General features: G+C 42.3%; 1 protein-coding gene and 2 long non-coding RNA genes across 3 annotated transcripts; 2 read left to right on the top strand and 1 right to left on the bottom strand.

Moving 5' to 3' along the window:
• Nucleotides 1–29,078: 29,078 nt before the first annotated feature.
• Nucleotides 29,079–120,300, top strand: LOC133225420 (uncharacterized). The gene is made up of 3 exons (XR_009729149.1): nt 29,079–29,443; nt 111,709–111,795; nt 119,623–120,300. It is a non-coding gene; the product is annotated as an uncharacterized LOC133225420 (long non-coding RNA).
• Nucleotides 80,905–82,395, bottom strand: LOC133225469 (uncharacterized). Its single transcript, XR_009729169.1, has 2 exons — nt 82,314–82,395; nt 80,905–81,396 (listed from the first exon to the last, which is right to left on the bottom strand). It is a non-coding gene; the product is annotated as an uncharacterized LOC133225469 (long non-coding RNA).
• Nucleotides 91,397–93,824, top strand: SOX1 (SRY-box transcription factor 1). Its single transcript, XM_061377649.1, has one exon. The coding sequence runs from the start codon at nt 91,907–91,909 to the stop codon at nt 93,038–93,040; it is 1,134 nt and encodes a 377-aa protein (XP_061233633.1). The 5' UTR covers nt 91,397–91,906; the 3' UTR covers nt 93,041–93,824.
• Nucleotides 120,301–144,179: the final 23,879 nt, after the last annotated feature.

Here is a 144,179-nt window from a genome sequence, read left to right as displayed (position 1 = left end):
TTTCAGCTCCAGTTCTAAGAATAGGTCAGTACATAAACACCAAAAACTTCAGTCATGGCAGTAGTGATGTTTGTATGAAAAGCTAAGAAAATGCTGTGGGCAGTTTTCAGAAAGGGTTGGACTGTGGGACCTTTTTGTCACACCGGTCTTTCAGACTGTGCTGTCCACAGGACCTGCCTCATACAGGTTGTGACCCTAGCGGCAGGCAGTGTTGATGAGTGGGAGCAAGCCTCCATTAAGTAATTAGTGTTGAGGACCTGGTGTTCTCAAGGTGCACATTTCAGAGTGGGTTTTATTTTGGAGGGGTCACTTCAGGCTAGCTGTTTTCTGCCTATTTGTGGCTAGAAACCATTAGATGCAGGTCTGGATCAGACCTTTCCATTTAGTTTCTTTTGAAAGGAATCCAATTTGTTTACTCTGAGACTGCTCTATGATACAAAACAAAGAGCAAGTGGAGGCAACTGGGAGATTTACTTCAGTATCACACTACTACTCTGAACTCAAATGTGAATGTAGATGCTCCCTCAACATCCAAGAAGAAGCTATTCGCTGAATGGCTTGATGTTGTGAACTGCTAAAGTAGTATGTAGAACACTGGACTTCATTTAAATATCCAGCACATAAGTCCATCTCTGTTCGTACCTTTTTGCTACAGAACAGCTCATTAAAACAGATCTTTCAGAACACCAAGTATTGCTGTAGGGAAACCAAATCCTACCATTTACACAGTAAAGCTGCATGTACCACATACCTCTCAAGACATTGTGAATTTTATACCACAAAGTTTCCTCGTCTCCGGACAACGAATCTGCCCATCTCAATCCAAAGTTTAACTCCACTGACAAGGCTGCACCTGCACTGAAATAACTGCTGGTGTGTGGAACCACAGAGGGGCACTGTGATTGTTCAGCAGAGCCAATGTCATCCACTTGCTTTTCCACCTGCCATCAGCAAAGACCTGGATCTGACAGCAGCCAGAGAAACCACATAAGTTTTGTTCCTCCCAGGCTGCCCTGTGTCCCTGAGTTTTGCTGTCTCGCTGAGGCAGGCACTTAGTGAAACTGCCATCAGAGAGATCAGAGTGGCAGGCACAAATTTCTAAGGATCCTCACAAGTCTCATGCTGGTTCTAAGCAAAACTAGCTTTGAAATTTATTTTTTTTCCATTATTTTTTTAAAGGGGCTCTGGCAACCTTACTGGAGCTAACATGAATTACCCAGCTAAAGCCTGACATACAGTGTGTGAGTGAAAGTGCTCCCATGAAAAACACACTGGTGTTATGTGTCTAGTTCCCAGAACTCTGATGCCTCCCTTTGCGTCCACCATCAGCAATGCAATCATTCAAATAAGCTGAAATCAATCATATAATGAGTCCCACCATATGATACTTATCTTTGAGGGGAATGAATAAATCATTGTTCCTTTGACAGGGTATTTATGCCATAAATTGACCTAGGAAGTGGCATGGCAACACTTTGAGAGTTATGGCTGTGATAGTGACAATTTAGGAATGAATGAACCTTTGTACTTTGACCAGTTCAAATCCTGGCACCTGTTGAAACTAAACCTGTGCAGGGAAAAAATCCTACTGCTAATAGAGATGTTGGAAACAAAACGGAGAGCTGTCAGAGGAGAACGCAGAGGAGGCCTGATGCATTACCCCCCTGCCTGGAGGAAACATACCTGGGAGCAACAGGAAACTGATAAGCTCCTTTCTCTTCGGCAACAGAGCAAAGCTTGCAGGTCTGAACAGTGAGCAATCACCGGTATTCACGTTTCAGCACTGAGCCACGTTCTGTAGCGAGGAGCGCTCTCAAACCGATCACGTTCCTCCTTCGGGCATTTTTCCATTTCCCACTGCGCTCTGTCCATACTCAGCATGTTTCTCATTTATAATTAATATTTTCATAAATATTGCAGTCAGAAAAGAATAGATTTGTAGTAAATGGCCAAGTCTGTCCTTTCTGGCCAATATCAGCTAGTCTCTACTTAAACCTGACCATTATGAAGGGTTAAAGGCAAGCTTTATTTGCTCAGAATAAACAAAAACTGAATGTGAACGTAGCTGCCTTTTGCTTTGGATTTGTTTTTTATATCTACCACCTTCAAGCTTTGTGTCCTGAACAATGTGATATTGAAGATATCGAGTGCTGAGTGACATCAGCCTGCCAATCTTTATCTTTCTGTAGTGATTTTTGGTGCTAAACCCATTATTTTTAAGAGAGTACTATAGGTTTGAACAAAGCATTATAACAGATTTTCAGGGGTTCTGGAAACTGTAGGCAGGATAAGTTATTTGTGGGGCATAAAGGAGACAGACAGTGGTTTAGAAAATCTATTATAAGCAATTATATATTTATAACATAATTTCTATGGCATATGCACAAAATTTTATTTATTATGTGCATAAATAGAAATAAAATACATTAAAATGTAATAAAATAAAATATAAAGTATATAAAATGTGTGCATACAAGTACATATTAATATTAATATAAATGCACACACAGCTCTTCTTTTTTCTTTGAATGATTGGCAACTCTCTGGAACCTCCTAACTAATTGCAGTACTAATGCTTACAAATCTCTATACTTGGTACTCTAGACATGATTTAAAATAATCATGTGGGATAAGTTAATAGTGCTATCCCCATTTATCAAAATATAAAGCTGAGGTATAGGTTAGACATTAACACAAGGCATCTATGTTTTAGCACTAGATTCAAAGTTGACTCACACAGCTCCTTTGGAAGATTGTTCTCAAGCCCTGCAGCTCCAATGTTTGCAAGTGTTTTCTAATTTCTAGTCTAAGTATATTCCTCTCTAGTTTACAGCCTTTTATTCTTATGTCAATATTGCTCTTTAGTTAAATACTTTTTCTCTTCTCTGATGCTTATTCTCTTGACATATCCATAGAGCACAATAATTCCCTCTCTTAACCTTTGTTTTCTTTGGCTAAACAAACAGAGCTCTTTGTTTCCTCTTGCAAGATAGTCTGTTCTTTCCTCTAATTACTGTAGAAAAAACCTGTAGCTACTAAAACTTGAACTCACCTCATTTTAGCACAAGTTCTTTATCAGATGCATCTTATTCAACAACATTCATCATTTCCATCTTTACTGAAAATACATAACATAACAGCTAGAATAACATCTGTCTTTTTTTTTTTTTGTCTGCCCCATAAAGGTGACTTACAGGCTTTCCATACCACACCCTCTCTTCGACCTAAGTGGACACCCTCTCTGCTTCTAACAGGTCTGACTCCTTGCTATATAGCTAATACATCTGGTTATTACTAGGAATTGTGTGCATGGTCTTGCACTTTTCCAATTAAACTTCATCCTGTTCCTACGAATTAATCTGATTTGTTCTGTAAACTATTGTGTAAGCTTTCTTCCTGATACTGGTTCCACATGCTTTTGTGTCAATAAATATGGACAACTGGATCACACTTCTTGTGACTGTTAATCAAAGAAAATAATGAACAAGTGATTATTAGGTCTGTTCCAAGGCTTGGCTTCCTCATTGCTGCAACTGCTATTTTTAATGTTCAGTACCTCACCTAAGTAGTTGATTAAGAAAATGCTTGGAGAGGCACTATGGCTAATATGTCGATATAGTTTGTACCCTCAGTTGTGTGACCTTCTTCCTGCTCAGACTGGATGCTCACCTTGTGTCCACAAATGAACCAGGACCATTTGTGTTCCTGGACTGAACTGGCTTTCCAGGTGAGTGGAAAGCAGCCTTTGCAGCCCTTTGCAGACCTGTCAGATATTCACAAGTGCTGTGAACTTCTGATTTTGAAATATTGCTGGCTTTAGACCCTTTCTGCATGGTCTAATATGTGAAGAAGCTAGTGTAGCTTCTTATGATGGAAACCACTTTGAACATTATACCAGTGGATACTTGCACAATGGATAAACCACATCATACATCTTCAGTCATCAAAGAAGTCACTGTCTTGTTTCCAGTAAACATGTCTGCGTGTCAGTAGTCTCAGAGGATACACATGGAGAGTCTATATCAAACATGCTTTGTCCTCTTAGTATATTCTTTTTTCAGGTATTTCTTGTGTTGGATTGCTGAACAAGGAGAGCACTGCCTGTTACCCTGCCTTCCATAGAAAAAGGTACATTGATCTAATCCATGGAGCCTGCTATTTAATAACTTGCTGTGAGTGCAAAACTGCAGAAACTAAAGTTTATAACTGAGGAAGAAATTGTTAATTCCAGGAGGTCTTGTATTCCCTGGGTTGCATACAAGGACTCTTCTGGTGTTCATTAGAATTAATACTGTTGCTTTCTACATCATCAACATAAGATCACATTTTTGTAGTCTCATATTTCATAGATTATACTGCAGCTGACTCCACAATTTACCTGGATTCAAACTGGTGTTTGATATAAGAGATTTTCTGCAAATTTGCATCCTTCCTCTAAAGCGTTCTGTCTTCAGAATCTAATTAAATATCTTTTTCTTTGGCTGCTGCTCTTAATTTATCATAAAAAGAAAAACTAAGGAAACAACCAGGCCTAGTTCTTCAAACACTATTCGTGCTGAGCATTACTGGCTCATTTTTTATGTTCCCTTCTCCTGTGATGACAGAACACCTATAACTTCTTTTTCTTGATCTCATCCTTCATATCCAGTTTCATATGCAGAGATGATCCCTGCTTCCTAGCTTCTGCAAGGGATTAAGTCTGTAATTTCCAGTGGTTTATGTCCTTTCATGTTCTTAAACATGTTTCTCCTTTGCTGAAAAAAAGCCCTAATGGATGAGGTGCAACCCTAGAATGCTGATGGCTACATCTATACCTCCTTCACCTCCTTCCTTTTAACACTGCACTCACTCATGCTTACATGGGCAATGTCAACCAAATGTCAGTTAGTGTCAGTCAGCCATACCCAGCCAGTGGTATCTCTTCATCTATTCATGTGTAACCACCTCTGCTTTGGACACCCAGCACAGGTTAAGTCAAATAACTCTCCTTTCTCTAGCTTATGTTGCTTTCTGTTTATCTGCTTGAGTTGCTGGGGCTATAGACTTGTAAATATATGATGTAATATAGCATAGGCTATATTATATAACAGGCTTCATTAATACTCTATAGTAAAGATGTAAAATGATTACTGGAAGCTGCAAAGCCAGAGTTTCTGTATGACTTACCCTTGTCATTAGGAATGGGCAAGCACTGAGGGACAGCAAAGTTTATTGTGGACTTAGAAGGACTCCACTTCTGGATCCAAAGGGCAGCTCTTTGCTGATGCAGTCTGTTCTGGAGCTGCAGCATGGTCTTTGACTTGGTTCAATCCTTTCTCTTGGAACCCCAACTATGTTCTAACTGCCCTGGGCTCACCTAGCCACAGAAAAGAAAAGGGAGACTTGGCCTGATGGGGACTTTGCCTAAGCTTGTGCCATCAGCAAGCTTAGCAACCATTTTTTGGCCCTTTTGAGCCTAACATAAAGAGTGATCATGAGGAAGTGGACAGAAGGATTAAAGCAGTGGCCTTGATGGGATCATTTGCTTCCATGAAAAGAAAGGGTCAAATGCTCACAGGTCAGAATACTAGCATTTTATACCTATGAGACTTTAGAAAACAATTAAGATTCAAGCCCTACAGACTCCAATCAGTCCTTGTTTAACTTAAGTTCTGTGCCAGAGTAATTTCACTGAAATCAGGTGAATTACTTCAGTATTATGTTGCATGAGCAATGCCATCACTTTAAATGGAATTACACTGGCACAAAAGTGGTGTAACGTGGGTGACATGAATCAGGCCTCATGTTTGCAGCAGCCTTGAATACACCAGTATTGAGAGGACCTTTGGAGCTGGGCCCAAAGCACTCACAAAGGGAGCTCCTGCTGTTATTCCAACCCATAGGCAGTTTCTCGAACAAAGACCAATTATCTGAGCTTTGTGTGAAGGGGGTAGGGGATATGCACCAATATTCATAAATTAGCAAGCCTAGTGTTCACTAAAGTAGAGGGCCTTCGTTCCAATTAAAGTCTGTCTTCATTCCTTCTGTGAATTCTTAATTTCTTTTCCTTGAGATATTTGTCAGTTTTCATCTGTACATTATAACTTACTTCACAGATGAGATGTAATGTCATCATTTCCCATTTACAGATAGGGAAACAAAGGCATAGAATAGTGAAATGACTTGCCCAAGAGAATAGCCCCAAGGTCACTTGCTACCTAAGGTAGGGCTTTGCCCACATGCTGCCTCCTATTAACAATTCTGCTCACTTCTTCAAGCGGTGTGCAATAAAAAGAATGGAAATTAGACTTTTTCAAAGGCTTTCTTGCATCACACCTTAAAAAGAGCTGCTGCATTTTATTATTTTTGTAAAAAAAAAAAAAAAGTAAATGGCTATAACATTACAAAACCACTTAGGAAGGCTTTAAACCTATATGTTAGAACGTAAAGGATTCAGACAGAACATTATAAAACATTTAAAATAATCTGTTTTATATGAAAAGGCCAATTAAAGAGGGAGAAAACTTCAGAAAGGATTTTGATAATGTCATTATATACAGTATAATAACAAGATCATTATAAGTTGTAAATATCATGTCATTACCCATTGTAATTATCTGATTACATTCACTTACATTAACTTTGTAATTAGATGTAATTTCACACTTATCAAGTAAAATCATTTTTAACATGCATGGCAGTACAGCTCCATCTTTCTGTATGCCCCTGGCTTGATCCCTGACAACAGAAGGATGGAGAAGTTCTGAGTAAGTGGTCCTTCCCCAGGACATCAACAGGACATGTGACCAAAAATAAATTATATTATTTACTTGTCTTTGGCTAGAGGGATGGGGAGAACTAACTCAGAGAGAGCAGAGGTAAATGATCCCATGAAACAAGAAAAATGAAAGTAGACCAGATAAGTCATTTTAATACAAAGCTGAGCCTACATTACATCATCTGGTGAAAACACATTTTTATGAATGTATTTAGAGAACGTAAAACTATGTTTAAAGGAATAGTGTCAACTGTCAGGTTGTAGTACTAAATTCCCTAGTACTAAATTCCCCTGATGCTTTGTCTTTTCTGACAAACTTTCATGACTGCTTTTCTGCTTTCCTGAAGGTATCCTATCACTGTATCAAAAGCCCCACAGTCAGAGTAATGCTTGTGCAGGTGTAGTGGTTCACAGGTAAAGAATGGCTGTACTGGTCAGCCTAAGGGACCCTCAGACCCAGGACTCTGCCTCCAATAGTGACCACCTTCCTGAAGCTCTTACCCTTCTCCCTCTTAGAGACCCACCAAGTCCCAAGAGCATCTCATCACCTCCTCCTCACCCCATCTAAGCTGGCCCTTCGTATCATCAGCAGGAGGAAGCTGGAGAGAGACCAGTTTCTGTTCCACTTTTCTACCATGCTGCTGGGCCAGGTAGCATCCATTGACACCTCAAACATGTCCAGGGAGCAGCAGGAACAGTCAGGGTGCTCAACACCCCTTCTGGTTTCCTAGTTGCACACTTCTGATTCTGTGACCTTCCCCATCCCTTTTCTCATCTGTCATTCCTCTTGTTTTCCTTTTCCTGTAGCCCGTTCTTCCAATGGCCAGGGAAACATACACAGGGCCCATGCCCTCATACCTCTCAGAAATCACAGGCTCAGAAATACTGCAAGCCAGAGGAGGGTTCTACAAATGTAATTCCCCTTGACAAATTGTTCTCTCATGATCTTGTCTAATCCTTGAAGCCAAGGACCTTTTGCATAACCACATTTTCTGGCAGTGCATCCCACTCTTTTCTTCTACTGCATGAAAATGGATTTCCTTCTTACTTACTTAGAACTTATTCCCTGACCTCCTAGATGGTTCCTCCTAGTTCTTGTATAAAGAAAAATGGAGAATAATCTTCTTTCTGCTTCTGTATTCCACTCAGGACTATAAATCTCTTAAATCACATCTTTCTCAAATAAAAGAGCACTAGTTTATTTAACCTCTCCTTGTATAGAGACATGCTCCTATCATCCTTGTCCACCTTCTCTTTCCTGCTCCTACAAGATCCTTTGGGAATGCAGGTGTCTACTACTCACACAGGCAGTTCTGTCTCTTCATTTGGCTTACCTACTCACTCCTCTAACCTCTTGATATTTGCCTTTCAAGGAAAGATCTGGAGTGCAAAGTTTAGTCCTGGAATCTCCTGAGAGACAGTCCCATGACAGAGACGCAGTTCAATCCCAGCCATGATGAGCATGGCTGATCAAGTCTAAACACTTTGGATATGTCAGTTTCAGGGAAAGACCAGGGTCCCTTTCTCCCCTCCAGGTGGAATCTTAGGAGTTTGAGGCAACCCAGATGTCTGTCTCACTTCTGCATATAGCAGACCTCCTCTCATCCTGAGCAATTCAAGGAAGAAAATACTAAACACAGACATAGACCAAACCCCTTATTTCAGTGATATAATTTCTAGGAAAAAAACTGTAGGAAAAATCATGACAAAATGGTTTACTTTTGAAGTTAAAGCCTTGCAACAATAATAAAAAGCGGGAAATCATGTGGCAAATTTATTTTAAACTTCAATTGATAAATTCCCATCAGTTAGAGAAACTTCTTCACTTAAGTGAGCCGCCTGGGAATTTGCCATGTGATAACCATTTTTCGAAGTTAAAAGTGGAGATGATTCAGGCTGTTTACATGGAGACCTGGAGAGAGCCTAAGACATGGCCAACTCTTAATTGTCACCTAATGGCACCTTTCCCTCTACCTTTGTGCCTAACCATCCACTACACTCTATGATTTTATAATCAGTAGCTTTTTCTTGGCATAGCTGTTTTCAAATGTCACTCCAGCTAAAAGTAAAAGCTGTTGGGGATGATGTCAGCTGAGTAGCATCATATCGCAGGAAATAAAATCTTTTTATAAGGCTCCGGTCCAAAGCAATTACACAGTGCTTTAAACTTATACATCTGAATTGTCTCAACAAAGTAGGTAAAACAACAAAAACACCTAAAGTAAAACACACACTTCAGTGGTTTGGTCTTGCAGATCTACAGCCTGTATCAGCCAATGTGTCTATTTGCAATAAATTTGTTAACATGGTGGTCTAGGAGCCTTTTCATTCTTTTTGCCAATGAAATTGAAATGCACTGATTGTTTAGATGAATCATTTCCCTCGCCTTGCTTTGAATTACACATTCTTTTTCTTTCCTCACCTCACATCTTCCTTGCTTTCGATGGCAAAGCTAACGTCAGAGCAGACAGACTAGTCCAAGATTTCCCTAAGTGATATTTCTGAAGCAGAACAGGTGCAGATGAGGAAAAAGGATCAGCCAATTTTCAAGAAGTCTGATGGCATTGTGCAGCAAATAGAAGGCAAAGGACTGATTTCAAAGCACAAAATCAGGTCCTTTTATTTATGTAGAATGCACCAATTCGCAGAACTTGAAATGGCTGGTTAGAGAAACATATACATTTGATCATAGTTTAATTTTCCATGGGCTGTAATACCTAAATGAGGAGAGCTGTGAACATGGCATGCAGGTTGATTCATTTCAGAAAAGTCACCTGGAGAGTTTCTCTGATGGAAGATATGAAAGATGTAGCTTATATTAGCCAGTGAGAAATCTCATCATGAACTTTATTCTTAGAGCATTGTCTTTACCTGGGGGGGGGGGGAGGGGGGAGAGAGAAAGATACTAAACAATTTTGTCACAAGCTTTTGTAGATATTTTGCCCTGAGTTGAGTTCTCTATCTCACTGTAAATTTAGTAAAGTACACCAAACTGAGATACTAGGTCATCTTCTTTTTCTTTTTTTTTTTTTTTTGCAGTAGCTGTCCTATGAGATCTATGAAAAAGCATAGATTCATGCTAAAATGGATGAAACATCAAGCTTTTCAAAGACCTTGCAGAGCGGTTTCACAGAAATCTCATGTTTAAATTATTGTATCAGCAAGATCACTCAAAGATCTAAAATTGCCTCAAATTTTCACACAGTTCTTTACTCTTCAGTACTTAGCAGGCAACACCAATTAAATACTAATTCAAAATTTTGAAGCTTTTTTTGATTAAATGACCAGCTTTTAAAGAGAATGCCTTCCTACTTCTGCATTGCTCACCAAAATGCTATTGATGTATAGAAAACCAGCTTAGCTGCAAATACATATGTCTGAATACATGGGGGTAAACTTCTAATTAACTCCTCAAGGCATAATTACCCTCACAAAACATAATGATAAGTAGATGGAGATAGCTTACATGTCTTAAAATACTGCTGTAATTGGAAAAGTTGCAATTTTATCCATAAGATTCACTTCCACACGTTATATCAAAGTAGAATTACAAAATAACGACCAGATCGTATCTCAGTCATGCCAATAGCAAAGTTACTCCCATCTTCCGTGTAGTCAGGGCGTCACATAGGATTTAATAACTTGCTCATTCTAATTAGTTATGATTTTTTTTTTTTTAATGAAAGAAAGAAGATAATTGCACAGCCTTCTGGTCTTTCCTGGTGCTAATTCCCAATGTAAAGACAATTATACTCCAAGAAAGTATGTGGTTTCTGCTGACTAATTCCTACGGTTAAAATGGAGCCACAGTGCTTAACAGAGGTGTAAGCAGCATCTGCTAGGCCCCTTTACACCAAACCCCATCTCTAGAATGATTTGGCACAGCATAAAGCAGAGCCATGCTATCACCCCAGACTCCCATGTCCCTCAGGCAGCTCCAGAGAGCAGAATCTGCTTTCATCAGCTGATGAGAAGTCTTCTCAAATATCACTTGCTCCAGTGTTTCTGTCTCTGCCAGCTCCCCTGTCTAGTGAATACTTCATCCATGTATTACCTCTGAAAGAAATTTCCCCAAGACAGTGGCATTTCTTCTGTATAAGACTGTAGGAGGTTGTGCCTAACCCTCTCAGAGATGAGCTAAAACACTTTTACTGATGGCATTACTATGAACCCTCTGCCACACATAGCTGCAGATTTATTATTTAACTTCTACCTTAATATTGCAGCCATTCCTACCTGCACAGAGTGTATGTAAAGTGCTATCCCTAAGATAATGCTGGAGAAGTCTTTGGAGTATATATAGAAAACTATTGTTGCAACCAATAATCACAGTGATAACAATTTCACTGTTCAGCAGACCACATAAACACACACCCATATTTAAAATCCAATCTTTTGAAAAGGTCTTGATGACACAAATATATTTTTCTTCTCATTCAGTGGATGACACATTCATTGAAAGTTCTTTTCATTTTTCTTCTTCTTTTCCTTTTAAGTAAGACAAGGAAGGCTTTTTTCTGTTTTTTCACTGTCTCTGAATTTCTTCTCCAAACCACTTGGTAAGCCCTGAAGAGACTGGCAGGCTTGACAATTTTACTGCCAGTTTTCTTCTGCAGCTTCAAGCAAAGACTCCTATAATGTTCTCAGTTCCAATCTCAGGGTTGGAATCTCAATGCTATTCAAAGATGAGCAATGCTAGGAGTTAGGCATGTTCCTACCTATTAATCCCATGAGCTTTTTGGCAGCCACAATCTCTGGCAAGATCAGAGGTCATTGCATCCATGGGGAAAACCTACAAAAGCCAGCATTCAGCAGAGAATTCACTTTCTTAACTTCCAAAAACAAGCTGGCAGTGAGCCTCCCGCATCAGTAAACTGTTCCAATTTCTCATCTGAAGATTTAGATATTGGCAAGCTTCAAATACATAAAATATAGTGTGTGATTCACATACACACTCATGTATGTCTTCCCACAGAGACACAACATTTACAACCAAAATGTTGCTTTTCATTTCATTTTATTTTGATATTTTTTAATTGTCTAGTTCAGGCATCAGACCTGACTAACTTTGTGACTACCATTTTGGGAGCTGAAATTAAATGTTTAGCAGAGTAGGACCCGTATTCAGAATGGAAATCACGGCACGGATGGAATAAATATGTACAGTTATGGCAAACAGCTGTTGCGTTTCCAGTAGGAAAACTTTATAATTTTCCCTGGGTTCTTTTCAGATTTTTTTTGATGTACAAAACAGGCAAACAGGAGGGAAAGGAAAGAAAAGAAAAAAGATCTTTATGCACAATATTTACAGCTCACAATGAACAGCAAAATTGGGGGGAGGAGTGTCTATTGTATTTCAACCAGATTTTGATCACTAACAAGTATTTAAAGTTAGTATCTTATTTTAAAGACCATGGTGGTAGCAAAGCGTAATTCACACAGCTACATCTTTTTCTTTTTTTTTTTAATATATCGGCATTTTCTCTTCAACAGAGCAATCTTTTTCATATTTTAGAGACATGTCAACAAGCAGAAAGAGCACTTAAATATTTCACCATTCAGCGCAATGCCATAACTGCTGCTAGATACATTTGTCACTGCTCCAAAAAATGCATGCGTATAGAGAGTTTATAAATATATGTGGCAGTAGCTCCTATGTACTACCTAAATGACACATAATACTGTTTTCACTACAAAGAAGGTAAACATATTTCAGCTTGCAGTAAATAGCTAAGTTGGTTGCTGTCCTTTCAACCCTGCTCTGTTCCTTCTTTCCTTCTCAGAAAGCAAAACCAAACAAACTTCTGATTTTACATTTTTACTATGGGGACAGAATCCAGATAAGAACCCATGTGAAAGCAACCAGGTTTGCAGGAGAAAGGGAAAGAAGTGACAGCAGGATATAACTCAAATGTGATCCAAGACCTGCAAATTTTATGCAATGCCTATTTCCCTTCATGGGACCTCCTGAGATCTGTTTTCCATAGTAAATCCCAGGGACTGCGCAGATACAATGTTAGTAGACATTTTGTAGCTTCTTGGCCCTACTGAAAGGTGCATATGGAACCACTTAGAGATCAGAAACAACTCTCTCCCTTATGAGTTACAGCAAAACCTTTTTACACTGCTTCATCAGCATAAAATACTCATGAAATGGATATCGTTTCCTCTCATTTAAAGATTACTCTGCAAGTGGGAGGCAGATGCCAAGAGTAAATGGGCACCTGTCTATTAAAGGAGGAAAGGACCTGGATTTGTCTGTACAAGAAGGCAATTCTGTTATGAACTAAAGGAGGAACTGACCTAACTCTGTCAAATGATATTTCAGTGATGGTTCCTGGGCAGAAAGCAGTCTACTGCCCAAACAGTTATGACTACATACTGGAGATGTTGGAGATGATAACCCAGAATGAGCCACGAGTTAAAAAAAAAAGAGGGAGGACAGGAACAGAAAAGAGCTATAGAGTAGGATGGGTAATGAGAGCAAAATGAGCTTCCAGCGCCTCACTGAAACCACCCAGTGCCAGCATTGGAAAATTGTGTAAGAGTGCATAGAGCAGGTTAAAACTGAAGCTGGCACTAGTTTGCCTCCCATGGAATGTTGTGCCCAATTTTGCTCTCATGGTTCAAGGAGTGGCTACCAGAAGAAAGACAAGAACCACTCAGAAGGTGAAAAACACATCATAACAGTGAGAATCTCCAACCAAAGGAGCCCTTCATGTGCCTTCCTGAACAAGGTGCAATCCTACTGACCCCAGAAGCAGCAGTGACAGAGCTGCAGGCACAGGAGTTGTTTGTGAGGATCAAAACAGACAAAGTCTCCTCTGGCAAACTGTCCCTCAGTTATCTACAGCAGCTAGAGAAAAAAGTACAAACCCAATAGATAGCAGCACAGGTTAGTGAGAGATGAAACACATTCGTTCTTACCCCTGCTGCATATAATTTTTTAGTTAACAGTACAATTGGAATACTCCAGTGGGAGCTGCTTATCTGTCCCCAGGGACAGGCTGTGGAATCTGTGTGGCCAGGATTCATGCATGTGCACGCATGAGGTATAGAGCGAGCTTTCTAGCTGTGAAGATGCTGCTGGGTGAGACAGCAGTGGGAGGGGGTGGTGTGTTAGAGCGCTCACTTTAGTCTCTTGGCTGGTTGCCATCAGTACAGAAGTTGAGAAATCATTTGTCACGAGGATAAAAGCCAAATACGTTGCTCTGGGTGAGATGTAACCTGACAAACAGTCTCCTGTGACTGACGCATTTGAACTACTAATACACTCTATATAAATGCCTTTTTTTCTGACAGCTAGCAGTCATGGGTTTTTGCTTAGTTTTTCTGCTTGTTCATGCTGAGCTTTCCAACTTCTTAGATATCAGGTTGCTTGGCAAGGAGCACTGGGCAGGAGGACAGTTCTCTGTCATGCCAGTTCCAGCCCATGAGTTCCGGAAGCAGCAAACTACCGAAGAATTAGAAAACATTTTTTTTTTATTACTATTCCCTGGTATATATCTTTTTTCTTTTTTTCCTTTTTTTCTTTTTTTTTTTTTTTTCCCCAAAATGCCATACAGTCAGCTGGCCAGCAGGAACTTCATTTATAACTGTCAATTTAACAGTTCATTTATTTCACTGAGGCAGTGAGACACAACAGGGGTGTGGTAACCATGAGATAATCACACCTCTGGGGTCTTATGAGGAAAGGAGAAACAGCCAATTCTCTCTAATCCCACAGTGGTGTGATTAGTGATCCTGATAGCTACAGCCAAGGAGGTTATGAGATAAATTGTGCATTTCATGTTCTAGAAAAAGAATTAAAGTTAAATGTTTAACCAGCCTCATTCGAGTTCCGTAATTCATCGTGGTTATAGATACGTATGATAATGAATACTGAACCATATACATTTATCTACTTTAAAATGTTTAACAGACAATATGACTAGTCATTTGAATACAGAATTATACCACACATAGAAGGTACAGCATACAGCTGCCTGACTGTCTACAAGCCTTACAGGCAGGGATCCATCATCATGCTATCCAAAAGCTCCTCTGGGCATGCAATCCTTACATGCCTATCTATATAAACTGGATACCAGTAGCAAAAGGACTGGCTTTTTCTTAGCAGTTATGGGTAACCCTGCTAATCAGTTTCATTAAAGGCTTATCTAATATCTGTGTCTGCTATGGAAGATCCCTTCATCTCTCATAGATGATGCTTCCACTAGAAAACACATAATGGTTAGTATAATGCTTTTACTAGAAAAAATATAAAGGGTATTTGGCAGACAGACAACTGCGAGATGGAGGACAGAAATTACAGAATTAATTATCTCATCTATTAGGTCATATTGCTTGCTTCCATCCTCTAGTGTTGTTGTCTGTAGTGTACTTTATCCTGTTGAGTTCTAAAAGCTTCACTGAAGAACATCAATCTATTTCTAAAATGAAATATTTTTTTAAGAACACTTTTTTTGAGCCAGTGCCAGCCAGCTCCAATAGGAACCTGTCAATGGCCAAGGCTGAGCCCAGAAGTTATCTGGGATAATGTATTTAAGAAGCAGAAGAAACTGCAGCTGGACAGAGGAGTGAGAAAATCTGAGAGAAACAACTCTGCAGACATCAGGACCAGTGCAGGGGGGCAGGAGGTGCTCCAGGCACTGGAGCAGGCTTGCTTGTCAGAGGACCCACCCACCCAGAGAAAAAACTGTTTCTGTAGGACTGCATCCCGTGGGGGACCCACATTGGAGCAGTCAGTTCCTGAAGGACTGCACCCATGGAAGGGACCCACACTGGAACAGTCATGAAGAACTGCACCCCATGGAAAGGACTCATGTTGGAGAAGTTCACAAGGGACATTTCCTTGTGGGAGGGACCCCACACCAGAGCACGGGAAGAGTGTGAGGAGTCCTCCCCCTGAGGAGGGAGGAGCAGCAGGGACATGTGGTGGACTGACTACATGTGTGGAGTGATAGAGCAGCTCTGGTGGGCACCTCGAGTTCAGCCAGGGTCAACACACCACAAGATATTAAAACTCCTTCAACTGTCATGCCAGTTTCAGTTGTCAAAATCTGATCTGACAAACCTCAAATCTTTTCAGTTAGTGCATTTGAACACTACTCAACCAGGCTGGGTAAAGGCAAGTGTGATCTGCATACTCTTGGTATTCTTGAACACTTACTAGTTTTTCCTGTTCTTTCCTTTTTCTTAATAGACCTGTGTGAAAGAGGAGTAGAATGGATAATGACTTACTCCACAGAGATTTCTTTAACACATACAAAATGCCACATAGCTTCCTCCCAGAGTCCTGGACCTAACTCCAGCTCCACTCTTGTTTTACAGAACAGCATAAAATAGCATAAAATCAGAGTTCTGGGTCAAAAGAAGGCTGCAGTTAACCCTGTTTTAAATGCAAGAGATCTAATTTCTCTGCTGGTGAAAGGGATATTATCCTTGCAACCTAAAAAACGAAAAAGAACCAAAAAAACAAACCCACAACCAAAATATCTATTTCATTCTATTGCAATGTCATTATTCACCAAATTTCAAGTTATTTACTGTTTAGATTATATAAAATTATGGTTGCTAAAGTGACTGCTAAAAGCACCTAGATCTGGTAGTTGCTTTCAATGGTCCCAGAGTGTGTTTCATGGCTGTGAACAACTGGATTAGGGTATACTGGTTTAGCCATCTCACTACAACTGTGATCCAATCCTTGGCCTTCTAAAGTGGGTGTTCAGGTTACAGGATGGACGTTTTTAAACTTCATGGAGGGATTTCCAACACACGATCACCTGTTGCTCTTCAGTGGACACCTACGGAGCAATACTGCAGCCCTAAGTCTGTTTTTCTCCCCTCTCAGCTTAAGGCTGGTTTTGCCTCTTTGCAGAGAAGAGCTACTGCTGAAATGCAAACAAGCATGAGGTTTTTAAAAGAGACCTGAAATGTTATAATGAAAAGGTATGTGAAACATGTAGCTCCTCCTTCAAATAATATTTTGGTGATTATTCGAATCTCTCTGGGATACTCTGAGTAGCCCAGATCAGACTGAACCTGACTGCAAGAACATTCACCTACTCTGCAACAATGGTGCAAACCCCAGCAGTGGTAGTTCTGCAAGAGTGGAATGCTTTGGAGTAATGCTGGGTTTGGGAGAACCAGTGCTTTGATACCTGGGGCACTGAAAAAATTGACTTCTTAAAAAAAAAAAACACAAATATTCTTTCAAAATGAAAGAGAATTATAACCCTTTTGTCCTAATGATAGGGAAAGGGTTTTAAATTCTTGAGTGTTCCCTCACTCTAGCCCCAAAATTCTTGTAGCTGTGGCACTGAATGCAGCCCCATTATTTTCAGTGATATATCAAGACTGGGTAGAAGAATAGTGTACCACGTATCAAAAGCTACAACCTTGGAAATCACAGAGCTCTTCAAGAAGCCACCAATGGGTTAAATGGTGACCTGACCAATTTGCTATGGTTCATTTGGTCTATGCTAATTGTTTCAAATGCTCACTTTGTGGCATATTCTTTACTGTGCTGATGGGAAAGGCACACTTCTTTAGAGCAGGGATTCAGGGATACATTTATATTGGAAAGACTTTTTCAGAAAAGTACGGGCACACCTCAGTAGTACTACATAAACTGTAATTAAGCTTCATCATTTATCCAGTTTAAGGAAACGCATGAAATAAATACTTTTCAAATCCTTTTGCTTTGCCAGATTTTTCAATTTCACACTTTCTTCTCTGTTCTTCTGAAATGCTTAAAGTCAGATTGTTCCTTTCCTGTTACCAGGCTTTTTTGTCTGCCTGTCTGGTGGGTGGGTATTCTTTTATCCCTTTGGACCCTGACCTGATAGTCATTATTTTGTCTTTTATCTTCACCTTCTTTCCCCTTTTTTTCCTTCTTTTTTTTTATTAGACTAGTCAGCCTTGATATTAGTCTTCCCAAAGCTACTATCCATTACACTGTCAGCAAAGCAAGCTGCCTTACCATAGGCCAAGTGTCAACAGAAGGTGAGGCAGAAAATCAGCCACAATCTAAAGCTAATTACCCTGCCTAGAAGTTAATTAAATACTTGTTAGGAGCAGCAGGGTAGATCCTAATTAAACTTGTCTAATAACAGTATGCTGACATACTCTGACACTGGGAATTCCTACAGGGTTTAAATAATTGTACAAAGGGCAATAATACCTGTCACATCATAGTGTGCAGGCAAACCCTGAAGATGCACATTTATCAGTATTTTCTGTACTAATTTGCCACATATTGTGCACTTCACATGTGTTTAATTTACACATGTTTTAATTTTGGTGCCCTGGATCTTTCTAAATGACTTTGCTGTTGCTGATCAAAGTGTAAACCACTGCTAAGGGAGATGGTCATTAGTATTTCATTGTATCTTTAAATATGCTAAACCTGATAAAATCCTACTGATGGTGATACCTCCAGGGTTACTTAAGTAAAGCTGTAGCCTTTGCTTTCAGATTTCAAGACAGTAATGATTTTACCTGGAGGTGAAGAGGAGGGGAGAGCCTGGCAAACCTTGTCAGCCTTCCCACATTTTCAAAGGGCTAAATTCTGAACCCACTTACAGGCCAGGAATTTTACCCATTGCATTTTTAATTCACTGGAGTGCCACTGACAGAGGCTTTTACCTCCACTGCTGAGCATGTCTTAAACCAACATCTCTTTAAACTAGTTAGATCTTCATTTACATGCAAAACAAAAGGAAGAGGAAAGCACTAATAGATGTAACTGCCAGCAGAATCGAAAGGGAGAGAGGAGGAGAGGTGAAATTCAGGAGAAGGGACTGATAACAGAAAAGAAGCTCTCTCCTGCTTATTACCAGCCTTTTGAAGGGCTGGAAATATTTTTGATTCCAGGTGGGAAAACACAATTTGCCATCATTTCAAATAAATGAAGGTTCCCCAGAAACCACAGCAGGGCTTTTGTCTAGTTGTTTTTTTAAGAGATCTTCTATGCCCGCGGTTTTAATGTTGGTTAAAAACCTGCCATTTGACCAGGTTCTGTTTTATAACTGCTGAATTGTCACATTGCCTTGTGCGAGGGTTAATCCCTAATTGTGTTGCCTATGCCACCGCAAAGGACAGCAACAACAAATACGCAATTGCTGATAAAGCTTGTCTCTCCTCGAAAATCCCCGAGAGACTGTGTCGCATGCTGATGGTTGTTTACCACAGCAAAAAGCTGAATGTCAGTTTTAGGAAAGCGATGTTTTGAAATTTTCTGTCTTTTCTCCTGGTAACTCAGTTCAATTTCTCACCATTCCTTTACAACCCTTGACTCAAGCATCCTTCTTAATAAAGGTGGGGGGAGTGAACCAGCAATGGATGCTCCAAAGTAGACTTGATGTTCCCATCATTAGACCATACTTGAAATGCCATGTCAGTGAAACTAATGAAATGGAGTGCCGTGACGTGAAACTAATCAGACATGAGACAACTTTAGAGGGGGGGAAATAAGAGACCTGCAAAGATTTAAGCCAATTGTAGCACTCCCATTTTGCACCCTTTCCCTGAACAGCATGGATTAATGGAAAGATATAAGCACTCTGATCTTTCCTGGCAAGACTGTTGTAGAAATAATCAATTAACCTTGGGAGATCAAATTGACAGAGCTTAAGAGTGAAGTTATTTAAAATGCCAGATTATCTAGTCAGATGAATACATTTGTTGCAATACTAAAAGGAAAATGAAAGTATTTTTCCAAACTTCATTCTTCTGAGCTGATTTAAAATTATTTCCCCAGGAGTCAACTCTTGCCTTTTTCTGTGTGCACTTTAACACATTAGAACAAAATGAGATGTGATGTACTCCATAAAGAGACTAGTGATTTTTCTCTCTTCCTTCACGGAGTGGGAGGGTTATTAGAGAAAATAGCTTATAGTAACCTCATGCGTTTAGCTCTTTACTTTTGTTTATTTGACAATTTGATTATTTGGGTCCCTGTCTTCTGTGGTGATTTTGGTTCGTTTGCATTCTGTCTAAATCTTCTGCTGCTTCATCTGTGGGGTAAGAATTCCTTTTGTCCTTAGAAATAAAAAGAATTTGAAGTATTTTATAATATCAGTTATTTTTACCGAATACAAGAATCCAGTCAGATGTTCTTTAAACAATCAACTTAACTTCATTTGGTTTGAAGAGATAGCAAATTTATTTTATTAAAATGCTTTAGGCTGTATTATTCAGACTAATAACCTCTCTACTATTTCATCACACTGTAAGAAGATGAGGACAACATAAAGTTCTAGCAGCATCAGGTTGTAGCTAGGCCCATTGCTGCAAGCTTCTGCTGGGATCCAGCATGTAAGAATGTGCTCAATGTAAACACACAAGCAATGGCAATGCACATGTGCTTAAAGGTAAGCATGCATTCACATAGAGGCTTAAATTCTTCCTTTAAAGAGAATTTGTGAACAACCCAATTGACCACATTGGTACACATCATTTTGATAATGGCACAAATCTTACCACATGTATTTTAAATCGTTTTGTTAAAGCGGAGAAGTTGTTGCATTTCATTCCCTCATTCCTACTTTTATTCATTTAATTTTTTTTTTTTGTTACTTTTTCTTTCTTCATTTATTTACAGTGTTGCAGAAGTTTATACCAAATGCAGCGATTTCATTTGAGAACATACTGGAGCTTAACCTGACTTTTATAGGTTCAACTCTGAGCTAAACAGAAAGCACAAATACATTTAAGCCAGCAAGGCAACATTTGCGCACAAAGACATCCAGGCTGAATTGTAACAGCATGTAAACCAGTTCACACCAACCAAATTCATGAAGCTACCCTTTGCAAACAGCCACACCAGTTTCAGAAATTGCCATCCCCACTCATTTCTTCCCACACCAGCACGGGAGGTTACATAGTGGAATAAAGTAGTATATTTATGTGCACCCAATCCCAGGGAAATTAAGACAGTTTATTTTAGTCATCGCTGGTTGCAACTTAAGCTCAGTCAGCTGTCTGTGCCTGAAGCAGGGCAGGGAACATCCACTGAGGTCTTTTCCTGAACTGCATTTCAGTTGGAGGTAACAAGCCATTAAGAGTGCTGATGTAATGAACCACTTCAGCTGGCTCCAGAAGAGCATTTGTTCATTCTTTCATTCCTTGACTATTTACCATCTCTTCACTCAGTCCTCCTCCAGACTATGATGCTATCAGACTAAGAGGGAAGCGAAGACAGGAAGCAGAGGTAGCTCATGACCGGACTGCCACACAATACAGAAGACAAAAGGAATTAGGAATAGCTAAGGCCAAAAACAATGTGTGAAGAAGTGTTTAGTTATGAAGTAGATGTCTGGGAAAATCATGCTTTGGACATGGAAGAACCAAGAGGAAAAATCATTTGGAAGGTCTTGAACTTGGCCATAAGTGCTAGAAATTGTCAGAAAAGAGAGGCTTTTATGGACAATGAGTCATTGAAAAGGATGACTACATGTCGCAGAAGCCACAGATAGACTGCTGGCCTATCCCTGATTCAAGATACTTAACTCTTAGTCCAATGCTTTCTTAGTATGTTTGTCAGTGAGGACACATCCTTTCTCAAGCTTAGGACAGTGCATCAAACATGAATAACTCTTTTCAAAAGGTTTGAAAAAGTAGGATTCCTTTACAATATAGTCTGTCCAGGACAGTTCATGGCAGCAGAAAATTACTGGATATCTTAAAATTGTAAGAAGTCTGCTTTGAAGGAGCAAATGGGCTAGTATCAAATGAAGTTTCTTCCAAAAGATAGAGCTGGAAGACCATCTGAAGACTAGAATTCTTCTTACTTGGAAAAAATACCCTGGAAAAGACTTAAGGGTCATGATGCATAGCAAATTGAATATGAACTCTCAGTGTACTACTGTGGTATAAAGTACTAGTACAGCTCTTCAATTCTTAAAGAAACATAAGCAGAAAATAGGACTGCTAGGATTGCATATCTGCCTGGTTGTTGTGTCCTCAGTTCAAGAACAAGTATAATATATTAGAGGGAATTTCAAGAACCACAAGAATGTTTAAACAGTTGGAAACATGATTTAGAGCAAAAGAAAGTAAAAATTCAAAATTTAACTGGGGGGAGGGGTGTGTGTTAAAGGTTAAGAAGTGACTTGACGGCAGTTTGAAAGTATGAACACAAGGAGGAAAAATAGTCTAATGGAGGGCTCTTCTGACTAGAATGCAAACACGTGAAAGAACCAGGTTACAAAGTTAAAGGGTGACAAACACAGTTTAGGAGTAAAATATATGTCCTTAAAAGTAAACTTGCCCTTGTCTTTTAAAGTTCACTTCTCTACTGACCGCAGACACTTGTATACTGAAGCACTGTTGCATAGTAAATGGTGCTAATGCAGGTTTTTCTTTTCAAAGTCCAGGTTTACAATAATACAATGGAAATAATGATTCTTGTGTCTCTCCTGGATAAACTGAATTAAACAATCTCCAGCCACTGCCAACACGGCAGAACAAAGGGAGAGAAATGCAGGAAGCCCATGGTGCGCCAATAGCACAAAGTCCCTATGAATGTTCTGGGTGATTCGTCCACGAATCACTCTCTTAGTCAGCAAAATCACTATTCTGTACTCCACCTATACAGGAGTCCTTGGCCTTCACACTTCTTGGCAAATAACCAGTAAAGGCAGATGCCAAGGGGCATGCCAGAAAGAATAGCAATGTCCTGGGGAGCTCTGCAAATTTTAAAAGCAAGAATGTACATTTCTAGCACATCCTCCAGTCTTACAGAGGGAATTCCAAATAGCATATGCTGCAGAGATTGAAGACCCACAGCTTGAAGGTAATAACTCTCTTCCATGCACCTAAGGGGAAAAACAATCTATGTCTTGAAAATGTATCCTTGCTTTGAAAGGGATGCTTGCTGCTTCCTGTCTTTTCTGTGCGAAGACAAAGCAAAGTCAAGTCAGACCATGGTCAGAAAGCAAACTGCGTGTTTTCTCTGCAAGACTCCACTCTAAATGCATCACAGCAGACCTTAAACTGTAGGCAGTGTCTCAGCATAATTGGTGATGGCCTTGCTAAAACCATCAGCATTACATTGCTGCTTCAGTATGTACACTGATTAATTGCAGTCAAATCCTTAAATGTATTAGGATCAAACTGGCTTCTGTATCAAGGAAGAACACCTCTGCTGCCTGTCTTTCTTTGACTATTACCATCTATTACAGCCTCAGGGAAGTGAAACCTGCCACCACATTTGTCCAGTGCAAGACTGATGGACTTTGCCCCAGCAGATTCCTTTGGGATTATATTTAACAATTTAATACTGCTAATCCTGCAAAGTGACTATTTTTGCCAAAGTAAATATAGTTTAAGGAGGTGAAGAATGATATGGCTGCTCTGCTTTCATATGAAAACATCTGTTAGCATTTTTTCCTCAGATTTTCTGTTACTGTAGCACTAGCATAGGTGGTCTGTGAGAGAAAGTCCTTATTCTAGGAAATGTAGCTAACATAAAAAGCAAATAAAGTTATGGGAAAAATAGCAATATCACTCATGAAATTGCAGCATTCCAAGCTTCTGTGAAACACACAGATATAATCATGCTACCCACTGCCCTCAGGCAGAACAATCTGTACAACAAGTCCAATCTGTCTGACAATCGCTGCAAATACAAATATTAGGTACCTGCTCCTGAAGACCTTCCTGCCTAGGCCTAGTGGTATCTCCCATAAGACCAAATCTTTGACACGCCTGTAGCTGCATGTAAATATAGCAGAATGACACAGAAGTGTATCAGGCTAAGAAGCTGCTACCTGTGGCAAATTTGGCTTTTTTTAAGTTGTGTGTGGTCAAACACAGTTAGAACAGGAATTCAAGAAGGAAAATTCCTTCCTGTTAGGCTCTTATGCAACCTAAGTTTCATGTCAAGAAAGGTAATACTTGTAGCACTTACCCATTTATATATCTACAATAATTTTTTATTTACAATAGGAAAGTGTAAAATGTTACTACAATCCTCAGTTTCATTTAGTTATTAATATGCTTTACTTTTGGATTGTAGGAAGTAAGCAATCATTCTTTTTGTAGAAGAGAGAACTCAGAAAACTTATGTTAATGCAACAGCTGATAATATTCAGACATTTTGGGGAAAAAAATGTTCTTTCAAACAAGAATTTTGCAAATAGAGTATACGACATAGCAATAATGTTTTACATGATAGATTTTTACTACAGGAAGTAGGGCTTAGATGATGAGGAGAGAATACAAAAAACTAACGGGTAAAGGAAAGGAATAACAAATGAAGAAAAACAGATGCAGGAGGATAAAAGAGATGGTTAAAGCAGAAAAAAGTTTTGCAAGGATACAAAATGAAAGTAAGGTAACAGCAAGTTAATAAAAGGGCAAGAATACAAGTTCTGTAATAAAGAAGTGATGAATTGAAGCAGCAAAAGAAAAGATTAAAACACAGAAGCTTTAATATAATGTAGTTAGGAAAGGAGGCTGTAAACAAATGTAAATCATCAAGCAGTGACAGACAGAAGTGAATTAGAGCAGAGAGAAAAGGTGAAAAATGAAAACAAAAATATAGATGGCACATTCCCATTTAGTAAACAGTCCATTGAAGGGCAGAAGACTGAACAATAAATAAAACGCATTTTCATTTCCTATTCTTCTGTTTTACTGGAAGAAAATAAATGCCAAAGACACAGTTGAAATTAGGTGAGAAACAAATGGATACAAGTCAGTATGCTTAATAGCCTGAAAATCCTATCTAGCCATTAAACATATTTTAGCCTGGATTCCTAAAGAGTAGCCTTATGCATATGTGTTCTCCAACTGTCTAGCTCTCTCTCATCCTTACTAGCTTTTGCCAAATTCAACCAAGAGTGTCTTGGAGATATTAAACATTTCTTATTTCAAGGGAAACAGCCGCTACGAAGAGGCAAAAAATCCAAATCAATCCCTACCCACCAATGACAGAAGATTGCAGTACACACACAGATGTTCTCTCTTCTGCAACTAGTAAATAAACATTGCACAGTTTATAAGCACAGATGCAGCACAGAAGCACCCACAGGCCATGCTGCTTCTTGTTCAGCTGGTAGCTGGAGATGGAAGGAGGAACTAAGAAAACTGGTGATCTGTCGAAGGCTCATCAGGGACCTTAAAAAACATGGGAAGTTGTGGGGCATTGTAAGAAATGCTGGAGGGAGGTGAAAATATGGTAAAAGTGAGCTAGTGGAGAAGAACTGCAGTGTGAAGACATGGGGAAATAGATCTCCTAAGGACCAGGGTATGGGCTAAGGCTACTGTGGAAGGGAAGTCACAGTACAGAGGGAGAAGAAGCAGAGCCCTTACAGCATGGTGCTGTAGGAAAGTAGGGTATGAATCCCTGGGAAGCCAGGCTTTCATCCACCCACTCCTCCTGAAACTATATTTCCTTAGTATACATACAGACTTCACTAGTGTATTGATAAAGCCTATATAGAATGAAATGCTATTAAACTACTAAATGCTCACAGGCACTTAGAACAGCGTTTGAGGGAGTCATTTATAAAGTACAAATCTGTAAAGGAAAACAAGTGGAAGCTCTATCATCCTTGAGGTAAAAGGACACTTTTCTAATATTACTGTGGTGTAAATCAGAAGTAAGACCAAGTTGATCTGATGTGAGAAGTTTTATAATCTTTGACATCACATAAACATGCCTATGTTGTACAATGATGTCTACATTTTATTATTTTAGCTATGCCAAGAATTCTGGATATTCATTTGTGAAGAACAGCTTCCACTAGCACTTTAAAAAATAGTAACCAGAAGGTCATCAACAAGGGAATTGTGAGAATAATATATCATGAATAATGTATTAAATTATTTCTGTCTTTATCTGTTAATGAATTATCTTCAATCATCTTATAATTTTCTTGAATGTATTTGTAATTCAAAAGTACTCCCCATGCAATTTCTCCAAAAAATAGTTTCTCTAAATTTTTCTTGGTCTTTTTGTGGATAGAAAGTAGATGGAATTTGAATTGGTTTGGTTGTAATAGGACATACAGAGTAGGAGTTTCTTTTTCTGCTCTCTCACAAACACATACCTAAGAATCCTGTTACCTATATGGCATTAAACTTTCAACCATGGAATCTCTTCCCCTATTTTTTTTTATTTTTTTTTTAAACCTTCCATTTTGACCAGTACCCTAACGTCATATGCAGTGCGCCAGGGCAGTCACTGAGATTCAATAGCTTAGGTCTGCTGCCTGTTCCTGGCACAACTATTTCTTCCTAAAAGTTCAACCTCTTGAAGAATTTAGGTGCTGAAAAGTCATAAAAAGAATGTTCTATTTCAGAACACACTGAATGGTAGCAGTGAAGTAGCTGACGAGAGCTTTTTTCCTGTGTCACACTATAATTCCCAATAACCTTAATGGGAATCTTTGGCGGTTCCTAAAGGTAAAGAAAAATAAACCCACAAAATTTTCATTCCTTTTTCCAGCACATCAAATAATATCTTATACCCCAATGAGGCTTTTTAGATATTGTGACTTGACTGTATCTTTACTTCTAATACTTTCAGTTATAATAGTGACAACCATACCTGCATTGTAATCCTGCAGTCATAATATGAGCAACTGAAAAAGAGATTATTTTTCATTTTCATGACATGATCACAGAACCAATCTATACTGACAAGCCAAATAAAACCAGCATATTTGTATAGATACTTAGCGCACGCAACTCCTTCCAGGGTGCAGAGATGTGCAGAGGTCCCTTCCATGTGAAGACTCAGCAGCCTTTTCTGAAATATCTAGGGGTGAAAGAGTCTTACTGATTTGGAAAACAGCGTCAAAGTCTGGCTCATTTTGAAACTCAATTTTTCATCATTGACTGTGATAAGTGTCTGGCAAGTCTATATTATCAGCCCAAACTCCACGGCCCTCTGGAGACACTCCTATTGCTGCATCTTCAGCAATAACTTTTTGGGCCTGGGTTAGTGGCATCCAGCTGGCATCTTTAATAATTTCTCAGGAATTAAAATATGTGTGCCTGCCTGAGACACGAGTAAAGAACATTCACAGAATTATGAATTCCCACATTCATATCACGGCTGTGGTTTTTGAATGCCATTTAAAATAGGTTTCTAATAGGCAAAATGCGTCCATCTGCATCTCAAAATCACAGCACAAAATGACAAAATTTCTAGCAAGCTGAAAAGAGAAAAACAACTTTGTGCCTTCTGAATAAATAGCAGTGAATCTGTTTGAGTCTTTCTCCAAGTTCCTAACTCTTTTCTCTTGGTCACTTGACCGCCCATTTTATTGGCACAGTCTGAAGATTTTTCCCACTCTTTAGCAATATGTGATGCCACCAGCAATCCTGCCTAGGGCTTTGCCTAGCACGCAGCACTGTGCAAGGGAGTTCGTGAAGTCCCCTGACAGACTTTGGTCCAGGCTCTGACCATGGTACTACAGCAGCTGCAGACCCTCTTCTGACTGCTTCTTTTGCTAACTTGATCCCCATGGAGAAAAACCCTACTGGGAGGACACAAACATCTGTAATCAATGCTGACATCTAAGCACAGTCAGTGAAATATTTTGGGTTCTTTGGCATAAGTTCTGGCAAGCAACAGCTCACAGAGAAACACATTATTAGGGCTTTTTTTTCCTGGAAACATCAAGCATACTTTAATCCAAGTACTATTTTCTTGTGAATAGAATCAAAGAATTTAGGAAAGTGTTCAGGGACAGAGTTCCCAGATTCGATTTTAATTAAAGGCTATAAATACTCATAAAGGGAGGCTGGCACTCAGCTTTAGGCATCAAGCTGAGTAATCCTCATCTGGAGCTGGTTTGTATTTCTATGATCATGTTAGATCTTGATAAGACAGTGAGTTATTTAAGGCAGAAACTTGGAAAATCTCCATCACATCAGAACAAAGCACATTCTACCAGGCTTTTTGATACCAAAACAGGTCAGGCAGGATTATCTCCAGATAGTTCCAATACCAACTGGACCTCCACCTCAGCTCCCAAAGGACAGTATTCTCCAGTGACTTCAAACAGGTGTGAAATCCTGCCTGGCCCCAGCTGCAGTGAGCACAGAACTGCCACCAGACAAAACTAAACATGCAATTCCTAATCTGGTTGCTAGAACTCAGTCAGTGATCACCCACAATGAGCAAGGATCAACAGTAAAAGAAAGGAAAAGTCCCTTAGCAGTACTTGCACAATCCCCCCAAAGGCAACTGAGGAGTGTGATGTGCAGTAGATATGCTGTATCACACAGACACAGGCATGCCTGCATGAATCAGAAAGACTGAATCCAGTGAGCACAGTCTCAGCACGTGAGCCTTTATGTGAAAGCAGAAAATAAAAAGGGAGGGAGAGGAACTAGCAATCACAAAAACTTCCTGGCATCAGCTGACTCAGCAAGGGCAGAAAGGATACATCTAATTTTAATCTTTCTTCCACGTGAGTGGTTTTTCCTCCCCCTCAAACACAGCGAAGGTGCTTTCTCTGACCACAGACTGTTCAGCAGGGACACTGCCTGACTTAGTAAAGGCGATTTATGCTCATTTGGTAAAGTTGCCAATCTCCATTTGCAGGCTCGGACAGCCTGTACAGGCTTACAAATGGGGAGCCATGGTGGGAAAAGAGGGGTAGACTCCAGTCCATATAAAGACTGCCCCTTCCAGTAGCGCATCTTTGTCCAGGTATGCCAGATCCTGAGCATCTCAGCCTCCTTCCCGGCTTTTGCAACTGCTCTTTTAGCCTATTTTGGCTCTATGCCTCAAGCATCCGCCTGCACAGCTACCACACAGACCTTCTTTCAGACAGTCTTCTCCAGAGGCTCCTTATTCCCATTGGGAATGACCTCCAAAACTCGACAGCCTTTCCCTGTTGTAGATTATTTTAAAGATCACTTTTCCACAGAAGTGTACAAAATTACCATTAGATCTGTGGTTTTTATATGCATATATATACATATTTATATATGTATTTATATATTTAAAAAAAATGTAGCTTACCCCAAAATGTGTTCATTGGATTTGAAGTTAGAAAGGGAGAGAACTCCCATTGCATTTTACCTTCACAATGCTGGTGGAATGGTTGAATAAAGTGTGGCCCCGCTGCCCATATGCCATTCAGCTTCTGTCTGTCTTTTTGTTTACACTGGGAATACAATAGGAACTATAGTCCTTCCAATGCATCATTTATAAGTGTATTCTACCTCTGAATGTACAGACAGAACTGGCTCTGTGAATGAGCTCTGTGAATATTGCCAAGACACTGTGCTTTGTTCAGCATTATTCTTCACAATAGATACCACACTTTGGAAGTAATTTTAAAAAGGGAATCAAAATAGTGGTACTTTTAGCCTTTGTTTCTTTTATACCACACTGCATTCTCTGTCTCTCACTCAGCTGCTTCTATTATACTGACAAATTAAATAAACCACTCCATTGCTAAAGAGGCTTGGGCGGGCTGGGCTTCGGTGCACTGCCGCACTAGGAAGTCGAAATAAACATTTATACAGGATTTATTCTCAAAAAAATTAAGGAAAATTTAGTCAAGAATTTATTTTTTTTTTCCCAATGGATGAATGAAAGACAGAGGGAAAGGGGGAAAAAAAGGAAGGAGTACTTCAAATTTTTGAGCTGACCTGCAGCACCAAGGGATCTGGCATCTGGAGCAATGGAGTAATGAGAAGCCATGTATCCAGGTAATGAGCCTGCTTTTTTAGTGCTCCACTATTTAGAAGCGCTGCAAATTCATTCCTGCTGAGGGGCCTCTGGGAGAGTGACTTGGTGAGTTACCGGCAGAGTGGTGCGTGCAGGCAGTGTCCGCTGCAGGGGCTCACTGTGAGCAGCTTGCAAACTTCCACAGCAAACTTCCAAATCAATCTGGGAGTTTGCCTCTCCTGCTGTAGGCATTGCTCTGTTTTGCAAGGTGCCTTGTTTGCATGCTGTTCAGCATACAGAAATAAAGGCAGGTGGGGGAGTGCTGGGAAAAGTGTGCGGTAGGGGGATGGCAGGTCTGGCTGCTTACAGGTGTATATTTATAGCTAGCTAGATGGTTGATAGATAGAAAAATATGTTGATTTGTATTTTGGCCGTAGATTCATGTTCCCATCTCATCTGTTGCAAAAAGAGAAATAAGAAACCGAGGAAAGAGTGGCAATGCAACATTACCTGCTTCAAGGTGCTTTCTGACTTTCGGCTCTTTTCTTCAGCAGGAAGTAAAGAGAGAGGAGAACTGGGGAGCAATATGTGATGCTCTGCTTGTGTGTAGATTAGGTGTGAATCGCTAAAGTGCTGGTATGGTACCAGGGATGTATGCTCTTTATAAAGGTTTGACAGTGAAGTCCTGTATTCTCAAAAATACTGTCAAATGAACAGCATTATCTTCCCAAACAAGACTGGAGTAATGAGCGTAACGGTGCCCAGTTTAGGTCTGAAAGTTTCTTCCATATTCCTGGACTAGCAGTGTGTAAATAATGCAGTAAGTCTCACCCCGCCGTGCCTTTCTCCCACTTTCTTCCCCTCTCCTAACAAAGCAGATGGTCTACGGGCAGGAGCCTGAGCTAAGGAGGGCATTTCTTATTTTGTGGGGGTTTCTGTTTGGTTTAGAGGACCTTAGAAGCAGTCAACTTCCTTCTGAAATCATTGGTAAATGCCAGCCCTGGGCTTTGAATACTTGAGCCTCCTCCCCAAGGCTGTGGCACAGGCTGGGGGCCCTCCAGCAGGGATGCCCCTTAGCTGACCAGGCAGGGAGAACTTCTCTTCTATTACTAGAAGACTTAAAAAAAAAAGCGGGGGGGGGGGGGGGGGGTTTGGGGGGAGGGCGACTCCTCAGGTGAAATATCCTTCTATTGTCTAACAAAATTCCCTTTAATTTGTCCCCAGGGACACCCAGCTGCCTTGCGATTCCCCACTCATCTCTGTCAACGCCATCCTCTGGGGGGGCTCCCCGGATAAGGGAGTGGGGAAGCTGAAGGTCAGGGTTACCCACTGTGGCATGACTTTTAAGCTAAAGGGGGTTTTATTTCTCTTGTTGCCGTGTCAGGTTTAATTTGCCCTGCATTATTCTAAAAGGGTGGGCCTGCTCATGACAGGAGGGGGTTAAATGGGATTACAAGCTTTAGAGGTTGTCAGCAGCCACTGCTGCCTGGGGATGTTAAATTGCGATTTAATGGTCAGCTTTATCTGTATAGTATCAGTGGAAATCTGCTGTTTTCAGCAACTTAATAGGCACTGTGTTTTCAGGAGGGGCCTTCTGGGGAGGGAAAGGAGCCGGGGGGCAGAGCTGGCCTGTTGTGGGGGGAGCGGGGTCTCGGCGCCCCCCGGGGCTGTTCGGCCAGCTCCGCAGGAGTCTCTCCAGCCAGCGAGCAGCCGGGCCGGGCCGCACCCGCTTCCGCAAGCGGGTCTAACTTCCCACAGGCACTGGGGGGAGAGGAACCAGGCGGCAAGGTCCGGCTGCCCGGACGGGGGCGGCGAGGAGCACGGGGAGGTGGCCGAGGGGACGGCCGGGGTGGGGCAGTGGCGGCCGCCCGGAAACCAAACGCGGCCCGAGGGTGGGGATGACAGTGTGCGATTGTGCATATGCCGGGGATGCTGTGAAGGGGATGAAAGGGGTGTACAACATGCTGAGGGCAGGCGGAGGGGCCTCGCCGGCAAACAGCGGCATTGTCTGCTCGCGAGGAAATCCGGGAAGTTCAGGATTAGTAAATCTAATATCCTGTCAAAATTCTCATGGTAATCAGGCCTGGCCGGCCCCTCCGGCGGCGGCTTGTGAGCCACAGCTTCTGCATGGGCCGAGCTGGCGCGGAGGGACAGCGGATAGGTGCCGGGGCCCTGACGGCTCCCTGCCAGGGCAGCGCTCTGGGCAGAGCCGGTTTAAGTGCTTCTTGGTCATTCTCAAACCCTCCTGCAGCCGCTTGGCCGCAGTGATAGAGGGCAGCGTTTGGGACTTCGTCTCCCGGTGTTGCACTCGGGATTTCTTGCGTTCAAAATAGTAAGAGGGAAGAGAGGCAAAAATCATGATTAACCGCGTACATCCTGTGTTACAGATTGTGTTTCTCTAATTTATGGACTGGTGCGTTTAAAACGGCAGACAGAAGGGGAAGGTGGAAAGAAAATAACAGCGGGAAGCAGAAGGATCATAATAAACAGTGAACCGTGGCCCCAACGGAGTACTTTTTGAGCTGATGGATTATATTAAAATACAGTTCCTATGCAAGTAACAAAAAAAAAAAAGATGGGGGGGAGGAGGGATGGAGAGGGGAGGGGGAAAAAAAAGAGGAGGGGGGGAGTGAAAGTTCCTGTGCACTTTGTTCAAGGTTCTGCACCTCTCTAAGCAGCTGTCACATCCGTACATTATGGTACATTGAATCTGAATGAGGCTCTCCACATCAAAACCTTGCATCCATTATGATATCATCTCCTGCTCTAAGCTGTAATGCTTATTAATTCTGCACCCATACTCTCCAAGCTTCAGCAAATGTATTCCATCAGCCTAGCATTTAATTTAATTAGTACAGCTGGGCTCTCATTCTCCTTTCTGTGTCAGAGGTATTGTCAGCACGTTCTGCTATAACACAATTACTGATTGCTTTTAGATAGGCAGAAATATGATTAGGGTATTGGGTGACTGTATCATAAGCCTTATTAGATTCATTTGAAATCTGGAGATAAATAGGAAACTTTTATTTGCAGTGTAATGAGATTATGCTTATTAGGCCAAGGCCTCACAACCTTTTGCAAAGAACATAGTGTATCACTAGGATTATACTCTGGAACCACACTTTTGCTCATAGCATCCAAGCAATTTCTCAGCAGCTTTGAGATTTAACTGTTGTAGCCCTGTACACATTTTAGAATTGTTCTCTGGCTCAGTGGAATTTCTCCTGTGATAGATTGTGCATACCTTCCACCACTTGTTTTCTTCTGCTTAAACCCAGAAATCTGGGGAAGATGTTTTGTTCAACAGAGGAAAAATGTTTGGGTGAACTGTGGCCATGTGTGGATGAGTAAACATGCTGATACATTGGGCAGAAGAGTTTTTGCCAATGTCAGTCTTTTTATTAAACTCTTCTATTACCCTCAGTAGAAAGCTACAAAAACATTTCAGGATCAGTAGTTTTCAGAAGATAAAAACCATTGCTGTTCAGATATTTAGGAGGTTGAATCTTGATATAGAAATAATGAGTTAATTGTCTTGTGTAAAAATTGTTGAAAAGGCTGCACGTTCCATGTCACTTACAGAGAAAGTACATTAAATCTTAATGTATACATCACAACCTTTTGTATTATACTACCCTGACAAAACACATGGCATACTGTTTAAGAATAAGAGTTACATTTTTAAAAGTTTGTTTATTATAGGGATTCAGAATTCTGATCCAGTAATTTCCCTATAACAATCAAAGGTATAAACAACCTACCACTGACTTGACAGGTTATAGAAAGGCGTCCATCAGTTTTAACATTGGTGTCAAATTTAGGTTTCATTCTGTTTCCACATGAGTTTTGCTACAAACGCCAGTGGGACCAAGATTAGGCCCTTACTCATCTGTTTCCTTTGTGAGCGATACTACCCAGTGTGAAAGCATTTCATAACTGAGCGTGGCAAAATCTGGAACCTAGTTTTGAATTCCTTGTAATTACTCTGAAATTAAGGTAGTTTGTCAGGGTGTTGGTATCTCAGGCTAAGGATCAAGCTCAGAGAGGAAAATGTGCACTGTGTTTGATGTGTACGGTATTTGATTTACATTTGCCTAGCACTGAAAGCATGTCTGCAAGGGTTGGCTTGTCTCTGTCATTAGCAAGCTCCCTGTTGCATACTTTATCTCAGATATTTGTGATATTTTAAAACTGGCATGGGAATAAGCTTTGATGGGGTCAGATGAAACTTCTTAAAGATGACATCTATGTCTTACCTAGTTACTAAGGGAGCATTCAGAGAGTAAGACTGTTTCCATAGCCCACTGAATTCCTTTGCCAATGTGGAGAGATCTTTGGGGTTCTAAGCCCTACCTACATGAGTACTTGTGCAGGCGCATCATTGCACAGTTATGTGTGATTCTTCAACTTGGAAATCTCATGCTATAGCTATAATTTTTTACTTTCCTGGAGAGGAAGATGTATCAGTTTGCAACAGCTATTGATTTGTCCCAGGAGCCATGGTATGTATGCCTAAGCAACAGCAAAAAGCTGTTCTGGTGGAATACTATAATCAGGAGATCTCAGTGCTCTGGAAAAGAAGAGAGGGGTCGCTATCTGTATTTTAGGTACAGGCAGGCTCTGGCACAAAACAGTGAATCAGCTCCAGTTACATGTATGGGAGCAGCAGCCTCTCTAGTGCTGGATCTCCTAAAAAGTCAAATACTGAAAATCCAGTCTTTGAACTATATGTAAGAAACTATTTTATTATTGTATAACTTTATAAAGATGTATGCTGCTTCAAATCCAGGTGTATTTTGAAAAAGAAGTGATTTCCCAGATAGTTTTAGAGGAGAGAGTATCTAGCTTCTTTTGACAACCAAAAAAAGATTAATAGCAACCTTGTTTTATACTGGCTCCAAGAGCAGCAGAGATGACAAATGCTACAATTTTCCAGTATGTTGCTTCATCAAGAAAATATTTTAAAGTATGGTGTAATGGCTGCATGTGAGAATGAACTGGTGGCCCTGTTCATTTGTCTCCCGTCATCATTCTCCTGATTTGCAGTAGCAACAGGGTTATTCGCATGCTTAGATTACACACATGCTTCGGTGCTCTGCTGGATCAGAGCCTAATTGACACCCTAATTGACAGGCTCAGTTGAGAGACTGAAGACTAAATTGGGCTTGGAAGCTAAAATGTGATGTATGTTTTTACCCTCAGAGGTGGTTTGTCCAGGCTGTGTTTGAGATGTGTTACCAAATAATGTGTTCCACCTTCTGCTGCAGCTTTTTATGCATTTCTCTTGTGGCCAGATAGAGGACTTCAGTTGCTGGTCAAAAAAAAAAACCAAATAAATATGTTAGTCCAAACTAATGACATGTTGAATGCTAAATTGAAACAAACAATTTTATTGTTGGTCTTTCTAAAGAACAAATTTGTTAAAAGAAATACCAACAGTCATTTATGCAAAGCCAGTTGATTAAATGAAAGTGTAACTAATTGTTAGATGTTTGTTTCATGTAGACTCAAAGGTAGAATCACAACAGAAGTAATTATTGTAATTATTAAGGTCTGTATTTAATTCAAACCCTCAGAGAATATTGCATATTCATTCAAGTGAGCTATATTTCCTATTTAAAAGATAGTTTCTCAAAGCTTTCATTTACAGGTATGTTTTTGGTAGTGTCATTTTATATGGTATCATGTCATCTTGCTTTCTTTTTACTGTGACAGTGTTTGTTATTCTTAACCATGGCAATCAAAGGAGAAATGTTACTGGTAATTTCTGTGTGCACTTCTAACCCCCAGATATTTATAACAGTCACTTACCTAAGGCATTTGAGAATTTGAAGATAGGGGCTTTAGGATGAACTTGTGTTGGATCTCTTGGCAGAATGTACTGTGGACGTTAAGATGTAAGCATTTTTATATACTCCTAAAAATGCACTGAGACATTATTTATAGAATAACTAAAAAAACTGAGGCAATACTTGTATCCTTTTGCTGACAATGAAGAAAAATCTAGCTCTGTTTCACATATTATTTCTTTCTGTTTAGGACTAGTCTTTCTAAAATGCAAAGAAAATCTACAAAAGAAATGTTCCAGAGCATTTACTGTGGAGAGGTTCTCCAAGGGCTGTTTCAGACTGTAGACTGAGGATGAATTTGTATCACAGCATTTGGAAATAAAAAGGAAAAAAGAAAATGCTTCATGGACCCAGTTCTTACATGTTACTGATCATCCAAGATAAAGTGGTCGGATGTCTTCCAATGCTGGCAGATGACACATACCATCTTTACAGGGCAATTGGACTGGTGTGGTCTCCTCTTGGATGGATTTAGCGCTTGGATTTAAGTTCAGATTCTCATCTCAGTAAAGCCAGGTGCTTCTCTTGGATTCCTAAAATGCAAAAATGTGTTGATAAGGGAGGAAGCAATGTTGCTTGCTAAATTAGTAAGAAAATTTTTCTCCTCTTGTATTTCGATACTGCTGTAACACTGAGTATATACTGAGTGTGTGTATTTGGTAGAAACAAGCACAAACAGGCTCAAAGTTACCACGGCCAGAGTCCTTGCACCATATCACTCTAATGATAAGCCACTCGAATATTGTTACTGACATTGTTTAAATAGATACAGAATGAAGTAGAATTAGAAGTAGCAGTGGCAACAGATTTGTATCGTTCTTTTCTATTACTGTAAAAGTGCAGTAGTGGTGATAGTAATACCTCATTAACCTAATTTACTTGTATGAAGGTTGAAGCATACAGTCTTAGTGTGGAGCCAGCTGTAATGGTCTGATGATGGTCTGCTTTTCTAAGATGCAAACAATTACTGCACTATGGAGCCAATCAACAAAATGGAGGGAAAAAAGTTGGTACAATCTTAAAAAAAGGAGTGAACTTGGGTTATAGGTAGTAGCATTACAGTTAACATCATCACAGCTCTGCAGTTGAAGTCATATCTGCATATTCCTTGTAGTTCACATTTTACCCCCTTAAACTTTTGATGTTTGCGGAGCGGGGGAGGGTTTGTACCAAATGTGACACCTCTTTTTTTTTGTGACCATTTAAGTGCACATTGTTTAATGAGAAATAATGCAGGCTCATTGCTGAACCACTGGGGACTATTGAGGTAGCCATAGGTGTCCACTAGAAGACAGAAAACAAGAGGATGCTCACTGATGAAACCTTTTGGCCACGTGACTGCACAAGCATTGTACTTCTGTGTTAAGACTCAGCATTTTGTTGCTTGTACACATTTCCAAAAGCACAGCTAATTAGAGGGAAGAAAAAAAAAAAAGAAGCTTCCGTTCTGTCCCCCCTCCAATTGAATTAGGTAAGCCTTGATCTCTCTGCAGTTCTCTTCCATCCTCCTAGCAACGTCCTTCCTCTTTCAAGCTACAGTAGAGCCAAGTAGGACTACGTCTGTTGATGTGGATAGAATTTTTCCATGTACACCCTGTTTTTCCTACCTGTCCTTCCAAAAAGCATGCATATTTTCCACATTTAAAATTACCAATAGCTTTATGAAGAGGTACTGTGAAAAGCTGCAGTGCAGCAGAACTGAATCCCCACATCACTGTCTTGCAGTAGAGTCAGGATCTTTATCACACAGCTTCAGAGTGTGTAATTCCTAGCTCAGTCCTCCATTACTTTACAAATGTGTTTAAAACTGATTTCAGAAGAAAGGCCTTAACCTGCTTTATATGAAAGCCAGATTTGGCCTTCTATGCCATATCATAACACTGAATTGATACACTGTGTCACAGTGGTTTAAAAGACTTACCCACTACATCCATTTCTCGCGGTGAATGGATTATTTGGCCATATCCATAATATAAAATGCCTTTGCTTTCAGGCACTTCTGACATGCATATGCTCTACAGTGGGCAGAGAAAACATGAAAATTTGCTTTAAAAAAGGTGAAAGTTTGTAAAATTACTCTCAACACTTGGTTTCCATTATGCACGCACCAGCTTACACTCAAATTTAAAGATCATTGTCTAGTTACTGGTTTCTCCACGGTGTTTTTGTTGGGATGGACTCTGCCATTAAGGTTCCTACAAGCCCTTTGCAGATTATGGCTTAGCCATAGATAGACTTTTATTGTCTAATACATGCTACGCAGCAGCAACCTGAAAAACTATCTTGTTAGAAGTCATCAGTTGTGTTATACATATTTTCCCTGCTCCCTCTCTCCACCTCAGTATTAAAATGTATTTTTTTAATTAAATGTATTTTAGAATTAAATTAACTTTCTTGAACTCAAACAGGATATATGTCATACTGGTACGTTTAGGATATGAGTGTCAGTATCGTATATGTCAAGCTCCTTTTCATCCTCCTTTCATCTCTGTGTTGAGCATGCAAATCTTGGAAAGAGCCAGTAATAATGAATTATAGCCACTGGTATGATACATATCAACAGCATGGAGATAGTGTTCCAGGTGAAGGTACACTGAAAGCAATCCTGAACTCTAAATTATTTAGCATAGTAAAGATTTTTGCACCCAAACTTCAAATGCTGGTAAAAGCTAAAGGAGAGTGTAAAACTCTATTTCACTTACAAAAGTAGAACCAAAAAAAAAAAAAAAAAAAAAGTTCAGTGGAAAAAACATGGTATTGAATCACTAAGATGGCTTTTGCAATTTAAAGAACATTTCTGCTAGAGAACAGTTACCAAAAGTATAAATATTATTTGGCATCTTATTCAGTAACAGTATTGGAGGCACCCACTCCTAATCATTGGTACCTTTTTAAAAAATTGCATGCATTCACATTCCATGGGATACTGGATCAAAAATAATGCTGTGCAATTAGCAATTAATAAAATGCCCATAGAACAATTCCCATGCAGCCTTAAATTCTCAACAGTATTTTTTAAGGTAAGCAGAGACTCCTGGGACTGTGTACTGCGACCTGAATAATACCAGCCACAAAACCTCCCTAGCAATTGCTGCTTTTGCTCCAGGTTCATTTTTTTGATCAACCTGCTACACACATAAAAATATTTTAGATACAGCTGTGTAGAGATATAGAGATACATATCTTGCAAGTTACCCAGTTTTGAATGTAAAACTCTAGGCTGTTTTCTAAAGTGAGGTAGCACATATAGCATGATCACTGGGTCATATAGTGAATCTCTACCTCAATTGTTGATGGTAATAATGAGACTAAATATTATGGTTTATTAGGTGTATAGGCCTAGCAGAAACAACACCACTCAGCCTCAACTCATGTTTGCCATTTTCAGCCCCCTAAAAGAGAAAATGTGAATTAAAACTGATGAGAAATGCATTCATTTGGGTATATGTCACACAGCTGTGATAGGGATAATTGGAAGCTTAAGCCCTAATCCTGCAAACACTTAAATGATGCTTAACTTCAGTGCATCTAGGTTGACTCAAATGCAATTACTCATTTTTTCAAAAGTGCACTTGCTAAAGCATGTGGTTAGAGAGGGGCAGAAATGGGGCCTTATTTATCAATGAACTGCTGAAACTCTTTACCGGGAAACAGACCTGTAAAACTGCAGTTGACCCTAAAACATTTTCAAGCAGCACATGAGCGTGTATGTTCGCTTCTCCAATATTCTTCAAGAATGTTGGAATTATTGATGAAGTAATGTCTTTGTGTTCAAAAGAGAGCAACATGAACAGAAAAATAAAGATCATGTAGCAAAATGGCAGTATTTAAGATAATCTATGTGCGTGCACCTGTAGCATAGCGATTTGTCAGTGGAGAATGTGTTGGGTGGATGTAGCTATCCATGTTTGCGCCTGTCACAACCTTACTCACACTAAGCAAGCTCTGAGTTTTTGAATGTTATGATATTTAATTCTATTCTTTTAATCTGAAAGAGCTGCCTGAGATCAGTATGTTTTATCTTAATCATCTCCTTTCTTCATAAACATGCAGATGTTTAGCCTTCTAGTAACTCCGGTGATGATTTTTTCATTCATGAGGACAATGGAGTGATGTAATTTCACCTTAAACACTATTAAAACTGGTAGTCTGGTTATATTAATATCAGAAGGTCATACGATTGCCTTTTCAGCAATTGGGAAAACCTCACAGTAGAGCTTAGAATGATGTTGCTTTTTTCTCCTTTTACTTTCCAGTGAGACAGGGTGTAACACTGATGGGAATGTTGCTGGGCTTTTTTAGAAATACACATTTGAAGATTTTTTTTTAGCTCAACTCTAATTAACAGAATTGGCATTTCAGATATCCTCATATGAACCTAGTGGGAAGCTCTTAAGTAACATTGATTCTTCCAGGAAAACACTGATGGAATTTTTCAAGCATCTATCCTCCATGTATGTGAAAGGTTTTCAGTGTTTTTTTACGTAGTACATGTAAAACATTTTAGTTAAAATTGTTCTAATTCAGTGAACTTCTGCCTACCTCTTATAGAAAGCCCAAATTTTATGTCCTTTTGAAATACGAGGGAAATTATCTTGGGTTTGTTTTCTTTATTTCTGTACCTAAAATGAGGTACAGAAAGGAAATTAATTACCAGGGTTAAGACTTGAATGCAGAGGAGGCTTGTTGATTGAGAGATGTGTAGGCAGGAAAAGCAGCTTCGCCCAGCCTTTGAGGTCTGGAGCTGCTTTTCCAGTTCTGCATTTAGATGCACCTTCTGGCTGTATCTCACTCCCTGGGGTAGTTGAGAAGGTGTCACATTTGTTGTGAGGTTACATATTTGTCCTGTTAAATCTCAGATGGCAAAGTCTGACATTAACAATAGTGTTACTGTTAGGTTGTTTAAAAACAAGTATTTAGAGAAACTTGTCCCAGCTCATATTAGTAGCTTGTCCCCATCGCATCCTGATTTCTACTGGAAGGAAGGAAGGAGAGGCTGGCAGCTGTCTGAAAATCATGTCTGGACGGTCTGGGCAAGCCTATATCTGGATTACTTTAAGGGCAACAGAACTGTATGGTATGGTGCGGAGCCTGCTTCCAAACAGCTAGAAAAAGCCTGTGAGTGCACAGGTGAAACAGTGCTCTTTTTTTTGTGTGGAGTCTGCACAGTGTGAGGTGTTTTCACACACCTTTTTTAAGGAGAAAGCTTAGAGCATGCTCATAGGATATACATTAGCCAAGGGCATCTCATTTGTTCTATACTACCATCTACTTTGTATTCAAGCTACTAAGGCTGTTTCTGAGGTACACACTACCTAGGGCGAAATACCACCCTTTGCAGAGTAAGCAGTGTGAAAAAGTGGTCACCATTCTTTTCTAAGTCCTTTTGAAATTAAAATTATCAGAACTCTTGTGCTTTGCAGTGGCTTCAACAGTTCTATTGTGCATTGTCTACTCTGAAAATAACTTCTTCAGACCTAGGTGGGTTTTTGACATATCCCTTCCTGCTCTCAAATCATTCAAGAGAACAGTTAAAAGCCACAAGAACCATTTCCAGACCTGGGAGCTTCTCAGTATGTCTAGGAAGCTTTGTGGTCTGAAATAGAGGCAGTGCTTGACTTTGTCATCTATTAGGTGGTGTTTGAGGGCAGGCAGGCAAAGGGGCAGCATCAGGAGCTCTTTTCATCATTGAAAAGTCTACAGAAGTAGGCACACTTGTAGCACGAGCTATCCAAATAGATTTAAATGTCCAGTCAAGTTTTGAATTATCTCCAAGAGTGGAGACTCTACAACCTCTCTGGGCTACCCACCAAAGGTGAACTGAACTATGCCCATAGAAGTAAATGTTCCCCTCCAGTGAATATAAAGGAAACACAGATGATAATTTAGATAGAGGTATCTGATTTAGGTGTAATAAAACCTGCCCGTTGATCATTTAAACTAAGATTTAGTCAGCATAAAGGTGGCCTGAATTTGTCTCTCATTATTTTTCTGTTTCTTGACTTTACCTGTCCTTTATTCAGAGCTAATTTTAAAAATGTGTAAAATTTACTACATTAATTTCCAGTCATATGATACAATATCAAAAGTGGAATTAACCAGTGCAAGTTAACTATGAGCTTTTACCCAAAACACAGAATATTTTTTTTAATTTAAAAATGGGTAACCTGTTTTTTCTTCCTTGCTACTCCAGTGTATACCATGGTAACAGGTTAATTATTTATCTCTTACTGCAGCCCCTTTTGAGGGAGACATGTCCAGGCAACAAAAAGCACGTGTTTATTGTGTAACATATGCACTATAATTTTGATGTCGCATATATTATGCCAGCCCAACTACACAGGGCACAGGACTGGTGCACTAGAACTTTTCCCAGATGATAGTAGCTCTCAGTGGAAGAGTCATGACAGAAAAGAGGATGCACGTAGAAGTTAAGAAGGTAGAGGAATGGTATCCCCTGTATACTGTTCTCTGCTGCATGGAATGGCTGGTTTTGTTCCCTGCTAGTGCACAAAGAAGATAAAAGCTTTCCTAGTACAAGAGCTAAAATATGTTTTTCTTCCATATGGTGTAGGCCTGTGTTTTGCCACATTCTTTCATTTGTCTGAGTCTAGCAGAAGTACTTGCATTAAATGTTTTTCTAAAATGCAAGCATAAAGAGTTAATGTGAAGTACTGTTACATGCATACCCTTACTGATAAACATATAGTTATGGCATAGGATTATGCATGTAAGAAAATGCCTAGGTATTTAATGTAGTAGCAGTACAGAGTGAAAGACCCATAAGTAGCTAATGTTGTTAGCATACCTAGCATACCTGGAAATCTGGTGCAGAGTTTTCTATGACAGTATGTGTACAGGTATTCTTTGTTCAGCTTGTTCGTCTCAGTATTTGTAAATACTGCATAGGGTAGTTTGAATTACTTGGGTTTTGTGTTTGTTTCTGTTGCATTACAAGTAGCTGGATGCTCAAATGATCTTGACATAGTTTCATGTGAGCTAAGATCTAATAGCTTTTGTCCTTTAGTTAGGGACGTAACTGTAGAATTTCTATCATGACAGTTCTGAAATTTAATGAAATAGGTTTGTATCCAAATGGCTAGTAGAGATTTTGTGAAAACTTCCGGGAATGTGTGGTCAAAATGTTTGACAGTAGTGTGCACATACATATACATGTACTTGCACTGTATATGGAACAGATATATGTATGTGAGTATTCATTCATATCAGTAACTTGCTGAGCTAAAAATCTTCAAGATGACTTGAATATAGGAATTTTTAGATCCTGAAATCGTGTCTTGTAGTGACCATGAAAAATGATCACTCCTAATGGGAATTCTTTCCTTGACGAGCTTGTATTTGTGTGTGAAGAAGTATATCTAATACTTTTCAGGTCGTGGCAGACAGAAGTATTACTGTTATAATTTTTTTGTTTTCACTGAAAAGAGATACAAAAGGAGCAAGGACAATTGCCAAATTAATATTGGAAATCTGTAGAAATTAATCAGGTTGAACCATAGGCACATTCTATATTTACCTGATGAAGGAGGGAAATTTTCACACTTGTTGCTCAATTAAGTGCGCTGGGATTTGTTTTCTTTCTTTTTTCTTTTTTTTTCCTGGGTTTTGTTTTGGTTTTTTTGTTTGGTTTTTTTGTTTGTTTGTTTTTTCTTTGTTGGTTGTTTTGTTTGGTGTTTTATTTGTTTGTTTTTTTTAACCTAGATTTTAATTTAGATGAAGAGGAATGGGAGTGTCTTTGTGGTGCCTGTGTAGTGTATTGATTTCAATGTTGTACTTTAAAGGGCTAATTTACCATGTGTATCTTATCTATATGAGTATGTCCTTCATGTCCAGTCTAATAAATGTTAAGTTCTTGGGGTTTTTTAATGGCACTGGGATGAATCAATCTTTTTTTAGTCCCCAGGGCATTCTTCTCTGCATCACAGAGTTGCCCTTTTACCTCTTCAGTGTAATTTAACCTGAGTCAGGAAATCAGTTTAGTGCATGTCTGGAAAAAAAAAAAAAAAAAAAAACCTGAGAAAAAAATGCTTCCCCAATCATATTGCACAGTGTAATAAAGCTCCAAAAAGTAAAGTAAATAAGAGAATTCATTTTGTCCTCAGTCATCAGAGGACTCTTAAAACCAGTTCGGTGAATGTCTGACCAATGAAGTTGCCTTTTTTGTATCTATCTACCTGTGTTTGATAATTCTGTAAGTCTTATTTTGGTCTCCAGTTACACAAATCTTGATTATTTTGGTGTATACAAGACAGTAGTGTAAATCCTGAGTTCTTCACTCTCTCATGACCACACTCTTAAGCATCAAAGCGCAGAATGGCCAACAAGTGGGCTGTTATCTCTGAACTTCTGGTTTCAACCAAATACGGAGGAACCTTTAACTGTTATTCTTCATTAAAATCTTGGGTTTAGTACATACCAGAAGTCTTTAGACAAAGTATACTTTTAAGGCTGGTACTAGCCTTATTTCTAGGCAAAATAGCTGCAAATCACAATCGCTTTCCTTTTGACTTTAACCTAGTTATAGTTACACTTCTGAATTGCCCATGCGTAGTGAAGCACATCTAAGCAAATGTGTCATCTTAAAATTTGAAAATCCTAATCGCTGCTAATTTGTGGGGTTGGAAATGGTGAAGGGTTACCTATGGATTTTTTTTAATTTCAGTCAGGTTTGACATTCAAGTTTATGCTGTTATTTGTAGCAGTAACAACAATAGCAATCAGTGTTCAACAGATTTCATCCATAGGTGCCACATTTGCATTTCAAGGGTAATGCATGGTGAATGCATTTTATATAGTCACTCCTCTATGAAAACAGCAGTGGTGGTGGCAGTATTAAAGTGGTTAGTAAGGATGCCTCTGTCCAGGCCACCTCATAGCAACCACTATGTTTCTAAGGACAAATAGCTCTTGCCTGCCCTAAGCAACTGGATGAGAACATCAAAACATGCCTTGTGAGAGACCTCTAATACCCATTAGTGTTAGCAACTGTTACTTCAATCATGAATGACACAGCCCTAATTATTAAGGTAATTAGAAGTTATAACACTGGCAATATTAAAGGGAGAACTTCTAAAACCCATTAACAATGTTACTTTAAGTGATCTGGCTGTGAACTGTTCAAATCTCTAATTACATTATATGTCTGTCTTAAAGGGTGATGTAATTAAGTGATGGGAGACGGAATGAATATATAGTGACTACTGTGCTATACTTTGTAAGTATTATTTTCACAGAAACCAGTCTCAGTAATGTCATTATGTCATTTAGGGGTGGGTTTCTTTGCTCAAGTTTGTACCACATGTAGCTAAAAAATACTTATCCTCAGAATATATAAAAATGATATATCATAGTTTAATAAAATGGTATTATCAAAATTAGGTTGGATTGGCTACATTATTCATGCATGACAAAGCCATCAGTGACATTTATATGACCTGAAACAGCACTACAGTTTTATACCAGCTTTTACCAGCCTAAATAGGTAAATACTAATATTCTGTGCGTCCTACATGGAAGAAAGCTAATTTAAATATTAAACCAAAAATACATAAAATGTTACAAAAATGAGTGACTTTTGTCAAAAGTTAGCAACACAGTTATGTTTGGGGTAAAAACAGAGGGCAGATTTCTGAATTTTGGCCTTTAGGTGTTCACCTAATGAATTTTTAAGGTCTGGAGAACAGAGAAAGGTCAGCACCAGACATTCTTTTCAGACTGGAAAAAAAGGTGGAAGAAAATGGGAATTTAGTGACAAATATTTAGGTGGATGGAGGACACTATAATTCTCAAGCTATCTTTGATGAGTTACCGAAATTGCTTTTCATGAAGTACAAAAAGTAGAAGGGAACGGATTAGCACTTTATTACATTGGGTAAAATATTCATTATCTCAGCAGAAAGGGATCAAATAAAACAATTCCCTCTTTACAATTCTTTTAATTCATAAATTGGCTGTTTTTAATAAGCAGGAAACCTCCAAGTTCTGAAAGATTGTGGGATCCAGGTTTTGGAGTTTGAGTCTGTGGTACTTTTGCATCAGTCTTCACCAAAACCTCACCATTTGTATGTATATGCAGCCACAGTAGCAAGATTTGTTATCCAGTTAGGTAATTAGATTTTTTAAGTCTTTCTTCTAGATTCAATGGAAGTAGAAAAATTCCATATGCAGCAAAGCAAATTAAAATCTAAGCCTGCTTTTTTTCCTTTTCCTGCTCATCTTTTCAATTGAATATCCCATCAAGAGCTGAGAACACTATTTTTCATATTTATTGAGATGATTAGTGGATGAACCTTACACCCTTCCTCCAAATTCTGTGGGGTAGCTAAAGTGAGGAGAATTTGTATTGCATATTCAAGCAAACATTGCAAGGTCTGCCTGTCACTTTGGTGTTTGGGGACACTGACCCACACCGAGTCCTGTGTAAGTGCTCTCCTGCTTGCAAAGGCACATAAAATCAACAGTCACAGAAAGGTTTGGGTTGCAAGGGGCTTTTATAGGTCACCTAGTTCAACCCCTCTGTTATGGACAGGTTTCACTAGATCAGGCTGCTCAAAGCCCCATTCAACCTGGCCTTGAACATGTCCAGGAATGGGACATCCCCAGCTTCTCTGGGCAACGGCTTCCAGTGTCTCACCACCCTCATTACAAACAATTCTTTTTCTTACGTCCAATCTAAACCTACCCTCCTTTAGTTTAAAACAGTTGTCCCTTGTCACTTCAGGCCTTGGTAAAAAGTCTCTCTCCATCTTTCTTGCAAGTCCCCTTTATATATTGAAAGGCCACAATAAAGTCTCCCTGGAGCCTTCTTCAGGCTGAACAACCCCAGCCTTTTTTCATAGGATTGGTGCTTCATCCCTCTGTTTTCTTAGCTGGCCTCTGGATCTGCTGTAACAGTTTCATGTCTTTCTTGTGCTGCGGACCCGAATTGGATGCAGAAATTCAGATGGGTTCTCAGAGGAGCAGAGTAGAGGGGAAGAATCACCTCTTGACCTGCTAGCTGTGGTTCTTTTGATGCAGCCCAGTGTATGACTGGCTTTCTGGGCTGCAAGCGCATGTTGCCAGCTCATAGCTAGTTTTTCACCTGATACCATCATTCACTTCAAAGCTCCTGTGTGTGTAAACACTACAAGAAAGTCCCTTCCTCACCTTTTCTGTGCCAGTTTCTGTCATCCACCTGCTCCACTAAGTTTTGGCTGATGACTGATCAGTTTGGAGGTGAGCAAGAGGGTGGCAGGCTTCTTCTCTGTCTCCAGTTTGTAAGCAGTTTGTGAGCTGGAGTGTAAGGCATGCTAATTGAGAAAGTTCTTCCCTCTGAATCTAGGTTCTGAGGTCAGCTGCACGCCTGGGTGAGAAAGTCATTAGTTGAGAGATTTGTAAAAACAGCATAGATGGAGTGAAAAACTGTTAACTTTTGCTCCTGAAAGGTAAATCTCTCATGTCCGTCTAAATACAAATCTCTTTTTGTACAAAAGAGATTTGTAAAAACAGCATAGATGGAGTGAAAAACTGTTAACTTTTGCTCCTGAAAGGTAAATCTCTTATGTCTGTCTAAATAGTGTTGCTGGGTGCCTGTATTCCACTGGTGCAAGTCACAGATGCTGTATATGAACACCTCGCAAGAGAGAAGTCCTTAAGAAGTCATTGATACTGAGCTGGAAATGGAAGAGAAGGGGAAGAGAATTGAGTCATGTCTAAAGACATGAAAAAGGCTTAAATATGCAGAGGAAGGAGAAGACTTAAAACATGCAGGTTAGCAGGGGATGAATGAAGTCCGTAAATTAAAAGGAGAGGATAGTCATGCAGAGGTTTTGTAGGTCTTTCTTGCACTTTTCCATACAGAATCTCTTCCCTTGCTCTAAAGTTTGTGATTGAGACAGGCATTGTGTCACCAGAGCTCTGTTCTGAGAGGAGCATGGTGTTAGCAGAAACAGGTCCTGATACTTGCTTAACTGACAGTGACCCTGCAGAGTCTGGCAAGCGTTAGTCAATCTGCCAAAGAGAAAGATTACAACCAGTGATATACATGATGTGTATGTGTGACTGGGGGGGTTGGGATGTCTTTTTCTGGGTGCCAGTAATCACAAAGTTAAATTTGTGTCTAAACTTAAAATTGAAGGAGTTGGACATGCCATTTCACTTCCCCTTTTGCTTGACCATGTGCAAAAAGAGATTTTAAAACCTTTTTTAACAAAAGACAAAAAAATACTTTTGTTCTTCAAAGTAGGGGAAAAATTAAAGAAAAAAGAGAACAGCGTTTGCTGTTTAAAAAAAAGCTCACTGCTAAGCTGTGCATGGAAAATGTGTAACTTGATGATTGGATTCCTCAGAAAACTGACATCATGAAAATTAAGAATTAAAGTGAACTTTTCAGATAATCTTAGCTTTCATTCTTGCCCTAGCAGAAGAGCTGATGTGCACAGGGGCCCTGGTTGGAAATTATCCCTTGTCGGGAAAGCACTCAAGCACTTGCTTAAATGTATTGCTGAATGGGATATGGACTATACAGAAGGATAAACTGTATGTTCATAAATGGTATTTCTAACATTTCTCTTGACTGCCACTTTATGAAATCACTGTTGTTGCCAGAGTGTAGAAAAAAGGTAGAATATGATCTAGTGAATTTGTTTCTTCTTGCTGCCTCAAAGCAAGAAACATTTATAGTTGTATTATATGGTAGATTCTGCTGCACGTGGTAACAGTCTTTTCAAAGCTTTGGAACAGGAATTTGAGAACGTGATCAAAAAACAGTTCCACAATTTGGGAATACTGTTTAAGTCTGTCAAAGAAAAAAGTCATCAGTGCCTCAATTTGCAGCTTAGTCCCTATGAGGTGGCATATTAATACAGGTCTCCACTGGAGCTAATACCTCTCTGTTGTCAAAGTGCTTGATGCTGAGCTCTATTGGCCAGACCATTTCTGGCAGAAGCATGGGTCAGAAGTTAATGACCGGGCACATGTTTGTCACTCCAGATTTGAGAGCTGAGTATGAGACATACAACTTCATCCTGAAATCTCCCCTCAGACACAAAAAACAGATCGTTCCTATCTCAGTTTGAAAGCAGAGAGTTATATTCCTAACCTATCAAAAAGAGAGTAAGAAGGAAATTCACCTTCTTTGGGGACTTGAACAAGTGATCAATACTTTAGTTGGGACTTACCTAGAGTTGGGTATAGAGCTCAATCAATAGGAAGAGTAAGACAAGTCAAAGTCAGGCAATAGAAAAGTAAAGATATATAAGGCAGGCATCTAGGCAAGTACTGGGATTAGAAGCCGAGCCAAAGGACAGGAAACTGGATACACTTGTACCGAACTGAAGGGCAAAACAAGAGGTAGGTCAGAGGCAAAAGGTCAGAAAGCCAGAGAATTGCAAGGCAAAGTAGAGCATGGGAAGGGGAGCAAGGCACAAGGGAAGCCAAAGCAGAATAAGCAGTTACAGTGTGATTATTCCTTTGACACCCAGGGCAAAGGACCAGCCAAGTGCAGCTGGTTGTGTTTATCAGATCTTTAGGGGGCAGCAAAGGCTGAAAAAGAGGAGCTTGGAGGTCTCCTTAGCTAGAGCTGGAGCTGAAGAGGTCATCTCTGCTTTCTAGTACTCAAACATAAAACATTTCACCCTTCAAATAGGCATTTTTAGACAACTATTCTGAGACAAGGAAGGAAGGGACTGAAAAAACACTCTGTGCATGTGTGCCTGATTTACTCAGCTGCATAGGCAGAGATGTTGATGCTGAAATAAGCAGTATGTCCTGATCGTGGTCCACAGACTTCACAGAACATGGGACTTGGAGACATTTGTGTCAGTAGTAACTATATGCTAAGTATTTCTGTGGAAGTACACTACAACAGTTGGTATAAAAGAGAGGAAATAGGGTGAAAAACCTGGCAGTGGTTAGTTTGAGGGTTGTGAAAAGAGTTTTTTAAGGTTACAGGAAAGGAGATACCTCCAGCAGATGGTGTAATGATGCATAGGAAGGCATATATTTTAGAATAAATTTTGAAAGAAAAGTCACACCAAGAAGTTTTATTGCAGCAATATAATGATGATGCTTAAACTGTACTTCAATTGACACATAAAGTCTGGAAATTATATGGTGATGGATTTTTTCCTAGAGAAGGAGACAGATAGTCTTCCAGATCTCACTAAGTCAAGAGCAGGCCATCCTTTTGTTCTTGGTTGTGTCTCCGTCCCCATTGTCTCCTAATTCTGAGGCACTGATCCTGAGAGGGGCTCCACATGACCTTACAATACAAGTTTTTCATTACTTTCCATGCACATTAGAGCACAGTCCCTAATTTCATGATTACTTACTTAATCTCAAATCCCACAACATAAATAATATTGTTTCTATGAACACCTTTAATAATAGTTTGAAATGCTTAAGCATTCTGTTTGGGGTTTTTTTGTGCTTCCAAATGAAGAGAAATATGAACATTACAACTGATGCACTGGGTTTGTTGGTTTGTTTGGGTTTTTTTTTAATTAAGGCTTCTTGAAGATACCAAGAACATTGTATTACAACAAGTTCAAAAAGCTTTACTAAAATAAAATCAACAACAGTGGTGTTAATTGTATGATTAATCAAGAGTTGCATAATAAACTGAAGTCATACCTCTCTCCATTTTGGAGAAGAGAGGGGGAAGGTGGCAGATGAGTGAAGTTCCACCATAAAGGTGAATAGGTAATGCAGATATTTTTCACCACATCCCACTGTATGAGAAGTAGAGGTTACTTGATGAAAATAGTAGGCATCTGGATTAAAGCAAAGAGTCAGTCCTTTTACCCACTGAGTGGGTAAAACTTCCAGAACTTGCTGCAGCAAGAGGTTGTGGAGGCAGACTCTAAGAGGGTCTTCAAAACACAAGTCAGAAAAATTCAGGAACAGCAAGTCCATAAAGTGTAAAAGGATGAGACAGGGAGGTGCCTTCTAAAATCCCTAGTATAAATATTTGTATACTAGGGGACTACAAAAGAACTGGACTGCAAATAATGACTAGGCTCACATGCTGTCCCTCAATGACATTTCTTTTTGCTGTTGAGACAAAATACCAGGCTAGAGGGACAACTGGTACAACCCAGTAGTTTCTTATGCATTTCGCTGCTTGTGGCTTTGAGTCATCTTACCAACATGCTGTCTGCTAATCCATTCTTTTCAAAGCAGCTTCAGCAGCTCTTTTCCACCATACACCAAGGATTTCTCTGCTGAATGGCCATAGGTTGTCTCTTGTGAAATGGTTGGATATAGGTGACCAAGTGTCTCTCTGACTAAGCTAATCTGGGAAGATGGAGTGTACATCAAGACTAAATTGTAGTCTATACAAATTAGGTGTGAACAGCTTGTCAAATAAAAGCAATGGAGACAAAAAGACCATTAACTACATTAAACCTGACTTTATTCTGTCACCAAGGGTCTTCATTATTCTTCGTAATTCTGATAAAAAAAAAAACAACCAACCACCTGCCTTTATTTATACATTAGCCAATCTTGTGGTAAGGGTCATAGACAGACTAACTGGACTGGTACACAGCAATACATGACATTCCCAGTGGCAAGGTGGATACGAAAGCTGAAATACCATGGCATCTGACGTTCCCAGCAATGAGTGACCATTTGGTTGCACAAGCTGGCTTGAGCACTGGTGCTGCACGAATCTGCGTGAAAGAGGTGTCTTCCTGCAAACATATTTAGACAAATGGTCTTCTCTAACCTAAATAATTAAATATGTATAGATAAACTCTCTTATAATAGTAGGATAAAAGAACAGTGACTTGGTGGAATTTCTAACAGCAGCATGCAAAATCAGTGCAAAGATAAGAATTCCTAATGTTGTACTCAACTGACTGCTTTGTCCTAGTTCAAATTTTATCATGTTTTTCATCATTCTGAGTTACCCATAACATGGTCATACACTCTTGGTTGGCAATTATTTTACATCAGTTAACTAAGAAAATTCAGTTACAGTGTTCTCTAAGTTAAACGGAGTCTATAGGAGTGTGCAAATAATGCAATTCACTATAGATGGTGCTTGGGTGGGAATCTGGGGCTCTTAATCCTTGTTTTTCTACTCATTTGAACTACCAGCTCCAGTCCTGCTTGTTTTCTCCAGACGAGAAGAGGGAGATAAGACAGGAAGTGTGACTAGATGCTACCATTTATTCTTTGGAGTTTGGATCAGGCCCTTTTCTATTTCAGAATTCAAATTCCTGTGTTCAGACACATGGCTCATGCACTGTTTCTCTGTCCTGTCAGAACAGATAAATCTTTCTCTTGTCCCTTCCAGGAAGAGGGAAGGATCAAGGAAAAGTGAACTTCTGCTTACTAAGAACTCATTTCTAGTGAATATTCTGCAATATATATTTAAACAGTCCTGATTGATTAATATTCTTGCCAATGCACTTAATTGTTTGAGCATTTTTAGAAGAAAAAGTATGTAAACCTAAAATCATGTCAAAAGGAAGATCACTTAAAACATGACTATTTGTGGGAGTTTTCTTTAGATATAGTATTTAGTTTTCATTATTATCCCATTCCTGACAAGCATACAAAGTTTGCAACTACAAATTTTGAAATTAAAAAAGCTTTCTGTTAAAGTAATTTCTGTAGGATGGAGCATATGGCCTGGTGTACTTTCCAGGCAGATGTGCACTGATGGACCAGTTTGTACAGTGCATTGTGGCCAGTTTCATCTAGTGAGTCAGAATCTTTTATTTATGTAATACTGACTCCCATTTTATGATTTATGTGACTCAGACTCCCATTTTTTTATCAAGCAGGTTTCTTTGATATCCAACACAATATAAATTGTTTCTTTAACACACAGTAAAAGCGGCTTGAACTACTTCATGTAGATGAAGTATGTTTTATTTTATTAGAAATTTAGATATGTTTAGTACTAAACATTTATCAGAAAACTGTACAGTTTACATTAAAAGTATATCCTCTTACTAAGACCTGCATTCACCTGAAGAGCTCTGATAACATGTATAAACCACTCAAGATTCATTTTTGTTTGGTTATTACAATAATCAGATCCTCATATAAACCAAACCTGCTTCTACATTATCCCATATTAAATGCTTAAGCTTCCAGCTTAATACTGTTTCTTCTTACTATCATCAAGTAGATAACTGAAAAAGTATTCCCACATTTATTGTGATTTATATGCACTGTAAATACTTCAATCTGTTTTCTCTTAAAGTTTCCTGAAATACTGATTGAAAGTCAATTGAAATTCACTCACTGAAGGTGCTGTAATGAGGTGCCTTAGCTTTCTCTCTAAACCATGGGTTGCTTTTCTTTTAAATCACTGCACAAAACTTTGTTGCAAGTGCTACACACAATAAACTGGCAAAGCCCAAAAAAGTAAAGAAAGGGGATTCAGATCATCTGACGGAGCACAGTAATTCCTCTTCTTGTTCAGAAATCACCTTAACCCCTCCCCTTGCTACTGTACATCACACATGGTAGCCTTGGCTCTGGCCTTTTGTCACTCTTTTGCACACACTCCAGCTTCTTTGTTGTGGGATTTTTTTTCTTTTTTTTTTTTTTTTTTGCCTATAATTAGCAGTTGCAGACATTTTCTGTACTCATTGGTTGTGCTGCGAAAGTGTAATTTGGTGAAGGGGCATTTGCACAAAAGAGAAAATGGAAGGCTGATTTCAGTAGTAGGGGGCCGAGTGATTATGAGGCAGAAAGAGTTTATGTCAGTTCCAAAGCAGTGTAAGGTCTACTGACAAAAAAAGAGACTTTTATTCCAGAATAGTGTCTGTGTAAGAACACAGAGAGTTACACAAGCAGTAGCTGCTGCAGCATTATAATTATACTGCCATAGTTCTGCCAGTTAATTTCCTCACATGGACAAACCCTCAATTTTTTACTTGCAAGATCTCACCAAGAATTCTTACCCTGGATTACCTTCACAAATTCCTGGCCTCTTTTAAAAAATGTATTGCTTTTTAAAACTTCGATCGTTGGAAGAGCCTCTCCCAGACATCACAATGTCTTTGAAGCACTGTGCAGATTTTATAATGTCCGGAAAATACTCTCTGGATTGCATTTTGTCATTGAAATGCTGTGCAGACATTATAAACCCCTGATATGGGTTGATGGACCTGACAGCATTAATAATAATAGCAAGTCCCCTTTGCAAAAATTAGCATGGCTGCTAATTGCTCTTTAGGCATTAGGCCCATTAAAGTAACAGAGTAAGGGGTATGCAACAGCAAAATGAAGGTGTAAGTAAAGAATGGGGATCTGAAGGCTGAAACAATGCTTGGATAGGCAGGCTGGCAGTTCTTCTGAAAAAAAAATCACCTGTGTAAGGAACATGGACTTCCTCAGCCCAAGGGGAGGAAAGGGAAGGAATAGGAGAGCACCACACTGCCATTTTTATCTACACAGAGATCTACTGTTGTGGGTAAGGCAGCGAAGCACACTCCAGCCAAGAAGGCATACGCTGTCTCTTATGCAAACCACTACCTAAGAGACTGACAATATTGATCCATATATCTAAATTAGTAAGTTTGAAATGGGTAGTGGTAAGCTATGACTAGAGTTACTGGAAGAGGACACCTTTCTTGGATTGTGTGCAACCTTCTTAATGAATCTCTGTGTTTATTTATGCTACACAGCCTGGGAACCCCCACCTTCTTGTTGCTGCTAGACATTTTGTTTGCTTGAATATTTGAATATTGTAAGTGTTCTATTTTTGTATGAAAGACAAAGCATGACCTTGCTAAAAGCTCACAATTTGAAATATATCACTTATTATGAAAGAAAATTGTTAAAAACCTGGACCCAAAAGGGAAAGCCAAGGAAGTCACAAAAATAAACTGGAGTAAATGCGCATACAACCCTGTCAGTACAGCTGTGCAAGATGTTTCCACACTATTCTCAGGAGACTTCACAGACACCAAAGTGCTTCCCTTTTTTGTGCTTTGCTGGATTTCATTACATTCCAAGTATAAATGTGCAATTGCTCCAGCATAAAACTCTGATGTGTTCTGCTGCATTAGGACCTTATTTTCAAATGGGAGCAGCCATTAGATTGTAGACAACCAGCTTGAGAGTGTGCAGGGATCTTCACTGTCAGAAGGTGAATTCTCAGGCTTTTTCAGACACCTCACCTGCCAGCTTCAGCATCAGGTGCCACTGCAAATGGAAATTGTATTTGGGCTTTTAGACTTACTCTTCAGAAATACTTAGCTTTATAAAAAAGACTCTCTCTGCTTCACGTACCCCCCTTGGTAAGCAGAGATTTATTGTGCTAGTGATAACTGATTCACCAGTTATTAGTGAAGACCTGGGCACAGCAGTAAAGTGAGCTACTTCTTTGAAGTTGTGTCTCCTTAAGCTTATAAATAGGATCACGTGTGTGGAGTCAGCTATACAAAGAAATTGGTGATAAGCTAAAAGGTCACTTCAGTGCTGTTACTACCAAGGGAATCAAAAGATACACCTAGAACCACCCTAGCTTTAATCTATGATCCCCACAGAAGGGCTGAGGACACACTCATCTGTAAGAAAAAGAACCTGCTTCAGTATCATTTTTATTGGGCTGAAATAAGCTTGTAAGGTGCACTGAGTTTGAAGCATGTTTTACCTATCTTAGTTAAAAGTTTTTGCACTGTATCTCCTTTGTTGGGTGAGCAGAGGGTGTATATCTAAATGTTTTGTCTGATTATTCTGGGTAAAACTCAGAACAATTTAAGTTATTTTAGATTTTTCTGTCACACATTAGCAGCTGGGAATCTGGCAGAGAGAAATAGTTTTACATTATAAAGTTACAGATAAGAAAGTCAGAATGACCACTACAGTTGCTTACTGCCTTGGAATAGCAGACCACAGAACATCCTGGAGTTGTTCTGTGTTTAATCAACATCCACTCTACTTAAAATTTCCAGTCTTGAGCAACTTGTCACAATCCCTTGGCCAATAGGATACCCTCAGCTGCTTTGCTTATTGAAAGGAGATAAAAAAAGGACTTAGTTTTGTGTTTTGTAGATCTGCTGAAAATACTTGGGCTTTTTATCTTTCACAGTAGTGTTAGGAGGGAGGCTGATTTTCCTTGTCATTTTACCAGGGGGGAGGGAGATAGGGTTTCCGAAATAACACAAATAGGAAGCTGCTTATTTCTTATGTTCTGGTTTCAGACCCACAGCTCATTGATTTAGTAGTAGTTGTAATACCACAGCTAAAGCTCAGGTTTAACACCTTGCATGTATTTTACATGCAGTCAGTGTTCCAGATAAAGACTTATGGGAAGACAATAAAATCCCACAGTGTGGTGTAAAGCTGACAAAACAAGAGAAAATGAGAGGAGAATAATATAAGAGCTCATAGGCTTCCAGTACTAACACCTCTGCTCGTAACACTTCCTTCATTTAAGCTTCCAATAAAGCCTTCCTGTGTTTACCTCTAATTTAAGAAACTGTTCCTTAATCCCATCCCTTCCTATTCTGTCAATCTCTTGCTATGTCCTTCCTCTTATCTTTTAAAAGCTTGCTCACTTGCTCTCCACCCCCACCCTGGCTTATTTCTTCCATATTAATAATAATCTTGGTACTGAGCACTTATATCGCTCTCTACGTGTTCAAAGTGCTGTACAAACCTTAGCTAATTAATCCTCACAACACACTGCCCTCCCTCTGTAAGATAGGTAAGTATTATTATCTCAGTTTTACAGATGGGGAAATTGTCGCAATGACTCAGTGGCAGAGACACAAGCACAGTAACCTTGTTCTTGCAACCTCTATTTTGAAAATACCTTCTCCAACCCTGCTTGCCTCTATAAATATCTTACCATTGCCTTTGTCTCCTAAATCATCAAGACAAATCTTCTGCCTACTCCTGCCGCCACAGCTCCCTTAATTGTTGCCATCTCTTTCGCTCCCTCAGACACCTCTTGCAGGAGCTTTGCCAATGCGTTGCTCCTCCAGCTCTTTGAATACCTTCCTCTTACATCTGCAGTTTTCATCTCGCTTCCACCAGGCAGGATGAAAGTAACCCCTCACCAGTTTGTGGCTTTCCTTCATTTCTATCCCAGGATGGCATCAAAATCAAGGCATAGGTGCCTGACACAAGGCTGCACTTTAGGGATCTAGATCAAGATGGCCTGAATTCCCTCTGTGTCTTTTCCTAGTACCTTGGCATTTCTGAGGCTGTCCTGTACCAGCAGGAAAAGAGCAGGCATAAGTTTGACAGTAGAATTTATGTCCTCTCTACACGACAGCTCCAAATAGGGCCACGGTGCTCCTACTCAGAATGATGTGTTGCTTCAGGTGCAATTCGCTGCTCTGTGTTTTCTGTTCGTGAGCTGTGACCTGCCCCATAGGCCAGGTAACTGCTTGATCATTGAAGACGCTGACTTCTCCCACTGCCAGCTCTGTGTGCCCTGAACCACCTTTCTAGGGTCTGGCATTTTGATGCTTAAACAACTTTCTTGAAGTAGATGTTCTGAATGTGGCCCTGAGATCAAGTAGATTGATAGAGGATATTCTTAAATTTAGAGAAGTGTCCACAGTTACAAGTAAACCTACCCAGGATTTAATTGTCTCTGTGATGCTTTCTTATTCCTGTACAATATAAATGGGTGATCCTTGCTGTCATGTCCCTGTGATCACAGAATATGGTGTCACTTGAAACACTGGATCCAGCTGCTACTTATTCAGATACTATCCTTGTTTTGCTCTCTCCAGAGTGGTGCTGTTGGTCTTATCTGACCAGTGAGTAATGATAGATTCCAGTAGTGTGGATAACCAAAGATTGTGCTTAGCTGCAACCCTGTTCTGTCAGTCTTTTGTTTCAGACCAATTAATTAGATGTTATTACATGATTTTGCTCTTTAAAAGACTTCCATAATGTCATGCCCTGTCAGGAATGATCTGTTTAATGGATCAGTGCTCATCTTCTGTCATTTTCTGTTCAGTGTCATATCACACGGTATCATGCCTCTGCAGGTGAGCTATCAGAATCTACGGTGATGTACTGAGGATTTATTTTAAGATGCCTTCGAAGGCTTATTATAATAAGACTCGACAGCAAGTTCTTACTCACACTCATACTAATGAGGACTTAATAGTGATGAACTGAACACAAAGGCATGTCTCTTTTTTGCATCCTGTATATGGATCAGTGTCATCAGGTCAGAGACCTGGACTAAGAAGTTGCTGCCTTCTTGCAGCTAAGTTTTTCTGATCCATATCAACTTGTACAGCTGCCTTTTTCATTGTTTTATGTCAATTTAGTTTACACACAGTAATTACTTTGTTGTGCACTGGGTCCTCACCTTCTGCACAGAGTGAGCAAGGAAACTGGCTTTGTTCTGTAGTGGAATCTCAGTGTCAAATGTTATTTACTTAGTATTTGGGATGTGCACCTAAACAATATGCACCTAAATGGCCTGATTATGCACTGGTCCAGGTTTAACAAGGTCTCTGTTATGCTGGGTTTCTGGTACACAAAATGTAACATCACTGCATAATTTGCATAACTGTTCTCAAAAACACATGAAACTTTGGATACCCACTTGCTACATGGTGCCCTCCACCATAAAATGAACACTAGAGGGTGTAACCCACAAACCTCTCAGTTCTTCAGGGTCCATTTACTGTGGTTAGGATTTGTATCATTTTTTTGGATGCAAATGGTCTTACCAGTTTACTACCTGTACACTTTTATGGCTGCTCTGCTTCTTCCTCAGTAGCAGCACCCTCTACATAGAGACCTTTGTGTCTCACGGTACCTTCCAGAACAGTGACCTTGAATACTAGCTCTAAATTCATTTATCTTCCTCTTTCCCAACCCTATGCTGTTTTCTGACTCTTCCCAATAAAAACTCTTTTCAGTAAAAACTCTTCTCAATACAAATAGAAACAAACTGTTTAGGGTAATAAATAGCTGAGTTGTTTGCTAAAGGGGTGGGGTGTGTTCTTCCTGAGGACCTCTGTTGGGTTTGCATGGCTAGGTTTTGATAGCAGGGGAACTACTAGGGTGGCTTCTGCGAGCAGCTGTAAGAAGCTTCCCCCGTATCTGATGGAGTCAATGCCGGCTGGCTCCGAGTCAGACCTGCTGCTGGCCAATGCTGAGTCCATCAGTGACAGTGGCAGCACCTCCGGGATAATGTATTTAAGAAGGGGGAAAAACTGCAGCTGGAGAGAGAAGAGTGAGAACATGATAGAAATAACTCTAAAGACAGTAAGGTCAGTGCAGCAGGAGAGGAGGAGGTGCTCCAGGTGCCAGAGCAGAGGGTTCCCCTGCAGCTCATGGTGCAGACCATGGTGAGGCAGGCTATGCCCCTGCAGCCCGTGGAGGCCCATGGTGGAGCACATCTCCCTCAGCCCATGGAGGACCCCATGCTAGAGCAGTTGGATGCTTGAAGGAGAATGTGACCCTTTGGGAAGCCCATGCTGGAGCAGGCTCCTGGCAGGACCTGTGGCCCCATGGAGAAAGGAACCCATACTGCAGCAGGTTTGTTGTCAGGACTTGTGACCTCACAGGGGACCCACGCTGGAGCAGCCTGCTCCTGAAGGGCTGCACCAATGGGAAGGACCCACACTGGAGCAGTTCATGAAGAACGGCAATCCACAGGAAGGACTTATCTTAGAAAAGTTCATGGAGGACTCCACATCAGAGCAGCGGAAGAGTGTGAGGAGTCCTCCCCCTGAGGAGGGAGGAGTGGCAGACACAACGTGAGGAACTGACCACAACCCCCATTACCTGTCCCCCTGTACTGCTGAAGGGGAAGGAGGTAGAGAAAATTGAAAGTAATAAGGCCTGAAAGAAGGGAGGGGTGGGAAGAAGGTGTTTTGGTATAATTTCTCATTAACTTACTCTGATTTGATTGGTAATAAATTAAACTTTTTTTTTTCCCAAGGGGAGTCTGTTTTACCCATGATGGTAACTGGTGAGTGATCTCCCCAGACCTTATCTCAACCCATGAGTCTTTTGTTATATTTTCTCTCTCCTGTACAGCTGAGAAAGGGAGTGATAGAGCAGCTTTGGTGGGCACCTGGCATACAGCCAGGGTCAACACACCACAGGAGCACAGGTGATTTATTGGCCTTAGAGCCTCTTAAGCCTGCAGCTGGAAGCCTCTGCATTATTTCCTGGGAGCTGGAGCAATTGTTTGCAGCTCTGGGAGTTTGTTCTGCCCGGTGGTGAGTGCAAAGATCCTTGGTCTTTTCTAAGCCTGCTTCTGACCTCAACATTCAATATATTCATTATGCTCTTGGACTACTCTGTGGAAAACCTAAATATGAAAAGAGCAATCAGGAATCAAACCAGCTCAGTGCAAGGCATAGGGAGAGAGAGTGCTACAAGCATTTCGACACTGGCTCTGGCACCAGCCCCTATGCCTTCAGCTACTTCAATAGATTTTATTTTTTTTGCCTTTCTTTCCTACCTACCAGCAAATAATAAATGGGGCTGTGGTATTAGCCCATGTGTATGTGCTTACTCATACCTATTTACCATGAGTATAGTTGCTGCTGTCTGCTAGAGTGGGTCTAGAGCCTTCTAGATGATGCTCATTCAGCTAGGTGGCTGTCAAATCCTGTTGGAAAACAATGACTGGATGAAGCCTGTTCATTGCTGGAAGTTTTTAATTGTGTTTTCACAGTGAACTGTATTTGGTGTTTCACTGAAAAGCTCTGCTCTCTAGAGTAGAGTTTTGATGGGAAATTTGAATTAGCTTTACATTTTTTCTATTTTTCTTATTTCCAGTGACTGTTTTCCTATTTTGAAATTCCTTTTTTATTTCATTTTTCTAAATTAAAATATTATTTATTTATGCTATGAAAAGTGTCAGTTTAAGGAAAACCCACATTTAAGGGTATTTTTTTTTCATTTCAGACATTCCTAGGTTCCTTTCTAGTTCTCTATAAGCAAGTTCTATGAGGCCCCCACAATAAACAGTTTCAGCAGGAAGAATTAGCTCTTTAAAAATACTTTGTTATGCTTTTGAAGATGCTGCAAGCTTACTTTTGGAACAAGCCCTGAATTAGGGTACCACGCAGCCTTCTGTACAGATTCAGCGTTGATGTCTTCCTAGAGGTCTAAGGTGCTGCTTCAGGGAAGCATAGAGGCAGGTGCTTCATGTTAAAGTTAGGTGTCTCAGAGATAAGACAGAGGTGTTAAGCTGTGTAGGTCGTGTGCCAAGAACAGCAAAAATGCAGTACATTGGCTGCAGCTCCTCAGGGCTGTGCTTTTCATTTGGACTATAACCGTGTATTGCAGAACGTGTTACTAGATCTTCCTTGCTCTCAGGGCCAGTTTGTACCGTTTGTGTGTGCTGCAGTCAGATTTCTGCCTTTCTGTACTCATGCTCTCAACACCCACACATGCAGTGTGGCTGCAGTCATGAACACCCACCAGATTTCTTTTAAGCCATGCTCATTATTAAGTATTTGGTGTATCAGAGCTAAATGTTTAATAAACCCCAATGTGAAACAACAGAGAGAATAACATGCTTTCAGGGCTACTGTAGACTACCTGCTTTCAAAGAATAATGACAGTAATTACATCTCCTTATTCCACCTGTCTTCTGCCAGGGTGTCTAAAAGTGCATATGCATTGCTGGTATTTATCCTGATTTCTTATCCCCAGTATTTGCCTCTCAAAGCACTGAATGTCTCATTCCAAAAAGCTGCAGTGGTAAAGGATTTTGGTTTTTGGTGGTTTCTTGTACAGCAGAAATATTTTCTGAGGTAATTTGCTAGCAAAGTAGAAAATCTTCACAATTTTTGTAGAGCAAAATTTCTTTAACATGTTAGATGATATGACCAAAACATTAAGATTTCATTCAGAGGATTGGTTAGCCTGAGTAAGCTGCCTTTCAGACTACAAATTGGATTGTTTAAATAGCCAACAAAGGAAAAAAAAAAAAACAGTCTAGAGAGGTCAGTGCTTTGTATCTGATATGCTTTTGCAGTTTACTTTTGTTCTGGTAAGCAGATCCTTTGAAAATTGTTCAGCTGCAGTTCAGACAAAGGTCAATATATTGTACAAAGCTCCAAATCAGTATCCTAGGAAAGGAGGCTCTGTACCTTCTGCCAAAAAAAGTATCTAAAATAGAGCTTACTTCTTGGACTGGGAGATTTCCTTCATGTGCATGTACAATCTAGAGTCCCCTCTGGAGGAACACATCATGATATTGAAGTAATTGGTAATCTTTTAACCACCTATCCATGTACTGAATTTTGTGATTTAAGTGAGTGTATTGATAACCAGCTTTTGCTTTTTTGTACATAAATGTTAGGGTGCCGGGCTTATATTTTCCACATAAAAGATCAGCAACTTTATTACCCGCAAAAGGTGGTTATTAGGGTCTAAGACTAGAATTCATCATCGTAAGTATGGTTATTTACTTTATACATTTATGCAGTATATCAGCCACAGCTTTGACAGTGCTCTGCTTTTTTTTTTTTTTCACGCAAAGGCATTCAAATCCAAGAAATATATTCATACCTGCTGTCAACAAGTGCAACTCCCTTGGAAAGCTCTGAGCCAATTTCAGCAGTGACGTGAACAGCAGCATAAATTTTAGGTCTAAATTGGTCAGAAAATATGTGAAAGTGGGCATAATTTGCATGCTGAGGACTGAAAAAGTAGCTAGCAAAAAAGAGTGCAATTAAGTGGGGGGGAATAGAGGATCTACTGGCATGAGTGTAGTGCGTCGAATTTAGTTCTGAATTCAGACAACTACAAGTAAATGTAAATGTTATACTTAATGCAACTAGCTATTTATAATGGAGTGAACACACTTTTATCTATCTGTTATGCTCATTGCTATGCTGAAGGATGGGCTAAAGTATGTCATGCCTTGGCTGGCAAACCTGTATGTATGTATGTGCTGAATATGTTTCCCAGTTCCTCAGCGTGCTCTATGGCATGATCACAAATATACTGACTCTTTATGGAAGGAAAATCATGAAGAATGTTAAAAAAAAAAAATATCTTCATCACCTTGAATATGTTTTAGGGGTCTTTCGCTTAAAGCAGCCTGTATTCCAGGCTGCTGAGATAGATCATGGAAGGCGATGGATATTTGTCATGGAAGTATAACTTCTTTGATACCTGCTGAAAGGAGATGGCTAAGAACTGTGTAATGAAATTAAGGTAGTATTTGGACTGCCAGCAGGAACTGCTCAGCTTGGATGCTGCCATGCTTCCAGGCAGCCCCTGGCCCAGCAGGATTATTCAGTGCATCTGAGGTTGACATCTCAATTCCAAAAAACAATGGATGGGAAAAGGTGGCCACCTCTGAAATCACTCAAAGTGGCTAGGATCCTACCTCTCTCCATTGCCTGAGCAGGTCACTGAAGCTCCCACCTCCCAGTCACCTGGGAAACCTCTCAGTTTAGATCTGAACAAGTGTTGAACCTCAGTCACCTTCATCCACTTGAAATCCAGAGCGTTGAGTCCTCTCTTTGCGAGCAAGCAGCTAATGATGGAGGAGGAAGAGGCAGCAGCCACTTCAGAATAACTTCATTGTTTGAACACTCTTATAAGAAGTGGGAAACATGGATTTTAAGCCTTTCTCAGACTGAAGAGGTTTGAACCGCAGTTCCCTTTTCCTCAGAGCTTATTCTACCCATCAAGCTAGAGAAATTCTTCATTCTGCTCACTGTGTGAGGCCACAGAGCAGAGAGAAAATAGGCAAGAGGGAGCTTGATTTTGCAGCCCATTGGTGAGGGCAGGCATGAGAGAGCCCCGAGGCTTGGTCCCAGCTGTCACTGCTGTTTAAGTATTCTTTACTGTTAATTTTTAATACAGGCACTCATATAGTCAAGCAGCCATGGTTGACAAACTGTAGTGATGGTAGTGTTTAACTCTGTCTGAATTTGTATTAAGCACCAAAAACATGTGAACCAGATACTGCCCTAAGCCCTGAACTTCTCGCACCCAATGAGAAGCACCTGAGACTGTAGCATCATAGTTGTCTAATTAGGAACAGAGTTGTTCAAGGCTTTCTGTGAAGGTAACTGAGAGAGAAAAGAACCCTCCAGAGAAAAAGTGAGACCATTCTTCATCTGAATCACTTTTTGGAAGTGCCTGTTCTTTTCTGTTGATTACAAAGGGAGCCTAGGATGTCAATGTTCCCATAATAAGATTCTTGGTTGAATTTAGTATGCCCAAATAACAGGAATATAATTTGTTTCTCCAGGTCTTCAGCTGTTAGTTTCCTTGGTGTGTACCTCTAGAGAATTGTGTAACCTCAATGAAATTGTCTAGATTGAATCAGGACCTCAGTGGAATTGTTTAGACACAGCATAAGTGCCAAGACTGCTACCTAGCACCAGCTTTTCAGGGTGAAGTGTGGGAGGTTTTTAACCTTCCCTTTGCCCCAGGGAATTTGTGCACAGCAAAGCCCTCAATCTTTCCTGAAACTGGCAAACCAAGAACAGATCCCTTTGGAAAGATACACTCAGTGACCTGAAATGTAATGTCTGTCAGTTAATCTACCTGCTTTTATATCATTAAATACATCTTCCCATCAAAGAGCTGTGCAGTTTCAAATTAAAATGCCTTCAACAGGCTCTTTTTTTTTTAACCTTTTCATAATTCCAAACAGTGGCTTCCCTAAAAACTGAGAAGTCCTAGAAAAGCAGCCGTAAGGTATGCAACACTACTGGACTGCCGATATTGCTTGTGGAGAGGTGTGGGTTGGAGAACCCCAAAAATCTCATTTGAGGCTCTGTCTTACTTATTCTCAGTATTTTATGACCTAGACAAAACAAACTTCATATTATTAATGTGCTTATTTAAGAAAGGTTCCCTATACAAGAGAGGAAGAAACTCATTGCTGTGAGAGTATAAACTGGTAAATTACAGTTTAGCAAAATACACAGAGGAATACATACCCTTAAGTGCAGGTATATCTATCTGTAGTACAAGGTGGGGCCATGGATGATTCTGGGATCATAAGGTCTTTTGTGGCACACACAACATCTTCCAATATGCTTCCAAAAGCCCTTGTTTCGGGCTGAGGCCTCATGTCATTGTTGCAGTAGTATTGACAGCAAAATTATCCTGCTACAGATTACTTTCATTTTTCACTATCTTTCATGACCATAATGATCCTGTCATCCAGAGCAAACTATATATAACCTAACTAACTGGATCAGGGAAAGCTTGTGGAAGAGCTGGTTACAACACAGCCACCATCTCCCTGCAGCTTGTCTGCCATGTACCAACACTTTTACTACACTTTGAACACAAAATATGAGGCTTTTTCATCTCTAGTGCCTTTGGGATTTAGGAGCTTTGCTTTCAACAAATCTTCCTGGCATGATATACACCTTTGTAACATTCAGATGAGACAACTGTCTTCCCCAAAACCATTCAAAGGGCTTGAAGGTGGACCATCCTTTTTGCTGATCAGTTCAAAAGCCATGGCAATGGTATTTGCCTGCTCATTTCACTGTATCAGTTGACACTACTCCAAAAATAAGTAGTACTGGCTGGAAAAGAATTATTAGGGAAGAAGCAAGATCTCTTCCTATCTACGGAAGATACATCTGTAACACAGTTCGCTCTTATCAGATACCTCTGATAAAGAAAAAACAGACCCTTTCATTGATTTTCCTCTAAACCTCCTCCTTTAAAACCATTAAAAATTATGATAGTAAAAAAGCAGGGCCAGTGTGTTCCTTTTATACTATGTAATTTAAATGTGAGTTTGATCAGTTACTCACATTAAAAACTTCAGGTTAGATCTACCAGCCTTGCCAGAAAGCTGAGACAGAGAAGCAGCAAAGGTACCAGCTGAACACTATTCCAAATGGGGAATTTCTCCCAGGACACAGGTTTCCTCTAATTTGAGATCTCCTCCATACTGTAAGGGTGATTTTGCCTGTGGATTCTGTCAGCTTCCCTTCTCATTGTTTTGTTGTGCCAGTGTGTTATGGGAATGTTTATTTTAATTCAGCAGTTCTTGTTTCCTGTTACAAATTTTCAGATTATTTCACCAGCATTATGTAGTAATGAACACATCACCTTCTGTGTGGAGAGCTGAAAAGATTACATTTTAACTGATAGGATCAATTCAGGAAGAGACTCTCTTTCTCTAAATGTAGCTATTCTGAAAAAGTATACTGAAGTTACCAATAATTTAATAACCTGTGTGCTAATTTAATCTATTGTTATTATTGCTGTTACTGTTGTTATTGATCACTGCAGTTGCTTTCTACTGCTTTCTTTACTGTAGAAAGCAGCTACAGTTTGACAGTTTCTTTACTGTACTTAGGTGTCATTACCTCTTTCCTCTCTGAATAAGCTTTGCTCTTTGATCCCATAAAACTCTGCCTCTGCCTATGCTACCCCAAGCTGTCCCAGGACAGCTGTAAGTGTACAGCACTGGACTTCCTGCCAGCTTTCCATCCCGAGATGCTCCATGTGTAGCCTGGGGATGCCAGCAGGACCATGCCTGTCTGCATGTACCAAGACCTTGCTCCTACTGTGCCAAAGTCTGCACTTACAGATTCAGAAATCAGAGAGCAGTCAGGGTTATTCTGGGATCCCCTTAAATAACCCTTGGACCTCCAGGGTTATTTAAGGATTCCCTTAAAGGCAGTAGAAACCTGAAGCCATTGATGTGCTCGTTAGTTTAAGGCTTTAATCCTAGTCTTTCTCCTGCTGTAAAAGCTGGGGTGGTTTCCACACAGCGGTTCTGAAGGCAGAGGTCTGTACTCAGGCAGGATCTTCTGTGTGATCCTTCCTGTCTGGAAATTTTGGCTTACTATAATCTATGGATTTCTTTCAGGCTCAGGGTCACTCCCACACCTCTTCTGTCACAGTCTATTCCCCCCATACAGCTTTGTGCATGACAAACAATGTCCCATTGTTTTGTGACTCCGCTGTGCTTCAGTGATGCAGATTATAGGTTCTCCTCCAGTGCCTGGCAACCTGGTTTTTGTTCTTAGGCCTCCTGTAATGGTGCATAGACATTTACAGGAATTTTATCTACATACCAGTTTATTTAGCTCCTTTATTTGATACTATGATTTATACAACCTTCCCCTAAGATCTTATCCGTATCACAAGCATTTTTGTTGTTGCATGAGCTTTAGAGAGTTACTTTTGTATTCCTCAATCTATCTGTAACTGTAATAGCTTATATCCTTGGGAGTTACCAATTCTAAAAAATGCCGTTACCTTTGAATCTCCAGCAGATGTCTTAATAGGACCTCAGTGCTTCTCCACACCAGTTTCTTCCCACTTCTGGTTTAAGTAAACACACGTAATAATTAGTTTTCCAAGCCAGTAATCTGGTTTCATTTTGCTTAGGCAAAAATCTACCCTTGCTGTACAGGTGTTCTCTTTTAGAGGAGCACAGATGTCTAACAGATATAGTAATGGTCTCTTTCTACCACTTTCCACCGTAAAGTGGGGACCTTGACATCTGCTGTCCTTGCCATCCTATTTGTATGGTACTATGCAAAGAACTGTCAGAGAAAACTACCTGGAGACCTGCAGAGTCAGTATTTGATAATGTGAGCGTAACTCCTGGATTTCTGCCTTTCTTTCTGACATTAATATCAACCTATACCTAAGAGCATAAACACATGCTCTGTCTACAAATACAGACATTCAATGAGATCCATGGCCTGTACAGCATAAGTCATGGAGGTATTGGTATTTCTGTGTAACTGAAATTACTACCACAAAAACTCGTCTGTACCAGAACACGTCTTTTGGAAAGTCCTCTTGGAGAAGGAAGGAGTGTTTGCTTTCTTCTACCTGTCCTTTGTAGTGGGCTTGTTTCATGTGTATGTTTATGGTCCTCCTTCATGATGAAAAAAAGGAGATCATTAGGAACAGCCTGTTGAAAACCCTCATTTTGAAAGCACTGCGTCATGCAGCACCCTTGTTGGCCTTTCAGTGACTTTTTACAAAGTCAAGGCTGCCATGCCATGTGGGAATAAATGCCTAGAGTGTGAAGATTCAGCAGATTACCAATAAATTTGGCATATCAAGAAGAGATATAAACCAGTCATTTTTACACAGAAAACTTTTTTAAAGTTTCTTTTAGATTGGATATAAGGAGGAAATCCTTTCCTGTTAGGGTGGTGAGGCACTGGAATAGGTTGTCCAGGGAGGTTGTGAATGCTCCATCCCTGGCAGTGTTCAAGGCCAGGTTGGACGAGGCCTTGGGTGATATGGTTTAGAGCAAGGTGTCCCTGCCCATGGCAGGGGGGTTGGAACTTGATGGTCCTTTCCAACCCTAACTATTCTATGATTCTATGACACTTTGACCCCAGGAAGAGTGTCAAGTCAGTTCAAATTTCTTAGACTTGGTTGGAAGAATTTCAATGCCTGTATCAAGAGTTCAATACTTGCCAAAACTGGCTAAATTTGCAGCAGTATTATAACCATTCTGTGACATTAGATCACGCAACAGCATTTGTGTTGGATTAAGGTAACAAAATAACTGAGTTAGTTAGATAATAAATAAGCTAGGTGAAAAATGGTTCAAGCTTCCTATATACCTTCTACCATGATATAGAGTGAAGATACCATAATTCCGATGAAACACATGCCAAAACTGAATCTGCCCTGTGTACTTAAGTAGAAGAGAAGAAGGGGGAACTTTACTTACATAAACTGACATTACTGTCAGCCTACAAACATATGACATTTATAAGTATTTGTTCACTAGAGAAAATAAAAAGTAAGAGGTATCATGCTCCAAGGTAGCTCTAGAGAATAAATGGTTAGGAAAAAAAGCTGAGAGTTGGGTTTTACTGCATTCTGAATATCAAAGCTTCTTGCATATTGGGGGTTTGATGGGGTGCTTTCTGTGATTAATATACCATTACAGAATGTTAGAGATTTACATTAGCTAGAATCATGTAGAAAAGAAAGAGGTACTGTGTCGAGGGGGATGAGACACATTGTTCAGCGGAAGAAAGGCCTAACATTCCATTTCGTACTTGCGAAAGAGCCTTTTCAAATGTATGATCATGCAATAAATGCACAAATATATATTGGAACACTTGCACTTTCAACTACCTGTTTGCTGATGACCATAGCCCATGAAAACAGGCTGGTGACCAGAGCTGAATTGTGAGCACAAATGCCCAAATAGCTGAAAATCCTGGTGGAAGAATATTTTGGGTAAAAATGCAGAGTACAAAGCGCAGCATTACAGTGCATTTCTTAGATTAAAGGAGAAATGCAATAAAATCAACAAGACGTATACACTTCTAGGTAAGCCCCTGTAAAACCTAACTTAAAAACAAATGTGTTTGGGAGACTGTGAAGCAGAGTCTCTTCAAGTAAGCCTATCATCAGCCTTGGCTATAGATAATAGCTTGATGTATATTTTTGAGTTAACAATAAAGGCAAATCTAAGGCTTCTAAGGGCTAAAATTTTGTGGTCCTGCCCTGGTTCCTCCATGCATCACTAAGCAATGTATAACTATATTGGTCCATGAGGATTTCTCCTTTCAAGACTAATTTGATGCATATTGCAAATTTAGTAGTTTATACAGCAGGTTTGATTTAGAAACAAGATCATGAAACAAGACTCCTCTATCTCTTGGACCACAGATTATAGCCTGTATATAGCCTACAAAACTGGTGCAGTTGCCAGGTTTATGTAGTGTTGCTGGACACTTGAGGTTCCCCACTGAAGACCTGGTGTGGCAGCAGCTGGGAGGTGCTCCAGGCTGTTATTCTTTGGTCTTTGCTTGTTTCACCTACCCTGTTGGTTTTCCAGCATCAGAGGTTCCTCTGGTGGGATTTACGTCATCTAATTCTTAGATCTCAACATCTGAACTTGTTACCTCCAAGTCACATCCAGGGAAGAAAAACAGGTGTTCTAGAGAACTTCATTTTAGACAGATACTTTAGGAAGAAATTGGTCATACCCTTGAAAAAATTCTTTCTTTCCATTGACTTTACAGAGGGTTCAGATCACCAGCTCAGATACAGGCTTTGAGAACGCAGGTTTTTGGCAAGGTGCAATCCACTCAGTTTGTCTTGGGTGTATTTTCAATCACAAAACTATTTGCAACTCAATACTGAGTATCTGAACATAAGGGAGAACATAAGAAAATGATGTGCCATTTTTCAGTTTCTTCATTGCAGGTCATTCAAATAGCCACTCTTTGCCAGCTGTTTCACTTCCCAGGATTGCTTGCAGTGCTACTGTTAAATTAACCCAATCTGCTTCCTTTTCTTTTCATTGACCTTCAAGCAATTACCCTGTTCTCTTTATTATACCTTATTTTAATGTCAACAGTTTTATGCCTGAGCTCAATCATTTGGATTCTCAGATGACTTCACAGAAGACTGACAAAAATGTCACTTTAATATATGTATGTTAAAATTATAGTGGACAATTAACTTTAAAACACATTTGTATAAGCAAGATTTACTGAGTCCATACATCCAAACCAAACATAATTAAAGTTATTACATTCATTACCTGGACTATGGTTTTACTTTCTGTGTTATCTAAGGTATTCCATTGATTCTCATGATTTTTCAGCTTTTATTTCCAACGCAGGGTGACACAAAAAATGATTTCAGTGTGAGGTAGTCTTCAGTTCCTAAAGCTTCTCCTAAACACACCCATGTCTTTAGGAAATACCCATTTTGGCTTTAAGATGCAGAGCTTAACACATAAACTGTCTTTGGGTGTGGAGAGAGAGATGGAAGAAGTACAGATGGAGGTTAAGAATGCCAGTATTTTTAATAATATTCCTTTCTCTGTGCTAGATATCAGGCACCCCCTCTGCCACTTCTGGCTGCTCAGAGGAATCGCAAACTTTTCATTATCATAGGAACATCAGAGAATTACAGTGCAAAGAGCCTTAGCATTTATTTCAGTGTCTTTAAATACATATCATGAAAAACATTAACAAGCACAATGTTCCCCATAATGAATCTAATATCCTTGCATGCATTTGTATTTTTTTTCTGGTATTTGTTAGACATAAATGGAATAACAGGGATCTTTATACATTTCTGCATGGAGTTTGCTTGAAATAAAATACCCAAACAGAAACTGATAAAGATACAAAACAAAACAAAAACTAAAAAAAAACCCTCTCATGGACCAATAGTATATTGCACTAGTACTGGTTTTCACCTTCTCCTTAAGAGAACACTAACTTAATTATAGATGTAGTCTGGTATACTCCATATCATCCACTCATATAGTTTTTATATTATGTTTTCCCCCTTGAACTCTGTTTTGCATTCGGCAGGAGCTCTGTGGAAGAAAGGACTGATGAATCAGGACCAGAAAGTCCATTTTAGGATTTGGGAGATAGATAGAATCTTAGAATAGTTTAGGTTGAAATGACCTTACAATCACCTAGTTCTGACCCCCCTGCCATGGGCAGAGACACCTCACCCTAGACCATGTTGCCCAAGGCTCTCTCCAACCTGGCCTTGAACACTGCCAGGGATGGAGCACTTACCGCTTCTTTGGTCAACCTTTACATTCTCCAAAGAATCCACAATTCATAAAATTAATTGGTAGCTATCACTGGGAAGTCAGGACTGGCAGAGCCTGGTGGGGAAAGAGGTTAATCAAGCCTCTTGTAACTTTGCCAGTACAGAAAGGACTTCAGTTTTAAGACACATCTGCCACCAGCTACCCACTGCCATTTTCTTTTAAAAGATATCCGTAATGAATGTATGGATATCACTGGTATCCATACATTCTGTCACCCAATAAATATTTCAATAAATAGAAATATGCATCCTTCCCTTAAAGATTTGAAAAATACATTATGAAAATGCACAGAAAGCTACACAGTAGATGTTCTAGGCTTTTGTAGTAAAATATATTCCAGGATGGATATTATATAACATAATTAGTGTTCTTTTGTGGTAGCTTTAGAGGTGTGTTAGAGAGAGCAACTGAGCTGAGATAGTAAAATTCTCAAAATCTTGTGTAACCACTTACAATTTTTTTCGTTATGTTCATTTCTGCATTTTGGAACATTTAAAAGTTATGGTTATGTAAATTTTTATTTGTCCAAGTAAATGTACAGATTTTGTTTGCCAGTAACTGCTCATGCCTCTGTTGAGCAACTGGAAAGTTGTTTTTCTCATGTGAAGAAACAGCTAAGCATCTTAAAATATGTATCCTAATGTGGCAAAGAACACACTTAGAGCACTGCCCTTTTACATGGACACCAGGCAAAATACTCTTTAAGTATTAAGAATAAAATAAGAAATCAGGAGTGAGATGCCAACTCATATCCCATATCTCGTATCGTATCTCATATTGTATCTCATAACCTCAGTGAAAACAGCAAGCCTGTGTGGAGAATTAAAAAATTAAAAAAGATTAACAAGAAAAAAAGGTTACCAGTAGGTATGCAGGGCAGGATGATTGCTGTTTGTGACTCTAAGTCTGAACTGATGAGTGTTTGGAGTTTGTGTTTTTCAGGTCACTCACAGGTATGTGAGTAGCTTGTTAGCCACTGTGATTAACAGAACTGGAAGGCTCATTGCTTTGTGGCAAATAACAGCTCCCTCCAACAGGACCAGTGACAGGGTGAAGGAGAGATACCTCAGCCCTTGCTGGACCTCAGGACCCAGCACTGCAGTCAGGTGGCCTGCACACTCAACATCTGCCCTCCCTTCTCCTAAATCTGCCCCTGGGGTACACCTGGACAAAGCAGGCCACTGCACAGAAAGGATTAGCTGCAGACAGCAGTTCGGAGAATTTCCAAATCTTTGATTTACTGTGATCAATTGTGTGATTAGCCTGGCTGTTGTTGAGAGTGGTGATTATCTAATGGGGGCACTGCGATCTCTGTTACAAAGAAACTCTGCTGGGGAGGAAAAATTCGCATGAGACATCAATATGCATTTATACAAAATACCTCAGGGCATCTTTTCAAACAACAGGCTATAAGTTAATAGGGCTTTTTCTCTGTTAAACCAGTGGAAGGAAACATGCTTGCATTAAATCTGTGTCAGAAAGTGAATCTTGGTGTTAGTGGTTTTCTTTCAGCTAATGCATTTAGCCACACTAAGGTATGAACTTAATCGCTAAGCTATTCAGGAGGTATCAAGCACAGGCATTAAATAGGATTATGCAACAGCCGTCTGCTCTTGCTAATTAAAACGTGGAAAACAGCCAGTATCAAATTATTTTGTTTAGACAATTTATGGCTGGTTTAGGTAGTCCAGCATGTATTGCAGTGTTTTCACTCTTTAGTAAGACTTCTACGATTTCACAGTGAATGACTTCTGTCATTCTAATACAGAGCCTTTAAGTACAGCCAATGTAATTTTGTGCAAAAATAAACAAACAGCTTTCTTATTGAATCAGGATTTTAATAAATAATTGACATCTTATTTACGTATTTTGGAAAATACATATGCACTGTAATATCTATATATACTCTATAAATGATGTTCACCAGCAGCTTCAGCTACCAATTTCTCCTATATTTCAACTAAATTATGGGTAATCTGTGCTTTTAGAAGATTCTTGTTTAGTTAAAAAAAGATGTATTTGAGCTATGTTTTGCTTTTAGATGTACTTGCATGAGTCCTATAGGTTTTGCTTTCTAACAGTCCCTTCTTCCAATAAAATATGCTTCTGCAAGACTGAGTTGTGGTAATGAGCTGTACCAATGTGCTTTGTTTGTGTCCAGAGGGCAAAAAAAAACATTCATCCAAACCTGTAGCCTCTTTCCTGTGACCCACCAGCTTGCCAAAGCTTGTGTGATCCTGCTTGTGTGATCCTGCTTGTGTGGCCCACGCTAGCCAAAGGTTGGGCACCACCTTATCACTTGCCTGAAAGCTCAGTATGTGCCATCTCTCAGAGACTTGTCAGATAAGTGAAATCCCAAAAGAACCCTGGTGTAAAAAACACACGTGACCATAGGTATGGTTATGATGACTAGTGTAGTGACTTCAGTGGCCAGTGTAGGAGACCTTACAGATCTGTTCTTCTCACGGACATTTTGTTGGGCCCCAAATTCCTTGTTTCTCTGAAGAAACCATCCAGTGGAATTAGTTTTCTCTCAAGCCTACCACCCTTTTGTCCACCTCAGCATTCAACTAAGATAAGTAGGTTTGTGTATTTATTAGATGGGTCACTGAAAAAATCATCAGGAGCACAACTTTAAAAAAATTACATTTATATTGTCACTGTTATGCTTTAGAATCAATGCCTGCTACAGATTAAGACAACTCCTGCCCCTTGTAGACTTTGTCTGCCCTACCATCCATAGATGCTTTTGCATCCTCCGCACATGTGGACAGTTAACATTAGCAACCCAAGAACTAAATACTTTTTAAATGAAATTGTGGATGTCACTGCACAGTTCTGTGACAGAGTCAATTCAGTGACAAATCTGCAGCCCCTACAAAGGACTAAAAGGAAGCTGGAGTTCTTTAAACTTAGAAGAAAAGATGGTTTGAATAACGCTTCTAACAAAACAAGCTGGGTTTTAAGCAACATAGATTCAGTAGAGAGTCTTAAAATCAATGAGCATAAAGCTTTAATAACTTCCCCAACCACTGTTTTCCTCCTTGCATGAAAATGACTCATTAAAAGGACACATCAAATTGCTCTCCATGTCTGTGAAAGCGAACACCGACACAATTGGAGAATTTACTAAACTGTTACATTGAATGGGATGTATAACAAGAGGGCTAGGAAGCTGCTGCATTAACATGTGGGAGATGTTAAGAGAAAAATACAAATGTCGATGTAAGAATGGGGAGGAAATTTGAATTTGCAATTATGCTTTAGATCTTTTCAAACAAATGTTGCAGTTTGTAAAATGAAAAGAAGTCTAGGTTGTAGTTTGTGCTCCCAATTTTCAATATAATTCCAATGTAGGTATACAGACTGCTGAGTTTCATGCTTTAGGTTTGTTTTGGGTTTGTTGTAGTGTTTTTGCCCTCTGTCCTATGCAGAGCACTCATGACATTCATCCATCTCAGCTGTTGTGGGAAATAGAACCACATTTTTAGGCCTTCATATAGTGAGGCTTTATGTTTACATTCAGTGATTATAGACTGTTAAATGCAGTGAATTCATAGCAAAATTCTTTAAATAGAGCATCTTATTGATCACAGAAAATAACTTCTACCCATCCCTCTAAGGGCAAACCCCCAACAGCGCCAATAGTGTGAAAATTGGGCTGTAAAAAGGAGGAAAAAAAAATCTGCCTTTCTCTCACAAAATCACGAAGTCCCAGAATCACAGTGAGGGGTTTTTTTTGGCTGGGAAGGGAAGTCCCACTGTGCTTAGGTAGGATCGTGACAAGTCCATCCAGGAATGCCATTACTTGATAGTCCAGTGCTATCAGAGAATGCACATCAGACTGGTGCTTCTCTGTGCTTTAAAAAACTGTTGTCTAAATCATCTAGCAGTGGATCAGGCTGAAGTTTCACTTTCTTAAGCCCAAAATGTGTTTCCCCTTCAAGCATGCAGAATTCATATATCACTATTTCTTTGAGAGAATCACAGAATACTCACATCACTCCACAAACTAACAGAATGAGCATCTCCTAAAGCCCACTTCACAGACTGCAGGAGACTTCTCCAGTCCTCCTTGCCACCTACCCTCTGGCCAATTTTTGTTTCAGGCTTTTGGTCAGGGAAAGGTGAGTGTGCTCCTGAGGACCTGAAAAGAGCTAGAGTCAATAGGAAGTCATGCAAGGGTCTGTCCCCTTGAGAGCACTGAAAGGGTGTATTTATGGTCATTATTTCACACTCCATTAGAAAGGTGTAAGCCTTGTGAAACTCTGCAGTTATTCCTTATTAATATGTCTAGCTGAAAGCAGCAGTTGAATCAATGTTTTAGCAGAAAAGGCTGTTTACTTTGATAATGAGGGAGAGTTGAACAGTTAGCCTATCGATAAAACCTGTGTCAGTCAATTCAGTAGATCTCATTTTCATAAGGAATTCAGCTGGAAGATTCTGCATGATTTTCTGTTTCAGAAGACAATCTAGTAATACTGCATTAAAAAAAAAAAAAAAGAAACAAAACCAGAAACAAAACCAAAACACACCCACAGTACTGTTTAAAATAAATATTTCATTAATTTGACCTGTCTGTGATAATGTTTTTCATGACACAATGACACCAGTGAATTTTACTACTTGCCGAGGGAGGCATGTTGCTATCAGAATGCATCCTGAATGTGTTCAGCTAGTTCAGCTCAAAGGAAACAATGGAGCTTATAGACATGGTAGGCTACCATTCAAATTGGCAACATTCCCGTTACAAATATTCCTTCCTTTGAATATCTCTTGCCATCCAAGTCCTACATGATGCATATAATTTAAGCATTCCCCTTATGAATCACAAATGAAGAGCAGTGTCTACAAGAGAATTTCAGGGGAGGTGTGGGTCGGATCCTGTATTACATGGAGCAAGCATCTCCAGAGGAGGCAGTGGTAGTAGAGGTCCTGATCCAGAGGTTCTTGGTAGGAATATGACACCCAAAGGCTTTGGATCTACAGCAGAGAGTGCACAGCACCTCTCCAGGGGTGTTCAGTTGCTAGCAGGATAAATCCTCAGCTAAGTATATATAAAACTAGCAGCCTTTATGCTTTTTTTGACATTAAAGGGTAGTCCTGCAGAGCTTCACAAGCTGAGCTTTGTCTGGTTAAAGAGCATGTGGATCCTAAATTACTGAAAATAAAATGCGTATTGTTATATATTGCTACTATATGTTTCTACAGTTTGTATATGAGAAAGTATGATTAAAAGTCGATGAGAGACTGTTTATAAATTTTGATTGCTTCATAATTTTAACTCTGAGCAACATTTTTATCATAATTATAGGCTTTCTTAAAGCATTTATGCAGATTGTTTTATTCAAAAGGGTTTATATTCCATATAAACTCCACTCTTTTATCTCTCCATAAAATCAGTGTGTGAATTCCCAGCAACCACAACTCCACTAGACAGTCATCACATTAGTAGCAGAGATATTTTCACACAAGGCAGCATTCCTCAGACACTCTGAACATTAATTCCTGCTTCCCCATCCCAGGGAGTGTCATGGTGTCAGATATTAATAACAACCCTTAACACGTTTGTTGCCATTTTATCTGTCCTTAAAAGTATTAGCAAATATATACTCGTAATTCCTCTGTGAAGTTTCTATGTGTTATGGTAGCCAGTGTATCTATGGTTCAGTGGAGGCTCAGGAGATTAAACCAGTTACCTCATAACTTCATCTCAGGGAGATTTAAATCCAGGAATTCAAATGGAGAGCTTCTGTTCATTGCAGTGGGAATCTTGTGTCTTAATACCCTGGATCCCTACGAATGTTGAAGCATAAAGGACTTACCCGAGGACCTCAAGCTGTTTCTTAATCGTTGTCACCATTCAGTTGATGGCACTGTTTCAGTGAGTGTGAACTGCTTTTGTGGTCTGCAGCAGAGAGTAAGTCCATTGCTCTCAGTTCAGATTGGCTCATGACCATATTGCCTGCGAGCAGAAGGCTCACAAAGGATAGGAAATGTCCATCCCAGGCAAAAGCCAAGGATTACTGGAGTGGGGACAATCAAGGGTGTCAGGATGATTGGTTGAAGCTTGAGGCAACAATTGGAGAGCATAGATGGATCTAATGTAACAGAAAAGGGATTTGAACCAGTGGCAGTCCTGGCAGTGTAACTGAGGAGCCCAGCAAAAGTGAATCGTCTTCACTAGAAGAGGAACTGAAAGGTTTGGGTAGCTTCACAGCAGTCACTGTCTCAGCAAGCCATGGCTCATTATGGTCTTCTCCTCCCAGTGACCTTAGAAGGCACTTCTCTAGCACTGGAACATCTCATTAAATACAACTAAATATACACCTTCTATTTGCATATACAGCTAGGACCTCAAATGGACAATGTGCTATCACCTCCCTCAGGAAATACAAATATGTAATGTTAAATATATACGAAATATGTGCAAACAATTTTGCCATCACAGTAAAAGTTAGACCTTCTGGTACATGGGCTTGGATGCTCAGAAGGAAACTGACTTCTTAAAGCCGTAATATGTTCTGGTGGGCTCATGGCAGTGACGACAGAGTATCTAAAACTAATCTAAAAGTTTCATTTATCAATATGGCTTTGAGGAGCCACAAGACCTGATGATAAGCCACGCTCGATTTTACAGCACTATCTTCAACTTTCATGATTTCTTCAAATGACTGGATCACATTGCAGAGGGATGACCTGATCCCTACTCACAAGACACTTGAAAAACTGATATGCATATCATATCATATAAATTCTTCATTTGAGCAGTGTGGTTCAGACTTCAGTCCCTATTGAAAGAGGAGACAAATTTAAGACCTAAAAAAAAAAAAAAAACCACTAAGAAAACAATCTGATTACTATCTGCTGCTCTAAATGGAAAGAGAGAATTAACACAAATAATGTAAATACTGAGTTTTGTGCAGCAATGCAATTAGGTTCCACCTGTTGATTTTTATTGCTTTATAGCTTATATACAGGTCTTGTAGCTTCCCTCTGATTTCACTCCAGTGTAGATCAGGTGTAATTCCATCATAGTCAGGGGAATCAAGCCCATGGAAGACACGATTTTATAAATCTTTGTGTTTCCTATCTACAGCAGAAACCCTATTTAATCCTCAAATAGTAAAATCATAGTCATCTTTATTTCTATTTCCCATGTTATTTTAGTAATTTTCCAGCTCTGTCATTTGAACTTGCTGTAATATATGCACCCTAAAAATATACTAATATTAATGATTGAAATATGGAAATAAATACAAGTTGAGAGCCTGGATTTCTGATGATACTGCAATTGGAGAGAGTGCTGATCTGTATTTCAGAACAATTTTAGGGCAGTCAGGTTGTCATTGGTCTTAATTTCAAGATTTGATAAAACTGCTGCATTTGAGAAAAAATGTATTCATCTATGTCAATTAGGTTTTGACTTCTGAGGTTTGGAACCCTTTCATGGCAGAATGCTGAAAAGCGGGCAGCCTTGTATATGTTGGAATGTAATAAAATACACATACAAGTATACTGGTAAAAAAGCAATACATTAGAGATAACAGAACATCCAGTTTTAGGTGGCAAGAGGAGTTTTTAGTATCTGTCAAGAATATCAATAAATACTTTTTCCAGATTTCTTGTTTGGTTTCTTGTTTGCAACCAAGGGTCATGGTTTTACCATAGCATTTCTTTGCAGGCAGATAGGCTATATAACAGCTACAGGCATTTTTCTGCATGAGAGAATTGAAAAAAGACTGTTCACAGCTCCACTCCAGAGCCAGGGACCAGCCTCAAAGCCAGCCCTGAGTATTTTCACAAACTGCTGCACACCAAAAGTTGCAGCTAAAATTTACTGACTTTGAAAAACTCAGAGGCAATTGTTCCAGAATAAAACCTCATTTCTTCATTTGACCCAATGCCAGGCTGTAGTTGGTGTTATAAGGGTGTGGAAGAAAGCTTACCTCAGGACTGAGATTTGGTGACCTGAGAAGTTTTCCGTCCCCTCAGCCTGGAGTGCTCTAGGCACCACTGGAAGAGGTATATGTCTATATATCTATGCCTATATAAGTGTGTATATGTATATATGTCTGTATGTCTAGAGATAGATTAGATAAAGATAGAAAGAGATGATATAGCTATATAGATTAGATATAGACACAGATATATAGAGAGATATGCATACAGTTGTAGATATAGATTATATAGCTATATATATAGTCTGTATAGATAGAGATAGATATACTTTATTAATATTGTTTTTATTCTGGGATTTCTGAGGCAGCAACTTTCAGGTCAGTCCCAGAAGCAGTGTGTGTCCTGTGCTGTCTCAAGAACCCTGGAAAGGGCTGGGGGCGGCTCCGAAGCCGCGTTCTAAATCCACTTCCCCTGCCCTCTAATCCCCCGGGGAGGGGGGGACCTCCCCATTGCTTCGGGCAAGGGAATGCGGGCAGTCCTTTCTCCCCCTCTTTTCTGAACACCTGAGGCGGGGTTAGGGAGCATTCATCTTCATTCTGTGAAATTAAGAGTTGAAAGCCCCCTCAAAGCAGCAATCGAACAAAAATCCGCAAAGAGGAAAAGGCTGTAATCACGCAGCAGAGCTTTGGGGGCCTGGGAGGGGAGCGAGGGGCGAGTTCGGGTTAAATGGGACTCCAAGACAGCAGACAGCAGTGGCTGCATAGGATCAATAATCCTCCCGTGTGTATTCCTCTACTCATTTAACATCAGCTAGGACAGTGGAAACACTGCAACTGAGTCCTTGACGAGGAAATCAGCTGGGTGTGTGGCTAAACCGTGGTTAATTATTAATATGAACAATTCTTGTAAATTAAATGTTTCATTTAATCCCCTCATGTCGACTTGTTTTGGAAGCTTCCAAAACAATAATGTGGGTGCAGACTTATTCTAGGGAAATTGTTATCATCCATATAATATCATTCATACAGTGAATTATCATCTTTTCTGTTCTTGCTTCGTTCTAGCCAGCTGAGCCAATGAACAATTTTTGGTATAAATATTTATGACATTTTTTTAAGTGTTTGAAGGAAATTTGTCAGGGGGGTCCCTCAAAGCACAGAGGGAAATCACATCTCGGTGATGATGTGGGTCTTGGAAATGCAAGTTCAGAAAGAAAAGCAGCTTGTATTCTGAATAGTAACTTGGGAAGAAATTAACCGTGACTAATATATTTTTCTTTCTGCTGCTCCTAATCTCGGTCTTGCCATGTCCTAGGCGGTCTCTGCCACTCTTCACAGCAGGTCTGAACGCGATCCTTCACTCACCCTACAGAGGCTGTGTTTGTGCCTCTGCCTGATTCCTGCACTTATGGTCTTTCCTTTCCCTGCTGCCTTCTCCTCCAGCAAACCCCTCAGGTCCCACTGTAGAAAACAGTCCCTGAAACCTCGGACTCTTCCCTTTCCTTCTCTCTTCCCTTTCCTTCCCTCTTCCCTTCCCTTTTCTCTTTCTCTTTCTCTTCTCTTCTTCCCTCCTCTTCTCTTCCCCTCCCTTCCCCTCCCCTTCCCTTCCTTTCCCTTCCCTTCCCTTCCCTTTTCCCTTTTCCCTTCCCTTCCATTCCCATTTCCCTTTTCCCTTCCATTCCATTCCCATTTCCCTTCCCTTCCATTCCCATTTCCCTTCCGTTCCCTTTTCCCTTCCCTTCCATTCCCATTTCCCTTCCATTCCCTTTTCCATTTTTCCTTCCATTCCATTCCCTTTTCCCTTTTCCCTTACCTTCCATTCCCTTTTCCCTTTTCACTTGCTTGCCCCTTCCTTCCTTCCTTCCTTCCTACCTTCCTTCCTTCCTTCCTTCCTTCCTTTTCTTCCTTCCTTCCTCCCTCCCTCCCTCCCTCCCTCCCTTCCTCCCTTCCTTCCTTCTTTCTTTCCTTCCCTCTTCCTCCCTCCTTCCCTCCCTCTCTTCCTCTCTCCTCTCCTCTCCTTCTCTTTCCTTCCTTCCTGCACTTCAGGTTCAGAAGAGCCGCTGCAAGTTGAGGTATGAAGAGTCCTGGGTTTTCCAGTATATACAACAATCAGCCCCTTTGAATGAGCCATCATATTTGTCCTTAATACCGACTTTCCCAAGCACTATTCTCATATTCCTCTGGTTGAAATGTAGGAAGGTCTAGCATAATTTGGAGGTCAGAACTCTAAATAAGCCTGCTTTAAATAACAAGCCCACACGGGAGATTGTCAGTATCTCTATTTTGTATACAGTTTACACACTGGCACCGCTTTTAAAAACCCTATATGTGGGTTAAAACTCAATTTTACAACCCCCATTTATATGAGATGTAGGTTTGACATCTGTTTGCCAGAGTGTTTTGCACTTAGCCTAACACCCACTATTAAATGACAAAATTGTGGCAGGCTGTCAAAGCCAGCTGACTGACAGCTGCTCTACTTTACAAAAAAGCCCCATTCAAATATTTGCAGGGTTGAAGCTTTCTGTAACGCTGCAGCCATTCTCCCCGTTATTTAGCATGTAAAATATAAGTCAAAGTTTTAAAGCTGCTTTCCGAAATGTTGCCGGTTTTCCATATAAAAAGAGCGAGCTGCGGCTGCTGGCGGGGAGTCAGCGCCGATCGCATCGGGTGGGCATCGCCCTGGGTCCCCGCGTTCCTCCTCTCTGCACACCCCAGATAACACTGGCGGTTAGCAGCGCTTCTTAATATTGCAGCTAATTAAAGACTGCGTGTTATTGAAGTGAGAACAAAAATCCACTTAGAAAGGAACGGGAGAAAAAGAAGGAGCGGGTGGGGGTTGTAAAATGTTCCGGGGCAGGCGGAGGAGCGCGCCAGATCCTGGGGAAAGCGTTGGGGGGGGGGACACCAAAGGCACCCTGCGGCCGTTCCCCGTCCTGCCCCCACCTCCGAGTCCTGCCGATAGACGTCAGCTCAGGGCAGCTCTGGAAAGGGGTGCAAGGGACCGGTGGAGGGGGGAGCCCTATGACTTAGTTGAGGTTAATCGCGCTTCTAGCCCCGCTAATGAGGATGTGACATTTAATTCAGGTGGTTACTACGCTCCCGTCAGTTCCCCCGTTTCCCCTCACGGAGAAATACGAGTCTGTGAACGGCAACAGTGGTTTAAACTTAAAAGCTAACTGGTTTTTTATTCTGACGTCTCTAATGATTGTATGCGACTAAGCAGCGCGAAATAGCTGGCGAGGTAACCCCTCCATGCTGAAGAAGTCTTTGCAGCGATTGCCGGGGTCTGTTGGAACCTCGGGAGCTTTCCGCAGCCCCTGCCAGGCAAGCAGGGCTTTAGCTGTCAAACGAATCGGAGGTTAATGTTGGGGAGTGTTATTAATTTATACCTGGAATGAAGACTAGATCCACCCTCCAATAACAGAACACACTCCGGCGATGGGAAGGCTACTGCGGCCGGTCCCTGCGCAGGGCGAGGGCAGTCACCGGGCCGGTACCGCTGGATCCAGCAGCGGGCAACTCCCCCACCTTTACCCCCTTCTGCCCCCCCCCCCCGATCTTTTCCTCATCCTTCCCCCTCTGCCTCACACCTCCCTCCTCCCACACACACGGGCACACGCACCCTCCCACAGCCGGAGCGGAGCAGAAAGCAGGTTGTTCTCAGCTTTACCTGGGCATCTTTAGCTGATTTGTGTCCGTTTTAACAACCTCTATCGACTGTCTTTTTCCTAGAGCGGTTGTCATGTTGATAGAAAGGAACTGGAAAAGAGTATTAAAGGCGGGGGGGGGGGGGGGGGGGGGGGAGCGGAGGGAGGATGCGGGAGGAAAACTAAAGGCGCTGTCTAGGAAAGAGGAGGTCATCGCGGTTAGTGATACGGGGAGGAGAAGGTGCGGACCCTCCGCAGCGATCCTGGGAGGAGGCGGACTAGAAAGGGGCTAACATCCATCCCGGGAAAAGCGGGGGGAAGCAGGAATGAAAGGGGGGGGTGGGCGAGAGGGCGGAGAGGGTTGTTTGAGCATCCCCGGGAAATCCAAGTTTATTGTCAACAAAGGAGGGTCTGGCAGGGCTCGGAGGCTTCGCTGTCCATAGCTGCCGGGAACCGGAAGGGCACGGGGCGGAGGGGGGGGGTGAAGTGGGGCCAGGATAGGGGTCCTGGAGCGGCAGAGGAGGCCACGGTGATGGGCGGTAGGAGGCGGGGGGAGCCCAGGTGCGGGGAGCAGCACCTGGGAGGACTCTTCTTTCCCGGTGGCATGTCTCCCGGGAAAAGGGACAGGGGAGAGTGGCCCAGCAGGAGCGGGGAGGGAGAAAGGCAAGGTTAGAGGAGAAAGTGCGTGTGAGAGAGGGAAAGGGGAAGAGACAGAGGAGGAAGGCGCCGGCTCCACCTCCCCGCTCGGCGCTCCAGCTGCTCTCAAACCAACTGCTCAATTCTATTCACTGCCGCAACGGAACAAAAAAGTGGCTATTTATTTGAATACTTGTTTGGTATTGTTCGGTGCCACACAAAAGGCGTTTCATTATGTTGGGGTGGGGAGAAAAAGCCTCTCTCTTTTTTTTTTCTTTTCTTTTTTTTTCCCCTTTTTCTTTTCCTTTTCTCTCCAGACCGAAACAATAACTTGAAATTGTCTTTAAAGTCTTTTCTTATCAATAATAAATTTCATTTTCTTCTCGCTCTCCCGCTCTCCCTCTCTCCCCCTCTCTCGTGCAGGATGTGTGCGTGTATGTGTGTATGTGTGTGAGAGGGGGAGAGAGAGGGAGTGAGTGAGCGAGAGAGCGCGGCTGGTGAGTGTGCGTGTGTCGCCGGGCACTCGTGGCTTGGGCACAGCCGCCTGGAAGCTGCGGCTGGACGAGGGGCGAGCAGGAGAGGCCGGGCTCGGTCGGAGGAAGGTGTGAGCTAGGCTAGAGCTGAGGGAGAAAAAACCCAAACCCAAACCCAAAACAAAAATATATTAATAATAAGGCTGCCCCTTGAGCTGAGATGTTGGGAGGAGGCTGGAGCTGGAAGAGCAACTGTAAGTGTGCCTCTAACTTTTGAGGGGGTCTTCGCCCTGTCTTGGGAAGGGAGGAGGGGAAGCCGGCGAGGGGAGGGCTTCCGAGTTACTTCTGCTGCGAGGGAAGAGCCGTTTGCAATCACTAGGTTATCGGCTGTGACACGGACTGGGGGGTGGGAGGGGGGGGGTGAATTCAGAGGGTGACAGTGTTTTGGACTGCCCTCCTCCGCCTTCCCGGGAAAGACGCCTCACTGGGTTTTGAAGCGGGGGCCGGAGGCTGCGGAGCGGCGGCTGGGCCGGGACCTGAGGCCGGAGCCGGGGTGGGAGGGCGGCGGGGGACACCCCGGCCCCCGGTGCTGCCTCCCGAGCTCTCAGCGCTCGCTCCAGTTCTACGGTCAGGAATTAACATGTCGGTGCGCGGGTGCCATTTAGTGAAAGGTGTCTTGATCAAAGAATCAGTTTCGGTGTGACTGACCGGCGGGCTTGGCTGTGTCAATACTGCCAAAAAGGGGGGAAAATCAATAGGCAGAGCAGCCCTCAGCTATTACAACTAATGCCTGCTTAATCTCTGCCCCTCGGAGGGAGCATTCAAACGGGCTCTTAGCATTGGTATCGCGGCCGGTCTGAGCCCGGCTCCATCTTCCCTGGGAATGAGGGATCCCCGGAGTTGGTCCCCTGTGAAAGTGACAGCTGCCGGAACCCTTCGGTACGGAGGCTCTGCCCAGCCTCGCCTAATAAAGTCCAGACAGAAAGAAACTCACGGGGCCGGTCCAACCCGGGGTCTTACTCTCCCTCCCCAGCTCCAAGGTGCAGATTCTGGCTATTGCCATAAAGTATCGGGATGCTTAAAAAGTGAAATGGATTTTTCCCTCTCTTATTTGCCGGTGGTGTTTGGGGTCGATCAACAGGCAATGGAGCAAGGCTGCGCATCTATCGATCAGGGAGGGGACGGGTTTTGGCTGAATCTGTTTTCAGAAACAGGTGTTTAAACATGATAGCGTCTCCAGTCAATTAACCCATTAAAACCCCGTTTTATCGCATTGATTCCCGCAGGCTGCCATAAAAGGTTGTTATTCGAAAAGCTCTTTGTTGAGTAGGGGTGTGGATGGATGGATGGATGGATGGATGGATGGATGGATGGATGGAAGGAAGGAAGGAAGGAATGAATAAGGGGAGTAGGGGTGCAAATTGTCTCCAAATGCACAGTATTAAGCTGGCAGTAAGATGGCAACCTACCGTATGGTAGAGCCCCGGTTGCCCGGGCTCGGCCCCGCGGAGGGGCAGAGCAGCCGCTGGGGGCCCGAGAAGCTGCGCCCCTCCCCCCTCCCCGACCACCCGCCTGCCCAGCCCCTGCGGCTAAAGCTGATCCGTCCCCCTCGGGCAAGTGGGACCCGGTGGCAGGGGGGGCAGGAAGACGCCCCGGACGGGGAAGAGAGGTCGCGTCGGGCCGAGGGGCACACTACAGCCCGCACCGGCTGTGGGCCAGGGGGTGCAGCTGACATTACCCCTATAAAGTTGCGAGCGCTGTTGCTCCTTAAATAGGACAGTCTGTGAATAGCCTGCCGGGGGGGGGGCCCCCCCCCAAACTCTCTAGCACCTTTTTCAGGTTTGCCAGCGATAGCGCTATGAAAGATCTATTTGCTACAGGCGCCAGTAGCCAGATTGTTATCCTGGTGAGTGCCAGGGAATCTGTGTACAGGGAATGTGAAGGATCTGTCAGTGATCTGGTGGAATAAAAGCCCAAACATATCTGTGAAAATCACTCATTTTCCAGAAGGCAAACAACCACTGGATCCCGGCTCCGGTATCGCCAGTTGGTGGGAAGGAACCCGTGTTTTCCTCCTCCCTTGCCTGGGGTCGTTATCGCCCTTCCCATGGCCAGAAAGCTGCACTGAATGGAGCAAGAGGATCATGTATTTCCTCTGGATACCTTTAATTTCCAGACTGGTGGTCTGAGGTTATTCAGATGTTTCCAGTTTTACCCTTGTTTGCTGTTTGCTGAAGTAAGCGCTGGATGTGACTGAAAAGGTTTGAAATCGTGTCAAAGTGATGTTTTAATCTCATTGAAAAGTGTATTAAAGGAGAAGATGTAATTTGTGGGAATGTTTCAATGAAAGGAGAGATTGGAGTGGATGATACTTTCAGTCTCCTGTGAACCCCATGTCATGTTTATATTGAAGCCTGTGTAGCTAATCTAATTTGCAATAACAGGATGGCCTGCAAGACAGAAGCTCCTATATGATTTAATTTCTTTCTTTCCTCCTTTATTTTTTACACAAATTCATTCTGACTTGCCCTCAATGATGCTTTTGCAATTTGGGGATAACTGACGGGGATGCAAACCAGAAAGATCCCCTTATTTCCTAGACCGCTCTCCTCCAAACGATGCGGCACAGCCATCAAGAGCCAGGTCGCCCTCCTGTAAATGGAATGCCGCACTTGGGCTTGGCGAAGCTCTTTTTTCGTGACTGACATTTCGACAGCGCAATTTTAAAGATTAACTTCATAATAACTCTCATGTCCTACCTCTTCGACGAGCTGTCCGTCCCCGCAGCTCTTGTTTTTCTTTTTTCCTTTAGAAGTTTAGCCTTACAAAACTATACTTTCAAAATATTTCCCTTATGGTAGAAAGTAAATTGCTGGGTAGACGTTTTTTTGTCTACAGGCGCTCTCGATCATTCCTTTAAATGGAATACCCTAAACCCTAGAAAACAAGATAGTGCAAGCCCTCATCTCCCGCGAGATATTTTGCCATCTGATTAGCACGTATTCCCGGCGTGTGCCTTAGTGATAATAATAATAATAATAATAAATAAAAAATGTGAAAAGACTCGAAAATTACAACTTTCCTGTAATGTTAAAAGGTGTATTTAGCCTGTTAATTACAGGGGATTGTGTCATTGGAATGTTATCAATGACCCGTTTAATTTTACTGTAATTACTGACAAAATAAGACAAGGACAGATCACAATACAGGATATTCCTCTTTCCGAATGATATTGTGCGGAGAGTTGAGCTACTGCGTAACACAAACAAACACTTTAGAAGATGCTCCTGATGGCAAAAGTTCGTTAAGACCCGATTCTGCTTTCTCTACCGACTCCTAACTCCCACCCGGAGACGAATCGGGCCCCTTCCAAGGTGAGGGGGCACTCGGTGCATCCTGCAAGGATGAGGATGGGGAAAGGAAGGGACCCCTTGCCGCGTCGGGGCAGCCTCCGACTGCCGCAGAAATCAAACGTGCGAGAGACCGATACTACTTCTTTTAGGCACAACGAAAATATGAAGCTCATTTTCCAAGCTGGTAAAAACTAGAAAGGAAGGAACAAAACCAAAAAGGGCTGGGATAGACAAACTCTTCGGAAAGGGAAGATATGTCGATACTGGGGAGGGGGGATGGTGATGCAGAATTCCCTCAGAAAAAAATGGTTCCAGCAGTCCTTTTATCTGGCACAATAAATAAATAAATGGAAGTGTTCTGAGCACACACCTGGGCTCCGTGTCGCTTCCGCTGCCCGTGAGGCGAGCGGCTCCTGACCGCAGAGCCCTGGCCGGCCCCAGGAGAGGAAGGCACCTGCCTGCTCCCCTTAGGACTTCAGAAGCCTTCTGGCTCCGTCTCGCACCCCCCCTCAGTTCCCTCCGTGCCCCCCGCCTTTACCCTCAGGCACCACCACAGAATGTTCCCTGCCTGTACACAGCGCGACGGTGGGAGACCCCCGTCAGTTGTGGGGAGGGGGGAGATACACGGAAAACATCCTGGGATCCGAGACCCCCATGCCCGCCCCGGGGAGGGGGGAGATACACGGAAAACATCCTGGGATCCGAGACCCCCATGCCCGCCCCGAGCTGCTCCGGAGAGCCGCAGCGAGATCCCGCAGCGGGGCTGCAGCTCAGGTCCCTCTGGTGTTGCTGCAGCCCGGGCTGGCCGGGCGCGGCGGCAGGACAGCCTTTCTCCTCCTCAGGCTTCCCGTTGGTTGGCACGGCTCTCCTGGGCGAAGGGGGGAGACATTTCTCGTCAGGGGATTTTAGCCCTTTTCTTTCCCCCTCTTTCCTTTTACCCCCCTTCCCTTTCATTCATAAACCTGGTGGCTATAAACGCAGCTTGAATATTGACGTCTCTTCCCCCAACTGCTCCTCCGTTAACCCAATTACAGAATTCATCAAGAACTGTGTTGAATTATCTCTTTCCATACAGTATCAGCATTAGCCTAATTAAAAGCTATAATGTCTGATATAATGATTAAATCGTTAGCTCTGCTGTAGGGAAGCAATATTTTGTTTTCCCTTCAATTAGAAGCTGATTGAGGTTTTCAGAGCAGGTCAGCTGTGAAATTTGAATTATATGTGTGAGTACCGTTCACAGGGTGAGCCCCTACTCGAAAGCTCCAGAGATTCTCCAAACGCTTTTACCCAGCAAGCTGGGAAAAGACAACAAAACACACGAAGAGCCTGTAGCTGATTTGGGACTGGGGCTGTAGGATCTCCCTGAACAGTTGGTAGTGCTGGAAAAGAAAGCAGGAGACTTTGTTCCTGCCCCTTTTTCCTCCATTCCATCCCGGCTGGGTAGCAATGTGTGTTGAAAAAAGTGATGCCTGAGTCGCCAAATCATGAAGGCAGGAATAGGCTTCCCCTCTCTTCCTTCCCTGTCCTCCCTGCTCCCTCCCGGTTGCTCGCTTTGGCCCGGGTGACGGCGCCTAGGGACCGGTTTCCACTTCGCGCTGACCAGAGAAGCTGAGAGTCACCTACCCCCCTCTCTGCCGCCCCGCGTTCCAGGCGGGGCTGGCGAGGGATCAGCCAGCATTCCGCCCCACCGCGAGCATCTCCCCACGGCATCTCCCCAGACCGGGGTGAGGGAGGCGCAGTGGCAGCCAGCAGACGGCGATCGCCGCCTGCTCCGGGCCGCCTGGCTCGGGCCCTTAGCCCCCCCGCTCCCTCCTTCCTCCCGGGGCCGAGCTCGGCGAGGACACCTCGGGCACCTCCCGCTGCAGATTGTACCGGGGCGGGGAGCCGTGGCCGGGGCAGGAAGTCACCCCTCCGGCCGGCGTCCTAGCTGTCCAAGCCGGCACCTGCCCCCTCAGTGGGCCTGAGGGATAGGGGGGAGCGGCGAGGGCTCTTGCCGGACCTTTAGTCCTCTCAGGTAGTCTTTCAGTGCAGGGTGTCTTCTCCGCCCCCCCTTGGCTTCTCCGCAGCGTTTACCACGCACACACGGCTCCCGCCCCTCTGCCCGTGTCGTGAGACCCCACTTATTCCCGCCACCACTCGACTCCTGGCTCTTCGGAACTCCACTTTCCTCTATGAAAAGTCTAAGGACTTTTATCTCCCGGGGCAGCCCCCACCTGCACCACCCCAGCCCCTCCAGGATTGTTGCCTCTGCCAAAAGGCAGTCACGAAAGTGCTTGACCTCGCCCCTGTCCTGCAAGTGGGGATCGGCACCACCTTTACCACGGGAGAAAAGTCCCTCTCTGTATCTCGAGCTGGGTTTTAACCTACCCCATCCCTTTCTCCGGTCGATATACACCCTCCGGTCGCGAGGAGAGGGGTGCGCCTGGGGCAGAGGCAAGAAGGGTAACACCAATAGTACCTTCCCTCTCCCGCTCCTCGTCCGCGTTTGTCCACCCCAAAGGACCGAGTCCATGGCGGTTTGGCTGCTTTTAGGACAGGGTGGCTTGGTGTTTATTTGCCCGGGGCGCAGGAAGCCCCGCAAAGAAAGCCCAGGATGGGTTAGGGTGGCGTGGATGAGCGGTTGCCCCTTGCAGCGAGGACAGGAAGGGCAGGGTCAAATTCGGCCGACCTTGTGGGGAGAAGTGGGATGTATCCCCCATTCACAGGGACGATCCTGGGTTTTTGCGGGGCCCACGGGCTCTCAGGGTGCAAGGGACTCGTCCAAGAAAAGTTGTTCCACACCGATTCATCCCACTTACTTGCCGGGAGGCCTCCTGGTACCTGCGTATGAAAATTCAGGGAGAAATGTGGAAGATCTGCGAGCACTGTCATTTATCTAGCGGTTTTTACTCCTAATGACTTCTTTTGGCCATTCAAGTGGAAAGGCGCCTTCCTGCAGCAACCTTCTCTCCCCTCCCAACCAATTATATTTTCAATACATCATTTAGCAATCATATCGGCCTCGTTTGTTTTGCCCCTGCAGATGTGGCAACTCATCAGCCCAGCGAAATATCAACGCGTTCCCCCACCGCTTGGGATCTTCGGGCCGGCTGGAGGGGGCAAGGGTCCCTCCAAAGTCATCCCCATATACACCCAAGCTCTCAGCAGCATTCTGTTTGAGCCCGAAGGGGCCAAAGCGGGCCCATCCTGCAGCCATCAGGAATGGAGAGGTGCTTTCCTCTCCTTAGCAGACCCGGGTTATCATGATGAGATCGCTGTTTCACGACGACTCATTGGAAATGGGGAAAAAAAAAAATAAATTAAAAGAAGTCTAATGCTAGCCCAGCGCCTGAGGCTGGAGCTTTGTGCTCCTCCTGCAAAAAACTTCTGGCCGGTGATGACAGTCGATGGGGTGATTCCAGGCTCTGGAATCTAGGTGGCCTCTAGGGTCGGGAAAATGAACGCTTGCGGATCGGGGAAAGGGCAGGGATGCCGGGCCACCCCTCCCCTACCTGGCCACAGGCGATGGGGGCGGCGGTTTGTGTGCGACGGACCGGCCATTGCTACGGTTAAAGATTACAGAGAGGATTTATGAACGTTTTGTCCTCTCTATGAAATAACCGCAACGTCACAGGACAGCCAGGGCACAAAGACAGCTTTTTAATATTTTCGGGGTGGGGGAAGTCATGCTCCTGTACTTTATACAAATACAACATATACCTTCATTAGTCTCAGATGCTTGTACGCCCCTATAGTACTAAGTGCATAACGACCGCGACCAGCCTCTCCAGGGCCTGCGCCCAGCCTGGCAGCACCTTTAACACCGAGGAGAGGCATCCGTCTGCCCCCGCCTGCCCGCAGAGCTCCGGCTGAACACCGGAGCGGCTCAAATCCCGGGCAAACGACACGTTTAGATGCCGCTCGCACAGGTGCGGTAGCGACGAGAGCAGCCGGGTCCTGGCCGGGCAGCCCGAGGTGCCCCAGACTGCTCTAAACTCCTCGCTACGGCCGTCTAAGTGCCGGGCACGCAGGTGGGACGGGGCAGCCCGCGGTGCGAGGCCTCCCTCCAGCGATGCCCGGCGGGACGGGCGGGAGTGCCCAGTGTCCCGCCTGTTTGTGTGTGTGTACTGGGGGGCGCCTTCGGGGGGGGGGTGGGGAGGGCGGGACGGGGCGCGCCGTGACCTCACCGCCTGCCCCGGGCGCGGCCCCGCCGGACGTCACCTCTCAGCGCGCGCCACATGCAAATCATCGCCCGCCGTCGCTCCTCCATTGGCCGCCGCCAAGGCGATTTAAGGCGGGCTCAAGCGCGCGTTGTATGGCCGCAGCGCCGCGGGCCCGGCGGCTCCTCCTCCTCCTCTCCCGTCCCGTCCCATCCCCGTCTCCATCACCATCCCCGTCCCGTCCCGTCCCATCCGGGCCGCGGGAGGGAGATCGGCCACCGCCAGAGAAGTACAGTGTGCTTACCGCCGTCGGCTCGGCGCGTGTTTTGGTTGGGCTCCTTCCCCCACCCCCCTTCTTCCCTCCACCCCTCCCTCCCTCCACCGATCCTCCTCCCGCTTTTTTTTTTTTTTTTTAATTTACGTTTAAATACTTTTTTTCCCTTTTTTTCTCCCCCCCCCCCTCTTTTCCGCCCCCTCCCGCGCGGCGGTGGGCTCTCCCGTCTCTCTCTTCTCCTCCGTTCACCTGCGATCGGCGGATGCAAGTCACACACGCTCCCTCCCCTCCCTCCCTTCCCTCCCTTCGCTCTCTCTCCTTTCTCCCTCCAAGTTCTCAAAGAACAAACAAGCCGCCGCACCCGCAGCACCCGCAGCTCCGCGCGGGGCAAAGGAGAGCGCCAGCCGAGGGGTGCGCGGCGCCGCGGAGGGCTCCAGTCACCACCAGCCACCACCACAGACCCCCCCGCACCGAGCCGGGAACCTGCAGCGGGGAGAAAGTTTTCCGATCGCTCTCCTCGCGGTTTTCTCCTCCTCTCTCTCCTCCCTCTCCTCCTTTTTTTTTTCTATCCCTTTCCTTTTTTTTTTTTTTTTTTAATTATTTTTTGCACGGCGGTCGCTACCTCGACACGAACGGGCTTCGCCTCGCTCCGCTCCCCGTCCTCCCGGGCTTCGTCCTCTCCTATATGTGATTCCTTTTTCACTCCTGGCGCCGGTGGAAAATAAAAAAGCTACTTGAATGTACAGCATGATGATGGAGACGGACTTGCACTCCCCCGGCGGAGCCCAGGCCCCCACGAACCTCTCGGGGCAGACCGGAGCGGGAGGAGGTGGTGGCGGCGGCGGTGGCGGCGGCGGCGGCGGAGGGGGGAACAAAGCGAACCAGGACCGGGTCAAGAGACCCATGAACGCCTTCATGGTGTGGTCGCGGGGCCAGCGACGAAAGATGGCCCAGGAGAACCCCAAAATGCACAACTCGGAAATAAGCAAGCGCCTGGGGGCCGAGTGGAAAGTCATGTCGGAGGCCGAAAAGAGACCCTTCATCGACGAGGCGAAGCGGCTGCGGGCGCTGCACATGAAGGAGCACCCGGATTATAAATACCGGCCCCGGCGGAAGACCAAGACCCTGCTCAAGAAGGACAAGTACTCGCTGGCCGGGGGGCTGCTGAGCGCCGGCTCGGCCGGAGGAGGCCCGGCCGGCGTCGGAGTGGGCATGGGCGTCGGCGTCAGTCCCGGCGGCGTCGGGCAGCGGCTGGAGAGTCCCGGCGGCACGGCCGGCGGCGGCTACGCTCACATGAACGGCTGGGCCAACGGCGCCTACCCGGGCTCGGTGGCGGCGGCAGCGGCGGCAGCGGCGATGATGCAGGAGGCGCAGCTCGCCTACGGCCAGCACCCGGGCAGCGGGGGACACCCGCACCATCCGCACCCCCACCACCCACACCACCCGCACAACCCGCAGCCCATGCACCGCTACGACATGGGCACTCTGCAGTACAGCCCCATCTCCAACTCTCAGGGCTACATGAGCGCCTCACCCTCGGGCTACGGCGCCCTGCCCTACGGCTCCCAGCCCCACCAGAACTCGGCGGCGGCTGCGGCGGCAGCGGCGGCGGCGGCGGCCGCCTCTTCGGGGGCGCTGGGCGCCCTGGGCTCTCTGGTGAAGTCGGAGCCCAGCGTGAGCCCGCCCGTCACCTCACACTCGCGGGCCCCGTGCCCCGGGGACCTGCGGGAGATGATCAGCATGTACTTACCGGCGGGAGAAGGCGGGGATCCTGCGGCAGCAGCCGCCCAGAGCAGGCTTCACTCTCTGCCCCAGCACTACCAGAGCGCCAGCACGGGGGTGAACGGCACCGTCCCCTTGACGCATATCTGAGACCCTGCCGCCCTCCGGCACTGGCGCCGGGAGTGGCGGAGGAAGGCGCGGGCACCGGCATCGGCCTGGCCACCGGCCCCGGCCGCTGCCACCGCCTGCTCCTGTCCCGCCCGCCCGCCCGTGCCCCGGCCCCGCTACAGGCCCCGCTCCCGGGATCCCCCCTCTTATTTTTGCCTCTCGCTTCCCTTCCCTCCCAGCCTCCCCTGCCCCTCTTCTTTTATGTTTTGGTTTTTTTCTTTCTTCCTTCCTTTTTTGTACAGAAATGTTTTGATGTTCTTGTAATAATAATAATAAATAATAATAATAATAACGAGAGAGAAAAAGGTAACGGTTGCTTTACTTACCTTTTTTTTTTTTTTTAGAAGAACTAGTTTATGAAACCAGTTTTAGACTGAACTTCTGTGTTTTATCGAGACTTTTTGTACAGTATTTATCATCACCCAAGAGACATAGAGCGTTTATTTGCAAAAGAGGAGTGGGAAAGGGAAAAAAATACTACGGCGAAAAGGCGAAAATTGTCTATAATAACCACACAAAGTTGTTGTAGGTGATGCCAACTTTTATACCGCGCGGAACCGGTACAATTTCGGTCACGGATCGCTTCTTGCGAGGGCTTTTTATTGCCTAATTAACTCTAAGTTGATGGGGAAACAGTTCTCATTTATTACTCATGTACTAAGGCGAACCCAAAACAACACTTAAAAGTTTTCTGTAGATGTTCTAGCGTTTTTGTTTTCTGGGGTTATTTTTTTTATTCATTTCGTTATTTATACAACTTTTTTTTTTTTTTGTAAAACTTTATTGTATTTGTCTGTTTGCCCTTTGGTTTCGTTTGTTTCGCGTTGGGTTTTTTGTTTTGGGTTTTTGTTTTTTTGTTTGGCTTTTTTTGGTATCATTTCTTGTAAATACATTGTGAATAATTTTTATTTAGGCGTTACGAGGGATTTCAGATTGTGTATATAGTTTACTAAAAAAGCCTTTCTGCTAAACAGAAATCCTAAGGATGCGTTCAATTTTGAGTTAAATAAATTTCAAAGCGGAAAAAGTCACCTGTTATATTTTTATTATATATAATTTTATATGACCGCAGAACAAGCTAGTATTTGCTGTGGTATGTCTGGAAATGCAGCAGATAAACCTAGAATACGGGGAGGAAGTTTTTAACTGGAGAGGCGAGCAGAAAGACGTGTAATCCGGTAGTAAATGCTGATGTCTCCTGCCTAACCCGTATCCCTCCGGAGGGAGCAAAACTGATTTATTTTAACACTTGTTCCATACTGCGAGGGAAAGCAACTTACTGAATGACGCTTCCTAGGCGTAAACTTTCTTCGTATGGATTTCAGGGCAGTGCTGGCCGTCCGGACCTTGCCCGGAGCCATAACTTGCCCCTAGCCCGCCACTCGGCCGGGATAACGCCTGCCCGAGAAGCACCGACTGCCCCGGGGGAAGCGAAAGTACCGACGGACGCGCCCCTTCCCTTCTAATTAACGCCATGAAAAGCGAAAGCGCTTCGGTTTGAGCGTCTCGAAAAAAAAACGCACGACCTCTAAACCCCAAGCGCGAAAAGCAGCCCCTTTCCTTCCGGGCATCCCGAGAGGGGCGCTCGCAGGGAGCGGCGGGGCAGCGCTCCCGCCCCCGGAGAACAGAGCGCCGGTTTTAGCCGCTGCTGCCGTGGCGTCGAGCAGAACGGTGCGGGTCTGGTCATGGCAGAATGCTGATCCACGCTTTGAAATTTAATTTAATCATTCTCCTCCTCCCCCCTCCCCCGCGCCCCCCCCCCCAGCTGTTGATGGGTACCTTTCGATACGCTGGAATTAAGAGTTTGCTGTAAACTTCGGCTGATAGTAAGAACACCATTGAGCGCCGCTTTTAAATATCGTACTGTAACAAATAAATTTTTTAATCGGTCGTAACTGCTTAAACAATAGCGGAAAAAATACTTTTCACGTCCAGGGCGGTACTGTCGGTGGTAGCAGGCTGTGGGGCAGCTTGAACCACCTTTAGCGCTGGCGAAGAGTACTTCGTCCACTCAGGAGTGGGGGAAGTGTTACTTGGTTAATGAAGAGCCATTTAGGTCCGTGTTAGAGATTGCACTTCACCTGTAAAGCTGGCATGTCAACTGCCGCATAGAACTCTTCAGTGTCATTTTGACAATTTTGTTTCAATCTCTACTTCGTTAAAATGAAGGCAAAATTTTCATGGAAACTGCATTGATTTCAAACAAAAATTCAACCGTTCCACACACACCCTCTTTTTTTTTATTATTTTATTTTATTTTTTACTATTTAGCCTTGGTGAAGGCACGGTGTGTGCGGATTCAGACAGTCCCAGGCTCGTTTTGGAAACCCTCAGTTTACAAACAGCGCAGACAGAAAGCAGGAACCTGTGAGGAACCTTCCGTGGTGTGGGTCCCCTCCAGCCAAGCACAGTCCTGCACGTAGTTTAAGATACTAATAGGTGTGCCTTTAAATACACAGGATAAGCTGAGCACCTGTTGAAGTGTTTCTTGAAACGCATTATCAGCCGTGTATGTACGTGCTCACACATATCTACATATACTATAGATAGCATCATGGCCGGAGTGTGTGTGTACGTGTGCACATGCAGACGCATATACATCTGATGCAACCTCGTTACGTGCCTTTTCTTTAAGGGTCATAGCTATTGAAAATCACATTTACTGACAATGTGGAAGGGAAAAATCCCGGCGAGGAGTTCCTGTGTGGCTGCATAAGACTGATAGAACAGGCGGGATGGAGTAGTCAAGGGAGAAAAGCAAATAAACAGCTGTATGAGTCCAAAACATCAGAAATACTAGGGGAAAGCGCTGAAGAGAGGAATATTCCGACTTTCTAAATAAACTCCTTTTAACAAGTTTTCGCTCTTCGCCTCGCGATTTAGCGCCTCAATAGCGTTATGCCTGGAATAATAGGAATACCTGCACTTTGAACGCAAGGGGTTTAAACGGACCCTATCTCAGCTATATTCAAATAAGATTCGAATATTCTTAGACTGCCTTTCAAATAAATAAAATCCCCTCTGTCCAACCTCACCCCCCGCCCCCCCCAGAAAAAAGCCACCGCACCCCCCAACACCATGAGGGTAGAAATGTTTGCTATTCGTGGTTTACTGATTCGGCTGTTTAGGTTAATTCGAGTTAAACTTCACTTTCGGGCATACAAACAAAGTTAAAGCAACTTTGCTCGGCAGACGAGTTAGGTTTAGGTACAGTAAAAGAATTCGGTCTTCGGCCTTTTTGCTGTGCGGGTTATTTATAAAAGAATAATTGAACATGCAAAACTAAGAATAGGTCTAAGCGATTTATGGTTTAAGTACATTATACCTAAAACTGTACGAAATATTCCTCCTATAATATGATTGACAGAGCTATTAAAATCACCTATGCGGAAGAATTATTCAAAAAGAAAGTCATGTCGTTTTCAGTGAAAGGAAGGAAAATCCAGGGAGTAAGGTGAAAGGGAGCTAGCCAGAGGTGTCCTCTCTGCGGAACAGGGGGCTTGGAGTCAGGACCACCGACACCCTCCTAACACTCCCGATCACCGCTCTGCCTACAGGTCCCTCAGCCCCGGGCGGGGGGCTGCGGCAGAGGAGCCAGGAGGACAGGAGGCATAGTGCGATAACAGGTTTGATCCGCTCCAAACTTGGAGCCAAAGCGCAAACTTGGCTGAACTCCACAGCTCTTTTCCTAACGATTCTCCCTATTTTTATTTATTTTTTTCTTTTTCCTCTCTCTCTCCCTCCCTCCCCCCCCTCCCCCCTTCTCTTTCCCCTGAGGGACTCGCTGAGCTCGTAGGAGTGGCGCTGGGCCCCGGGGAAAAGCCGTTCCCTCCAGCTCCACTCCTACGCGCCCTCAACCGGAGTCACACCGCAGTGAGCCCGGGGGGGCGGGCACCGATGGAACTGCCCCCGGCCCCTGGGAGCAGCGGGGCGGCTGAAAAGAACCCATGGTATTCGGAAGGGGACACGTGAAATTGCCCCTGAAAACAAAAAGAGAGGAGTCCAAAAGTCTGCTCAGGGGGTCCTGAGGGCGCAGCCCCAAAGCGTTCGGACGGGCCATAACTGGTCAAGAAGGCCTCCGAGATGCCTCTGGCAAGGCGGGAGGGGGGTGATTCTCCCTGCCAGCTGCACTACATGCAGCAGCATCAGGGCTGAGGCACCGGAACGCGTGACGCGGGTGCAGCATTTTGTTTTGTGCAGAAACTGCTACGAAAGGAAATATATCTTTTAAAAATACTAAGAAAACCCCCACACAGCATCACCCCACACGGCTGAGAACCAAACGGCTAATCTGAGCGTTGCTGTGGAGCAAAACGCAGCTAAAACGCGCGATCTGGCAGGTGCCCGTGCGTTTGACGCATTAGCTGGAGGGACACGTTCCTGGGCCGGGCGCCGACCCTTTCCCGGGCCCCGCTATCCTCCCGCCTTTCCCTGTGACTCACCGACCTCCCCCTCGGCCCCGTTCTGTCCCGTCTCCCCCACACTTTCTACCCGCTTCCCCCGGCAGCTCCAGCTCTCCCCTTCCCTCTACAACACGTGGGGCGCTCGGGAGGGGGCAGCCTCGTGGGGGCGGGCAGTGGCAGAGTATCCGTGTGTCTGTCTGTCCGTGTGAGTGTTCGGGGGGGGCTGATCTTGCGGGAAGGGCCCTCCTCACTAAGCAAGCGTGTGTGTGTCTCCCCCCGTTAGTGGAGCAGTGGGTCTGGGGGGTGTCTTTCGAGGGCTGTGTGTGGGTGTCTGCGAGGTGCCCCCCGCGCCGTCGGGGTGTGTGTGTGCAGAAGAATGATGCAAGAGGAAGATGAGGGTGGAAGGGGGCAGGGGGGTTGGGGGGGGGAAGAGGAGAGAGAGAGAGAGGGAGAACGCAGGGAGGAGGAGGGGGGACGATGTTTGGAGAGCGAGGGATTAGTGAGGAGAGTCCTGACCCCGGGATCAACGGCCAGTCAAACCCGTTTACAATCACGCAGCGGAACACCGACGGCTCCCGCTGCAAGGCAGCGGCCTGCCGGGCAGCCAGCGAAACCGGGCCCCATCCGCGGAGCGGGAGGCTGTGGGTGGGGCCCGTCCCGGCTCCGAAGAGAAGGGAGAGGCCACAGGCTGGGAGGGTTTGCGAAGGAGAGTTGCCAGCGGGAGGTCGGGGGCTGCAGGGGGTGACCGACGGGACGATGCTGCGTGCGCCCCGTCTCCTGGCCGCACCGCGGAGCAGGAGGGAAGGGAAGGAGGGGGACATAGACTTGAGGGGGAGGGGGTTATGGGAGGGCGGGCCAAGATAGCTGGGAAAAACAAACCCGTTGCTGCCAGCCGGGAAAGGCCGCTCTTGAACTCCACACGGGACCCTCCCGGGCTGGGCTGCGGGGCTCCCAGCGACACCAAAGCCCGGCTCCAGTCATGCGTTTAGCGGCGGGCAGGCGCAGGCCGCCCTCCCGGACCGCAGGCCATCTGCCTCACGGCTACCGGGTGCGGGGGGGCTAAGGGGGGCACCCCCCGACGAGCCGGCGGTAGCGGGTGGGCTCCTTGGCCTCCACTCCGCTCCCCGCGGGGCACCGGCGCCGCCACTCCGCCGGGCTGCTCCCACTCCACACACGCAGACACTGCACGGGGGGAAGAGAGCACAACACACTGTAACAAATATCGGGGGAGGCTGGGAGGGGGGAGCAAGCGGTCTTTCCATCTAGTGGCATTTTAGCTTCTCCTCTTCTGGAAAACACAGCACCCCCTAAACCGAGGACGCTTGGAGCTATCCCATTATCAACGTCGAGCACCTTTGTGCGCTTCGTCCGATCCGAAAGGGACCTTAAAGCAGATGGGGTCGGAAATGCTGCCCCCCCCCCCATCTTCCGAGGGAATTCCCAATCACCTGATGCCACCTGTGGCCCCTCTCGGGGAACCGTGTGCCCCCGCCCTCTGCTCTTCCGTCTCCCCTGCGCTGCGGGGACCACACAGTGCTGCGGAGGGAGGTGCCAGGGATGGCAGGCAGGGACTGGAGGAGACTGGTCAAGATGGAGCGAGTCTCGGTGGGTTCGTGTCTTGGTTAGAGTGGGTGCCTCTTTCTAGGGGGGAAACTGAAACCTGGGCAAGTAGTTTAACACGGTGAGGGGGATGGAAGTCGGACAGCCAAGCCTGGCTGAAAAGCCGCTTCTGGAGAGGTGAAGTCAGAAGACAGAGAAGACGAAACAGAAAACGCGGCAGGAACACGTCTTGCAGGGCTCCGAGCCCGGCACAGAGGGGAGAGCAGACGGGACAGGAACTGGTTGCAGCCAGGGGCATGAGGGGCTGGGGGTAATCGACCCCCGCTTCCCCGAGCGGCGGGAGGCAAAGCAGGGATTATGCATGCGGGGCGCCCAGGGCCTTGCCTGCCTGATGGTCCCGGCCCCGCCGTTCCTCAGCTGAATCAAGAGGAGCAGTGAGACATGGGCAGCACCTAAGGGAAGGGAAGATGGCAAAGGAGCCCGGGCCCTTGGTGTGCAGGTACAGATGCAGGAGCGGCGTTTGAGGGGAAAGCCCCTTGGCCTTTACATGTAGAGAGCCATTCTGCTGCTGGATGCAACTGTGTGAAAGTGAAGATTAGCAAACTGGGTGCCTCTTGAGGAGCTCCGCTATCACAGTGTATAGCCCCCGTTCCTGTGGCCACAAGCCTGAGATGGTAAAGGGTACTAGCAGGAGACCTGGAAGTCCTTCCTAGCCTCATGCCTAAAACTGGGACACACTTGGCGATGCTTGTGTAAAATATGCCAGAAGTCAGTAGCAGCTGGCTGAACCGAGTTGCACTGCTAGATGTGCCATCATCAGAAAGTCTGGAGGTACCAAAGGGAAAGTATCAGAGAAAACCCCATCCTTCAAACTTCCCAGGGATGCTGTGGAGTGAGGGGCCTCCACTCAGGGAAAGCGCGCTGGTCCTTGGCTTTGGGGTGGAAACGGTCGGTCCTTGAGACAAAGAACCCTCCCCTATTTTCAAAGCCTTGGGGTGCACCCGTGCAGTTTCATGCCTGTCTTTCCCTGCCGGTGTAATTCCCTGAAGGGAGGAGCCTTCAGAAAAGTCTCGTTTCAAGAAAGTCATTCAAGTGCTTTAGCATGGCCTGTCAGGACGGGTTTGGGGGCAATATGCTTCATGCTCGGTAAAATCCCATTGTCCACGCTTTCAGCCCGGGCACCTCGCATTGATTTGGAGAAGACGTGTGCCACGGTTAGCTGCGGCTCTCAGATAGAGGGACTACCCTTCAGAAACATTAAAAAAAAAAAAAAAAAAAAAAAAAAAAGGGACAATGAAACCGAGTAGAAGCAGGAGAGCATCTGGCCGTGGTCAAACAATTGGGCAAGTGCTGGATGGTGAGAGGCGCTTCGAGGAGTAGGAAAACGCCGCCTCGGCCCAGGGCAGAGCAGCGTGGGCCGTGAAAGTGCAGCCGGCCCGGGGTGGGGGAGCACCGGAGCCCGCAATGTGTGCCTTTAGGGAAAGAATAGCTTTCACCGGGAGGAGGTGAAATATAGTTTATCAAGGCGTAAAACTCTCCATAGCAACTAGGAACTAGCGGTTAACAAAGGCACCATAGATTTTGGGCAGTATAATTTATCCACGGGGGGATACGGGTGCGGGGGAAGTAGGGAGAGGTTTATTTTCCACCCCAAAATTGTCTCGCACAAATTTCAGAAGTATTAAATTCAGCCTTTCCCCTCCCCCCCCTTTACTTCAATGCATAAATAGCGTATAAAAATATTGTCTTGCAAGAGCTGTTGGACAGTGGATAGTTCAATCCTAATCAGATTAAAAGAATGAAGTAGCAGTCTCTTATGCCTTGGAGTTGCAAATACGAGCAGCCCAAGGCTGGGGGTAAGACTAAAACTTCAGGAACGAGAGTTCAAAACAACTAAATAGTGATACGAAACCACAGTTCCGACCCGGTGAGGAAAGCTGGGGGGTCTGAAACCATCTGCAGTGCATCAGAGTTACATAGACCCTAACCATGGTCTCCTCCTCGTGCCTTACACGCGGGTTAATGTCTTTATCTTTTGGAAAAGATCTTGACTAATCACTTAATCAACTGATCAGATTAACTTTCCTTATTACCTTTTGTTTTACCTGTAGGTAGAAGAGAGGAAGTGGCTTTGCTCTGGTTAAGGGTTTCTTTGGATTTTTTTCATTATCTGCTCTTCCGTGCATTATCAATCCTACCTTCCTCTAAACTGCTTTTCAGTCACAGGGCAGGTGCGGTCTTTGTGGTTCCTCCTGCTGTTGAAATGGAGGAAATAATGAGAAAAAACGAGGAGCTTGGGCAATCGGACAACGTAAACACATTTCCTACCTTGAAGGAGAGTGAGAAAGAAAACTAGGTACGAAATGCCGTTTAAAATACACAGCTACAAGGGAGCTGAAGCCTGCATGTGTCAAAAGGAGAACTCTGGCAGAGAACTGTGAATCTCAAATTCCAGAAAATAGCTCAGGAAGATTGAAATTTAAGGAAAAATGAAAATTAAAAATTAAGAGCTGAACAAGGAAAACGTGGAGTTTAGCCTAACAAACTTCTCAGCTGTGTGGTTTTGACTGCCATAAAGGTGAAGAGGTAGGGACATAGTTATGCAGTGAGTGTTCCAAAAGGAGACTTTCCCTGCTCTGGTGTCACAGCTTTACTTATGTGTCTTGTGGAATAGTCGAAAGAATGAAGAAATTAGAGCAGAACATGTGTTTTTTCCCCCCTCTAGTCCCAAGCACTTAATCTGTTAATGTTCTTATCAGTTTCTCACTTTTTAGGAAGTCTGAGGAAGTTTCTGCTGCTCCTCCATCCAAAATGTCCTTTTAGCAGACCAGCTTTTGGGTCATAGCATAGTGGTATGTAGTCTCCGAATCGTTTTGTTTTGAGTTGACTACTCAAATGGAACCCCTGAATGATTCTCCCAAATATAGCAACATCTTCTGACCAAAGCTCACCAGATAAGCGGGACAATCTCATCACGATAAATGTGCACAGATACATATATTTAAGATAAGGAAAGAGATTAAATGACGTTATCGCAAAAAGACATAATTGGGCGACGGAATAAACGGTTTGGTACAATTTGGTAGTAGTTTGCTATTTTGTTGCACTATTAAGTGTGTAGTTCCAGGTAGATAAGGTAAATGTTTTGATGTGTCTCAAACATGTTTTAGAGGTTCCGTAATGCCTAAATAATGTGTCCATGTGTTCACCTTTACAGTGGGTTCCTATTTAGATGGCTGAATTTATCAGCCGTGTTAGAGTAGTCTTAGATGTGGAATAAGACAAGATGCTACAGTTGAAAGGTAAATTTATTTTCATGACAGGGGTCAATCTCGGAGTCTCTTGTTAAAAGAAAAAACTTTTTCTGCTCCTCGGGATATGCTTGTTGACCTCCTTTAACTATAAGAAGTTAACACATACAGCAAAAATGCATATATGAAAGCATTAATCTTTTATAAAAAATCTGAGAGGGTGTGGATAGCAACTGCAGCATAAATATATGTGATGGCGCCATTTAGTTGGGAGCATCCCCTCATAATTTCCCGACGTTTGCTGGGTAATGGGAATCTCCCTCCACTGTCATACCGTTGCACGCCAGATTTAGACAACAGTGAGTTGAGGTGTCTTGTACCTTCTAGTTTTAGTATCACATGCGTTGTCTAACGGGTAAAGGATTAGCTTCAGACGTGAAAATTGAGTGATGGATGGAAGTATGGGGGAAGAAAATCAGAGCTAAAATTCACAGAGGATCGGGCTTGGGTTTTGTGATAGGAGGCAAAATAATACAAATTAGAAGAAAGGGCAGAAAACTTAGTACAAAGGCGCCGTTCCTATTCTGTGAAACAGTTGAGAAACATCTGGAACTGAGTCCCTTTTCCTTATCTGGCATCGCACAGCAAGCACAGCCACAAAACATTTGAATGGGAAACTTCGGCGTTCCCTCCGCCTCGATTAACAAGAACACCCGGATTAAGGGGCTTTCCAGTGCCTCTCTGGAGATGACAAACGGAACTGGGAAATGTTACTTTAAAAAACTCTTCGAGTTCTCGGTGGAAGACAACTGCTTTTTCCCCGAGGACAGGAAGAAATCTTTTGTGAGGAAAGGCGGCGAGAAGGCGGCTGTGGCAGGGCCCCCGCAGCCCGCACCCCTCAGGCCCCAGAGGGGCTGCCCATTAAAACTGGGTCAGGCTTTGGCTTCCCTTACTTTGAAAATCAACCTAATCAGCCAAACTAGTTGCCAAACGGCACCTGATGAAGCCCAAGACCACCACCCCCCCACCCCACCCCCGGCCTACGCGCTCACCCTCCCCGACAACACCAGGTAGTTTCTTATATAGGACACTGTGTCGGCGGTCCCTTCTCCCCCACTGTGGCCCTGCCACTCAGGACAGCCATCGCACTGCCGTGGGGGCTGAATAGGTTCAGGTCTCCCCCATCCCGCAGAGGGTGGATGCCCGGGCAGTGGAGGAGGCGGTCCCCAGCGGGGCGCGGGGACCGGCAGGGGAGGGCGGGCGGGCGGGGAGCTCCGCAACCCCGGCGAGCAGCTGCGGCGTCAGGCCACCGCGTCGCATCTGACACTGGAGAGGGGACAGAGGACAAAACTCCTGAGCCGGGTCCGGCTGGTTTTAGGGGGGCTGGATCAGGCGCCGGGATTCTCCGGCTGGAGGTGTCATACTCTCAGGCACTCACTGCATCGGCAGCCCCAGCCCCTCCCGAGGGCTGCCGTGCTCCACGGACATCCTCCTTCACGGATTCCATTTATTTCTGCCCACTGATGACCCTATCGCCACTTCTACGACCTAACCTTCAGCCTGCCTGCTTGCTTACCTTCTTTCTTCAGTTATGCGTTCTGAGTATTTCTGAGGGAAGGCAGCTACCTGTGGGGATTTGGAAAGGCACGACTGCTTTTAGAAAGCTTTTTAAGAAACCTGTGAAAGTGTTGAGTTTGGGATTGCAGTATTTTTGCCCATGCATAGGAGATAGAAAAAATAAACGAATTTAAAGGAATACTTCAGGGAGGGAGAGAAATAAATCCAGGATCATTCAGCAGTAAAACAAAAGACCAAGAAAATGTTTTCTTCTTAAAAGAGTGATCATTGAAGAAATCTCTTTCCTGATATCAAATAGGATATTTTGAAGAGTTTTTCCTAAAGGAAGCACCTCTGAGGTGTGTATTTGCTGCTTCAGAAGCAGGATCCTTTTGCTCAGTATTATCGTACCACCAGCACAGTAAAAATACAGTTGGAGAAGCAAGGAGTGTTGACATACAGTTTAAAAATGACTTTATCGAAGTACAGGTTATTTCCACCTGACAGCGAGATGTTATTCGAAAATCACAGTAAGAATTTTGCCACTGTACTTTCTCGTGACTCGTAAATAAACCTAAACTCCACTAATATTATCCTTATTTTGGAAAGTTTACAATGCAAGTACTGCAGGCTACTAAGATCACCCTACTGACCCTCAACCATACTACACAGTTATTGCCAAACTGATTTGCTTTATTATTTCTCAGACCCAACGCTTTTTAAAAGGACAAGGCAGCACCCCTAATTTAAATGTTAGTTTCCCTCTCCTTTCCCCAGAAGCCCCCCTCCCCCCCCCCGAAATACCAAAGAGAAAGGGGAAAAAAAAGGGGGTGGGTAGAGAAAGCAAGGAAAAAAAGAAAGTAAACTGTCTTTTAAAGTGAAAGAAATTTGAGAAGTTTGTAGGAAAATGGTCTAAAGGTGACTAGACCACTGCTTTCTCCAGTCCAACCTGCAAGTCTTTTTGCAGGTTTTTTTTCTCTAGTACAAATGTAATTTAATAGCCGACATAGATATTGTTTCAGTTTCAGCTATCTGCTCCATACTCCGGTCTCATTCTATACTAGATGATTACCTTACTGTCCTATATGCACAATTTAAAGGGAATTACCTATTACTCCAATTATTTGTTTCTTATCAACTGATGTTACACTACAAGGATTTGCATTGAAAGGACACAAAGAAAGAGCAAGTCATGGCACATTGCCAAATAAAAGAGTAATGTTCTGGTGAATTTAGCCCAAATAATTTACTGCTATATGAAAGTGGAAAAGTGGAAGGTGAACCCTTTGACCAATAAATCTCTTCTGCATGTGAAACCCTTATCTTGTCCCCTCCAATATATTCCACACTAGGAAGCCATCATCATTGGCTCTGGTTTGTTATTTGTAAACCTTGATCTTCTGCACTCGGTGTCCTAAATATGGATAATTAGCATCAGTTTATCACGCCTCTGCATATTTTCTCTTCTCTCCAAACATGCATGCTTCTATTGGCTGCCATTCTGTCACAGAAGATTATGGAGACAGATTGCAGAGAATGAATGTGCTAAACGAGATTAGGAAGGAATAGAAATAGCAACTTGGCCAATAAATTCCTCGTGAGAGCCTTATCATACAATTACACGTTGACTTGTTTCACACTCTCCCAGCCTCTTAATCCAACGCCCCCACCAAGAATAAAATTTCACTAATTTCTGAATTACTGCATATCCTCATGACTTGTCACTGAGAATGCTTGGAAGAAACAACACAGTCGAAAATAGCACATCAAACTTCCAAAAAGAAAAGAAACTTTACAGGCAGAAGTGGTGTAGCTTTAAATCGTTTGTGGCTGTATGTAGAAGGTTTGATGGTTCAGGACTTCAGTGTTATACATGTTTCTCTATGCTTTTACTCCCTAACTCCTCACATTGGTGTTACATCATCTTTTAGAGGGACCTGAGAATCAGAATACGGTGCACTGATGCTCCTAAACTCTCTTAGGAGTCCATCTGCTCTGCAACCTATTCTCACCAAAAAGTCCTTGCAAACTTGTCAGACACCAGTGCCAAAACCACCTACTGCTGCCATCAGTTTCTGGGACAGTCTTGAAAATGCTGTAATGGTGCCCAAAGCATGACAGCAAAGTGAGACAAAGTCCTGCTGAACTTACACGAAACATCTACCAAGTTTTCTAGTTGTTAGTTCTTTTCATTCTGCCGCCATTATTTCAATGTGGGCATCAAGAAAACATCATTTCTGTGACGTACTTAAGAGGCATGGCAAAGCCCTTCAGGACACACCATCTCTGGAAATGCTGCAAGTCTGCATTTCCCCCCCTTACACGAACCCAAAAGGAGGACTTGCAAAAATGTTAATGCTGTAATAATGTTGTTTTCATTGTTTTAGTTATGTGTAGAATGAAGCATTCCAAGATCTGAAGAGAAGGCCTTGCTCATGGATTTATATTCACAGATCTGATGCCACAGCACCCTTGCCTTACAGTTTTAACAGATTTAAGGATATTTCACAGTGCTTTTTATCGTAAAAGGACTGCTTTAGAAAGCAAGGTGTTTGTATAACTCCAGTAATCATTTCCCTTAATAAACGTGAATCTTCAACTGCATACAGACAGGCTTTCAGAACCTGGATGAAAAGTATGACCAAGTCATGCTATGTATTCAGGACTTGCTAAGCATCACTCCTACCTGTGCAGTCAGATATTGGGAAAGTTTTAACACAGCTGTGAGGTAGTACATGTCGCCAGCATTAAGGATGCTCAAAATAAGGTGATTCCCTCTAGTGGGACCATCCCTGAGTGTTTTTCCCTGGGGTGGAAGGGATCCAGGTGGCAACAGAGCTCCCTGTTGTCAAACCCATCCTGCAAGTAACACAGATCATGATGTGGTTTGTGAAAACTCCACGGCTGGGCCCTTCGAGTTATCTTCTCAAGAAGTGGGTTTATTGGTAGTGGTGGTGGGGTTGTTGACGATTTGTTTCATTTTAGTTTAATTTTTAACCTGCCCACTGCTTTTGTTCTACTCTCCTATGGAGCTTTGCTTGGTGCTCTATTACCTCCAAATGGAAGACCTGACTGCATTTGAGAATCCTCTTCATCTATATGATGTACATATGAGTGCATTCCCATGAGAGCCTTAAAACCATATAGTTGCAGAAAAGACTGAGATGACAGAAGAGTAACCTTGTGGGATGGATAGCAAGACAGCCTGTTTGCTACCTGTTTGCTGCCATAAGAGCCACATAAAGTAAAAACAAAACAAACAACAAACCCCAACAAACCAAAACAAAACAAAAAAAACCCGAACCTTTATTTCATTCTTCCTTTTCTTGTTAGTCATGCATACATATTCACATGCACCTATATCTATATGCATACACACAGATATATATATGTGTATGTATAAATGTACACACATCTCTTGAGTGAATTGGTTCTCTGCACTGGGGAGAGAGGCGTTTGCCATTAATCTGGGAACAAACCGCTAACCTCGGTGACTGGTATTTTAGCTTTTCTTTTCTCCCTTCTCCCAGTGCGGGGAGAGCAGTAAAGCTTGTGTGGACTGATTGTGAGGGGCTCTGCTGGAATTTGGCAGGCCAGGGGCTTGGAGAGAAGCCCCATGCTGACTCCTATTCAGCGGGCCAGTTTTCTGCGAGCTTTGGAAGTTTCACTCAGCCGTGCACTCAATGGCTTCACAAAGCTGATTACAAGCTTCAGCGCATTCCTGAAGGAGCCAAAAGCGACGCAGGTGCAAACGAGCCGAGGGAGCCCCTTATCCCGGTGACAGAATGGGACAAGCTGGGAAAGGCTTGGACCACACAAATCCAAGGCTCACCAGGCAGCAGCAAGTCTGCCTTGGGAACCGGGGATCATTATCCGCTCCATTCAGCGGGGACCCAGCGGCAGCAGCGGCACGTCCCGGGGCCGGGGCCGGCTCCCAGGGCTCCCCGGCTCGGGTGGGAGCCGCGCCGCTCCACCCGACATCCCTTTCCCACTCCCTTCGCGACAGCCTCACTCGCGAATCTGGGGTGCCCCTGCTCCCCAGAGCAGATTTCTATCCCAGCTCCTGCCAGGCTTCCTTCAGCCCGAAGCCTGGAGCACCTCGATGGGTTTTGCCCCGTTGCCCCACTAAACAGGAAAATCTCCCCCCTATTATTCTCTTTCCTCCTCCCAACCCCACATAAACACAGTGCTTAAGGGTCTGCCTGAAAATCCAGCACAGAGAACGCGCTGATCCGAAATGTCAGGTTTCCCCCCAGCTGAAGATCTCTAACAAACATCCTATTTTGAAGACTGCCTTTAATTCCAGAGAGAAACCAGCCGAGAGTGCACACATCCCCCCAATTACTCGATTCCCACAGAAACCTCCAGCCATACAAACGCATGGTGAATGCTCTCGGGCTCCGTGAGAGCAGCCCACGGGCCCTGCCCCCCCGGGGAGCGAGGGGTGGTGGAGAGGCGAGGGGGGGGGGGGGGGCTCGGTGCCGGAGAGGGTGAACCGTGATTCCTTTTAATTAGGGGTTCTCGGAGGGAGTTCCTCCCGAGCCCCTTTTCCTCTCTCCTAGCCCTTCCCCACCAGCCGGCAGGAGAAGCTGCAGTTCTCTGCGAAATTAATTACGGCCCTTCCCCACTATCAATTACGGAGGAATCAGCCTTTCCTAGGGAGAGGAGAAATAATCAAAGGGCTTTTCAGTCTGGGGGGGGCCCGGACCGCTGGGCACATCATGCGGCAAGGGGACTGCCGCGCTCCTGGTTTCATATGCAAATAGCTAGCTGCCTCCGGGTTGTCATTATGGGTTTATGTATTTTTATTTCCTTTTTTAATAATTTTTAATGTTATATTGTCTCTGGATTTTAATAGCCACGTGCCCTTCCCTTGCAGCGAGTTTTCCTTGGCTATCACCCACGCCGCTCCTTCCCAGGGCGCACTGCCTCCCTCCCCAGCTCCTACCCCACGTCCCGCTTCATTTCTCCCTATAGAAATGAAAGCGGCTCGGCCGGGCATTTGAGATTAAAGCGATCCCCAGGGCCCAAGGCTCGCCCTTCCCACTCCTCGCAGAGGCCGTGCCTCCGCATGAACCCGCGGTAGCCCCCACCGACCACCCAGTCCCCCCAGCGACCTAGGATCCCCCGGTTCCCCCTGGTCCCCGCTGCCCCTTTCAGGCCCTGGAGATGGTGAGGAGGCCGCGGTGCGGTTGCTTGTGCTGAGCGCAGTGCCTGCGAGCGGTTGCCTTGGCAGAAAGGTGCAGCTTTCTGATGTTCTTTTGTCTGATAACTAATTCAAGTTAATGCGATCTTTATGTAAAGCTAACAGCGGATAATTGTCTATTTTCTCGCCAACAATCTCCATCACAATCACTTATCTGGAAACCTGCGGTTGTATTAATCGTTATATTCCCCGAGATAAGCGTCTCTCGAATTATCAGTAAACACTGGAGGGAAATTAAACAAACTCCAGAGCCACTTAAGTTTCCTCCGCAGCTTTTATCCCCCCCTTCACTGGGGGGGGGAACCCCAAACCATCCTGGGACTGGAGCACAAGATGAAAGGGATGTGTGTCTGTGTGAGTATGAGACAGTGGAGAAGGGTATTTGGGGGATAATTTTTGGGTCAGTCTACAGAGCCGGGTCCGGCTGAAAGCACATTCCCTTCGAGGTGCCCGTGTTGCAGGGGCAGGCACCTCACGCCCCGCTCGCCGGTCTTTAGCAGCCCCTGGGACCTTGTTGGCAATGCTTGTAAATCATGTAATTAAGTGTATTAGTCGCTGCAGGGGAAAGACGAGCAGCTAGGAGAGAATACACCGAGAGATTAAGCAGAAGTCGCATGGATTTAGTTAGGTCTGCTCTACAAGGAGGAGAGAGTTCCGCTTCCTTCTGAGAATCACCGTATTAGCACAATTATTGGCAATATTTATGCTAGAGAGTGATCTGAACCCCAGGAGGGTAACAGAGAGTGCGAGAGAGCGAAAGTACTGTGGGAATATGTTTTACTGCTCAGATCCCATCAGTTCCGTTAGGTGTAAAGAAATTATAGCAAATTGTGCTGGAAACCCCTCCAGGGAAAACATACTTGTATGACAAAGATTTTGTCTTTTTGAGAGGAAGTCAAAACATCGGTGTCAACTGAAACTCATTTTAGGGGCGCTGCCGTGTGTATGTTTACTCGAGTACCTAGGGGTGGGGGGGTGGGGGGGAGAAGGAAGAATGAACCCCCCGAAGCATTACGTTTCAGTTGGGAATCTGGGCCAGCAGAGAGTTTGCAGCTTCTCCAAGGAAAAGGAGGCGTGCTCCAGCCTGCCCTGCTTCCCTGCTTTGCATTTCTGGGAGGGTTTTCCATGTCGAAATCTCTTTATGAACATTAAGTAATTAATCCTGGCAGTTAGTTACGGAGCAGGCACTAAGGGATTTCAAAACTCGCCTCTGTGATGAGCTTTATTTATTGTCTTATGATTTTTAGGAAGCAAACTTTGATTCACAAAGGTTTCCAATGGCACGGCTCCCATCTTATCCCGGGGAAGGTGAGAGCTGGAATGGAAAAAAAAGAAACAAAACAAAACAAGACAAAACACCCCCCCCCCCCCCAAAAAACCCCAAACAAACAAAAACCCCAACCCCCCAAAAACCCAAAATCACAAGAGAACCAAACATAATAACTCAATGAAACACACAAAGCTCCTGTTACTGGTTTGTGTGTCAAGGCAGAGCATTTCCAAATATGATCATTTTCTTGAAAAAAAAAAACAAAACCAAAAAGCAAACAACAACCCCAAACCCAAAACAATTTAAAAAATTCTTTAAGTGCTTCAATTGTGGTACTATTTCTCTTGCACTAAAAGTTCCCAGGGTAGCTTTTCCTTATGGCATTTGAGAATCATCCCACTTCATCTCTCACCTGAATCTTGTCATCTGTGCCATCTTGAAGTGATCTGTGAACAATGCTGGTCCCTTGGACAGCCCAAGCTGGTCAATCAGGCAGAACAGACTATGCAAATGGAATGGAAAGGCGAAGCGATGAAGAACAGTGGCCCCCATTGTTTTGGGCATTTCAAAGCGAAGACCAGCTGCAGCAGGCGTTGCTGTCTCGGACCCTTGGTTGCTACTCTAATGTCATCATTGCAAAACATCACATTTTGAAAACTCTACAGTCTGAATGCATGAGCAGCCCTCCACAAAGATTTCACTTTGCCGTGACATCTTTCGAAGTCACCCAAAAAAAAAGGAAAAAAAAAGAAAAAACCCCCAAACCCAACCCACAACCACTGGGGATTGGGATCCCAGCCACATTGCCAGCTCACATCCCTCAGTCCCTTTCCCTGCACTCCCAATAACTGTGGTGCAGATGACGCTAAATGCCTTTTGCAACCTTGTGGTGAATGCCTCGCCTTTCTTTCTTGTTTTCAGAGTCAAACTGGACGATGATTTAAGTTGCATTTAACTTTTTTTTTGTTTTCTGTCAGGTCTCTTCCAGGCACTCCAATGAGCTAATACAGAGGAGCAGTCAGTGAAGTATTTATTCACTATTGCTTCCAAAACTTAGATATGCAGTGCTTTCAAAGAGTCAGATAGTGCCTTTGCAAGTGCTTAAACCAGCAGCTAAACTGGGTATTTACAGTCCTTCAGGAGGTGTTTTTTTTTTTTTTTTTTTTTTTTTTTGAATACTCTGTTTCTTAATGCTGTCATGCTGTTACTGCTCCTGAATATTGCTGCCAACCGTGCTCCAGCTCTGCTTTCCAGTATTGGTCCCAAAGTTAGCCCTACCGCAAGAAACCAACTTTCACTGCAGCAAAGCTGGGGGCTGTTGAAGGATTAATGTGTGTTTTCAAGGGACTAAATCATTGTCCATGTTTCATTTATTGTTCCTTTTCATTTTCTTTTGTCCATAGGTGACATTTGTGATCACCATGTGGTGAGCAGAGGAAACTCCCCTCTCTTCCACCCTCATGCCTGGAACTTGTGCTCAAGAAGCTAAGGTCTGTGCCACCTGTATCTTGAAATACTGGGGATTACCTTTCCTTCTTCTCCATCTCTTATCTCGCAGTAATTAGTGAATCCAAAGCTTCTTCTCCAACTTATTATAGTTAGCTTATGAAGATGAATAATGCAATAGCCAGCCTCAGATGCTGCCTAGTTCATAGAGGGAGCAGTCGCATATTTTAGTGGTCATTCTTGAGTGCAGACTACGTTCAGTGTTCATGCAGGAATAGAGAAGAAAGTTTCAAAATACTAAGAGAGCTGGGTTAAGAAACTCTTAATTACATTCTTTACAGGACCAAGAATAATTAGGTGCTTCTTCCCTGCTCCTTTTGCTTTGGTAATGCAATCTGTAATAATCTCACGTAGACTACAAAGGAAGCAAAGGATAGACTTATTTCAAACTAAATAATTATCTATTGCGTTTTGATTAGTTTCCTGAATTTAAGTTTGCCCCTTTCAGAGTGCAGTGTGTCAGTAAAAAGGAAAGAATGAGAGTAACAAACAAAAGCAAAGAGAGGTTGAAATGAATTGGGGCAAATAAATGACCGCATAGGTGCCATTTCATCTTCTGGCTGGAAGTTTCTTTCTCCCTGCGAGAGAGAGTTTTCCAAGGACAAGTACTGGGTTGAAAGAAAACCAGTTTCCAACTATATCAGCCTCTTGGTCAAATGAGTAACAGCAGGAATGCAGACTGCTACCTGCTTCATACAAATGTTTCAGTAGAGATGATACCTACTGTAAGTACCCTTCCCTGCAAGGTATTTGCTAGCAGATGTCCCCAAGACTCTTTCTTCTATCAGTTCATCTGATAGGAGAAAAACTTTACCTACTAGACAAATGAATCCCCCCAAGTCTATGACCTAGAAGGTCTTGGACATACTTTAGGTCTCCTCCAGGCCCCTCATTTGCTAACCTGAATGCAGAAATCCAGATGAAAATCTATGTTGTGAAGCCAACGCCTACACAGAGGACAACAGCAATGTGCATGGCCAGGGGCCAAATGCCTTGTTGCTGTAAGTGCGTGTATCTTCATCTGGAGATACCTCTTACTTGCAGAAAGAGGTTGTGAAGGAGGAGGATGCAGCGACTTTCCAAGAGGAGCAGCTGTTCCTTGTGCTTCCTGTGGAGGTGTTGCCACAGGGCTAAGCAGAGTTGGGGGTCCCCTCTGTGGGCATAGCAGTTCCCACACAATGGTGGGATGGATGACACACTTCAGGGCCCAGGCCATGTGAAGGGTTCAGTGGCCCACAGGGTCACTTCATCATCCTTGACCCAAACATGCCCTTCTCCTAGAGCAGCCCTATTCCTAGCCTATGTTGCTAGCTGGACCTCACCCCTTCACAGCAGCCTGCTGGCCTCACACCCAGTGGTGAGAAACCAGAGGTGAGTTAGCTCACCTCTCACTCAGGTCTGATTTCCCTCCACAGCACCGAACAAGTTCCCATCACTCCAGATTTATGGACTTAGCTCTGCCAGGAGGGAAATGGCCCCAAACGTTCCCCTTGGGCAGGGTACTGGGATAACGAGGGACAACCTCACTTCCCAGAGGCCCCAAGTATCCCTGCCAACAGGAGCTAATTGGAAATAAGAGCAGCTCCTCCCTTGAGGAGCTAAACTTTGCTTTTTGCTTGCAGCTGGAACTTCTGCCCCTTTCGCCTACTAACCCCAACCCTCGTACATTCAGCCACAGTTATCTCTGCTCATGCACTGACTGTATTTTTCATGTTTATTATCATCCAACCCAGTGTAGTGCCATCTGGCAAATGCACACAAGGGGAGAAGAAAACCATATATTCAGCAAATGGAGCATACAGGGTTTAGGTTTTGTTTTGTCTTGTTTTTCTTATTCTTCCAGTTTTCATTTAAAAATATGTGGAAGGGGTATCAGAACAATTCACCCTCATGAAAAATGATCACAAGTCCCAGTTATGAAATTCAAAATTACAGGAGAGTGCTGATGCCAGGAAGGGACAAGAACATCTCCTCTGTTGAAATACATTTTCTTCTTTCCCTCCTCCTGTGTTCCATTTCACCTCATGCTCAGATAAGGAACACTTAATACTTTAATACTTTATATGTATTTATAAATATATATATATGTATATAAATACTTTAAATGTTTTTGTTCATTCTTCTTACCCAGGATTTGTTCTGGTATTTCAAATAATTATTTTACTGTAAGACACGTATTTTAAACAAGTGCTACGTAACCAACCACACTCCTCCAAAACACTAGAGCATTGCAAGCCACCCTGCAGCCCTCAAAACCTATGCTGTTTTCCCTGATACATTAAAAACTGATATAAAAATACATCTGCAGTGTAGATCTAAAAAAAAAAAAGTAGTATTTTCAATGAAAGCTAACGCCTATCACATTGCCACTTTAATCCAAAGATAGCTTTGTGACAAAGTTGTATAATCAAAGCATTTTTCCCCCCTGATAATTCATACTATAAGATTATTAGTGGAGTTGTCCATGGAAAAAGTACTACAAAATGTATTATATTACTTGATTAATTTTCTTTCAATTTTTACTTCAGTTTTGTCAAATTGCTGTATTGTGATCTAAGTCGGCATTCTTAAACTATCAACCTGAATTTTGAAGAAACCCTACAAGTTCATGATAATGATGAAATTTGAATTACTGTCAGTTATTGTGTAATGTCTACATCATGAAAAAGCAAACTTTCAGGTATTTTAATCCATTTGCATATGTAGCATTGTGTTTTTTCTGTTTCATTTTTCAGAGTAGAATTCTTTGTCGTTTCCAAACTATAAAATACTGCTAACCCCCCCCATTTGGGATATATATATATATTATTTTTTCCCCCTAAATTGAACTATGGCTTTGATGAAAATACGAAACAAAATAGTTCTTGGGACTAGAATGTCAGTTACTCAGATTTGATCAGATTTGTTCAGAAAAGTGTCTTGTTTTACAGATAGTTGCAGAGAGGTAAAACCAGATCCTGTTAAAGACAGAAATTTCAGTGAAATTCATACAGTATCTGTATGTTAAGCTAGATTCTGGTCTCACATCTGTTTAAAATTCAATATATTCTTTGCTCAAGCCCTGATCCAAGGCTGAATGATGTCACTGTAATGACTTCAAGTGGGCTGTGGATCAAGGCCTTTTACACCACTGTGCCTCATGCCACTAGGCTGAGAAAGGCTATTTTTACTACATCTTTCTTTTCATGTGAAATCAGATTCATTTGGAATGAATTAGAAATGCTTGATCAGAGATGCTCTGGGTTGCTTTTTATGACAATACTGTTCCTTTTAAATATTTCCCACAAATGCAATTTGATAGCAAAATAAAAATTTGCACTTTCCTGTATGTTTCTGCTTATCTTTGGTTTGGGGGTGAATCACACTTTACTTTCACATGTATGTGTTTCTTGCCTTACTTCTGGCAATAGAGCATTACGATTTTTATGTAAATAACAACGAAAAAGAGAATCTATTGTAAAATACAATGTATGACAAATTCATTGAAACACGCAAAATAATTTAAATAATGGTTATTCAATAAATGTCAGGAAAGCAATCCTACACCTTCACTAATCTAGGCTGCTATGTAACTTGGAAGAAAGCGATCAAGGGATAATTTTTATGCAGTACTATATAGAGCCTGTTGCAGTTGTTATGCACATAATTAGAAATTCAGCAAGACTTACCAAAGAGGGACATAAACAATGACAATTAAAAACTCAGATCTCTCTCTTCTTTGTATGGCAATGTGTGTGGAGAAAAAGAAAAAAAGTAGCTTTTTTGGTGGTGGCTCAGATGAGCTTCAATTAAACTTAGCTTTAACTCTGAGAGCCTCAAAGCAAAGCAAGCAGAACTTTGCCACTTACCATTAGAGGTTGTTAAAATAACCAGTAGAATTGCTTTTAAGCATCTCCAACAAAAGAAGTAAAAAAGAGAAATCAAAGTGGAATGCTACAAGTATAATACAAAATCCTTACATGTCGGTAAGCATTAATAGGTAAAAAAGCAAGCTTGAATCTACTCATTGCTTAATAGGTAACAAAGCAAACTTGAATCTACCCATTGCTTTCCTTCATCCTGTATGCACCGAGAAGGTTGAATTATAACAAAATCTTGTCATAAACAATATTAGTTTTCAGATTTTACAGTGTTTCCATAACTATTATTAGTTTGGTTAAATGATCTGTAGTCAATGAATTTCATCAGTGATCAGACAGCGGCAGAATATTTCCATATGTTGAAACTAGATCATGCCACTTACATGAGCTGAAATGGCAGAAAAGGCTTGCCTCATTAAACTGCGTCTGGGAAGACAATATGCGAGGAAAGAAACCCCACCATAATTAAGCATCCCATCCAGATTATCATATTAATGTTAGGCCATTATAAATGGTGGGTAAGTGAAGCAATGTTTCTTTTCAGCAGAAAGTGCTCTGAAAATTTTAAGGAATTAAAATGCCTGAAAATGTTTTCCAGCTCACCTACATTCAACGTCAAGTTTAGCCTTTGATTTCCATATTTATTCCTCTAACTCTCCTGAAGTGGCCTTCAAAATGCATAAGCATGGATTTATTGTAAACTTCACTGTTGCAGCTTCACTGTTTTTCTGATCATTTCAGGACAAATGTGATAGTTTAAACTAATGACTGCACATCTATTGTGTTAGTGCTGTTTCCTGGTTATCTAGTTATTATTTATTTCCTGCTTGTTCTATTGTTTCTTGCCTCACGAAGACTCCTGTTTGCTCTGATAAAATTCCTTATAACACGTCTGCAACACCAGGGGTTGGGTAAAAGGGGTCCTCTGAATGATAACACAAAGAGCACATAAAGAATCCATCACAGCAGTCAGTAGTATAATGCAATTTATTTTCACTAGACATCCTCTTCACTACTGGATTAGTCACTTCACTAATGAGCAAATGACCCATAACTCACAGGAGTGGGAACTTAATGTGCAGGTCTTGCCTTCTTCAGTGCAGAAGAACTGCAGCATGCTCACCATTATATGGTCACTTAATATTTATGGCTCCTTCCCATCTTTCTTGGGCATTCCATACTCTGTGGGAGTTTCAGGTGGGTGAAAAATGCAGGACCAAATGGCAAAACAGATACCAGGCTTTATATTTTTTATTGTTTCAGAAAACATTAAGAAAAGATTTATCTTGCATCTAGATTCCACCAGGAGCCTATAAGCAGACAATGAACTTGTTTTAAAAAGCAATCTATGTACGTGCTAATACATTAAGAATGCTATTTTCTACCACTATACTTTAGGCATCTTTTGAATTTGTTGTCCACATCTCACTTTAGAATGGCTTCAAGTTTAAGGAGAATTTATCAGGTCATTCAGTGCATGAATGCAGCTTGTCTTCCTGTGCTAGGAAAAGTTGACACTGTGAAATCTAAAAAATTCTGAATTTGTCAGAAAAAGAAGAGTTTACAGTTTCAGTGGAATCAAAGAACTTGAAAGATCTTGCTACTAAATGCGTTATTTTTTCCCTTTCCTTAATTTCACATATTGATTATATGTATTTATAGACCAGAAATTTCAGTCTATGATTACTAATTATTAATAACTCAGAGTTCAGAATAAAATTCAATCAGAAGCATAAAATATTCAAATTTGTGAACTTGGTGGATCACTCTATGTGACCAGGGAAGCAGAAATGAAAGCAGAAGTACATTCTGTACTTCATTTAGTAAAGAATGATGGCAAGATTTTCATACCCAGCATTATTCTTAACATTTTAAAGTAAATTCCAGGACTCATTTTGTATGCTTAAACCAGAAATAGATTCCTAGAGACAAAACAGCTTTCAGCTTTGATGGTAAGGTTGAATTTCTTCTGCAGAAATCCCCAAGATAAGTTTATCCCCAACTTTATACCTAGCAGAACAGAGAATATTTACCTGCCTGACACAATAAAACCCATGGTAATTAGAAGGATTCTAAGCCTTTATAAATATTCTAAGCCTTTACCCATTTACACATAAGGGCAGAAAACAAAATTGTTTCCCTTTTCTCAAATCCTAAATAAGACCCTGGACCAAATCCCACTGAAACCAGCTGTATTCTTTCCTATTGAGTACCATAAATCTGAAATCAGGACATACATGCAGTTCTCTTCTGTTGCCTTGAATTGGTGATGGTTTTGTGCAAAACCTTGGATAAAGTATTGCCAATGGCTCTCAGCATAGAATTATCTGAGCAGTAAAATGAAATGATTGGCCTGCTGTTATGTTATGTATTACATTCTGTTGACGTAGCAAGTACTATAAGTGTTAGGCCTATGAATACCTCTGATCTTTTCTGAACTAATTCCTCTTTCAAATCAGAAGCCTGTGGCTGAACTGGAGTATACTTTGGAAACCTGTTTTATTTGGAGAATTTTCAAGGATGAAAAACCTACCATAGTCTTCAGTAGGCAGTTTCAGTGGTTGTTTGCCATCACCATTAACCATTTAGACCTTTTTTAGTCAAAATTTATCTAGCTTGAAATTCCGGGTGCAGTGTAACATGTATTCCTTTGTCTCCTAGACTGAGGAGTCCTCTACAGTCATCCTTCTGCCCCCATATAGATACTTCAGTGAACAAGTCACCCCTTTAACCTAGGCTTTAATATGATTTATCTAGACCAAGTACCTTCCCTTTCTTCTATGTACACTGCCAGTAATGCTTTCCAGTCTTCTAGCCATGCTATTTGCTCTCTTCTGAAATCTTTCCAACATCCTCGAGGTTTATAGCAAGGTGTTCTCAAGCAGCTATGCAGAATTAAGGCTATTTTGAACCTGGAGTGGTGGCTTGTCTTAAGCTCTCATTAGAATTATATTAGTCATAAAGGCATTAGAAATAAATAGGAATTACAGTAAAAAAAGGTTACATATCAGCTCATACTTCAGGGCTAGAGCTTTAGGGACAGGGCCTTAATGGGAAAATAAAAGATATTGGTGCCTTTAGCACTGACGGAAGTCAGCCTCTTTGATCAGCTTTCTAAATACAGGTGTAGGAACTTGGCAAGAGATGTCATTCCATAACCTACAAAACTCCTTTTGTTTATTTGTAAATGTAGTTTAATGTCCTAAAATTTTCCACATGGCTTTGTATGACGGCACCATTCTTCACCTTGCCCTTGGAAAGTTGCCTAATATTGGTGTCCAATGTTAAGGTTACTGCAGAAACACAGGCAGCAGACTGATGCTGTGCAAAGCAACAATCCCAGTAAAGCGTGTAAAGCACTTCCTTTGGGGGCAAAAGTAACACATTAAACTTTAACATAATTAAGTTTTCTTTAGAAAATTATGTTGCTATAATGTGTATCTACTGTAAGATCTCCAGCACAACTGCTGCTTGAAAATGTTGCTATATTACATGAAGAGGCTTATAAAACTTCTTTGAAGCATTTCAGCCAGTAATTGGCAGTCGAAACACTGGTCTATTTCGGATATTTCATGAAATGGGCATTTGGCATTTCTCACTTTCTCACCCAACTTATGAAGCTCTTCTAATAAAAAAAACAACCCTGTCAAGTTTGGAGGAGTGAAATACCCTCCTTTTCTCTGTTTTGCTGAAATACGTCATACCAATAAAGCGAGGAACCCCCTTGTAAAATCACATATCTGTTAAAACAAACAAACTAACAGTACAATGTGTTATTTAAGCAAAAATGCTCAGTTGCTTAGTATGTCCATGATCAAGTTTTTTTTCTAGCCTTTTCTGTCAGGCTTTTTACTTCTGCTTTTGTTGGTTTTGTTCGTGCTTTCAGCCTGTCACTGTTTCTTACACTCCTCTAGTTTTCCTCTCTCCTCTATTTCCTTCTGCCTTACTAAGTCCATGAGGGATGAGCAGAAACACAAACTCCTCTGACCACCCTGTTTTTTGAACATGGGGGTTTGGTGCTCTAAATAGAGGTAAGCTAGGGAATGTCTGAGATCAGGGCTATGTTATTTCCCAGAGAACTAAAAACAAGACTACGTGGAGAAAGACAGCAGGACTGAAAAGTAAAACCTGACAAGGGGGTTTGAGAAAACCCTTTCTGTTGTGCAACTCTGCAGTCAGTTTCTGCAGGAGGACTGTAGATCTCTGAGGTCCCCCTATGCCCTGATCCTGTCAGGGTAATTTTTCTCATTTTACAACTTCAGTGCTGCACTAAAATTGTGACATGGTTTCATAAGTCAGTTCAGTGTGCAGCCATTTCACCTTCCCTTATCCCCCCTCACTCCTGCCAGATGAGTCTAGGGTGCAGCAACAGCCACGAGTCAATCAAGGATGGCTCTGATTGTAAATGCCTGCAATGGTATAAATGACAGTGCCGAAGGAGATTATATTCAGAGCCACATACATGCTGCAGAGGTCCCACCTCGAGATTAGCCTAAAATACCACCCAGATCTCTAGGTCCCCCCCAATTAGCACAGCCAGGCAATCTTCCTGGCACTACACAGGCAAAGACATATTTTTAGCTCAGTGCGGTGCTCTTTCTCCTGAACTCTTGGAGCCCTGCTGAGCCAATGGAGTCCCAATCAGTGGGCTAGCTCTGATGCTGCCCCTTCACAAAATTGCCTGTAAAGCCAGTTCAGCAAAGGGATCTGTAATGAGCTCAGCAGCTTGGGGCTCTCAGTAAACTGCAGTGAAGTGAGTTCATGACTGAAATACCCGCCCTTTTATTCATCAGTAGCACATCAATTAGTAGTTTAACAGATAGAGGAAAGGTACAGTGCGTGTTCATTAAATATTAGGCTGATCATAGTCTGTATTTGTGCTAATTTTGGCAAGATTTCCACATTTGGTACTTGAGGAGAGCTATTTTCTTAGTTTTATTTTTCCATTCCCCACGCTGCAGAGAACCTTCCAGCTAAGTTCAGTTGCAAAGTATAGAATTGAAATATAAAGATTAGTAAATAAGAAATTAAAACAGTTCTTCTTACAGAATGACCAACTCATGAAGAAAGAAAAATATCCTAAGATCTTATAGGATTCATATATGATTTATGATATTGTTTTGCTTCTGGTTCATTACTCTCAGAGACCATAAGGCATTAATGATTTGCATTATACAGGAAACACTTGTGAGTTAATCAGTGCCTCAAGTTCTTCAGTGGTTCCACCCTTTCTTTCTTCTTGTCTTACAAAGAGCTGATTTTATTACTTAATTAGTTTCTCTGGTCAAGGACTATGGGCCCAAGTGTTGTCAAAGTTAGCAGAAAGAAACATCTGTCCACTCAGCCAGAGTTCTGTCCCATCAGCTGGAGGGATGGACTAACAGTTGATGGCAAACAGTATGTTCACCAAATGATGGGCTATTATTTAACAAACTGATTGGAACGGTTTAGGTTTTGTTTTGGTTTGTTTTTTTTTTTTTTTTTGGTATATTGTTGTTATTTATAAGTATTCAGGAAATAATCTCTGGAAACATATTTCAACCAATTTCAGCCTGTTGCAGGTTGGATCTGTGCCTTCACTATTCGTGTTTGCTGCTTTCCCAGAGTAACTAGTTCCCCCAAGTCACATGGGGTTGTTTCTTGTCCGTTATTGGTGAGTGGAACTAATAAGTAGGAAGGTAGAATGATGAATTAGTTTCTGCTTTCTCAGTGGGAAATAGAGTCCCTTTTCTCTGTAGGCAAGCCTACCCAGCTCAAGCTTAATATGCGATATTGGAAGTTCAAGATTCGTGGGCCCTTGATTCCCTCAGAGAGAATACTTTTTTGAAAGTCAGCAGCTATAATGAATATTTCAGATTCTAAAGTGCTTTTTTGTTGGTTTTTCTTTTTTTTTTTTTTTTCTCTCTTCTGTTCCACACTCTACGATGTGAAGTCACAAGCTTAGGACAAATTTAATATTCATTCTAATTCATTAGTATTGCAAAAACATCTTATTCTCATATATTTCCTTGCTCTGTTCTCAGGTAGAAAAAGAACAAAACAGTTCAGAACTTTCTGCTATCCCTATTCTTTAATACAACTGCATAATCACTGCTTTTTCTGTTACCTTAAAATGTATTCTGGGGATCAGCTTCAGTTCTCCTGACATCTGCTGCGTGACAGAATGTTGATACCTTTTTCTGCTCAGTATCCCCCATCCCCCAGAAGTCTTTATTACAGCCCATCAGCAGGTTTTACCGGGCTTTACAATCATCTCTGTGTCTCTGCCACACACTGGGGCTCCCTAGAAATGTGGCTTGGTCTCTCCACCTCAGTCACCTTTTAATGGCTAGATTTTCAACATACACTGCTGTATTTCTCATAGTTCCATTTGTCTATGTTTCATGAGACTAAAATAGTCCTTTCCAACAAGGTGATATTATATTCCATGCTACAATGTTTTCTTTGCATTTATGACATGCCTATTACTTCAGTAGCTATGTATTCTGTATTTTCTGGAACTCCTCTCTGACAGTTGCATCATCTGTCTGACCCATTCTTCAGTCCACACTCACCCCATGACATGTCTGTTGCTTGTGAAGTCAAAGCTTTTCTCTCTATGCCTTCAAGCATCTGTTTCATTCAGCTTCTGGCTTTTCGCTAAATCCCTGCTAAGGCTGGTCAGAATGAATATCAATGTAAGGGATTTTTCATATATATATATAATAAAATTTTTCATTTGATTTATTTTTGTGTGTGTGTGAAGATGGCAGAGTTATCGCCAGTGAGAACAAAATTGAATGTTACAACCTTGGAAACTGTCAGAATATAACACTGTTGCCAATGTCCATGCCTGTTTCCACCCCTTGTCCCTGTTGTCTCCTTCCAGCTCTGCTCCCCAGCAGATGTCAGATCCAATATACATTTTACCTTCCTTCTTCATAAACACCTATACTCATCCTTCCAGGACAGCCTTTATACCAGGAATATTATTTCCCAGATGCTCTGTTTTTTCCTAATTCTCTTCCTTTTTTTAAGAGGAACAAGTAAGGAGGCACAACTGAGAAAATAGTCGATGTCTCATTTATGAGACTCATCATATGGCTTTCTTATTAGATCCATGGTCTCGATGTTCCTTTTCTCCTCTGATTCAGTCTTTCTGCTATCCTAGGGAAGGAGCACATTGTGACTTCTTTGGGCTTTTTCTGGCACGTCACATTTCCAAGTCATTAAGATATTAATAAATGTTATCAATTACATAATACAAAGTATTAATACATTAATAGAGCCATTTAGAGGTGTATTATTTATAACATAATAGAAAATAATATAAACACACAACAATGTCATGCACTACTGCAGGTAATTGCATGTGGAAAATATATGTAAGTCTTCCCTCTGAACAGCATGACCAGATCCTTGCTTGCTCTTCAGGCCTCTCAGAGGGGTTCTGATGTAACTCATGGTTATGAAAATGATGCCCACACACTTGTCAGTTTTGCATAAATGCAGAGCTACCAAGTGTTTGCTTGGTGTTTGGTGGGATCTTTGCTCCATGGTGCTGTTCCTCATTGTACTCCCTTCCAAACTAAAACCATATATTCATATATTCACAGACTGAGTTATATTAAGTCCAACCTTCAGCTTATGGGCAGGTAACAGAAAAAAAACTACATGGAATCCCAGACCAGGGAAGGAAGAATGTGTTGAGGTGACCAGAGCAAAATTCACCCAATTTGGAAGGACTCATCTCTTGCGCCCTCAGAATCCTGATGCTGGCTGCACTGCTGAGGTTACCACAAACATTTGCCACTCACTGTAGGTCCCTCTACATTTGTTGATCTGGGAAAGACACAGCTTAGCCCCTGCAAGCATCATCCCATCACAGTCCCAGCTGTGAACATGAGAAGCAACTCCACAAGGAGTGGTGTTCTGCTGTGGTATTGACAAGTGAGCAAGAAGCAGCAACAAATTCAGAAGGCCACACGGTCCTCTTGCAGATACTGTCATCACAGCTTCCTCTTTATCTGCTGCCCAGAATTGAAGGCAACAGGTGAACTTGTCTGAGGGAGGCAATGGCCAGGGAGAGAGCAAAGTTTCTTTAAGTAGTCAAGGTTATGTATGATCTGCTGAGCTATTACAAGATGCTAGTGAAGAGAAACTCAGACAAATGGGGGAAAAGTGGTTATGTGTAGAGGACACCTGATAATGTGTCTTTTTCTGAGGGAGCAAGAATTATGTCTGTTCTCTCTGTAGAGATAGGATAGGGAGAGATTTCAGGTCGCAGTCCTCAAAATCGGGGCATGAAGGGAAGCAACAAGATATGGGCTACTAGTAACTATCCCCATATATGTCAAAGACAGAAAATCTACAAAGTAACTCCATTCATTAAAACATAGACTTTGTGGTGCACAGGGTCTGACTTCATCCAGGCAGTCAGCTTGTAACTGTCTTCCTCAGGCTGCAACACGTATTCAGAAGCTGCGTTCATGTACAAGCTGGTGATCATCCAGCAGGTTGTGGAAGGCAGATGAAACATGGCTTTATTTTATAGTTTATTTATGATTTTAGAGGGGGCTTTAAGTCGTGTGTGATACAAGACAAGAAAACCTGACAGTGTTCACAAGATTTCTGTGATGCTTCTCTGGGGTGCTTCTTTGGCCCAGTACACCAGGTCTTACTGTGAAACTGCTTCTGGGAAAACCTGAGAGGATAAGTGGTCTTGCCATCTGAGATATACTGCACCCATGAGCCTGAATTATCTACAGGAAAAGTAAGGAGTATTTTGCTTTCTGAGTGTTTGTGAAAAATCAATGGAAAAGCAGAGTTTATGTTTAAGATTGAGCTAAATATTTAAAACATGAGTTTAGATAAAAATTCAGTTCCTGCTTTCCCCTCAGTTGTTTCTCCTGGAGTTTTCCAACTATGTTCTCAATTTCTGCTCAGCAGCCTTGTTTTCAGAGTTGTATAACTTCAACATTTCAATGTATTAGCCAGCAGCCTTACCTTAGTGATTATGTTTTTTTCTGTATGGTGTCTTGCAAATATGACTGCTTTAATAATCTTCTGCATTACAGCTTGCAAAACTCCATTGACATCTAAAGGTCTGCATGAGTGGAAAATCCAACTTATGGTTATTTAAGAAACTAATATTCTTTCTAAGTTTTTACAGGGTGTTGGGCACAATTGTACATGAGTAGCACAGCACAATATTAGTGTGAGCTACATATTTAAGAAAATTTCTTAGCAGCATTATAAAACATGTTTAAAATTGTCAACACTTTTAAAATTGTGATACCACTTACTTTGACCTTGATACAGAGTGCATTTATCTTCCCTTCTGTATTTGTATAAATTTGTCAACACCTTATCCAGAATAGAAAAAAATTGCAATGCATCTTTTTTAGTTCACAAGTAGGAAATCTGTCTCTTTATACAGCAATGAAAATGGAAAACTGTACAGTATAATGCTAATACAAATAGTGTCACAAAATCCCAGTTCAAGAAGATTTCAGTGAAAAAGGAAAAGTAAATCTGTCTCAAATATATTTGGTTAACATAAGTAAAAGTATTTGTCACCAGTTTGTTATATATTAAGCTAAGCAGCTGCTACCTCATTTAGTTATAGCCAGTGTTTCTTTAGTCATTAGGGGTCCATTGCCCCATATATGTTTTCAGAATACATGACTTTAGAACATATATTACAAAGGCAATTGTTCTGTAATGGTGTCACAAATTCTGTGTGGATACAGCACGAGTACTGGTATGACTGCAATACCTGATGCTATTCTTGAAGCCACCAAGTAATGGAAAATAATATCTTTGTTTTAGTCTAAGAAACAATCAGAGTTTAAACAACTGATCACAGCACTGCTCTCCAGCAACTGTCACCTAATGCTTTAGGCAACATCCTGGGGTGTCCAAAGTTATTTTTTCTTTACTCTTCAGCAACTGCCCAAAACACTGGGTGCCCCACTGTTTAGCCTGGGTTTGATAGGTGCTCAAAGTTAGACTTCAAACACCTTTAGAAGTCCCAAGTCTGGAAATTTTGTTGACTAATATACTTCCTGAGATACTTTATGATCTAAAGGCATTCAAGTGAACCTAAATGCCACCTAAGCTCTGGGAAAGGAATTTTCTTCCTCTCTCAAAAACAAACAAAACGATTCCTCTGCCAGGGCTACCTACTCCTCAGTGTAAGCCTAATGAAGCTGAAGTCCTTCACCTTCTTGTCTACCCTCTTGCTGGGAACTATTAGTGGTACTCTTTTTCCAGCACCAGTAAGATAGATGAAGACTATGCCCACTGAGGTGATCCAGGGATTTAATGTTAGGGGACTACCTTAAGGATGATACAGGTTCAGACTTAGTTAGGGTCTCTGACCCCTGTGGGGGCACTGCAGAAAGGGACAGTAAACACTTTTGCCTGTGCTTCAGACTTTTTGTTTGAATCTGTTGCATTGGTTTTGTTTGTGTGGTGTAAGCCAAAGGAGGCTTCTCTTTGTCTTTTGGATACCACTCCACCAAAATTAACTGGGCTCTTTTGAACTGAGCAGATTGACATGGTTTCTGTGCAGAGGTGGGCCCTGCTGCCTCAGGTGTTGAGGAGCTCAGACAGACCTCTGCTTCTGAAGTGGCTCTGGGCAGTTGACTTGGCAGCATGCAGTCTTTGGAGGTCAGCTTTCTTCCCTCCACTGAATTCACAGGGATCTTCTTACAGTTGTATTTACATTAAATAAAAAAAAAAATCATAAAATACAATGCACAGATACAAAGACTATGTTTTATGCTAATCCACACTTTCTGGCGAGTGCACTGGGAAGAGACCTTCAGACCCTTACATGATGTGGGGTTTGCTTGGTGTCCCTCCTGCCCTAGGATAATACTGTCTGCAATAGCTCAATTCAGGTGTCTGCCAGCCTGCCCTGTAGCTCTAAGACTTTATTCTTCACAGATTTTTGTGGACTTTCAGTGTAAAGTGACTGAAATCAAGAGGGGTTCTCTATCATGATGCTGACAGTGTGTGATGTGTGATGTGGGGACTTGATGTCTTGTGGTTGCCATGGTGGCATGTGGATCTCTGAGAAGACTTTACAGGATGACTCAAGGCAGAATGAACCACAGTGGGTGCATCCCATAGCCAAGTAGTTTATTTATTTGTTGTGTGTCCTTCAGCAAATTGCCCTACCAACTCTGCTCAGGTCTTCCTCAAAGAAAAACAAGGACTTAGTGGAGAAGAGTGTAAACTAGCATATGTGCAATAAAGATGTCAGGGTGACCATGTTTTGGGAGCAAAATTAGACTACTAGTATGGTCACAGCTTTTGTTGCAGAGTTAAACCCAGCTGCTACACTCTTAGTATCATTCCCATCTATCCCAACTAGTTATCACCTGAGTTTGACGGTGCTTTCAATCCAGGCTGACAATCCCGACACAGTGTTTGAGTACCAGCACTAGCAGTCACTTTCCCTTCAGCTGATGCTCAGCCTATTCTGCAGTTAGAGAAGATGACAGGGAGTACCGTCCCCTGGGCACTGTCTTAATCTAACATAACGCTTTATCACAATTATTACCTTCACTGATGAAATATAATATGTTTTCCCCAATTCAGTGGGAGTCACAGTCAAATTTACCAGAATCGAATGTGGTAAAGCATGTCAAAGACAACAGAAGGGCTTCTGTGAGTACATAGGTGACAAAAGGAAGGATATGGCAAATGTGGGTGCACTGCTGAAGGACAAAGGGGACCTGGTTACACAAGACCCAAGACACTGCATGTTTTCTCTGTATCAGTTTTTACTATGAAGACTGGCCTTCAGTAATCCCAGAGGCCAGGGGAAAATGTTGGACCAAGAAACATTATGTAACCTCGATGGAAAAGAATCATGGAATACTTAAACAAACTGGGTAAACATAAATCTGTGGGTGCTGATGGGATGCACCCAGGAGTGCTAGCAGATGTCATTGTGAGGCCAATCCCAATAATCTTTGATCAATCATGGTAATTTGGAGAAGTGCCCCAAGACTGAAGGAAACCAAATACGATTCTAATCTTCAAAAGAGCAAGAAGGATGACCTAGGGAACTACAGACTGGTCAACCTCACCAAGAGCCCTTGTGTTGTGCTTTAACCACAGCTGGCAGCTCAGCCCCACATAGCCATATGCTCACACTCTGCCAGTGGGATGGGGTTGAGAATCAGAAGAGTAAAAGTGAGAAAACTCATGAGATGATAGAGAAAGCTTAATTGATAAAGCAAAAGCTGTGCATGCAAGCAAAGCAAACAAAGAAATTCACCACATAAGGAAGCTGTTGAATTATGAGATGACTGTATAGATGGTCAGGTGGATTGAAAACTGGCTGAATGGCTGGGACTAGAGGGTGGTGGTCAGTCTCATGAAGTCTAGTTGGAGACCAGTGACTAGCAGTGTATCCCAGGGGTTCAAGCTTGTTTAACATTAATGATCTGGACCATAGGACAGCCAACACTCTCAGCAAATTTGCAGATGACACAGAACTGTGAAGAGTGGTTGACAAGACAGTTGTGCTGTTATCCAGGAGGACCTTGACAGGCTGGAAAAATGGGCTGATGGGAATGTCATAAAGTTCAACAAAGGGACATGAAAAGTCCTGCACCTAGGGAGGAAAAACAGTACATGCTGGTGGTTGCCCAGCTGAAGAGAAGCTCTGCAGAAAAGGACCTGTTGGTCCTGTTGGACACCAAGTTGAACTTGAGCTAGCAGTGTGTCCTTGTCCCAAAGAACTTTAATGGTATCTTAGGCTGCATTAGCAAGTAGCAGCAGCAGGTAGAGGGGGGGGCGATCCTTTTCCTCTGCTCGGCAGTGGTGAGGCCACAAGGTGAGTACTGTGTCCAGTTCTGGGCTCCCCAGTACAAGAGAAACATGGACATACTGGAGGAACTCCAGTGAAGGGCCATGAAGATGATTAAGGAACTGGAACACCTCCCATATGAGGACAGGCTGAGAGGGCTGGGACTGTCCAGCCTGGAGAAGAAAAGGCTCAGGAGGGAATCTTATCAATGTATTTAACTCCCTGAAGAGAGGGTGAAAAGAGGGTGGAGCCAGGCTCCTTTCACTAGTATCCAGCAACAGGACGAGGGGCTACAGGCACAACTTAGGAGACTCCTTTTAAGCGTAAGAAAAAACTTTACTGTGAGGGTGATGGAACACTGGCACAGATTGCCCAGGGAGGTTGTGGAGGTATGCCAGTCAGCCAGGCATGAGCAACTGGGTCTAGTTGTCCCTGCTTGAGCAGGAGCGTTGGGCTGGATGACCTCTGGAGGTCCTTTACGACCTCAACCATCCCACGATTCTGTGAAGTTCCTGCAGCTAAAAGAGCCACATTCCCCCAGGAGTCCTAATGGCATGAGGAGCCTCAAGCCAATGAAGATGACATGCCACAAGTATATCTGTGCAGCACAGTTATATACACTTTGGGTCAGTTTAGTCAGCTACAGTGGCCTGGAGAGAGGAAGCTTTAAGAAAGCCATGGACCATCAAGTCTTTACTTGATCTCACAAATCTCACAGCCAAGGCAAGTTGGTGTTTGTCACAACAATGACAAAGAACAGTGTTTTTGAGGGCTGTTAGCCAGAGTTAATGTTTACAGTAACATGCTCTTTCATAAAGAAAGGGGTCAAATCAGGAGCATGGGCTACTGTATTTTCTTTCTTCAGCAGCCGGGGATCATAACACACTCTTACTATGTAAATGAAGGTTAACTAACAGACCTTTTTACACTTTTTTTTTTTAATTATTGTTTTTGGGGGGTTTTTTGGTTTTTTTTTTTTTTTTTTTTTGAGCAGACAGGATTACAGCGCAGGTTGTGCTTTGAAAAAAAGAATAGCTCCACAGAAGCCATGACTCTTCCTGTGAATCATTCTCTCTCCCCTCTTCTCTTCCTACATACCCTCTCTTTCTATATTTTTTCGTAAAAGAAAATATCTTCCAGATGGGAATGCCATACTAACTGAATGGCTGGACTTAGAAATGTCTAAAGTTGGATGTTTGCTAGCTACAATTTTATTTAATAAGTAGTGACTGATAATGGTTATTTGCCTCCCTACTTAGAGACACAAAATACACTTTAAACATAAGCATATGGATTGTCAAAATTATAAACATACACTTCCTCTAAAGTGCCAAATAGAAATGAAAATTATAATATACCTCCAATATCAGGAGACAAATTGGGGTGGATGGCCTGGAGAGATGGGGTATATGTTTTTCTGCATAATGTTATGTTAACAACAGCTATGAGTGAAGAAAAATTACATATGGAGCCATGCTGACATTTACAGGGACTGTTGTGGAAAACCTGAAATATATAACAGAGAAAATAAGAGATTTAGAGTTAAAGGGTTACATCGCATTTAGAAATCAAAGGAAACTAGTACTGCAGCTCCTGATAATACAGGTGGAGAAAGGATTATAGGTGCCTCTGTGGACTGCTTGGAGAGCATTAATTGACATTATTCCCCTGTAACTTTCAACGGGCAATTTGTCAAATACTTCCTGATGAGTGTTTCAAAAGTGAGTGCTTCTTTTTGTGCATTCAGGGTTCTCTGTTCATATTCCCAAGACCTGGTTTTGCTACCTGGTGCAAAGCAGGAGCAGTCGTCAGTCTACCCTGACTTGCACTGACTGGAATAGCCTCTTTAGTCTGAGCCTAGCATCCAGTGATTTACAGCATAAAATAATGACAGAATCTAATTTTTCCTGACACTCTACAGCAGCCAGATCAGCAGTATACTACAGAAAGGTAGTTTTAAGCAAGAAAAATGTTTTCTAGCTGCCAAAGCCTGTTTTTCTCTCCTGTAACGCTCAGTGGCTGACCACAATCTGGTCCTGAGTATATTCACTTGCAGCAACACTGACAGACATTAGGTGTCACATATCACTTCACAGTAATTTCCTGGATTCAGCAATTATTTCACTAATGTTTTGTTTCAAGTCTTCAAAAATGTCTAAGTGTCCAAATTTGATTTTTCATGCATATAAGTAGTCTTAAGAAGCTGTGGCACTTCAGTACAAAAGATGATGCTTAGGAGATCACTGCAGAATGAGTATCTGCTATCAATAGTATCTCCTTGTTTGTTCCCATTAAAATCTGGAAAGGTAACATTTGAATGCACACATATATTCCAGGTTTTTTTTCTGGGACAGCATTTTTTCAAATGATTCTTATTGACTTATTAGATCATAGAGTTGTTGAGGTTGAAAAAGTGCCGTAATATCATTGGGTCCAACTGTTAGCCCAGTACTCCCAAGTCCACTACTAAACAATGTAGGTGTCACATCTACACGTCTTTTAACTAACTACAGGATGGTGACTCCACCAGTTTACTGGGCAGCTTGTTCCAATACTTGACAACAGTTTTAGTAAAGACATTTTTCCTAATATCCAATCTAAACCTTCGCTGGTGCAACTTGAAGCTCTTACCTCTTGTACTATCACTTGTTACCTGGGAGAAGAGACTGACCTCCACATCACTACAACTTCCTTTCATATAGTTGTAGATAGTGATAAGGTACCCCCTGAGCATCCCTTTTTCCAGGCTAAACACCTCCAGTTCCCTCCACTGTTCCTCACAGGACTTGTTCTCAAGACCCTTCACCAGCTTTGTCACCCTTCTTTGGATACCTTCCACCACCTCAATGTCTTTGAGATCCTGTGGTAAGAATCAGCAACAAACAAGTGCAACTCCCTATGAAAAAGGAAAAGGAAAAAGGAAAAAAGGCAAAGAAGGAAAGAGAAGAGACATGAGGAGAAGAAAAGGAAAAGAAACAGGAAAAAAGAGATCTAACACAAGAAGAGTGAATGTGAGCCTTAAAACTGCCTCAGGACTGCTCACAGGGTAAACACAAAGTAGATGGTACAGCTCTGTGTAGGAGATACAGTCACAAACAAGACACTCAACTCCTTAAAAATTGTTTCTAAGAGCTTATGCTTCTGAAGTATCATCTCCAAAAGAAAACAAGATTTTCCTTTTAGTAAGTACATAGCACATCAAGGCTGATCAATTTGTTAATGTGAACATTTGAGAGAAGAGAGATTACAGCAATAAAGGTTCTGACATGTAAATTAAAGTAGTTGTGTTAGACTAAAAGAATATTGTAAAACACGAGGTGTACCAAACTTCATAGACAAAATCTGTATGATTGGAGAGAAGGGGGGCTTTGTGATAAGGTAATTAAGGAGTGCGAGGGAGTGAGCACACCTGGGTTAGAATGAGTTTTGTATCTGGTTTTCTGAATGCAGGTTTAACTGTACATGAAACCCCAGAATCCTGCATTCCCAGGCAGGCTGGGGACAGAAGCCTCACCATTATATAGGTTTTAACTGTTTCACTAAGAAAATCCATTGTGGGCTTTTGGACAGGAAAATTGAAGGATTTAACCCAAATGTAAGGAATATTTGGGTCCCTAATTAATTATGATCGGCTTTGTTGTACTAGAAGAAATAGTGTTAGGCAAAAATAGACAGTTCTTGTCTTGAATAATATGCACTCTTACTATTCTTTTGTTTGTATTCATCTCCTTAAAATTAGCCACTGCTTATAAAGTATCCACGATAAGACCAAACAGTGGGATGGAGACAGAGACTGACTAAGTGAAACCTGCCCTAAGTGTACACCCAAGAGATCAACAGAAATCAATTTTTCTTGCAGAGGTAGGTGGTTATACATAAAAGCCGAGAAAAATCGCACTGGAAGCCACAGGAACACTTTCAAGTGAGAAAATTGGGGGTTGCCTATTGCACATGCCCTTGCTACCGGAGAGTGTGTGTGTATATGTGTGCATGTGTCATGGAGAGAGATAGCAGGAGACGAAGAATAGAAGAGAGAATAAGAGAAAGAGGAGAAAAGAAAGAGAGGAAAAAAGAAATCACTAGAGACAACACAGGTGCAAAAACGTGATGGTTGTATTAAATTATTTTGAGCTCTTCATACAACTTACATAATTCTCAAGTAGAAGAAATAAAGCCATAATTTATGCATAGTTCTCCCTAGCAAGTAAAAAAAAAAAAAAGTTATTTTTACAACCCCCTATATCGATTGTATTTTTAGAACGCTTTCTAAAATAAGTGGAGAATTCAATCCTACTCTCTGAGGCATGTCAATTTATGCCCACATAGTCGATGGAAAGATTGAACCCTAAGTGCAGATCATGACATTCTGCTGTGATAAAAGCTGTTTCTGTTTGCTTTAACACTCATGCATAGTGGTAAATGCCACCTGTGACACATTGGGATAAGTATAACTATCTCTGTTTCATCCAGTGATTGCAATACACTGAAAGTTGTTTCTGAAAGTTACCTGACTCTCTCTACTTAGATAACTTAATTTTCTTTAAGTGTTTTAAGCCAGAAGAAGGCAGACAAGCTGTAGATTCAAATAAATCTCACTTGCCAGGAAGCATTTTTTTTTTTTTCAGCACATGATACCAATTACCAGAAAATAATATATATCTTAACAAAAAATCAGTCTGTGGTCTACTTGGGCGTGTGCTGGTTTCTAACCGTGTTCAGGAAAAAATCTGAACTCTTATTAAGATCCTTCTTAATCGTGCCTGTATGCATTGTTTAATTAGCACTATGGTAAATGTCCATTCACTCGACACTGCCCACTGTATATTTTTCCACATGTAAGCACATGTGTATATTAATAATCAAGACCTGGGCAGAAAGTGTCCTTCAGCCTACTCTTTTCACTGCCTCCGAGACACTTCTTATACCATCAAACAAACTTGTTTCCGCTATTTAAGTCGCTGTTGTTATGAAGGCAGAACCAGAAACTGCCAGAATCACCTAAACAAATGAGAACCTATTACTTGAGAAACCTGGACTGTCTCAGAACATGTACTTCCCTGAGATAAGGGCTGAAAGACTGCTGTGCTGCCAGTGGCATATTTCTTTGTGTATGGTGTGAAAGCTCAGAGGGCAGCAGGATGGCAGACTGCCTTCCCATGAAAACTACTACAACTTTTCCAACTGTCTCTTCAGACTCCAAGTGCCTCCTGTTCAGGAAGCTGTTTACTGTTGCAGACCTCTCAGGCAAGCCTGTGTAGTTTTTGATTGACTCATGGCTACTATAACAATTTATTAACCAGCTCTTTGGGCAGCAAACCAGTTATTCTCTTTGGGAACTCACATGCAGAGGTTCTGGAGCTCGTGTACATGGAGCTAGATGTGTGGACCATGTGTATTATGAATTACATGGCAGGAACAAATTCTCTTCTTCTCTGGCCTTGTTGGCTGTCCAGCTCCTTGTCTGCCATAAGGATGAAGAACTGTCAGGTTCCAACTCCAAAAATCCTTCCTGCTTCCTCCCGTGTTCTGCAACCCAGGCTGGCCTAGTTTTGAAGCATGCTGGATAATGAATGTGAGCAGATAATTTCTTTCCTCTGTAAGATCATGTGCCTTTTCTAATACTAATTTCTAGAGGACCCTCAGGTCTTTGGCAGTGTAATAAATCCAGGTGGGCACTAAAAAATAGTGAGTGTTGACAGGGACTCTGATTATAATAAAAAAGTGAAAATGGTTGTTCGTTAAAATTTTGCTGAGAAACTATTTTTGCCCTTGGGTGAAATTTTGTTACTCTTCTTGCATGCCTTGCGGTGTTTCCTACTGAGCAGGCTGTACAGTTCTATAGATAGAAGAATACATACGCAGGCATGCATTATCTATATCTCTCTTGTTTGCTAAACCTGAAGTAATTTATGTAATTATACACATAATGTATTTTATCCAAATACACAAAAAAGATTTTTTTTTTTTAAATGCCACTTAGGATCTAGATTTAACTTAAACCACTACTTAGTCTATCTTCCTTAATAGGATACTAAAAAGGAATTTTATGACAACATTATCAGTAGCATTTTGCTGATAATTAGAATAACAATAATAATACTGAGATATTTTTTCAGTAATAATGGTGTTATTAATGAGATTTTTATGAAAGACAGACTTCTTTAGTATAATTATGAAAATTGATCTTTTGCATTTTACTTATTCACTGAAATCAGATAAGTGGCTTAACTACATGTATTATTTCTAATAAATATTCAAAAGAATGCATTTAAACAAGGCACCTCATTCTATTCTTGCTCATATTGCTTGCATTTAAATAAAACTGTAATTGCTCTGCTTTTTTAAACTGCTAGTTTGGATTAGCTGTCTAACCTGTACAGTGTAGCTGTTTGCTGTTTGCATTTTTAATAGCTTTATTACCATTTGGTGAAGCCTTAATTTCTCACTCCCTTGAAGAGTCCTGCCTTTAAGTCAGCTCTACAATTTAACCACCAATAATCTGTCAAGATAAGATAAAGACCTACACCAGATGAAATGCAGTATTTTTGTGTAGCATTCTGTCATTGTTAAAGGGAAGATCTGAGTATGTCAAAATGTAACACCTGAAAGTTTAATAAACTTTGTAGCATAATTTTACAGTTCACATTTTAAAATAAATTGTTCTAGAATACATTAGCTTGTTCACTAGTGAAATCAGTTAAATATCTATATAAATATGTTTGGGTGAAGGGAGCCAGCAGTTTTCAACAAGGATAGAAGTTCTTTCAGTTTTCAAGCCTCAGATTAAGTCACTTCTGAAAAACCCTTGCTTTAATTCAGTTCTATTAACTCTGCAGTTTCCTCATAACTCCTTCATAATATTTGGCCATAACATCACTGCAGAGGTTCATTAAATATTGCAAACATTCTTTTTTTTTAGAGTTGCTAATACTGAGGTAATTGAAGTGAAGCGTACTTAACTCCTCACTTTCAGGACTTGGGCTGTTCTTCAAGCATTCCTTTCCACATTCCTGTTTCACTTATTCACACAAGTAAGTTTGTTTGTTTGGGCGGGTTTATTTTTTAAGAAATGTATGAAGATGAGGTCCTAATTCTATGTTAGAGTAAAATAGTCCATGTTAGAGTAAAATAGTAACTGAACCATGTCAGGTATATATGAACTAGTATTTCTATAGGACAGAAGAATGAAGAATGAGTTTCTCAGTTCTACTTTAGCAGAATTTGCTATCCCACATGCAAATGGACAATGTCTGTCATATAACCAGGCATATTTAATGAAAATGGCAGAAGCATAGGGTCTGTGAGGTACTCCTGAGTCCATGAAAATAGATATAGGGTCAGATACGTGGCTGGAGAGGGAAGACCAGAACAGTGTGCATGGGAGTGTTTGCACAGCCTTCTGCCCAAATACTGTGACCCAATGCCCTCTGGACAGCTTCAGCTGTGCTGTGGTTTTTTTTTTTTCTTTTTAATAAAAAGCTGCTGTAAAAGAAAAAGCCACCACTGGTAGCTGTTTTCAGGCATTCAGCCTTCCCTCCCCTCTTATGTTGGTTAAGCATACACTTCCATGAAATGGTTCCATTTTAATGAACTATCATTTTGCTGAGAAAAAAAATCTGATTTTCTGACAGTACGTTTAACGTCAGTATTCCATATTTTGGGGCTAGTTCTCCACTAAACTGTATAAAGAAGGAGCCTGAAGTGTCTTTTTGGAGGAGTCTAACAATTTGGTACCACAGACCTTGTACAAATCACAAATACTATAGTATAATGTATTTCTGTTTCTCTCAGTGAGTGATTTATGAACTGCAGAGCCACCACTGAATAGACTTTGACTTATGAGAAGCAGGTTCTGCCTGGAACCACAAAGGTTGTTAATAATTTAGCTCTGCTTTGACATAAATTTAGTAGTTCCATGAGCCTTGGTTATTAGTTATGAGGAACAGAATCAGATTTTTTGAACAAACATGAAAGACATATCTGGAATAAATACATGCATCGTGTGCTTCATCAAATACACTGCTGTCAGAAAACCTGTTGAATTTTAAGGACAAGGCCATAGGACTATTCTGTATTACTCACATAAGAAAGACCCAAAGGCTCAGGAAGAACACTGAGACAAACCTCACATTTAAGAAATAGATACATATAAAATTAGGCTCCTAGGTCCATTGTTAAGGACTGAAAAATATTTAGGACTTAAAAAATATTTAGTACTAGTACTTCATGGCAACCATAGGAGGCAGGTCGGTGAAAACCAGTATCTGTATCATACAGAAGTTAGTACGTGATACATCAATAACAATTCTAGCAGTGATGTGTTCAAGAGTTTTCCCATGATAGTAATGCTGTTTACTGGCCTTGTTTATAGCTGCTAAAATACATTTTAAAGGAAGCTCAGAATGTATAAATATGTTATAATTTGACTATGCAGAGTCACCAATGTTTCATTTTCTGCATGGATATTTGGGAGTTGAAAATGGGAATAAAAGCAGTTTTGAAAAGTCATGAGAGAGCCTGCTGGGCACAACACTTAACAAGTATTGAATGTCTGTGTGTCTGCTTGAAATATACTTATTACAAGAACAGGTCTCCAATGAACAAAGCATCTAATTCTATATTCTATACTTATGCTTAGCGCCTGACCTGTGTTTCAAGGACTTTTTGGAATTGCAGACTGACATTCCTATGCTCTGGCTTCCTCTAGGAGATGCAGTTTAGACCAGGAGAAAGGGCTCTTTGGAGGCTGAATTAAATCAGCTCATAAGACCATAAAACACATAAGGGCAAAAGAGCTCATCTGCCAGCATAAAGGGCCAGGAGATCAGCTTCTCTTGCATGAAGGCTTGAAGCTGTGGGAGACATCCTCTCTTCCAGCCTACTAAGTGAAAGCGGTGCTGTGTTGAGATGCTGATACCTAGCCATCATGGGAAGTTGTTGCTTCAGCACCTCTGGTGGTGTGAACAACGTCCTTGTTCTTGCAGCTGAAGCACTTGCAGAAAACAGCTGGTTAATGCCAGCAGCCCAACTCACCCAGGCTAATCTGGGCAGCTTTTCTCACAGAACAGCAACAACGGTGACGGCTAGGAACAGCCTGGTGACACCCTCATCTGACAAAGCTCTTTGCAAAAAAATACCAATATCTAACTTGATTATTTTCTTCACAGTCTGTGAAGTGAGGCGTGGATACAAACATCTCTTCATACTAGCAGCCAAAGGCTACATCAACCTGGAAAAGCACATATACAAGCCTGAATCACGACAGAAGAAAGGGCAGGTAAAACCTGTCAGTAAGCAGGGGGAATTATGTGCCTGACAGAGCTGAAGCCAGCTGGACTTCAAATGTGCCAAAAAAACCTTCCCGAACTGCAACCTTACAGCTGCTGTACAAAAACAGTCTTGAAAGAGGATCTCACCATCCAGTACTTTAGAGTACTCTCGCCATACCAAAACAACTTGAGTTTGAGATGAGTCCAGGCTGAAAACACATGTACACTGGAGGTTAATGCTATGGACTCTGATTTTGATTTTTTAAAACGTACAAGCAGTAGTCCACATGTGTGATGTGAAGTTGTGTGTCAATTAAGGGTGTGAAAATGACTACAGCAAAAGAATCTGTCTAGAATAAAAACAGAGAAGCCAAGAGGCTTGTGGTTCATTCAGAAATTCACAAGGCAGTGTGACAGCTGGACTGAGGAGACTTGTGGCAATATTTCTTTAAGAATTGCATGATGAAAAAATAATAAACATTAACAATGTTTTTTGTTGTCCCCCCTCCCCCTTTTTTTTCTTTCCCATGGTATAAACAATGGTACTCTGGTCATAAGCCAAAACCTGACAAAGGTCCAAGGTTGAAAGAGGTTTCTTTGAGCCTGTCTTCCTGGTATAATTATTGTAGATTCAGAGGAACCAGATCTGGAGTGTTGTAAAACTCAACACAATGAACTTGACAGACAGCCAGATTTCTGTTTTCAGCCAGTTTAGGGTTACTATAATCTCATTATTATGCTTGAAAGACGACAAGTAATAGAATCTCAGGTAGCCGTTCTGTCTTTACTCAGCCGCATCTTCTCTTTTATGCCGATTTCCCTTGATTACCTGAACTAGTGAGGCTCGGTTTTCAACCACTTATCTTCCAGAAATAATCATCTGATCAGCCCTACAAGGTTCTCACTGCACTCAACGGTTTTAATGGGTCAAGCGTTAAATTAACCCTTTAACCATATCCCAGGAGAATACAGAACTTATTAAAAAACAATTTACTATTCAGTCATTGTTAACTTTGCAAAGGAGAAGGAGTTCCTTAGCCAGCTTTTCTTGTTGTTCCCTCCACTCATGTCCTGTTTTATTGAATCTTTGCCCTTGCTAACACACGAAATGTTTTTAAAGCTTCTGCCTGAGGTAACATTCTTTTGGTTTCTTTCTTTTACAGACGCATAAAATGAAATTACAGGGAAAGCTGTGTGTATCTTGCATTCTATTTTAACAACATTTTAAAAGATTAATTAATTTTTCCATATATGGAAAACCACATATGCAAAAATATGACTCACTCATGTCAGTCAATCTTTTATCAGATGCAGAATTATAAGGCTTGTGAAACTCTTATTGACCTGCCTATGTGATGGGAAGGGTTTGCAAGACTCTCCAGTATTTGTCTGGAGAGTGTTTGCACCAGCTTCAGCTACAGCAGGGAAGCAGCCTAGCAAGAGGTCACTTACTTGTGTGAATCTGTGTTGGTGTTCTGGGCAGTCAGTAGATACGCTGCCACTTCCAGCCTCTCCAGAAAACTCTGGAGTCCCCTCTGGGAGGAGGATGGAAGCACAAGTCCAGGCAAGGCTCCCTGGCTTCATACTTCCCCAGGATGGTTCACAGGCAGCACAAATGTGCCTTCTGTCCTGACTCATCCCAAAGTTGCTGAAAGCAAGGGAGGTGCGAGAGGATGGTGCCTCTGAAGGAGCAGCTTTGGCAAAGCTGCTTCTAGGAGTAGGAGCAGCTGCACCATCTGGGAAAGCAGCTGCACCATCAGGAGGGGCTTGCAAAAGAGGCAGATGGCATCAGTGACTATAGTACCAGACCTTAGTTGTTCTTGTAAAGCCAAGGCCCTCTTCCCAGAAGAACTCCTTTAGCAGAGCAGCCTATCCATTCCACAAAGGGACAAACTCTCTCTTTCAGCAATACTCCAACGGCAAAAAAGAGACAGGAACAGAAGTATTTCATGCAAACTAAGGCCAAAAAGGGCCTGAATGTACTGGCTGTTATGAAGGAAGGGTGTGATCCATCCCAGTGCTGCTTCTTACAAACATAGCATAGTAGAGATGCCCAGGGTGTAGATCTAACCTTGCTGTCTTCATCCAATTCTTGCTCACACAAAATTCTCACTGCTGTTCACAGGGGTATTGCTAGGAAATGGCTTGAATGAAAGATGGAAATTTTTACAGAGAACAATCATACAACACTTTCATCACCTTTAGTTTGTACAATCCCATCTGATCTTTGATGACAACTGGAACTGCTTAAGGGGTTTTACTAGCTCAGGTTAGTGGTCATCAAAGGAATATTAGGACTATAAAATCTATTGTGCATGTTAGTCATTACGTGTCTGTACAAAAAAAAAAGTGGTGATTTCAGTCTGTTCATTGTATATTTGCCCTTTACAGTGGAGGAACGGAAAGAAAGAAGAAACAGTACTTAAATGTTAGATGGTGTGATGATTTTGAGTATATGGGCTTTTAAGAGGAAACTGGGAGGAAACCCTTACACAGAAGTAGGACAATCCAGTGCCAGGGCATTGAGCACAACTAGCCTTCTGGTCAGGACACTGCTGATAGCCAAGAGAAACACAAAAGAGAGGAACATATGTTGGGGCTCAGCCCTCTGTAGAACTTCAGGATCTTACTGGTGACTGTAGTGAAGGTGTCTTTGTGTCTACAAGTCCTCCAGTGGTAAGGCATATTTCTTATAAAAGTATTATTCTAGTCTATTTAAGCTCATTTCTGTATCCTTTCAAAAGGTCCTTTGAGACCAAGCAATATTGCACATATATTGAAGACGGGATTTTCCTGCAAAAAAACAGTAATGAAAACATAAAATCAGATGTTAAAAAAGGCACAATGACAGATTTCCACAAACGAAACTTAACATCAAAGGTAAGATTCAGTTGCTAAATACAGGCACCCCATGTCACTTCAAGGTATTTCCCTTAGTCTTTGGTCAACCATTTTAGATGTTGGCAAACATATTAGAAAGTCTCTGAGATGACTATATCCCACTGCAGTGGCAGATGGAGGCAATTAAAGAGATATTCCGTATGCCTAAAGTAGCTCAAAACATTTCCATTTAAGCAACTGAATCCCACATCTTGATTTTTTTGCCTTTGATACCTGAGCTTTATTTTTTTACTATTAAATACCTTTTATATTTTTTCCATCAGTTTCTATTTGAGAAAAAAATAATTATTGTTTCCTCTTCATTAGTAGTAGTGCTTCAGACCCTTCCATAAAAAAATGAGTACATACCTGTAAGATCATCAGGGAGTAGAAGCTTTTAAGAAGTCCACGTCAGTATATGAGAAAAAATAATGTGAAATTTAAACTAGTTCTGAAGGCAGATAAAATCCATTTAAATTTAAGAAAAAACCCAGATAATTTCTATTTTTACTCTTGGACATGAGAATGGTTAATAAAGGGAAAGGGCATATTCAGGACAAAATAAAACAGAAGAGGAAAATACTGCCGTTTACAGGCCTTTATCAAAGCCTGTTTCTGAACAGCCTCACTTCAGTATAATAGGATGACACACAAAAATCACATCCAGCTTCTCCTCTAGGGGCTGATGTCTTTCCAGGCTTTCTGGAAGATTTTTGGAACATATTATCTAGTGTGTGTGGCCTATTCATCTGACCCAACCTGTACATCTGCAGCTCTTTACCCAAGGTTCCCTTTGTAGATAGTGGAAAAAATTAGACACATTTAGGGAGCAATTTCTCTGAACTCTTTTGCATATGTATTCTGAAGATGTACTTCAAAGATGAGTTGTGCTCATGAAGAATGTGGAAAAGGGAGCAAGTCATGTCATTAGTAACATATAAATTCTATTTGAGAGGCCCTTTCTATGTCAGAGTTGTCTTTTCAGTAAAATTTCTAAGTATAGCTAATGCTCTGCTAGGAGATCATCGAGTCCATCCAGTCCTCCCAAAGGCATAAAATGCCTGAAACTTGTCATATATAAAATTATTCTCTAAAGACGACGTCTTATTTGCTTTAGCTTGGACAAAGTTTCAGGTAATTTAAGGGAAAAGGCTTACAGTTAAAGGACAAAAGATGGCAGTAAACTGTATCTAAAAACTATATTAAAAAGGGTTGATTTAGTATACAAAGTATAACACCTTACATGAAATCTGTGTGAAATCTTAGCAGTGTTAAAAGGTTATCAAAACAAAAATATACTTCAGTAGACAATGTACAACTCAGGTGTGGTATTGCTGTTGTCTAAAATTAATATTCTGCCTTGCACACACAGAGAACTTTATTAAACTGAAAAAGCCTCCTGTAAGTCAACAGCGTTTGGTTTTTAAAATGAATACAAGCACTTACTTGCATGGCTATACTGTAACTCATTTTGAAAAGCAAAAATGGGGTAAAGGGAGTTTTTACCAAATTTAATTAAACTATTTTAACTGTAAAGACAAAGATTTAAGGATTAATAACTTGGCAAGTAAAACATAACCAGAAAGATTATAAGTATGGCTGATGACAAATTCCGCTTGAATTGCTGGGATCCCACAAAGATCATGTCTGCAGAAAATCTGTGTGCAAGTTCTTTGAGTCAGAAGTCAGATTTTCATCAATCTGTATGGTATTTGTGCGCTGAAGATCATGATGTCATATAAACAGGTAAAATCAAAGACTGAATACCTTACCCTGCTGAAATTAATAGAATTATTTCTAATACGTAATTTTTCATATCAGATGTAGCTGCCTGAAAGCTGGCTATCCAAACTAAACTACTTGCCTATGATGCTTCTATAACCAGAGGACCTTGTAGGGCGATTCACCCCATCTTCAGACTGGTATCTAAAATAAATGGCTCTGTTTCTCTTCATTGGCTATAGCAGGGGCATAGGTATATGGCTTAGGCTGATCATCTGTATGGCTGAAGGTAGATAACAGGAAGCCTACTCCACACGAGGGTACCATTTGCTATTAAGTTAGTGTGAGTAGAGAATAATTTCAAAAACCTTCAGTGGGAGTTAGTCCTTCTTTGAATGATGCTGGAACTTTTATGCATTTGGCAGTTTATGATAAGCTTTAATGACTCAAAGAAAACTCTACACAACCTTCCTGTGTTCTCCCAGACACAAAACCTCAATGACTCTGTTCACAGGGAAATGGCAGTGGAGGAAACAGATGGAGTTTTGCCTAGACTTAAAATATGATTTTGCTTAGTAAAGCCCTACCAGGCAGTGAGCTCAGGAGATGGATCATTGTTGCTGGACACAGGGATGTCTGCTTCACTCTTGCTTCTCCTGCTGACTTCCTGTGTGGCCTTGGACAGACAGCTCCACCATCTGTTTCTTTACTTCGCTTTTGTTTACGCAGGGGATAGCCACAGGGTGTTTTGCAGTCAGATGTAAGCAAGCTGTCTCCATACCCTCACCCAAAATGGCATGACCAAGATGATGTGGTGCCAAGCCTGGGGTACCTTATTCAGGACCTCAGAAGATCACTTCAGCTCCATCTTTGTGCTTTATTAGCCACAGTGAAACCACTTGTGCTCAGCTTGTGGCATCAGTAGAGCAGAAGTCCAGGTAGACATATCCACGGACTGTAAGCACCTTCTTGCAAGAGCCTTGTGTCTTTTCTTCTGTGCATGTAGAGAAGGAAGAGCAAAGGGAACTGTAGACTCTGCCCTGGAGCTTAATAGCACTCACTGCACATTTTGAATCTGCTGGTCTGGCTTGCCACCCAGTTCATGCACCCGTAGGGTAAGAGCAGGTGTTCAGGATGGTGGCATTTCTAATAAGTCCTTCACTTCCTATAAAGAGCAGAAGACGGTTTTAATTAACTATGGAGATAAAACTAACATTAATAATATAAATGGAATATTGTGCATGTGTATGCCTGTGTATGTATCTGTGCGTATTTACACAATGTATTTGACCCTTTTCCTGAAGTGGTGAAAAAAGAAACTTCCTTGTCCCAGTCTTTCCTTCCCCATTCCTTTCATTTGGAAATTTTGGTTCAGTCAAGAAACACAGCCATTTTGCCTTTGAAACTAGCAAGTTCGCTTACAACCCAAGATGAAAAAAGTCACAGAATCGCTGGAATCTGAAGCACTGGTATGAATAGATACTTAATATGCAGGAATCCTGTGCTTCTCAGCTATTTATTCATCTGGCTGGAAATGTTCTACAAAATAAGCAACCAGCTTAACTTAACAACCACTATCCATAGCAGAGTAACAAACCATTTTACTGCAATGACTGTGCGTATTTGCACTGAAGGTCCTCATCTGACATACTACTCTCACGCCACACTCCACGCGTGCAGTCTTCCAACAAATTTTCAGATATTCAGAAGAGTGCCAAGTGAATGCTGATGGGAAAGATTCACAAACATTGCATAAACTGGACCTTAAAAGGTCAGTTTAGAATAGTTGCTAGAAAACCAGATCTCCCAAACTTCCTGTGGGGTAGATG

Source organism: Neopsephotus bourkii, unplaced genomic scaffold, assembly GCF_033783945.1.
Source record: "Neopsephotus bourkii isolate Nb327-2 ecotype Australia unplaced genomic scaffold, CSIRO-AGI_Nbou_v1 NB_1760, whole genome shotgun sequence".
In the NCBI taxonomy this organism is placed as follows: Eukaryota; Metazoa; Chordata; class Aves; order Psittaciformes; family Psittacidae; genus Neopsephotus; species Neopsephotus bourkii.
The sequence above is the reverse complement of the archived record's forward strand: the minus strand, read 5'-3'. Positions and strand labels throughout refer to the sequence as shown.

Coding starts and splice junctions, on each gene's coding strand:
- SOX1 (XM_061377649.1), top strand. CDS start 91,907: ATGTACAGCATGATGATGGAGACGGACTTGCACTCCCCCGGCGGAGCC.